Source organism: Peromyscus eremicus, chromosome 2 (assembly GCF_949786415.1).
Source record: "Peromyscus eremicus chromosome 2, PerEre_H2_v1, whole genome shotgun sequence".
In the NCBI taxonomy this organism is placed as follows: domain Eukaryota; kingdom Metazoa; phylum Chordata; class Mammalia; order Rodentia; family Cricetidae; genus Peromyscus; species Peromyscus eremicus.
The window spans coordinates 87,097,577-87,241,755 of NC_081417.1; the positions used below are offsets into that span (position 1 = coordinate 87,097,577).

A 144,179-nucleotide genomic window follows, 5' to 3' on the forward strand; every position below is an offset into this window, starting at 1 on the left:
ACATTTTTTGTACTAATCATTCCATTGTTGTGAAATACATATATTTCCAAACAACATATCTTATTTCCCAATTCTTGGCTCTTTTACAAGATAAATTATACTATAAATACACTCCCTGCAACATTCTTGCTTTCTCTTCTCAATGTTGTTTTTAGGGGACTCCATACTGATCAAGCTGATGAATAGCTACAATTCATGCATCTTCCACTACTGCAAAGAATTCTATGAGAATATAAATAGACTGTAATCTAGCCATTCTTATACTGACAGACATATGGCCATTTCTAATTATTTTACTTTAATAATGTTGCAATGAGGAATCTGATGTGTGGCTTTGGGTGAATTCACATAAGCTGTTCTTTAATCTAGTCCCAGGAGTGGAATTTCATGCTTGTCTTTAAATATCACATTTTTCTTAAGCTTCATTTCATTTTAAATAATTATTAATTTTTCTGGATATATATTATCTCAACAAGTGTATGCATTAAGCTATCTCCCTATTGTTGAACATCTAGAATTTTCTTCCATTTTGGGGAACTTTGCACACAAGTCTGGAAAGTAAAGAAATACTTTTTTAGGTCCTATATATATATATATATATATATATATATATATATATATATATTAATGTCAAGACCAATTTACCAATTGAACCAATTTAAATTCCTTGGGAGGATTTCTATTGTTAAAAAAATAGAACAATCTGCTGTCAATCCTTTTAAGAGTACAATTAAACATAATTTGCACTAGGAAAAAACCCAAAAAGCAAAAAGCAAACAAACAAAAGACTAGATCTATAACAATTTGAAGAGTTTTTTCAAACTCTCTGAAGCCTGTATGTTGATATCTCTATTGCATAAGAAATATTGTCCTTCTCCAGAAAAACATGGTATATACTCACTCATAGGTGGATATTAGATGTAAAGAAAAGGATAACTAGACTACAATCCACAGCCCCAGAGAAGCTAGCTAACAAGGATGACCCTAAGAGGGACGCATGAATTTCCCTGGGAAGGGGAAATAGATGAGATCTCCTGGGTAAATTGGGGGCTGGGGGAGGGGGAGAAGATGAGGGGATAGGGGATGGGAACATGAGGGATCAGGTTGGTTGAGTTGGGGGTGGCATGGAGGGGGAGAGTCTTGATAGAGGGGGCCATTTTTGGGTTAGGGAGAAACCTGGTACCAGGGAAACTCCCAGGAATCCATAAGGATGATCCTAGCTAGAACTCCTAGCAATAGTACAGAAGGTGCCTGAACTGGCCTTCTCCTGTAATCAGATTGGTGAGTACTTTAATTGTCATCAGAGAGCCTTCATCCAGTAACTGATGGAAGCAGTGAAGAGATCCAAAGCCCAGCACTGGGCTGAGCTCTGGGAGTCAATTTGAAGAGAGGGAGGAGGAATTGTAGAAGCAAGGTGGGTCAAGATCATGATGGGGGAACCCACAGCTGACCTGAGCTCGTTCAAGCTCATTGACTCTGGATCGACAGCTAGGGAGCTGGCATGGGACCAACCTAGGCCCTCTGCAAGTTGGTGACAGTTGTGTAGCATGATCTGTTTGTGAAGCCCCTAACAGTGGGATCAGGACCTGTCCTTGGTGCATGAACTGGCTTTTTGGAACCTATTCCCGGGGCTGGGATGCTTCACTCAACCTTGATGCAGAGGGAGGAGCTTGGTCCTGCCTCAACTTGATATGCCATGCTTTGTTGACTCCCATGGGAGGCCCGCCCCTTTCTGAACTGAGGTGGAGTGGATGGGTGTGGGGGGGTAGACAGGAGGTGAGGTGAGGGAACAGGAAGGGATGAGGGAGGGGAAACTGGTTGGTATGTAGAATAAATGAAAAAAATTCAATAAAAAAGAAAAAATCTTTAAAAAAAGAGAAATACCGTCCTTCTCTTGGTCCATCTGTGTTGCTGTAATAAAATACCCAAGGCAGAGTCCTTTATAAAGAAATGTTTTATTTAGCTCATATTTCAGGAAACTCAAGAGCATGATTGGCATTTGCTTGCTTTTAGGGAGAGTCTCACAGTAGATGGCATTAAAATGGATGGGAGAACATTCAAGAGTAGCCAGCAGCACATACAGAGAAAGGATAGGACTCATCTAGCAAGGTGCTCTCTTGGGAGCTCCCTGTGAGAGGAAGCACACACCTCCATGACAAAAGCATCAGTACTTCTTAAAACATGGTCACTTCCCACTGAGCACCATCTCTTAAAAGATTGCACCACCTCCATACTGCTATTCTGAGGGTCAAGACAGAACAGGAATTCCTAGGTAGACAAACCCTATCTGAACTCTAGCATTCTACCCACGGCATGTAACATTACCATACTTTGCCTGGTAAGTTCATAAACCAATTCTGCTTGGCATCATCAAGTGCCATTTGTTTTAAACCACCACATAGTAAGAGTTCATGAAGTATCAGCAATATGCCAGACACCAGAGATAGAAGAAAAGTTCCTGGTTGTTAGGAAAACAAGTCTACAGAGGAAGGCAGGAACAGAAAGGCCTTTTCAGTAACATGTGCAGCAAGAAGTGTTCATATCGTTTCAAATATTAAGTAATGATAAAGCCAGGTGGTGATGGTGCCCACCTTTAATCCCACTACTCAGGGAGGCAGAGGCAGGCAGATTTCTGTGAGTTCGAGGCTAGCCTAGTATACAGAGTGACTTCCAGTGCTACACAGAGAAACTCTGTCTCAAAAACAACAACAACAAAACCAAAAAGAAAGAAAGAAAGAAAGGAAGGAAGGAAGGAAGGAAGGAAGGAAGGAAGGAAGGAAGGAAGAAGGAAGGAAAGAAGAAAAAAAGAAAATAAAAGAAAGAAAGAAAGAAAGAAAGAAAGAAAGAAAGAAAGAAAGAAAGAAAGAAAGAAAGAAAAGAAACGATAAGCTTTTTTTACCAAAGAGCTTCGAAGAATGAACATTCTCAGGGTGGTGAAGGAAAAAGTCTATTAGCTGTATATAGGAAATTATACATGCGTGGAAAGTGGTAGAATCTGAATGGTAATGAGTATGGGAAAGAGCTGAGAGTACTTCATATTTGGTAAATTAAAATATCAAGACACATGATTTTAGCAGTTGATCTGACAGCACAAAGAAAACTACAAAAATTCTCCTCCCAAACATTTTATTACAAAAACTTGATATTGCATACACAGCAAACATTCTGCCTTTTTTTTTCTGTAACTGTGTGAACTGCAGTGCTCGATTTAGCAGCACACAGGTGTTTTAGGTGTGTGTGCATGTGCATGTGTGTGTGTGTGTGTGTGTGTGTGTGTGTGTGCATTTGAGGATGCATGCAGACACATGTGCATATATGTATTTGGGAGTGTGTGTGTGGAGGCCCAGAGGTTAGTATCAGATGTCCCCCACCAGTTTTTTTATTCTTTGAAATGGGGTCTCTCACTGATCCTCTAGCTCACTGATTTGGCTGTATCTGCCTGTCTCTGATTCCACAACACTGGTATCACAGACATACACTGCCATACGTGGCCCTTTATGTGAATTCTGGGATCTGAACGCAAGTCCTCATGCATGTACAGCAAACACTTATGGAACCATTTCCCCAGCCCTAGCTTAGGCACATGAGCTTGAAAATAATTATTAATACAATCAAGTGCTTTCTCAAATAACAAACTTGAACATTGTCCAGTGGCTTTCATTATAAATAGAAATTTTAGAAAATCTGAAAAATATTTAATTTTTTTCATAAAATGGCTTTTAAAACTAAAAAAATTGACTTACAGGTAAAACTGATTGTAACATTGACATAGGCTTGCTTTCCAGCCTGTTGTTCACGTTTCTAACACTGTCAACTTGTGTAAAAAATTTTGGTTTTAATTAAACATTTTTTTTTTATTATGAGTGAGTGCTTATATATGCTACAACATGCAGTTGGAGCCAGAAGACAACTCTGTGGAATCAGTTCTCTCTTCCACCTTTACTGGGGTCCTGTGACTGAACTCACATCTCCAGGCTTGTGCAATAAGCACCTTTACCAGCTGAGCCATCTCACCAGTCCTAGCTTAATTTTGAAGATCTAACTAAGCAAGTCTAGCATGTATGAGGCCCAGGGCCTGATGTCCAGCACCATAAGAAAAATCAGTAAGACAAAGCTAACTATAATTGTTTTATTTACAATTGCCTTCAAAGTTTAGTTACAATAGAGCATTTGATTTTTTGGAACATGTCTTACATTCCTGCAGAAAATTAACACAATCAGTTGTGATAATACAGTGGAGATGAGATGTCTTTATAGACTTTCACCAGAAGCATAAAAATACTTTATGGTTTTAGTGATATTATTCCTAGTGTGCTGAGTTTGTATACATTTTTTTTCTCTTGAAGCTTAATTTGTTTAGTTTCCTGGCATAATTATTCTATTATCTTAAAATACTCAATTTATATACATACACAGACATACGCCATTAACTACTTAAGGTTTGATTGTAAAGTTAAGGACAGAAAACTATAATTTCATATTCCAGCATAATCAACTGAAATATAATTCCTTTTTAAGGTGGTCTCATGTAGCCTAAGCTGGACTAGAATTCACTATAGAGGCAGGATGACCCTGAACTCCTGATCCTCCTGCCTTCACCTCCCAAGTGCTGGGATCACAGATGTGAGCTATCATGAGCAGCTGAGGTAGAATAAATTGATTCAAGGTTATAAAGTTCTCAGTACAAAGAAATGACAGACTTCTTGCAGCCTCTTTTTCAAAACACTCCTTGGATGTTTAATGGGATAAGCAGACAGTATTTCATTAAACATGGTTTAACTGTCAAAACAGAGCCTCTTTAAGGGAACCTTGAAATGATAGAAAGATGCACTCTTGTTAGGGGTTACCTAATAAACATAGAATGTGTTCACTTCCAGAGTTCAGAAAGTCTTCACATGTGTAAGTCGGAAATTCAAAGGGTGTCAGTCTCAACATAATTTTGATAGAAATCCCAGTGAAAGGCAGACAGAAACAGTATGAACAAAAATACATGCTATTCTTTGTTTATTTGAAGTGCTGAGGATGGAACCTGGAGCCTTGTGCATGATATGCAAGAGCCCTAAAACTAAGCCATATCCCTACCCTAATATATATATATATATAATTTATTTATTCATTATGTATACAGTGTTCTGCCTACATATATCCCTGCAGGCCAGAAGAGGGCACCAGATCTCATTACAGTTGGTTGTGAGCCACCATGTGGTTGCTGGGAGTTGAACGCAGGGCCTCTAAAAGAGCAGCCATTGCTTTTAACCTCTGAGCCAACTCTCCAACCCCCAATAATATATTATAATACATATTTTCACCTCCAGTATGAATTTATTTTATGAGAAGGAATTGTCCTATGTGATATCTTCTCCCCAAGGGGTAGACACTCCTTTAATGAACCTAAACAAGATGTTGGTCAGTACATGAAGGATTCAAAGTACATGAAGTGAGCTGACAAGTGATCTTTAGCACTTACCTGAAGACTTCTAAAATCTCTCACTACATAAAAAAGTGAAACAAATCTACAATAGGTACAAATTATATACATTTATTAATAATTTTAAATAACACTCTTGTATAAATTCTTTCATATATTCAAATCATACACAAATTTAGAAATGCATCATGAAACCTAGTACAGTACACATATGAGACATGTTTTTAAATTTTGTGTTAGGATTTTAGTGACATAAATACAAATTTAATGTTTTAGAAACATTCCCTAATTGATTGGGCTGAAATTTAAGAGTACAGAGTGCTTATGCCTAGCATTAAAAGTTGACTAGAAGTCACTTAGCTTTGGGCTAGCTTGAATCTGAAGCTCTGGGCTCACTCCAGGGCTGCTGCAGTTTCTACAGGTGCATAAGTAACAAAGAAGATCCCCAATGCCTTTCAAAAATTATCATTCAAACCACTGACATTTTAGTGATCCATAACCTTTAGCCATTTGATAGTATTTGACTTCTACAAATTAATAACCATTTTTCTTGCTTCTTCCCATGGCTCAGCCAATGGCTCAGAGTGAAAGAGAAAGATGAATTAACCTTCCATCACCTCCCACAGCCCTGAACATAGACACCAAACCCATTTCAACTCCAAAATTACTTGATGTCAAAAGAGCAACAGACTAAAGGGTTTTCTCTCTCTCTCTCTCTCTCTCTCTCTCTCTCTCTCTCTCTCTCTCTCTCTCTCTCTCTCTGTGTGTGTGTGTGTGTGTGTGTGTGTGTGTATGGATGAGGTCACAAAGACTTCTGTTGCCCTAATGATTGCATGGGTTCTTTGAACTTATTCTGAATATTTTGTCAGAGAGTTTTCCTTGAGAAATACAGAAATTCAACTCCTGCCCACATACTACTTCAAAATATAAGAAGCCAGGGACAGTCAGTAGAACCAACCTTATGTTTACAAGCATAAAAAAAAATTAAAAAGTACAGGACCACAGTGAATGATCAATAATCAAGCTCCAATTGTTTCTCATCTTCCAAAACACATCCTGACGATCAGATAACCCAGATTAACTGGGAGGTCAGTGAGTATTGCTTTGATGATTAATGGTTCTGGGAATATTGGAACTAGAGTATAGCAATATCACTTGAGACTTAGATAATCTTGTTAAGAAAAACAAAACAAAACAAAAAAAAAAAAAAAAAAAAAAAAACAAGACAAAACCCCTATCCTCCCAGCCCATGTCTGCCCTGTTGCCCTCTCTTAAAATCCAAGTATTCCTGGAAAAAATGCACTCAAGATGTTGAAACAAATAAGAGATTATACTATCCTTTTGCCTTTTCTATAATGGGAAAGACTGTAGATAAGAGAGCCCGGAGAAGCAGTGTGGAGGTTGGTAGTGATCAAAGACCTGCTGGACACTGACTATAACATCCACCATCAGAAATGCATAGGGCTTACTAAGGTGAGCTAATGAAGATGTGAGCAAGCATCAGTTTATTCATAGCAAGTGATGACTACTTCTCAGTAAGATTCACATAGGTATTGAATTTTAAAAAGAACATGTTATCAATAATTAGACAAAAATTGTTCAAACATTAGACTTTTCAGAGGATGCCTGGTGCTGGATGGTGATGCCTCCAGAGACTGAAAACCCTGCATTGTGTTTTACAATGGTTTTCTACTCTAATTTCAAGAGGAGATTGCCTCATGGTTGATCTTTAGAGCAAAATTATTTCTATAAGCAGAGTTCTGTGGTCACTAAATAATGTTATTTAAAACACATTTTAAGGCTATACTTTTTCATCATTGTGAAAAATTAGTATGACCTAGGAGCCATACTTGATAAACATAATTTATGGTTTAATTTCTGTGTTATCTTTGAAGATCTGTTTCAGGGAATCTCTATTCAGCCAGAATTTTGACTATTTGACTGGCTCTGAGACTCCTACAAACACGCTTCATTTATTTATTGGGTAAACATTTGTCTAACAAATGTTTGCTTTTTATCTCCTTACCTTTTATTTTTGGCAGGAGATGGGGTATCAGGGAGGCAATCACTGTGCACAATGCTTGGAATTGTGTGGTGCACAGTCACCACACACCTGTGCTGCAACTGCTAGGGAAAGCACCCCCCACTACAGGAATTTATTCATTTTAATGAACTCTAATTGGCAGTTTTGCCTTTTCATCATTAATTCTGACTTTATATAGAAATCCTCATGTGTTCTTTCTACAAAGTCATTTGTAGCTATGTGGCCCTGAATTGTGCCTGCAAATCACACACATCTCTCTCTCTCTCTCTCTCTCTCTCTCACACACACACACACACACACACACAGACACAGACACACACACACGGGATGGGGAAGCACACTTGGGAGCACACAAGGGCTCTATTAGAAGCATCCACAAATGGAATCTTCATTCCAGCCTTCTAGGGCCCATGGCTAGTAGTTTTATATGTTATCATATAGCCAAATGACTATGCTGTAGACGTGAGAATTGATTCCAAGCATAAAAATGATGTGCATTGTATAGCCCTGAATGATTTAGCTTCTTTATGCGTCAGTTTCTTCATGTATAAAATGGGTACAAGACTGCTTCCTTAGGAGGCTATGGTGAGGATCAAAGAACACAAACAGAAAAGTGTTTTGTAAATGACAAAGGACAATAAAAACACTGGTCTATTCTGTAATTCTGAGGATTAAACCCATAGATTCCTATGCTAGGCAAGCAATCAGCCACTTGTAAATTGTTTCAGTACAATGAGATGCAATGTTTACTTTAATAAAGACAGCCACATATGCAGAGCACCCTCAGGTTACCTACGGATCCTCTAGTCTACAGTCATTTCCAAACCCTGAGAAAAAGGTGGGGGTCTCCTACAGAGGATGAACAAACTGTATGTTTTTCTCTCTGAGGAAGTTAAGTCTGAGTTTCCTAGGTCTAGTCTTTGTTTTGTTTTTCCCTAACCACTTCATAGTCTGGGCCACCTTTCTTGGCTTGTTTCATCCACAAACTGTCGATGCATAACAGATGAAAGAAGCAGTACTTGGCCTCAGGGGAAAATGGCATCAGAAAGCAAGGACTAAATGCACACTCAATCAGAGTAATCCCTGCCCAGACAAGAAGATGGATGAATTCTAGCACTGAAGGAGCCAAACATACCTCATGATTCATGGGTGATAGGTTACGTTCAAATGTCAGAGGCCTTTATTTTGGAGGTTATGGGAAGTACATAAATATTTCATGGGCATAAAAATGAGGGGCCCCAAGTAATGTGATGGCTTTTCTTTTTTAATTTAAAATTTCTATCCTTTGGAAGACTGTCTTTTACATTCAGGAAAGAAGTCTTTTTCTGAGGATGTTTACACCAAGCAATGTAAAACACACAGAGTGGCTAATTAGATGAGTGTCTAGAGAATGCAGCCTGTGTCCCAGCTTAACAATTACAGATTTAACATCTATTGCTTGAATCTATGGTAGGTCAAAAAGCATATGACTCTAAGGTGAGGGAGGAAAGATTAGAAACATTTGACCTCTTATAAATTTCAAGTGTCCAAATAGGGACTAAAAATGAATGATGCTCACCAGAGTCCCAGCTCTAGCAATATTGCCACCTAATTTACAGTATTTTCACCAATTTCCATATCTTCTTTTTACAACACGATTAACTGCTATACAAATAAAGTCTAAATGATAAAATAGGACATGATTTTTTTTTTTTTTACAAATAGATACAAGTACAATGTTGAGCAGGTATGCTACATTAACTATGTACACCTTGTTTCTTTAGAGGCAGGAACCTCCCCTGAGGAGGACCATCAACTTTCTGCTCTCTGGGTGCTGTGCCTGCCCTCACCACAGAGGCTTATCCTGTGCTTCAATCCCATCCTTGAAGGAGACTCACGGGAGGAAAGCCAAGCCCTTCTACAGATCCTCTTGGGACTTTTCTGCCCATAGTTTACACTGAGCCAAGATTGTTTAGTGTGGTATAGCCTAGACACCAGCTCTTCCTCAGTTATATCTTTTAGTACAGAAAAAAGAACATAATCCCTGCCTCTCCTTCAAAAAACGTGTTCCCAAAATGGAGATGAAGTCTTCTATCAGTCTTCCCCCTCCACATCAACATTCTGTCATGGCTGGTGAGATGAACACTTTCCCAGCAGTCCTTTGAGAGGCTGGGTAGACTTGGACTACTGTGTGGGATTAAGCCTTTCCATACACTCATGTGGTTTGCTACAAAAATATACTTTACTTCATGTCCTCAATGATGATGAGTGCTTCAGATCTTCATGGGGAATTAAGAGCAACAGATAGGCTAAGCGCATTGCAGTTTGTACCTGAACAGTTCATTTGCACGAGGCCTTTCTCAGCAAACTCTACCCAGGCTATGTGTGGCTGGAGGGCAGATGCATTTTAGTGAGCACTGTGTTCTGACAATCCAGGAGGACAGCTCAGCTCCTCAAGCTTTGTAGTTATGAATAGGTGTCGTCAGGGTCAGCTGCCCATTGGGAGCCACTTCATTGCCATCGTCCTCCAACAATCCTGACACATCTGCATTGGGGATGCTGTCATGGTAGCTGCTGAAACTGATATTGTCTTCTTTCAGCTCGATGGTCCAAAAGGGAGCATTGAGTTTCCGGTTTTGGTACTCTCTGTACATATACACAGCTCCTACGAATCCCATTAGCAGCACTACCACAATGATGATAACTGTCAAAATGATGATGTTAAACTGGGTCCATGATACATCAGCGAGAGCTGAGGTGCTGTTTTCAGAAGAGCTTACTGAAAAGATAGTCTGCAGGGTTGTGGGGGCAAATGTACTATTTATAACAAGGGTGGGCACTGATGTGGTCAAAGAGGCATTGGAAACCAAAATGGTAGAACCTTCAGGAGTTGGAACAATAACTTCTGAAAATAAAAACAGAGAATGAAATGTAAAAGACAAAATTATCTAGTTTTGAGAAACAATAAAAGAAATACACATGATAGTGGAAGTTGATGTGGGATGTTGACATGGGATTCTGCTTAGGGTAATGTAAGTTAAAAATAATTTTTAAATAAATATAATGATAAAATATGGGGTCTGGAAAGCTCACTTATTACAGCTAGGTTTGTTCTCCAATGTGTATAACACCCATACTGAAACTTTAGGAAATTCTAACACAGGAGTTTTCATTCCCTCCTTATTCACTGATAATCACAGACATTTCTATAAAGGCAGTAAATGTGTCAACACCAAGTTCTAAATTACATGGTTAAAAATGACAATTATTTGACCTAAAATATATCCGATATAATCTGATGGCATTTCATGAAGATAAAATTCTCCTCAAAGGAAGTATAAAAATCTATTCCCCCTGCCAAAAAAAAAAAAACCAGAATTATTTTTGACATCAGAGTTGATATCAGCCAAAAGAGAAAAAGTTTTTCTTGAATTCCACATGTCAAGTTCTCACTTTGTGTGTATTTGGACTGCTTTATAATCAAGGAACTACATTTTAGACTTCTACTCAACAGCTTAACTCAATGGAAGAATGGCAGCTTTGGACCAGGTCAGGAATGTATTGCAACAGGTAAGTCAATCTCTTAGAATTGTACATTTTTCATCTGTTAAACATGGGTAAAAACGTCTGTTTCACAGAGTTCTTGGGAAGACTTCAATGAACATTATAGGTACTCAATAAAATTATTATAAAAATAATTATTATTACTTATCACCACAGTCTACTACATCAATTAACCTAAAAACAGGCAAAGTTTGGATTTCTTCATGGCTAACAAAAACCATCAGTCTTCTTGGTACTCATTGGTCTGGACAAGGTATGCCTCCCACATGGTGGAGTACAGAGTTACAGCATTTCTAGCTAGTGATGTGGCTCAATCGGACCACTGTAGTACGAATATCAAGAACATGAGAGAAAAATGCCAGAGGCCACAGACCAACTCTACCTCAGTTCAGTAATCAGTGTGTATTAGAATATCACAAGGAGTAGTTTGTACAAGAACAGGGTCTAATAATCCGTAAATATCCCTAGCTCCTCCTGAATTCCTGACTTAACCCCTCTAAATCCTCACTGAATTCCTTTACAAAAAACATTCTATTGTATGAATGGCTTTTTCTTGTAAAAATCAAAGGGAATATTAATAAGATTTCATCTACTTCAATGTCAGCCCAAAGTGTGAAGAAGCTAGAATGAACTCCAGTTTCCCAGATGCAACTTCTAAGCAGACTATAGGTCCCTCCCTGGAAAGGCCTTTGATGATCATGGAAATGATACATCAAGAAGCAAAGGAAAAGAACTGACAGGACCTTTCATGTATAACAGACAGACAGAAGGGATGAGCACACTCTGTCTCACTGTCGCACCAATCTTGTCTTAGTCTTCATATTTCTAGAGTTGATGCTCAGGAGACAACCAGAAAGGGAAAGAAACCTTTTTAGCCAAATACCTATCAAAATTTAATTCTAGAAACTCCTCTGGTGGGACTAGAAGGTTTACAAAGCTAATGGCAGCTGTCTATAAACATTCAATGCTGGCATAAGACACTAAATGTGTAATCTTAGGAAGAGTTTTACCTTGCTTGATGCAGTTTTTCTGGAGGTCTCGAACATAGCCTTCTAGACAGTTCTCACACCGGAACCCAGTGGTGTTATGGACACAATTGATGCACTCACCACTCTCGGGTTTGCAAATCTTTGGAGTTGTAGTTGGGTCCACATGGCCATGACATTCGCACCGTGTGCAGATGCTGTCAGAATTGTAATAGCCATTTTCACATTTATTGCAGTTCTGTCCTGTGTAACCATCTTTACACTGGACACAAGTAGGCTCCAATTCACCAGATTCTAAAATAGAAAGAACATCAATTAATTTAGTAAAGTCTCAAGCTACATTAAAAAATAGTAAATTATTTGTCCTCCAAACATTTTTACAAATCCCCCCTGGTATCTTCTCTCACTCAACGTTAAGAGATATATAGAAGTAATATTCTAGATAGTTTATTACCTTTTCAGCCTATTGAAGGAATGGTGGGCCTGTTCAAAAAGCCTATTGAAGTAGAGGGTAAAAGAAATATGCTTTCACCAGATGTGAAACTGTGATACATTGTCACTGAAGTAGTGTGTGTGTGTGTGTGTGTGTGTGTGTGTGTGTGTGTGTATTAATGCACATGGGCAACAATATGCATATGTATGTCAGAAGACAACTTGCTGGAGTCCTTTCCATTAAGGGTGTGGGTCTGGGAATCAATGTCAGGTTGTCAGTTTTGCTGGTCTGTATCTTTACCTATTGAACCATCTCATAGATACTTACATGGTTTTTATTTTATTTTATTTTTCCTTCTTCTGTGGCATGAAAGACTACAAAATATGGTTGAAGCAAAAAACTTTCTCTATCTCTTTCCTCCATAAATGTTGACACTCCTAGGTCTTTTGTTTTGTGTAGTACTAGGTATTAATACAAGGCCTCTCCCACAATGTGAGCTATACCCAGGACCATTACTCCTAGATTTCTATGCTTGATTTCTTTCACCTTTCACTCTATCCATTTGTCCATGGGTGAGTTCATTCACTTGTACAGTTAACAATGGAAAATGTGTATCTCCACTCCATTTTCCTGCCTTAAATTGCAAACTGTATATGATATACAAACTGCCTGTATACCTGTGTCTACAAACATTTCAAATTTAACATAGATGACTGTTCTCAACATCTTAGTGAATGGTCCCAACATCCATCCACCTGCCTAGGTCCCAAACTTGAGAACCAACTCTCAGTACTCCATCTCATTCCCACTTTTGAGCAGTTAGCAATTAATTTCAGTGACACTTTAGCAGATTCTATACTAGTGTGACTCTACTCCAGTGCCACGCTCTGGGTTAAGGCTGTCATCATTTCTTACCTCCAGCACTCTCAATACTTCCTAAGGCTCTTTACTGAAGTACACTCCTACAGTCTCTATAATTTTCACAGTGAATCTGAGTACACATATTAACACCCTAGAGAAGTTGCTTCAATTCTAATGAGCTGCCAGACTAAGTGAAAACTTAATAGAATTTTCTGCTGAAAACATCTAAGCCTTGCCTACATTTCCTAGCTCTTATCATTTCTCTTCCCACTCCATCATCTACTTTGTTTCAAGCTTAACAGATGGCTTAGGAGTACTCCCAAAGATTGCCTGTTTTCCTCTCTCTGAAATGTTATATATACCGTTTCATCAACACACAACATACTCTGTAGCCGGAGGTTTTTCTGCGCCCCACTTGGTCCCACTGTCACTTATAAATAATCACTCAGAGGCTTAATATTAACTACAAACCATTTGGCCTATTGCTCAGGATTATTACTAACTAGCTATTACATCTTAAATTAACCCATTTCTATTAATCTACATATTGCCATATGTCTCGTGGCTTTATCTATGTTCTATTATATCTTGCTCCCCTGGCTTGCAGTGTCTCTCCCAACTCCACCATTCTTCTCCCTGTATCTTTGCTTGGATTTCCCACCTGGCTATTAACTGTCTTTCCATAGGCCAAGGCAGCTTCTTTATTAACCAATGGTAGCAACACATATTCACAGCACACAGAAAGACCATCCCACAGCAATACTCTTGTCTCCTTACCCCTAATCACTTTGCAAATTTAAACTGCCGAAATTAATTCACGTATCACTTCTCAGAAGCACAAAAGGTTGCACTTGATTCTCTGGGTTAGAGATACTGTATGTTCGGTTGAGGGGCTGGCCTGAAAATAAGAAGGGGCTGAAGCATGTCTAAAACCCCAGATTTTTCTCATCCTGAGAGCAGCAGGAGTATTGAGTGTCCCCCAACTTTGCTCAGAGATGGACTGTTACCTGGAATTTTAAGATGAAATAAACCCTTCCTCTCCAAGTTGCTTTTGGTAGTGGTGTTTTATCACAGTAATAGAAACCCTAACTAAGACACCCTATTAGTGCATCCACTGTATATAGACTGAATCACTATACTGAACTTATTTGTATGTTGTTTGTAGATTAGACACAGCAATTTCTTATGTAATCCTAGTTGAAGTTGTGTTACATTTATTTATGCTGTGGAATATTCATGTAATGATGCAAAGATGTGTTGCATTTGTTTAACTCTGTGAAGCTGTGTTACTTTGCCTGCCTAAAACACCTGATTGGTCTAATAAAGAGCTGAATGGCCAATAGCTAGGCAGGAGCAAGAAATAGGTGGGGCTGGAAGGCAGGGAGAATAAGTAGAAGTAGAGAAAGAGAAGATCGAGGCGCAAGGAGAAAGGAGAAGAAGAGGAGGACTCCAGGGACCAGCCACCCTGCTACACAGCTATACAGCAAGCCACAGAGTAAGAAGTAAAGAAAGGTATATAGAATAGAAAAAGATAAAAGCCCAGAAGTAAAAGGTAGATGGGATAATCTAAGTTAAGAAAAGTTGGCTAGAAACAAGGCAAGCTAAGGCTGGGCATTCATAAGAAAGAATAAGCTTCTGTGTGATTATTTGGGAGTTGGTTAGCGCCCCCCCCCCCGAAAGACTAAAGAGTAAGAAAAACCAACTACACTCTCTGAAAGTATCAAATTTAATTGACTTAGAACTTGCTACCCCTATAGGCACATGCATGTTTAGTTGGATTGCTCCCAACCCAATTCAGTCTCTGGCTGTGATCTACCACCTTTATGTAAATAAATTTCTAAGTGTCCCATTCCTTACTTTTCAAGGCCCTGTTTAAACATTAACTTGTTCCATAATGACTTTTCTGTACTTCCCAGTAGGAAATATAAAGTCTCTCCAAAGCTCTGCTAACTCCAGTTTTACATACCTAACCATTCTCTACCCTGAGTTATGGATATATCCCTTTCATATTCAACATGTATTATTGGCATTAACAATACACTGGGTATTAAATGATAAAAATATAGACATCATCTCTACCTTTGCGAAGTATAGTGTTTAGAAAAGATATATAAGAACAACAGATTTCAAGAACATTACTTTTCATAGAGATTTTTTTTCCACAGAGAAATTCTACATTTTAAATTCATCATATGGAAGTGAATTCAGTCAGTCACTCAATTAAACAATTAAAAAGCAATACCTTAAGTAAAGCCCTATGTTAAAAAAAGTTACTCAAGATGAGCCAATAACTTATACAACTGAAGTTCTTATTTACAAATCCTATAAAGGTCTTATATCTTAAATTGTAACTAACATCATGTCAATATCTATGATCTGGAATTCTGATATTGCTGATGCAAATTTCAATATTAATACACAATTTTCTGACTCAATGATAGTCCTAACATACCAAATGTTTAATATACAAACACATACAGTGATAAACAACAAAGGATGCTATGTAAAAGTATCATCTCTTTTAGGAAAAATTAGAGGAAAATAAATCCAGTCCCAGGGACAATGGACAATGACACCTTCTTCATGTCCTGCAAGTTCATACCCATAAATTTATTTGCTTTGTGTATTTTCCTCTCTATGACACTGAATACTCCTTTAGAACAAAGACCATATTTTAGTTTTTAGACTTTTATATTCCTTATCTATCACAATGATAAGCATGTACTAGGTGCTTAATTACTATTTGTAAAATACATGAAAGAATTTTTCAGACCTTTCTATGAAAAGAGGAAAGTACCTGTTCCTATTACTAGGTATAGCAACTGACTTTCCAGATTTAGTCAAATGCTATCTTTTCCTGGAAATCACATGTTCGTACATGACAGAATAGGTGTGAGTAAGTAATGGGGCCTTGGAAACATCTTCATGGCTTTAGAAACTAAATGATAGAATACACTGTAGCTTCTATTTTGTTCTCTTTTGGATCACTCGCTTCAAGGGGACCCAGCTGCCATGTTTCAAGGATATTAAGAAGCTTAATGAAGTTTGCATGGTGACAAACAATCTTTTTGCCCCTTGCAAGACACATGAGTAAGCCATATTGAAAGCAGATTCTACAGTCCCAATTAAGCCTTCAGACTACTGACTACAGCCCTGACTAACATCTTGACTGCAGTCTCATGAGAAATTCCAAGCCAACATAAACAACGAAAGAAAATTAAACTGAATGCCTCAGAAATCAATCAATCAAAGGACATCAAGAAAGTGAAAAACTGATCCGTGGGATAAGTGAAGATATTTACAAATTATTTTTAAAGCATTTTTTTATTCAAATATTTTATGATGCTAGAGAGCAAACCTAGGACCTACTACTTGCTAGGCAAGAGCTCTCCCATGAAGCTATACCCTCATTTCTTACAAATCATGCATCCGATAAGGGATTTGTATCTATATCTCTATCAATACAATGATAAAAAACTACAATTTTAAGATGAACAAAAAACCTAAATAGGTATTTGCTCAAAAGAAATACAAAAGTGGTCATTAAACATATAATTAGCCATCAGAGACAGGCAAATTAAAATCACAGTGCAATACCATTTAACATTTATTAGGATGGCTATAAGAATAAAAAATATAGACATTAAGTGTTGTTGAAGCTGTGGACAATTTAGAATCCTCATATATTCTTGTTAAAATTATAAGTAGGGGATAGAGAAACAGTGCAATCAGTAAAGTGCTTGCTGTGCAAGCATGAGGCCCTGAGTTCAGAGCCCCAGAACCCAAGTGGAAAACACTGGCCTGGTGATACACACATCTCTGTTGGGAAGGTCAAGACAGGTGGATCCCTGGAGCTGGCTAGTTAGTCAACCCAAATCAGTGAGTTTCAGGCTGAGAAATCTTGCCTCCCCCCAAAAAGGGGAGGAGGTTAGAGAAAAAGCTCAGTGGTTAAGAGCAAGCATTGATCTTACAGAGTTCAGTTCTCAGCACCCACGTAGGGCAGCTCACAAAGGCCTGTAACTCCACCTCTGGGGACCCAGGGAATTGGACACCCTCTTTGGGCCTCTACAGGCAATATACTCACATGCACGTAATACTACACACACACACACACACACACACACACACACACACATACACACACACACACACACACACAAATAAAAAATAAAAAATAAATCTTAAAAAAAAAGTGTGGAGTGAGACGGAAGACATGTGATGTACACTGTGCCTGTACCACCCCACACAAAATGATAACATAAAATGTTATCTGATACTTCCTCACAGAGTTAAACAGAGCTGGCTTATGACAAAGCAATTTCATTCCTAGTTATATACCCCCAGAGTAATTAAAACACTTGCACATGCAACTACTGAGGGAAGCAGCTCAGAGGCAGAGTGCTTGGCCAGCAAACACGAATGAATTCCTGGGTTTAATCTCCAGTAGTGAAGAAAACATCCAACAACCACTGACTTGAGGGTGTACTGGCAAAATTTATATGCACTATGCACACATGAACATAAATGTTCATAGCAGCTAAATGTAACTGCTCAATGTCCACCAATTCAGGGAAGAATAAATAAAGTGTGGCATCTATATAATTCAACAACAAAAAGTATGCATTACTGATATATATATATATATATATATATATATATATATATTAAAATATAGGTGAACTTCGAATATGTTACATGAAAGAAGCTATACACATACACAGGGTTGGCTATTAGGACATCTGAGGTATCATTTCATATATATATTAGGATTTTATTGTAAATTTGTAGAAAGGAAAACTTCTGTGATTTTTATACCTCACTTTCACTTACATCCTCCAGAACCTAATTCATAAATGTAGTGTACTTCACTGAAGGAAGTGAAGACCCAGAAAAAAAGCCCTTACCTATGGTGCAATTGCCTGTAGAGGTCACTGCTGAGCAAGGGCAGCGGCGGCATTCTTTAGTAGCATCAGGACTCTGGTAAAATCCTTCTTTGCATTCTTCACAGTGATCCCCTTTGCTATTTTCCTGGCAGTTTAAACAAGCACCTAAAAGAATAAAATTATTGTTTCAGAGTTAAGGAACTTTCAGAAATCCTGCCCACAACAAGAAGACCATAAAATTATACAGGAAAAAAAAATCAGGAGTAGTGTTTGGTTTCTATTTGGTTATTGAGAGAGAGAGAGAGAGAGAGAGAGAGAGAGAGAGAGAGAGAGAGAGAGAGAGAGAGAGAGAGAGAGAGAGATAGATTGAGATTTAAGGATGGAGACCCTCTTCTGACCTCCATGGGCATTAGGCATACATGTATACATGCAGGCAAAACACTCATACACATAAAACAATAAAATAAATACATCTAACTTAAAAAATAGTTGTGTATGTGTGTGTGTGCCTACCCATGTTTCTGTGCACCATGTATGTGCAAGTGCCCCCAGAGTACAGAGGAGGGAATTGGAGCTCTTTGAACTGGAGTTACAGGTGGTTGTGAGCTGCCCAGAGAAGGTGATGGGAGCTCAACCTGGGGCCTCTGCAAGAAACAAGTGCTTTTAACCGTTGAGCCATCTTTCCAACCCCTCCTGATTTGTTTTTTAACTAGCCTTGTCTTTGAATTCAATGTCTCATATGAGAAAAAAGCTGGGAATGTGATTATAGTCACAACATGCCGTTATTAGTTAACTGGCTACACACTAAAACACACTAACTTTGTACAAAGAAAAAAATAAGATAATATATGTTAATAGAGAGCAAACAATTTGTGGCACTTTCATAGTTTGGATTTTGTAGTCAAATGATGAACTATCTATGTACACAAACAAGCATCCTAAAGGCAGCACTATTGAAAAGCAAACTGAAGGATGGCGCCTAGATGTGTGAGCATGGAGATCAAGGGAGATGCAAATCTGACAACAGCACACACACTGAGGGTATTTAAGCTAAGTCCAGGGCCTCAGTGAGATCACTCAGAGGAAAAGTACAAGTGGAGCGGACAAATTTGCTAAGTTCCCAGCTCTAAGGCACTAATGTAGGGCTAACTAAGGGAGATGGGGCACAGCTGACAGAGAAGGAAAAGCATCCACAGGAAGAAAGCCAGGAGACGTGGCATCCTGGACCAAAGTGGCTCCTGAGCAGTCAAGGCAGTTAGAGAGTCAGGCTGCTGTAGTCTCTCTGGAATGGGACCCCACAAGGACACACAAGAACCTTGAGTTCTTCAAAGCAAGTCTACTATCTGAAAGAAAAGTTTGTAGTTAAAAAATAATTAACCCTCTTACATTTTCTTTCGAGAAAAATGTGATAAGGAAAGAAAATTATAGAAAACAAGTAAAAGAACAAGCAAAGTGTCCTGAACAGCTTTATTAACATTTGGGACACATTCCTTGAAATCTTTCCTTATTTATAGAGATCTAGGTTTTGTCATTGAAACAGTCTAATTATATGGTACTTGTCATTTTACAGCCCTACTATTTACATTGTTGTGTAGCTACATGTCATTCATGAAAGAACTGCAATGAAAACAGTCTAATAGGTACCATTTCTTGGCTGAATATGATGATCAAGGCACTGTAGATGTACAAATGTATTTAATTTTACAACAACCTACTAGGTGGTTTTGATTTTCTGGGTTCCTAACCATATATTCTCTAGGTAACAGTATTAATTACCTATTGTTATAAATTTGGGTATCTAGGTTTTTGGGGTTTTTTTAGGATCATAACTATCATCTGATGAGCATTTTTTTTTTTTTTCCGAGACAGGGTTTCTCTGTGTAGTTTTGGTGCCTGTCCTGGATCTCGCTCTGTAGACCAGGCTGGTCTAGAACTCACAGATATCTACCTGGCTCTGCCTCCTAACTGCTAGGATTAAAGGTGTGCACCACCACTACCCAGCTGCATTTTCTTTTTTTTAACATAAACCTTTTTATGAATTTAAAATTATTTTCTCAGAAGGTATAGGATTTCTGGGTCAAATATTTTTAAGATCATTTTTATACCTATTCTCAAAATTTTCCCTATGATATTTTCACCAATATATTTTTACTACAAAAATGGAACTTTGGAAAATCTAAATGAATCTAAAACAGAAATTCCAGAAATAGTGGGAAGAACTGTGCAAACATACAAAGTGGCCACCAGAGGGCAACCATATTACAGCACTGAAAACTCGTTTGTGACAAAAGTTGTACATGAACTAACTGGCTGCTCTAAGTCAGGTTCACTCCTTTATATTGGGTTCCACTTTATTTTATTTTTCATATGGTAAATCATTTGTTTCTTTCAAACACCAGAATTATTCAAAGGATTTATTTTACTCTATCTCTACAGCATGTGCAGGTCAGTGTGAGAGCTGCTTCATTGTTAGAAAGAAAAAGAATCTTGTACATGGCTTTCTGGTACTGTAAAAGACCCAGAGAGTAACTAATAATTCTGCACTATGAAGCATTCTTTTTGTTATCTAATGTTGAACCTTGATGTTCTTTTTCATGTTTTTCCATTAGTTTGTGTATTTATCCAATAAAGATTAAATATGTGCCAATATCTGTGCTAGAGATTGTATAAACAATGGGGACGAAGCTGATGCTGTTCTTGCCCTGATAGAACTTATCATGTAGAAAGTAAGGCCATGTAGTAATAGTCACAAGTAAACATGTAAACATCAGTTGTGACAAGTGCTCTCAAAAATTACAAATGCACATGCTAGTGTATAGCAGAGGACTTTGCATTTAGTGAGGAACATCAGAAAATGCTAATGAAGTCAGAGTCTAAAGAAGAATATGACTTAATAAGACAAAGGGGTCTGCAGTGTGGGTGGAGGTGGGTTAGAAAGGCCATTCTTGGCAGGAGAAAGATAACGAATGATAACTTTGGGACAGGAAGAGAGGCTGGGATCCCACATATAACAATAAAGAAAAAGAACAGTAGGCAATATAGTGCACAAGTAGGTACAGCCAGATAATATAGAAAATATAACACAATGTCTTCTAAACAGATTTCTCTGCAAACACTTCACTGGAGAGCAGAGGATTAGCATAAAGTATAAGCTTCTAGCACAGGTTCTTCTGGGAATTCATTCAGTTTCAAATATTCTGATACTCTGTTCTCATTAAAAACTCTTGACCTATCAACCTCATATGTCCTGATTTTTTTTTCTGTTGGTGTTAAAAATTTTCCCAAGAAGTTCCTCTAATCTTACATTTAGGGAATTTGTGACCATTTGACTGAGTTTGCTTAGGTGTGGTTTTCTCTGTTATAGGGAGGGCATTTGCTGAGCTTTCTGACCTGTAGGTTGACTATATTTTTTTTATTAATCATTTAGAAAATTCCTGGCCATAACTCCCTGAGCCTCCCTTACATTTAAATTAGACTCTGGCTGTGACCTACTTGTCTCTCCTGCCTTTTCTTCTACTACATTTTATCAAAATGTTTATGTTTAGTTTTTATTGGATTCTATTTAGTTCTAACTTTGCCTTCACTGGGTAAAGCCTGCTCTTAAGCTTATGCCATAAGTTATTAATTTAAAATATCATTAATTTTCAGTTCTAGATTGCTTCTTTTTAATGCATGTGTATGTGTGAGCAGGCTCAATATGCATGCAAGTACACATATTTGTGTGCACAAGTGTAAGCCAGAGAACAATCTCAAGTGTCATCCTTAGGAATGCTGTCCACTTTCTTTGACATAAGAGTCTCTCAGTGACCTGCAGTTCTCTAATTAGGGTAGACAGGATAACCAGCAAGTACCAGGAATCCTCTTGTCTCTGTCTCCATGCAGTATTACAACTGCATGCCACTGGGGCTGGAGACATGGATGACTCAGTGTTTAAGAGTACTGGCTGCTTTTCCAGAGGACCCACATTTAATTCTGAGTACTCACATGGCAATAGCTCACAACTGTTTGTAACTCCAGTTATAGGGGATCAGATGACCTCCTCTGACTTCCACAGACACTGCACACATGTGATGCACAGACATGCATGCAGACAAAGCACCCATACATATAAAACCATTCACAGCATTTCCACATGGGTTCTGGTAGAACTCAGGTCCGCATGCTGGCACAGCAAATACTTTACTAACTGAGCTGTCTCCCTAGTCCTCATGATTTTCACCCCACTCATGTGTGTGCATGTCTGTAGCAAAGTGCAGTGCTATTCTCTAGTAATATTTTATCTCTTTTTACCCATTTTGTCTGATTTTTCCTCAAATTCCACAATATACTAATTTTAGTTATTTTAAAGTTTCAATGTTAACTCTAATAGCAATATTACTTGCAATGCAGACTCCATTGCTTATAGTTTTATTACTGGTCACATTTCTCCATTTTTGTAGTCTCTGTTATTTAGTGTATGTTACACCTGATATATAAAAGAACCAGAGTGTCCTCTTTTCCTGTATTAGGCAAATATGAGAAAATTATGATCTCAATTCAATCAGGCATGGAAGTAGGTTGCATATGGATTGCAATTTTCGTAACCACTCTAGTTCTTCACTATTTCTTGGCATGACCTTTTGGATTAAGAATCTGGGAGACCTTTGTCTCCTCAGCTCTGAAAGACTTTGAGAGAGTCAGCACTGGCCATTGGGGGTTCAAATATTCAGACCCATTAGAATTTGGCAATAGATTTAGAAAGAGCTGGCTGTATGTTTTAACAAGCCCTCTTCTCTCTAAAAGGATTTTGTCTCCTCAGCATAAAAAATTTTCTGGCCTGGCCATCTATTTCCTTCATAGTTAGCTTTGGGAAAACTGGTCTTCTGTTTAGGGCTCTTCTAGTTTCCAACTACCCTGCAGGCTCCAAATGGCTGTCAAAAGCTCGTTCTCAAGTACAAATCCTTTCCTTGGGCCAACCCTTACTCCTAGCCTGTGCTCAGAACAGGCAAATCTTCCCTGGAAAGATAGCATGTGGTGTACAGATGCAGCCTGACTTAACTGTAGACATCATGAGCCATAACTTTCATGACTATGCCTAAGTAACTATACGCCCTTTCCTTATATAGTTTCCCTGCACCCTGCAGATTAAAAAAAAAAAAAGAGTGGTATGGTAAATGAAACTTTACTACTAGAACTTGTTCAATATCACCTGGCATCTTTGATATTAGCTTGAGATAAACTAACTATATTCTAGGTTTAATGAAAGTCACCTTTGTCCCTAACACCACATAATTCTCTACTTGCTGATCCAAGTTGTGAGGACTGGCCAATCTTGCTACCACCCTTGACCATGCTTGTGTAAGTAAGACCCCAGTCAATTGCACTCTGCAGTTCTGGATCTACTTGACCCTTCTTCAAATCTCATGGAGCATTAGCTCTTTCACACAGGATTTCCCAAGTGATCATAGCTTGCCTGGAAGAATTTTAACACATTTTCCCAGTCTTTACTTTGTGTTGTACTCCATACTTCTACAGATCTTCAATCAATATGATTTTCAAAGTCATGAAATATTTTTAAGTTGTTATAAAAGTTTGGTTTGCCATATGCCTTATTGTATCTATCTAAAAGAAGAAGGACTTATAAAACGTTTGAAAAGAATCAATACATAAAGACTTCAAGATCAAACAAATAAAGAATAATGTCATATTCAATTAAGGAAACTACATACCTGTGATAACATCACAACTATTGGATCGGTTGTTGCACTGGCAGGGCAGGCAGCCTGTCTTATTAAAGCCATAATGTCCATCTTGGCATCGGTCACACATGGAGCCAGTGACACCCACTCTGCACTGGCAATTCCCAGAACTGCAAATAAAAGACAATGAACAAAAGTTCAATGATTTAGAAAACTATATTATCTAATGCTCCATAGATTATCTGGACACAGCCAAGAGTTTCTACTAGATTCTACTTCCCAGAGGCACAAAAGGGATTTTTTTTTTCAGGATTTTTGTTTGTTTGGTTGGTTTTATTTTCTGGAACTCTGGTCTCACTTTGTAGCTCAGTGTGGCCTGTACCTCACTATGTAGCTCAGGCCTGCCTCAAGTTATAATCCCTTTACCCCAGCTTCCAAAACTAGGAAATTGATGGATATGTTCCAACTAATAGTATTGATAACAATACTTTATGACAATTCCATCCTCTATGCTTTAGATTAAAATACATGAAATAAAAAAAAAAAAAGAATGGAGAATAGAAGTTCCCAGTGTAAAATCTTTCTCTAATGAACATTGGGACTTAGAACTCGTACCACTGCTTTATCTCATTTCAAGATTATCCCAAAGCTCTACAGGCATCTGTTCCAATTGGAGAAAATAAGCCAGCCTTTACCTATCTTCTGGGCCACAAATGTGAAGATTAAGATCTTGATAAATGAGACAGACATAGTGGCATGGCACATGCCTTTATTCCCAGCACTTGTGAGGTAGAAGCTGGCAGATCTCTATGACCAGCCTGGTCTACAAAGCTAGTTCCAGGACAGCCAGGCTGTTACACAGGAAAATCCTGTCTCGAAAACCAATACAACCCCCCCCCACTACAAACAAACAAACAAAGATTTTGATAAATGAATCAGTTCACACTTATTTCTAGATTAGGAACTTGATATAATTGTCTATTTTGAGCCTACAATGTATTTAAATCATAGTTCTGATAAGTAAGATAGAATTCACAATTAAGTAATTATGACTAGAATGGGGATGTCTGATGCATTTCACACTAAATTGTTAAGATTTTATTTTTATTTATGCACATGTTTGTGGGTACCCATAGAAGCCAGAAGAAGGCACTGGATGCCCTGCAGCTAAAGTTACAGACAATTGTGAGTTGCCAGACACAGGTACTAGCAACTGAACTCTAGTCCTCTGTAAGAGCAGCAAGCACTCTTAAGCACAGAGCCATCTCTCCAGCTCCTGCAATTAAATACTATAAAAATTTTAGGTTGCTAATCAACCACCCCCACAAAGTAAAAATAAAAGACTTAAAATTTTTACTTAGTATCCCATCAATTTCTATTTATTTTCTTTTCTTAGATTATAACAATAATAACAACTCTCCCCAATCATTAAAACACAAAACTTTTGGCTATTTTCTTTTAAAAGTTTTTAATTTTTGTTTTTGTTTTGAGACAGTGTCTCTCTGTGTAGTTCTAGCTGTCCTGGAATTCACTATGTAGACCAGGCAGGCCTCAAACACACAGAGATCCTCCTACCTCTACCTCCTAAGTGCTGGGATTAAAGGCATGTGCTACCACACCCAGCTTATTTTTTTTTGTTTTAGTTAGGGACTCTTGTTGAATGAATCAAAACAGAAACCAAAGGGCAAGAACATTCATTGTTGTGTCCCATGCAAACAGCCTTCCACCATACACAGAAGGACAGTCATTGCTGTGATCTATATAAGACAGCCTCCCACCACACACAGGAAGACATTCATTGCTGTGATCCATATAAGACAGCCTTCCACCACACACAGGAGGACAGTCATTGCTGTGATCCATATAAGACAGCCTCCCACCACACAGGAGGACATTCACTGCTGTGATCCATATAAGACAGCCTCCCACCACACAGGAGGAGCAGGGCTAGCAGTGAACTGAAAGGACAAAAGGAAGATAGATGTGCTTGTGGTTGTCATCTACATAAATATCTAGTAAAGAAGGTCCATATCAGTATACAGGTTTGTTTTTCAGTTCTGAGGATTTAAACCCAAAGCATGATATATGCCAGGCAAAACACTCGACCACTGAACTACATCTCTAGCCCTCAAATAATTGTTTCATAGCAACATACCATGGCATTATTCAAATGTACCATCTCTTATTTAATTCTCTTGACGGAATTTAGGTTGCTTCTTATATCTGACTATTACAAGCATTGGGAAACCAAGTTGGGCCTGGGGTATGTCCATGGCAAGAAGCAGGAAGGGGGGTTAAACAAAGGCTTCCATGGCTCCTGGAGAAATTATGACATGGAATTTAAGAAAATTGCAGCTAGTTGGGATAGAAATGCACAAAGTAATATGCTGGAGAGTTGGCTCAGTGGTTAAGAGCACTTATGGCTCTTGCAGAGGACCCAAGTTCAATTCCCAGCACCCATGCTGTGGCTCACAACCATCCATAATTCTAGCCCCAGGGGATCTGAAGCCCACTTCCAGGCATGTCTGGGGAAATCACTGCCTGGTGATTTCTATCCACTGTCACAGAAGTAATCAAAGTGACTGCAACACATGGCACAGAGCACAACATTTCAGAATAGCTGAATCAGATATAACTTTGACAGCATTTATTTTTTCTGCTCCATGTTCTTACAATCATTCATTTATGTCTGACTTGTCACTAATTTCTGTAAAATTTTCCTCAAGTAACTTTTGGCACAGTATTTCTTCTGTAAACTTTCCTTTGTTCATTTTTACCTCTAAAATGTTCCCTGCTTTCCAGGCTCTTTTTCCAATGAAACTTTTCCTAGCTGGTCCACAGAGATCTTGTTGTTCCCCATATTTACATTTTAATCCCGTGTAATTTGTTCTATATTCTTTCAATGTGTTAAGCGTTTTCTCATTAGATTATAAAATTCCTGAAACAAAAGCTTATCATGTAATTTCCTATTTTCAAGACCTATCACAAGTACAGGGACCATGCTCTGTAACAGGCTGTTTTAATGTTGTACACCTTGTTAAATGGGTATTTCAGTTCAAGGATTGTATGTAACCAACTTGGTAACCTCAGAAATGTAAAACAAGTAAATGCCTGGTTTGTTGTACATATTTAATAAATACCTGATGAATGCTCAATAAATATACAAACTAAAATTTGGAATTAGGCACTGGGAGGAGGAAAAGATTAAAAACACTAATTACCCGGGTTCATGGGAACAAAAAACAACTAAAGTATTTTCTCTTTGCCCCCTCTTTTCTTCAATAGGGATACTGTTTTGTTTGATTTTTTATTTTTTATTTTTTTGAAGACAGGCATTCGGTAGGTCATCCAGTCCAGGCTGGCCTCTAACTCTCTTTCAGCCTTCTGAATGCTGTGACTACAGGTGTGCACCACTACACTTGGGAGGAAATACCTTTCTTTACATGTTCATTCTAGACCTCAAAAGTTTAGATTCTGTATGAGCAGATCTTGGCAGCAGTCACATTTGATAGGAGACAAATTAACTGAAAGCTACATTTTAAAATAGTTTTCTTAGAGATTTAGCTGCTAATAGTGATTCCCTAAGGAATTGTTGATTCAGTTCAGCAGGCCAAGCTAAAACTATTAATACTTACCTAGCTCTTATGCATGTCAGTTAATGCACTTCCCTACCACCTCTCCACTTCTATTACTGTAATAAAAACAGAAGTCTAAATTTGAAGATTATTGGGATTCTGGACTGAATTTTGCAGAATAGAAGTAATATAATTTTCAACCATGTATACTCTACTGTAGTTTACAAATCTAAGGGTTTTATTTAATTAAGATTTTCTCATTTTACTATGCCCCTAGTCCAACCAGTAAGTTTTACCTTCTACCCCTAAGAAAATATTTTAAACAGAGTTGAACTTTGCTTCTGTGATGGCTATTGTTGATTGCCAGCTTTACAGGATCTGGAATCATCTAGGAGGCAAGACTTGAAGCACACCTATGAGGGATTATCTTGACTAGGTTATTTAAGGTACAAAGATTCATTCTAAAAGTGGATTGGGTCCCGGAATGCAGAAAAAAGAGAAAGGCTCCTAAGGATGAGCATTCATTATCCTCTGTTTCCGAACTAGGAATGCAGTATGACCAGCGGCCATAAGCCTCTGCTATCAGAACTTTTCGACCATTATGGATTGTAGCCTGGAGCTGAGGGCTGAAATAAGTCCTTTCTGCCAGAAGTTGCTTTTGCCTGAGTATTTTACAACAACAACAGGAAGAGCAACTAAGACAGCTTTCCTCTTCTGCTTGTCAAAAAGGAGTAGAAAAGTAGAAAAAAAAAACCCCTCATTTTTACACCGAAAGTTAGTATGCCTTTAGTCAAATAAATCTAATCTAGAAAAGAAAGAAAGAAGGCCAGTCTTGTGATAATATTTGTACTTACCACCTCTCAAATATTGTATCTTAAAAAAAATCATGTATTGAACTACATTTCTATTCAAAGCTACCTAATCTATTCAGCCATGCAGTTTTCTGGCAAATAAGTGAATTTGCAGAAAAAAATTTGCAGAAAAAAAAAAACTTAAAATAGAGGCATTCTAAAAGCAGGAACAATATAACAATAACAATAACAATAATATAAAAACAATGAGCCCCTGTGTTGAAGACCTATGCTAATAAATAATCTCCTCATTCTCCAGGTAACTCTTCTAGGTGGAAGTCATAATCTTTAGTTTGCTATTGAGAAGTCAGAGCTATTTTTTATAGTCAGTGAGTTGGGGTTTATTCGTCACTATCATTCTGTGTACCCCACGCATCATATCTCACTGCCCCTAAAGTTCTGACCTTCCTCTCTACCTGGTCTAGAATAAACATTGTCTCTCACTTCCAGTAAAAGACAAATGTTCCCTAACAGAAGATGAACATCCTGACATTTGAAAAGCTGTGGTAGGGTAACAAAGCCCAAGGTTCTCAGAAGTTACAATAGCAAGTATTTAGATACTCAAGTTAGATGACAGTTTTAAACTTTGTACTGTTCATATAGATGGTGAGCACTGCTCTTTTAAAAAATCCAATAGGCATTTACTAAATATGCCTCTTAAATAACTTTGCAATGCCCACTTTTCTAAGGCAGAACAAAATGGGTCAGGAGACCAGCAGCCAGTGACCTAGTCATGCAATTTTGTGTGTAACACAGTATATTTTAGGATAAACAATAATTGGAGTGTTGTTTGTTTTGCAAGGATTGATTAGTACATTTTCATTTGTCTGAATTGATTATCAAATCATATTACCTATAATAACTTCCTGCATAGAGAAAACATGCATTGATGCTATTTAAGGTCCCATGAACTCTTGTGTTCTTGTTCTAGAGCATCACATGCTGTCCTAGAAATATGGATATGGACAGTCTGGGGTATCAGTTAAAAAATAAAGAAATGAGAAAAATAAATACATAATAGGGAGGTGTTGGGAGAGCAAAGATCATGAAACAGCAAAGCATATTTCTAATTCACCTCTCTCTCTCTCCCTCCCTACCCCTCTCTCTTCCCATGCCTTCCTTTCTCTCTCCATTAAAGAGAAAACATTTAAAATATGAAAGTTTATCATATGGATAAATCATTTCAATCGTGCAGACCATAGAAAGCCCTGTTCATTTCTGAATTCATTTTACTCATTTTCACATGCAGAGAAAAAAAACCAGAAAATATGCCCCTAATACATATCTAGTCTTACCCAAAATATATCCCAAAGCTACTAAATGATTTTGCAAAGAGAATGTACATTCATCATGTCTGAAACACAGGAAAATCTTATGATTCAGTAAGAAGGGATCACTTAAGTCCTTCTACATGTGAGAAAACTACAAAGAAATATCACTCCCACTGAAGATGGCATTCTGAAGATGCCATTCAAGCATTCTGAAGCATCTATGAAAACAAGCTTGCTCTTCATTCATCTAAGACATTACTTAGTATATAAATGGATGAGTTATTTCTGAGGATCTACCATGAGACAATGAATTACAAACATCCCAATGCTATGATACAGCCATATTTCTTGAGTTGTTGTCTCTATAACAGCAGTTCTCAACCTGTCAGTCATGACCCCCTTGGAGGTCGCATATCAGATATCCTGTATATCAGACATTTACATTATGATTCATAAGAGTAGCAAAATTACAGTTATGAAATAGCAATGAGCCAGGCGGTGGTGGCTCACACCTTTAATCCCAACACTTGGGAGGCAGAGCCAGGTGGATCTCTGTGAGTTCAAGGCCAGCCTGGTCTACAGAGGGAGATCCAAGATAGGCACCAAAGCTATACAGAGAAACCCTGCCTCAAAAAAAAAAAAAAAAAAAAAAAAAAGAAAAAGAAATAGCAATGAAATAATTTTATATTTAGGGATCACCACAACATGAAAATTGTATTAAAGAGTTGCAGCATTAGGAAGGTTGAGAACCAATGGTCTCTAAGGTGTTTTCTCTTTAGAATTCTGTTCTGGGCACTCAAAACACTGATGTCAGCTGAAATCTTTCTCCCTGGAGAATATATCCCTTAGTTACGTATTTTAAAACCAACCAGAGTTAATTTCAGGAATCCTGATGAAGCAAATGATTGAATCTAGATATCATGCCTCATGTTTCCTGGGTAGATTTTTTAAATAACAGGAAAAGAGGTGCTTTCTTTTCACTTAAAAAAATCGAGGCAGTAGAGTGGGAAGTTTGCTTGTGAGAGCTGTACTAAAAGTGCCTTTCCATCATGTTACTCATGGCCCACAGCCAATTTTGGCATGCATAAGAATTCAATCACTCAGCAAACATAAAGCTTTGCCTGTGTGACTTCTTTTACAGAGTAAAGCCATACAACACCCCCTTTCATGGGCTCCCTGTTACAGACTGCCGAATGCTTTCGGAAGCAAAGGTCAATGATATAATCACGGGGGAGGGGATGTAAAAATATGGTTTGTGCTTATTCATAGATCAGAAATGAAAGAATTGAAGATTAACAGCTTCATCACTCTAGAGGAAGGGCATACCACTCCATTTTGAATAGAAATCAGAAATCTGTAAGATATGCTAGCAAGACATTTAAGGTAGAATTTGTTCGTCTGTTGTCATTTCCTAGGGACTTTAATATCTAGCAAATTGTGAACACTGTACAGAGAATAAGCTTACTCTAGTTAGGAAAACTGTGCTCATATCCCACATATCTTAAACTATCCAAATAGGGTTTTAGATTTTTCTTGTGGTGCCAAGGCTTAGTTACAGAATTTGCACAATCATTGGTATCAATAAATATTGTAAGTCTTTAATTCTTAAAAAGTTATTTCTTCAGGGAGGCCTAATAATAATAAAGAACATTATACATAAAGAAAATTGTCAAAAAACTCAGTAAAAGTTTTAAAAAGTTGTTTCTTAGGGCTACTGGCATAGCTCAATTTGGAGAGCACAAGAACATGTGTAAGGTCCTGGGTTTAATCTTTACCCCCAAAATGTGTATTTCTTAAAAGTCTATTAACACCTCCTCCAGGGAATGGGGGGTGGGCTGGGAGGAAGGTGAGGGGGGCGGGTGGGGGAGAACAAGGGAATCCGTGGCTGATATGTAGAACTAAATTGTATTGCAAAATGAAAATAAATTTTAAAAAAGTCTATTAACAAATCAGTTGTCTTCCAACATGAATAGTTACTCATTTTTCAAAAGGAAGTTAAAAAAATCTGTCATTTCAAGATATGACACACATCAATAAGTACTCACTAATTTGTTTTTTTTTTTAAAGATTCTGTTTTGCTTAAGATGTGTGGATAGAGAATATTCAGAATTTCCATTATTTTGTAATTATAGTGATTAAGTGGGAGGGGTGGAAGACAGGAAAAAAGGTATCAGAGTTTCTGGAAAAACAGCTTGAGGAGATATAGCTTGGTTCTCATCCAGCTTTCCTGGTGAGTAGCTGACACAAAGCACATACTCTCCCTTAGCCTAGATATTCTCCTTTGTGAAGTGAAGATGACCACAACAACCTTTATGGAGCAGAGTACTGTGAGAATTAAAAACCATATACACAGTGTCCATACAAACTTCAACTCAAACATGAAAGCAACCGTGAAGATGGTGACAATATTCTTAGATTATGTTTTTCCCCCAACACATATTAGAATAGGTTGGAATTCACAGTATCTAAATACAGGAAAGACTCCAAGTTATTTGCTTTTTAGATTCTATTTTTAAAACCCCTTTTAAAAAGTGGCAAGAAATTAAAGGTAAGCACTTATTTTTTAATTAAGAAATTTTTAAAATTTATTTTACATTCCAAAGATCCCCCTCTTCCCTCCTCCTGCTCCTCTAGCCTCCCCTTCCCAATCCACCCCCATTCCCTTCTACAAGAAGGTAAGGCCTCCCATGGGGAGTCAGCAGAGCCTGGTACATTCAGTAGAGGCAAGTCCAAGGCCCTCCCCCTGCCTCAAGGCTATGCAAGGTGTCCCATCATAGAAGTTGGCTCCAAAAGGCCTGCTCATGGCACCAGGGATGAGTTCTGACCCTACTGCCAGGGGGGCCTTAAGCAGATCAAGCTACACAACTGTCTCACTATGCAGAGGGCCTAGTCTAGTTCCATGCAGGCTCCACAGCTGTTGATCTAAATTTCATGAGTTCCCAATAGTTTGGCTTGGTTTGGTTGTCTCTGTAGGTTTCCCCATCATGATCTTGATGCCCTTGCTCATAGAATCCCTCTTCTGGAGCTCGGCCTGGTGTTTGGCTGTGGATCTCTGCATCTGCTTCCATCAGTTACTGGATGAAGGCTCTGTGATGACAGTTAGGGTATTCACTGATCTGATTACTGGGATAGGCCTGTTCAGGCACCCTCTCCACTATTGCTAGTAGTCTAAGTTGGGGTCATCCTTGTGGATTCCTGGGAACTTCTCTAGCACCGGGTTTCTCCCTATCCCCATGATGTCTCCCTCTATCATGGTATCTCTTTCATGTAAGCACTTAATTTTTTCACTAGTTTGGAGCAACAGGTAGCTAGGGAAAGAATATATTCTGATACATGTTGCAAACAGTTTCCAGAAAAAAAAAATCTTACAGTTGTGAAGGTAAAACTCTGGAAAGTCCTACATCATATAGAATCAAAGCCAGCTACACCATTTGTATCAATGAGCTAATGATTTCATTTATTTGTTTTTAAATATCAAATATCTTGGCACATTTTTGTCATTAAAACATCTAGTGATTCTTAAGATTTGCAGGATATAAACTACATATTTATGTACATATTTAGATACAATATCATTAACTTTAACTAAAATATATTAATTGATATATTTATGGTCACTAGGAGCTGGAGGGATTGTTCAGTGATTAATAGCACTTGATGTTCTTGATTCCCAGTACCTATATCATGAAGATTACAACTGCCTACAACTCCAGTTTGAAGGGGATTCAATGCACTCTTCTGGACTTCATGGGCACCTTATACACACATCTGTACTCACACACACATACACACACATTTTTTTTTTCACTAAAGAGCCTTACTCTTTTCTCTTCCTCAGATAGTTTACATGTTGGTACCCTGACAGGGAGAACAAGAAACAGAAAAATTATATTAACTAAGTCTATCAATTTTCTTTTTGTTTTAAGAAGGAAGAACAATTTAGTTTGGCAAGAGACTGAGACTGCTAATTAAAATAGAGTCTGAAAAAAAAAGCCCTGTTGATTATAACTTCCCCCAAACTGTTAAAATAAGGTTTAAGAGGTAGTAAGAAAATTTAGCTACTAGAAAAGTTTTTATATAGGAAAATAAAATGAAAAGTTACTGACAATACTTCATTGCATTTTGAGCTATAGTTTTGTAAAGGAGATGAAAAAATAGTTTCCTGTCTTATTAGCAAAAATACTTAACAGTTGGACATTTTGGCTGGAGACTGTCCCTATCTTTCTGGTCATGGAAAAGATCATTATACAATGAGCAAAGCTCCTTTTCTTGAGGAAAAAAAGATAGCTTTATTGTTGAAAACACTGGGCTATTATGCCAAACATTCCTTGTATTTTTTGAGGACAAATAGTACATAATGTTAGAGCAAAGTCAAATTCAGACAGAAATTCCCAATAATTAAAGTGTATTACCTAAGTACAAAAATATTTTCTGAAAACTAATTTTACCATCACCAAATTTAAAAGTTTATTTGAAAAATCAGTATCAATAGAGAGGCAAAAAACATCAAAAATATCATATTCCCAGAGCTATAACTCAGAAGCTTGGCTTAATTAGATAGGAGGGTTATTTCTCATTCCCTTCACTTTTTTTTTTAACAGAAGAAACAGAGCTCTAAGAATTCTTGGCCCACTCAGTTGTTCCATTACTTGGACAGTGATTCATTCATTCATTCTCTCTCTCTCTCTCTCTCTCTCTCTCTCTCTCTCTCTCTCTCTCTCTCTCTCTCTCTGTCTGTCTGTCTTTCTGTCTCTCTATTGAGACAGGGTCTCATTTTGTAGCCCTGGATGACACTGAATTTTCTATGCAAACCAGGCTGGCCCTGAATTCACAGACATTCCCCTGCCTCTGCCTGCCAAGTGACAGAATCAAAGGTGTGTGCCACCATGCCTGGTTTGTTTTCAATTTTTAACTGTTGTGAACCACACTCTGTGAACCTCTTACATATCCCTTATGCTCCTGAGTATAATTTTCCCTAAGGAATGTATCAAGGAGTGAATTACTAGGCAACTGATTTCACTAGGCAGTGCATGTTTTGCAATAAAGGAAAGTGCTCTGTGCTTCAGCAACACTTGGCATTCTTGTGATTACTAAAGCAATGAGGTGTCTTCATAATTGCAGGTCATGTGAGTTTGCTCTTCAGTAAAGGCTCTCTCAAGTACTTTCCACATTTATTTCTAGAAACTCTAGAAATGTTTCTGGGAAAGCAGTCCTGTCACTTTCAATTGTAATTGTCCTTTCTCAATACGTGGTTTGTCTTTTTACCTTCTTTATAAGATCTTTTCATAAAAAGAAATCTCCACTTTTAATATAGTTAAATTGATCAGGATTTTCCTTTTTATATTTTGAAGGATAGTTTAGCAAAATTAAGAGCATACATACTAAGATAATTATGTTTCATGCATTTTAAAAATAACTAAAGGGGCTGGTGAGAGGATCAGCAGTTACAAGTACTGGCTGATCTTCTAGGGGACCCAAATTCTATTCCCAGCACCCACATGGTGGCTCACAATTTTAATGCTACTCCCAGGAGACTCTATGTCCCCACTTCTGGCCTCCTAGAGTACTACTGCATGCAAAAGATGTTAGAATTCCTAGCCATTCCCCCAGCTACATAACTGTGTGTGCAATGTCCAGTAGCCAGGCAAGATGCTTAGGGCCTTGTGTCACCCTATGGCCTTACGTCCTACATAATCTGTGTGCCATGTGGTCACATAATTTGCACGTAGCATGATCATGTAATCTATGTGCATGCATGGCATAGCTACATAGGCCCATATGTGCATGTTGGGGGGTACCTATAAAATCGGGTTCCACCTATTCCTTCCCTCTCTTCTTGCATAGGCCTATGCATACCCCTTCTATCCCCTTCCCTTAATAAACTCTTATAGTGGGCTTCATTGTGCCTCATGGCTTGTCTTGCATGGTAAACAGCACTGCTTAATAAATAACATTGTGCCACTTAATAAAATAACAAGAGATGCACAGATATACTTGCAAGCAAAACACCTATTCAAATAAAAAATTAATTAATTTAAAAAAACTGAAATGATTTTGAAAGCTTCCAGCATAAAGAAATGGAAAAATAGTTGAGGAGACAGATATATTTAACCAGATTTAAACAAAATACAAAGTGTACATGCACTAAGTATTCTATGTATGACACTGATGTACAACTTTTTATATTTTATGTATCAGTGAAAAATAAACATAAAAACACAAACTCAGGAAAATTAGAATGCCTGAATTCAAATCCTCATTCTCTCACTAGTCATATGACTCCATGTAAATCATACTTTTAAGATTTTTTTTTTCTAAGACTGGAGAGATGGCTTATCAGTTAGGAGCACTTGTTGCTTTTGCAGAGGACCTGGGTTCAATTTCAAGAACTCACATGGTGGCTCACGACCATTCGTAACTCCAGTTCCATGAGATATAACACCCTCTTTTGAATCCCAAGGATACCAGGCATACATGCAGTGCACATACATATATGTAAGATATATATATATATTAGACCTAAAAATATTGTTGAAGATTTTTATGTTTAATTTGTGTGTCCACATGCACAGGTACATGGATGCTCACAGAGGTCAGAAGATGGTGAAGGATCCCCTTGACCTGTGATTACATGCCTCTCCATCATGGATATTGGGACCTAAACTGAGGTACTCTAGAAGAATGGTGTGGTGGTTTGAATGAGAATGGCCCCCATAGGCTCATAGATTTGAATGCTTGGTTGGCAGGGAGTGGTACTATTTGAAAGGATTAGGAGGAGCAAGTGTGTCACTGGGGGCTGGGCTTTGAAGTCGCAAAAGTCCAAACCAGACCCAGCAGCTCTCTCTCTTCTTGTTGCCTGTGGATCCTGATGTAGAACTCTCAGTTACTTCTCAGCACCATGCCTGCCAGTGTATGCCCACACTTCCAGCCATGATGACAATGGACTAAACCTCTGAAACTGGAAGCAAGCCTCCATTAAATGCTTTTCTTTGTAAGAGTTACTGTGGTCAGGTTATCTTTTTACAGCAATAGAAGACTAAGGCAGGCTCAACCATACTGTTTGTTGGCAGAATGTGGACTTTGGGACTTTGGATTAGAAAAGTAGTTGAACATGTTAACTAGATCTTAATGGGCCATACTAGTAGGAGCATGGAAGACAGTGCTGAGGGCAATTTAAACTATGGGAGTCTAGCTCAAGGAGTTTCACAGGGGAAAAATATTATTAAGTGACCTAGAAACCATTTTTGTGATACTTTGGCAAAGAATATGGCTGCTTTTGCCCTTGTTCAAAAACAAATCTGCCTGAGGATAAATTGAAGAGTTTTAGATTAATGGCATTAGCAGAAAAGATTTCAAGACATCCTAGTATTTATTGTGTCATGTGGTTATTAGTGGCCACTCTTATAGATATCTACAATGAAAAGGAGCAAGCTGAGTAAGAAAAAATACAAAATATACAGTTTGCGGAGGAAAGGAGAACCAGTTACTTTAATGGAGTTAAGTCCAGCACTCAAGGAGATAAAAAGTTTAAAGAAAAACCTGATGCTAAATGGGATAAAGGGAGTGGACCTCAGGGCAAGATCCCACCCAGCTAAGCTTCCAACTTGTAAAAGAGAATTAAAGAAAAACTTAAGCAGTGAAGGAAACCAGTGGAAATTAAAAGCTGATGGAAATGTATTTGAACAAGGGGGCCAAGTTCCAGGATATAAGGAAGGGGTTGTGGAATCTCTTTCCATGGCTAAGGAAAGCCTCTGAAGCCAGGCATGTCTGTCACAGGTGTCCCTGCATGGAGGCCAAGAGAAGCCAGTTTGTGAAGCTGCAAAGGTGAAGCCCGGATTTCACTGGAAACCCCAAGATGTTGGAGAAGCCAGAGTTGTGGGACATCTGAGGAAAACTGCAGACTGGGTATCGAACCAGGCTAAGAGGGAAAAGTGTGTTACAGTCAAAAAAGCTGAAAGGAGTTGGAGGTCTAAAAACAATTTGGACATTACACACGGAGATACAGAATTTGGAGTTTGCCCTGATGGGTTTTGGACTTGCTTTGGTCTAATATTTCCTCACTATGCTCTTCCCTTTTGGAATGTAATGTACATTTTGTGCCATTGTATGTTAGAAGTATATGATTTGCTTTTTGATTTTGGTTTCACAGGGGATTACAATTAAGAGACTTCCTTGAGTCTCATGACTGTGGACTTTTAAACAGTATTGAGACTGTGATAGACTACTGGGACCTTTGAAGTTGGACTAAATGCATTTTATGTTATGATGTGGCTACAACGAGTTGAATGTGGTGGTTTGAATGAGAATGGCCCCCATAGGCTCATAGATTTGAATGCTTGGTTACCAGGGAGTGGTACTATTTGAAAGGATTAGGAGGAGCAAATGTGTCACTGGGGGGTGAGCTTTGAAGTTGCAAAAATCCAAGCAAGGCCCAGCAGCTCTCTCTCTTTCTGCTCTCTGAGGATCTTGATGTAAAACTCTCAAGTTACTTCTCAGCACCATTTCTGCCTGTATGCCACCATGCTTCCCACCATGATGACAATGAATTAAACCTCTCAAACTATAAGTAAGCCCCAATTAAATGGGTTGCTGTGGTCATGGTATCTCTTCACAGCAATAGAACAATGACTAAGACAAACAGCAAGTTCTCTTAACTGCTGAGCCATTTCTCTAGCCCTGTGTAAATAATTTAATCCCTTTTCTTATCTCTGTGTAAATTACTTAACCCCTTTTCCTGCCTGTAAGATGGAGAAAGTATCTCATACAAATATCATAAAGGTTAATTTAGAAAACATGTGAGGCATGTATGTAGAACATGTCTGAAACATTAAAAACTATATGTGCTATCACTAGTTTTATACTACTGTTGAAGCATCTCACTATACCTAAAGGTCATTACAATGTTCCCCTACAGCTTTATGTTTGCTTTCACATTTAAGTCTTTAATCCACCTCAAACTCTCTTCATCATAGTATCAGTTAACCTCTACTCCTGAGTACTTCTGCCACATGCTCATGTCTTTATGCATATAAGCAGTCTTAGGGTTCACATTGTTTTATCTGTGTGCCTGTCCCTGAGCTAGGGCAACAATGTCTGAATTGCTGTCATCTTATTTTCCACCAATGCTCTTATGGGAACTTTTGAAAGTATACCTGTCAAAAGAGCAGCACTCTGCATATCTCTGAAATATACTTTTTGAGCATCCCACTTCTCTAATGCCTGCTTCCAACCCTTCACCACTGTAGCCACAATGACTTTGCATTGCTCAGTACCTAAGCGCACTCCTTTATCAGAGACACTGGCAATACCCTTCCACCAGGGGTCCCCATGACATGCCCCTAATTTATTGTGTTCCTTATTTAAATGCTATATTTTCCATAAGGACTTACCTAACCACACTAAAAATTCTAAGTTTTCTTACTACTTAATATAAGCACATATTTTTATTTGATTCCTTGTTATCTTGTTCACTCTCTCTCTTCCTCTAGGAAGACAGTTCTATGAAGTCAAGGAATGCTATGTGCTTTGTCCATTGTATTTCCAATGCATAGGTTGTTATGTAGCAGCAGACAGCCATGCAAACTTCATTTGGCTCCAAAATTCATGCAATTTCTTCATTAAGTCATGACAATCTCTAAACGTATTACATCTGTTTGCACCTTAGTCCATTTAGCATCTCCCACACACTTAGTCCTGGTACTTTATGTCACATTTTGTGTATCCCTTTAAATGCTGGGAATAAATAATCATTCTAGGTGATTAGAACAAAACTTTTAATGACATGTCCTTGATGGGCCAATAAAGACATCAGAGATCTTAGATTTGTTCTTTAAAACAAGACTAAGAAAAGCTTACAGGGAAAAAAAGTACATCAAAGAAAAATCTATTTTGCTTAAACATTCCCATATGTGTTATATATACACATAAATATTTGTGTGTATGTATGTGTCTGTACAGGTGCAGGCCAAAAGAAATGATGGGTGTCTTCCTCTATTCTTTCCATTGTGTTTTTTTTTTTTTTTTTTTTTTTTTTGAGTAAGGGTTTCTTACTGAATCTGAAGCTCACTTACTCAACAAAACTAGCTGGTCAGGAAGCTCCAGTGATCCTCTTGTATCTGCCCTCCCAGACCTTGTATTACAAGTGTGTGCCACCATGCCCAGCATTTTAAACGGATACTGCAAATCCAAAGTCAGGTCCTCATGTAGCAAGCACTTTACCAAACAACAGCTCCCCACACTCCCACTTAACCTTTCCTAATAAATTTGCTTAATCAATTAAGACTCTGCCAAACAGTTTTCATTAGCTTATATAAGCAAAGACTAGAGGATTCCTATCAAGCATTTTCTGTCACTTGCACATCTTGCCCATGCATATATATTGAGTGGATTTTTTGGCAACAATTTTTTTTGCTTACTTTCCACTCATTATCAATGGTTCTGAAATTGTAATACGCATCAAAATCATCAGAGGGCTTATTGTAACCTTCATTGTTGAGCCCTATCTCAGAGATTTTGGTTTAATATGTCTGGCTTGAGCCTGGGATTTACATTTTTAACTACTACCCAGATTATGCTCATACTGTTGATCATAACTAGAAAAATCACTGTATGGAATTAACTTGAAAAACATCACTAGATATTTCACAAGGTTTATAGTCCTAGCCCTTCCTGGTAGATTTTTCATCTCTAGCCTTAGCATTATACTATTAACTTGATAGGAATTCCAACCTAAGAGGAAGATACTTCAGGCAAATGACCCCAGGGGTATGTCATTAAGCCCTGCTCCCTTTTACCTTACTCTCTAGCCTTCTCAATAAATGAATTAGAATTACTGTCCCTAGCTTCACAATGTTTGGTTATTAGTCCTAGTTGCCCTGCCCGCCTTCTTCCCACTTCAATGAATAAATCCATGACACTTGTATTCAGATCTTCAAAAGTAAAATACCTGTCATTAAAACTCCAAGACATGTTCTGACTCTTAAATCAGTTTGTTATGTCTTACTTCTTGTCTTTTTCTTTCAAATGATTCTCAATATATACTCTCACTACTTCATGTTTCCTTCTATAAAATACTTATTGTTACTGTGGTCCAAAGTGATTTCTAAATTTATCTCTTCAATGACCAACCCCTACACCAATGAATCATACAGACACCCAACCTAGCACTTACATGAGATACCCACACTGCCACATATAATCTTGCCATGTTCTATTTCAATGCACAGTGGAAAGAGCCTTTGCGCCAAACAGATCTGAATTCACTATTTAACTCTCAGATTCCATTTACAAAGTTCAAAAGCAGTTGTCTAACATGTGCAAGTCCTTGGGTTTATTTTTCCCTCATCTCAAATAGAAACAGTGCCAATGATTAGTTATTACATGTTGCTAAGTAATTTAGCTTCTGAGAGAATGATGATTGAGTTGTTAGAAGTTAGAGAGTATGTACATGTAAAGCATCAAACACAGAGGTTAACATTAATCTCCTCATTCCTCCTGATACCTTTTCTGGATTATGCTGCTCCTTTGAACAAATAGGTCGTCAAGAAAAGTAATATATTTCTCTGTAATTTTTCCCTCAAATAGCTATAGCATCTGTTGTCTTGTACATCCTATTCATTTTCTGAACTCTTTAAAAGATTATTTCAAGATTAAAAAAGTAAAAATTAACGAAATGGTCATAGTATGTGTTGAAAATTAGACACAGAAGAGGAAGAAGTTTTTCATTGATACCAGAAGCTGTCTTTTCATTATAGTCTTTTGACAACATGGAAATTATGCTTTTGCCCCTTCAGTATAGTAATTACAATAAAATTTAACCCTTGGCATGTCTTTGAAAACCTATCCAATATTATGAAACTTATCTACTGAAAAATGTATTTATTCGTTAATATATTTCTTGTGTCTCTCTCTCTTAGTCGAGAACTCTTGATCTAGAGCACAGAGACACATGTGACTCCAGAACTGAATGCCATGGAAGTCTTCAGGATTTTGTTCTCGTCATTTGTTTGTTCTTCCTTGAGACTAGGGCTTGCTATTTAGCCCAGGCTGCCCTAGAACTTGTGATCTCTTTCTGCATCACCTCCTGTGTGCTACCACAGCTAGCTGTTCATGGGAATTTAAAGTAGTGAAAGAACATGCAATGTTAAAAGCCATCAAATTGACTCTTCTCATTCTGGTAGTTAATAGACACTCAAACTTGGGCTTATATAACCTTTTGATTATTTCTTATCCGTAATTTGCTGGATAATCACACTTATCTATTTCTTAGAGTTGCTACTGAATTAAGTTATAAGATTACTATGAATTGTAAATTGCTTTACAGATATTATCAAATAAACATTCTCCACAAAACATATTGAATTTACTAACACAAGTAGAAGCTTGAAAACTCAGCAGAAAAAAGGGAAGCATGGCATCATTGGTGGCATTGTATCCTAGTATAGCTATTATGGAAAAACAGTACAGAAGTTCCTTAAAACAATATGAAAAAAACAACTATATGATTCAGCAATCCCACTACTGGGTATATAGCCAAAGGAAATTTAATCAGTATGTTGAAGAGGAATTTCATGTTTATTGGAACACTGTTCACAAGAATCTAGAAATATAAACAACTCTACTGTCCAGCAGCTAAACAATGTATAAAGAAGTATGCACAACAGAACTCTATTCAGATATAGAAAATAATGAAACTCTGTCATTTGAGGCAATATAGGAGATCTTATGTTAAATGAAATAAGCCAAGCACAGAAAGATAATACTACATGACCTCATTCATATATAGACTAGAAAGCTGATCTCACTGAAGTTGAAGATAGAGTGGTAGTTACCAGAGTCCTGGAAGAGTAGAAGGACTAGGAGATGAGAAAGAAAGATGTATGGGTGGGTGAGGGGGGACTAAGAGTAAGGAGTTCTGGTGTATCACTGCACTCTAAGGTGACTACAGATGTCAAGTATATGCTGTGCTTTTCAAAAGGACATAAGAAAGACTTTGTTTTTTTCACTGTCACAAATGGATGGGATGATTTAAGCAAACAATTTTTTTGGCATAAAGAGATAATAAATGTTTGAAGAAATACATATATGTTCAATGTAAATAGAAAAATATATATGTACTTTATAACTTTTGGGGTTATATATGAGTAAAAATGTAATTAAGTAAATAATTGTCAAAGTGCATTGTATCATATCAGAGAACTAATGAGTAACATAATTTTTGAACCAACTCTACATGTTGAAAAGGCCACAATGTGTTATGGAAAAAAATTAGAGAGGAAAAAATCATGCTGATTTAAGACACAGGGGAAACCAAAGCATTCTCTGTAGGAACAAAAGTCCTTCTATTTCAAACTAAGTCTACTAGCATAGTTCTAGAAAGTCTTCTTTTAAAATCTTAAGAAAGGACATTAAATTAGGCTGTGAGTTTAACTGTATATTCTTACCACAACATCATATATCTAAATATGCACATGCTCATGTAACAAAATGAATTCCTTTAGCCTATGAAGAAGTATCACTTGGACCAACTTTGCTCTCACGGCAAGACAACAATGCTATATCCACGTTACCTTTCTCAACTGATCTCAATAATGATTCTACTGACTTTTAATCATAAAATACGAAATTTAAAGAGGAGTTTTTAAAGTATAGAGTTCTCACATGGCTTTTCCCAATGTGGTAGTTTGAATGTAACTGGCTCCCATAAACTCATAGGGAGTGGCACTATTAGAAAGTGTGGCTTTGTTGGGATAGGTATGGCCTTTTTGAGAAGCGTATCACTGTGGAGGTGGGCTTTGAGGTCTCCTATGCTCAGGCTATGCCCAGTGTCTCAGTTCAATTCCTGTTACCTACAGGTCATGTACAACTCTCAGTTCCTTCTCTAACACCATATTTGCTTGCACACTGTCATGTCTCACCATAATGATAACAGACTAAACCTCTGAAACTGTAAGCCATCTCATTAAATGTTTTCCTTTATAAGAGTTGCTGTGGTCATGTTGTCTCTTCATAGCAATAGAAACCCTAAGATACCCAACTTCCCCTAATGTTTAGTTAAATATTATATATAACCACAGAACATTGATAAAGACTGAGAAGTTGACATATACTGCTGTGATGGTTATCAACTTGAGTACATCTGGAATTAACTAAAACCCAATCAACTGGGTACATGTATGAGGGTTTTTTTTTTTCTTAATTGCATCATTTGAAGTAGGAAGAACCACTTTTAATTTAGATCTTTTGAGGTGGGAAGATCTACCTTTAATCCAGGCCACACCTTCTGTTGGCAGCCTATATAAAGGACATAAAAGAAGGAAATACTCTCTTTGCCTGCTTCCCCTCACTCTCATTAGCAAGTCTATTCCTTCACTAGCATTGGAGCCTATTTTTCTCTTAGTAAAGGTTATTATTGCTTTGATAAAACACCATGACCTAAGCAACTTGGGGAAAAAAGGGTTTACTTGGTTTATACTTCCATATCACTGTCCATCATTGAAGAAAGTCAGGACAGGGACTCAAATAGGGCAGAAGCCTGGAGGCAAGAGCTGATGCAGAGACCATGAAGGGTACTGCTTATTGGCTTGCTCCACCTGGTGGGCTCAGGCTGTTTTCTTATAGAACCCAGGACTACCTGCCCAGGGGTGGCCCCAACCCACAAGGGCCCTCCTACATCAAACACTAGTTAAGAAAATGTCCTACAAGTTTACCTACAGCCTGATCTTATGGAGGCGTTTTCTCAGTTGAGGTTCTCTCTTCTCAGTGACTCTGGCTTGTGTCAAATCGACATAAAACTAGCCAGCAAATTACTTCTCCAGGATTCTGGTGTATACTGAAGACCAGGTAAGACATTCAGCCTCATGGACTGAAAAACTACTGGATTCTTGCACCTTCCATTAGTAGACAGCCATTGTTGGACTGTTTAGACCACAGACTATAAGCCATCTAATAAATCCCCTTTAAATATATATATATTATATCAATATTATATCTATCTTTTCTTATAGAATATTATATTAATATAATATCTCTCTATATAATATCTAATAATATAATATGTATTTTATGAGTTCTGTTCCTCTAGAGAATCCTAATATAACTGCTGATAACTACAGACTTACTTGGATTTTCCTAAACTTTCCAATCATGTCTTTCTGTTGCAGGTTCTCAGGCTATCATCTAGAATTTACTAGTCACATCTCAGAGGAGTCTCTCCAAATTTGTAACTTCAATGTCCTTTCTTGTCAGTTATGACCCTAAAGCTTTTGAATAGCTTTGGTTAGAAATTCTGCACCAGATTTTTTATTTTTGGATTATGGTTGCTCAAATGGTAAAGTTAATACAAACGTCCAAAATGTAAAACACTTCTGGTTTTAAGCATTTTAGAGAAGGGTTATAGAGTATGTAGTAACATGTCAGCAGCACTTTCCAAGTTACATGGTATTTTCATCTCGGAAGGAAGCCAGGCTATAGACCAAAACTCACTATATGTTTATAAAGCTTTAAAACTTCTATTTTTTCCCTTTTTTATTAGTTAAAATTTTCATTTATTTTACATCCTAACCACAGTTTCCCCTCTTCCTCTCTTCCTGTTTCCTCTCCCACTGCCTCCCCTGTGCCCTCCCCATCCCCTCCCCTGTGCCCTCCCCATCCCCTCCTTCACTGTTTCTGTTCAGAAAGGGCAGGCCTCCCATGGGTGTCAACAAAGCATGGAATATCAAGTTGAAGTAGAACTAAGCTCCTTCCTTTGTATTAAGGCTGAGTGAGGCAACCCAGTATGGGGAATAGGTTTGCAAAAGCCAGTTCAAGCGTTAGGGACAGGCCCTGATCCCACTGCTAGGAGTCCCACAAATAGATCCACTCTATGCAACTCTCACACATATGTAGAAGGACTAGGTCGGTCCCATGCAGGCTCCCTAGCTGTTGGTCCAGAGTCTGTGAGCTCCTATGAGCCCAGATTTAGTTTCTGTATGTTCCCTTGAGATGACCTTGACCACCCTGGCTCATACAATCCCTCCTCCTTCTCTTCAACAGGATTCCCAGAGCTTGGCCCAGTGCTTGGCTGTGGATCTCTGCATCTGCTTCCATCTGTTACTGGATGAAGGTTCTAGAATGATAATTAGGGTAGTTACCAATCTGATTACAGGAGGCCAGTTCAGGCACCCTCTCCACTATTGCTAGGAGTCCTAGCTTGGATCATCTTGTAGATTCCTGGGAGTTTCCCCTGCACCAGGTTTCTCCCTAACTCTGAAATGGCCCCCCGTTATTCACAATAGCCAGAACTTGGAAACAACCTAGAAGCCCCTCAACCAAAGAACGGATAGAGAAAATGTGGTGAATTTACATAATGGAGAATTACTCAGCTATAAAAAAACAACATCATGAAATTTACATGCAACTAGATGGAACTAGAAAAAAAATCATCCTGAGTGAGGTAACCCAGACCCAGAAAGACAAACATGGTATGTACTCACTCATAAGTGGATATTAGCTGTGAAGTAAAGGATAACCAGGCTACAATCCACATCTCCAGAAAGGCTAGGTAACAAGGAGGGCCCAAAGAGGGACACATAGATTTCCTTGGGAAGGGGAAATAGAAGAGATCTCCTAGGTAAACTGGTGTGTGTAGGGGGTGAGTTCAGTGGATGGGACCATGAGGGATTGGGTTGGGCAGGTTGGATGGGGGAGGAGAAGTGGGGGGGACAATCTTTTAAAGTGTAATGAAATTGCCTATGAGGAAGATATTTACCTAGAGATTATTTTTATGGTTTCTTTCTTCTTAAGCAAGAGAAATTTATAGTTTCTTTGTCATTTGGACAGAGGTTGAAAATAACATTGAGGCTGATCCTCCTAAACTGAATCATTTAACTTAAGTTTCCCTCATTTATGTGAAGTTCCATTATCTGGAGAGAAGGATTTAACAAAACCCTTTGCATTTCAAGTGTCTATGAAGGGTTCCTCACCCTTAGGGAAGAAGGAGGATCTCAAGTTTGCTAGTAAAGAGTCTAAAAAATGTTTTTAACCTTCGCGAGAACACAGAGGATATGGCAGTCTGTGTAAACTGAGAAGCTAATTGTTAAGATCTGTAACTTAGGAAGCCCAGTTTAGAGCATCCTTGTAAGAACTAGGCATTAAGGGATTAAATTTATCCTCCCTCAAAATAAAAAGATCACTGCTACGTGTAGGGATCCAGACTGGTAAAATACCATAAAAATAGTGAGCATGCATCAGGTGTCCAGTTGTTCAGGGACCAAGCTGCAACAAGTAATTCTACATATTAGCAAAAAATATCAATGAACTGATAAGAAACATTCCCTTTATACTTAATGTCATAGGAGGACTGACCTCAGAGTTGTTAAACAACGAGTAGTTAACTGTTGGAGAATGGGTGACCTTAAAAGGAAGGCACTGCACTTTCTGCTACTGCATATGAGGGTCAGAGTAATTAAGTAGAAAAATTAATTACAAGTATGATTTTATTCAAACTTTGTGAAAAACTGTCAACCATATAAGTTTTTGACTTTCCCACATCTATTGTGTTTGTAAACCAAAGGCCTCCCTACAAAGAATAACAGCTCTTAAAACTCTTTAAAGGTAAAGGGCCATTGGATTTATATTCGGCAGCACATAAAGAACATGGGTATAGAGGAGCTGTTTGATATTCAACAGCAAGGCTTGAGGAGATTAAAATCCCATGGGGTGTAGTGGGTGTAGCAATTCAGCCCCTGCAGTCTGCAACCAAAGAACAGAAAGCACACAGAGAGGGTAAAGAACTGAGAAAGAGGCTGGGACTGCAGCACACTTTTATAAATTCAGTTTATGAACACAAACTACCCTTACATTTGTTTGCATTAATCCAAAGCATTAATTCCTAGAGATTATGCACAGAAACGTGGCTATTACAACACTCATCCTTCAAATTTCTCTTCATTTTCTTACTATTCTCTTATTCTTGTTGTGTTACCCTTATTTTGACCCTTGTTAATTTTCACTCTGCATTTAACCACTCACTATTACACATACCCACATTGGATATTGCTACAATACAGTGCTGATCTTACTCCTACTGTTGAGGATACCTTGCTAAGGAGTTGGTGAGAAGGCTCAGCAGTTAAGAGTGTGTACTGTTCTTTCAGAAGACTCATGTTTAGTTCCCAGCATCTATGTTAGCCAGCTCATAATAACCTCTAACTTCAACTCCAAAGAATTCAATTCCCACTTCTGGCTTCTATGGAACTGCACTCATGTGCCCAAAAACCCATGCAGATACATACATATAATTAAAAAATATATCTTTAAAAATTACCTGATGAGTAAATTTCAATTTATATGGCCTTCTGTGACCTGACCCCAGAAGGACTTATCAGATTCATCTCTTATCCCTGCTTCTTTTTTACTTGACATCTATATTGAGTGCATCTCTGTGTCATTAATTATCTTGTTTCCTATTCTAAAAAGGCCTTTTCCACCTTTTTTACTCTGTATGTCTAAATCATTTCCTTTTTTCAAAAACAGGTTAAATGCTACTGCCTCAATCAATTGAGCTCTGGTTTTCACAGCTGTAACTGATGTCTCCAAGATTCTCGGTTATTTTAAATAGTTTATCTTCATATTTTCTTGTATGAATCAGTTTTTACTTTAAGCAAATGGTACCTAGGTACTAACTACAACATTTATATGAGCTTGATTTTACCATTAGCATACAGATGAAGCAGACTATTAGAAGCAAAATAAATGATTGTTTAATATTACAATAACAACATTAAAATACTACTGTATTTTATTACATAAAATAAACTGTCTTAAAACTGACTTAAAGTTAAACAAGAGGAGTCTGTGATAAGATTTAGAAACAGTAACATGTTTGTTCAACAACAGTGTCAACTCACTGTGACACGTTGTCACAAAGGTCACTAGCAGCTGGGAAAATGTTTTTCTTCCATCCATTTGCCTACAGCTGCTATCTAGTTAATAATTAGATGACTAAGAAGGCAAATTGTGCCTGCCATGAAATGGAGTCTTTAGATACAAAACAGATAACACTTTCCAGACTACATTAGATATGCATTGTCTCCATAACAACATCAGTGTGCTCAGTGCCCATTTCTGAACAAGACCCTGTCTGACCACTTAAGAGTTACAGTTTAGTCTAACTTGTTTTTCTACAAACCTAATGTGCCACTTAGTATAACAAACTTAATATATCTCCTAAAACATAAACTATCTCACAATGTATAAATGCTTATTGAGACAAATAATCAGAGATACAGGCTGAGTTTACATACCTTCTTTTTACTACTATGATTATCTTTAAAAATTCTACTTACAAGAAAAAGTATATTGAAGGATAAAAAAATACTTTAAACTTGAGGTTGGTGACTTGTAGGAATAATAATTGGCATACTGAATAATGTTATGAGGTGCTGTTTGATTTTTTTCTACAAAACAGCATAAAATATAGTATCTTATGTGCATACTGTATTTGCAAACCTGAATTCAGTTCTCAGAACCCACATTACATGGTTCACAGCCACTTGTTAGTTCAACTCTATAGGTACAAATACTGTTTTCTGAATTCCACAGGCACCTGTACTCACATGAACACACATGTGCATACACATATACTTTAAAATATACCTTCTCTAAAAATAATAACTTAGAATATTTCTTGAGTCTGTCAGAGAACATATAGGAAAGTGTCAACCAGACATCTCTACCTGAATTTCCAGTCATTTTAATATCTACATGATTAAAACAAAACAACATCACTACCTTCTTTCAATTACCTTAAGTCTGTATTTTTTCATCTGGCAATGGAGCATTAGTCTTCTTCTATGCCCAAGCCAGAAAGACACATGGTAGTCATTTCCCATTCACTTCATACATTCAAAGCAACCATTTAACCCTTAAATTAGTTCCCTTCTCTGTGCTTTAGATATGGCCTTATCTTCTCTTGCTTAAATTGTTAAACAGCTTTCTGTTTAACAGAAAGAACATGTACTGTTCTTCCAGAGAAGATTTTCCTAATGGTCTTTTTGCTTGTACTGCATACTCTTTCTGTTCATCAGATGGCTGGCAGAGGATTTTTTTAAAAAGCAAATCTCATATTACCTCCCATTCAACCATATTTAGTGAATGTGATGGCACACTAGCTCCTTCATAGTCTGGCTCTGTTTATTCTTCATTCATCTATTCAGTTTATTCACCAAATGCTTATTGGGTGTCCACTATAGCCACGCTTTATAGATACAAGAGAAAATAAACAGACAAGAGTCCTATTTTCTATTCAACCCTTCCTCATTACCATTACCAATTTTTGCCTTCAAGAAATAGTGAAGCTTTCTTTTCATATAAATTTCTATTTATCAAATTTCAACTCAGGACTTCCTCTCCTAAGACCTTCCTGAATTAACTTGCACACTCTGCAAGCTCTCACATTTGATTTTCATAGCTACCCTTCTACTAATTTGTGAGTTTCTTGAGAACAGGGATAATATCTTTTGACATGGCCAGCAAATGTAATGTCTATATTACATGAAACAATGGGTGGATGAAATGACAAAGCTTTCCACATTGTTGTTTTTAGTGATCAAATAGCTTTCTTTTTAAATGTTCTAGAACTGCATAATAAAGTAGCGATTTTGTACCAGCTGTGACTTCCAAATACTACACACAAAAATGATTTTCTGTGCCCTATATGGACATAAGCCTTGAAGGGGTTCTAGCATTTTTCTATTTGAAATTAATTTTGGCCTTTGTTTATGACATAATTAACATTTTCTTTCTGACCTGGAGCATCTTCCTATAATTGAAAAAGCAAAGTAATAAGTATTTCAAGATATACTATATAGCAGCAAACATAGTTTTAAGGAGAGGAATATATTATATCATCATAGAACTTACCTTATTACAGTCACCTAAAATAACAAATCATTTATCATAATCTATTACAGATATTTAAAAATGGTGGGTACATTTAATTATTTACATATAAAGTCATAGATTTAGGACATTAATAGCAGACTGCTTTTTCGTATAAAACAGTGTCTCTTATTTATCAAAGACCAAAATGTGAATTAGGGAAACACTAGAAATGGGATCCAAAATATAAAAAATAAAAAAGTTCAGATGTTGCATACCAACCTTTTTCAATTAAATAGACTGGAACACCAATGCTGACCCGAGGGTGTGACCTCCTGTCAGTACATAGAGGACTTTGTGTTTGCATACAAAGACATTGCTCAACCCACATCTGGCTCCTAGAGCCAAAATCTACCCTCACTAGAGCAACTCCTACTGAAACATATGGACAGAAAGAATGGGAAAATGAATTTTTAAAAAGTCAGTTGTTTGTTCCATAGACCTTCAGGTCAGAACTCTTCTATTCATTGTTAATGAGAACACAGAGGTCAAGACAAAAGAAGATTTTAGCAGGCATTAAGGGGATGAGATTTCTCACCTTGTATTATTTTAGGAAATTCTCTAGAATTCTGGGTCATCTCCCCACAATAAGGTCTTATCTCTCTACTTCCCTAAATCAGAACCCAAAAAGGCACAGCTCAGTTACTTTGGTAGCTAAAATGCCCTGCTTATAAATCAGGCTTACAATCAGACATTCTTTCGTGTTACTTTGTATTTAGCAGTCTATGTCCTTAGTCTTATGCAGATTATATGTTTCCTGATAAGAACAAAAGTATATTTTTACTCTAAAGTGATAATGCAATTAGAAAGCAACATAAGCATTATAGAAGACTTATTCACAGGGCTTATCTTTACCTTCTAAATCTACTAAACCCACACTGGAATTAGCTATGATTTAGCATGAGTTACCTCACCAGGGTCATAATCTGATTACCAGAAGACAACTGGAAGGAATTCTTCACAATAAAAATACTCTAGCATTAGTAGTCAAGCATCAGAGCTCAAAAAGACAATGCTCACTCTCCTGGTTCTGAGAAAGGATGTATCAACACAGTAGACAGGAGGATGTACTCTAGCTCTAGAAATTAGGTATTCTAGCAACAACTTAATCTTACTAGCTACTACCCAGGAAAATGTTCAAAGCTGCAATTTAACAAGAATGGCAATGCTAGTGTCTACTTCATATATTTAAAATGTGGATTAAATGAATTAACTGTGAAGGGCACAGATATTTGTTTAGCATATATTCAATTAATTTTAGATAGTTTTTTTCTATAATATAGGATGTTAGTTTTCAATGCTATAATTGGGTTTATGACAATAGAAAAAAAGAAGTTTTTTTTTTCTTTTCTAATGAATAAGTTCTCTTGTAATTTGCTAACAAGCCCCCCCCCCCCCCGCTTTTTTTTCGAAACAGGGTTTCTCTGTAGTTTTGGTGCCTGTCCTGGATATCTCTCTGTAGACCAGGCTGGCCTCAAACTCACAGAGATCTGCCTGGCTTTACTTCCCAAGTGCTGGGAGTATATCACCCCCATCGGGCTAGGACTCCATTTTCTACTCATATTCATTGAGTAGAAAATCATTCTCCTTTGTGAGACACTAATTCTATTCCTCATTTTTAAAACAAAACCAAAACAAATCAGATTTAATTCCTAGAGTTATTGAATTATTGAGCTGAACCCATATACTGCTCACAATGTAAATATATACATACCACACAAAAATTTAATTCTCATGGATATCCTTCATCTTAAATATATTGATCATATTTTATAAATTAAAACACTGAGGTTCAGAAAGTACATATATCTTAATCAAGTTACTAAGCTAGTCAGCAAATTATCAGCTTGTTAGCATTCTGTTTTTTAGAATGGTAGGTGTGTTGGCTTGAGGATATAACTTTGTGGTAAAGTGCCTAACACACACAGGATCCTGGGTTCAGTCACGAGTACCACAATAAAAAAAAAAGTGAGGAGTTTCTAAATATGACTTGTATGGGCATGTGTTTGGGGATATTGTAAGAAAGTTATATATGAGGCCAGGCATAGCGGTGCATATTTTTAATTCCAACACTTGAGAGGCAGAGGCAGAAGTGACAGAAACAGATGCAGCAGAGGCAGATATATCTCCATGAGTTTGAGGAGAGCCTGGTTTAAGAGTTCCAAGCCAGCCAGGGCTACATAGTGAAACTTTGTTAAAAAAAAAAAAAAAAAGAATATAGTCTCAATCTCAAAAACAGAGTATCAATCTTCTCATTATAGGTGGCATGTGGGCATGGTGGTAAAGCCAGGACTTGCACTGGGAAGGCCTAATGTGGAATTCCTTTTCTGCCATTTAATATCTTTGTGACCTACTAACCTACATATGAAGAGTTGTTAAGAGGATTAAGACAATATAAACTTTGAAGATACCAAACATCATAAACATTCATTTGCTGGGGATGCTGTGAATGTGTTGCTCTGATTGACTGATAAATAAAAATGATGATTGGCCAGTAGCCAGGCAGGAAGTATAGTATAGGCAGGATAAGCAGAGAAGAGAATTCTGGGAAGAGGAAGGCTGAGTCAGGAGTTGCCAGCCAGAGACAGAGGAAGCATGATGTGAAAGTACCGGTAAGCCACAAGCCACATGGAAACTTACAGATTGATAGAAATGGGTTAATATAAGATATAAGAACTGGATAGCAAGAAGTCTGAGCCATTAGACCAAACAGTTTAAATAATATAAGCGTCTGTGTGTTTATTTGGGTCTAAGTGGCTGCGGCCCTGGGTGGGACTGGAAATAACTCCAGCAACATTAATTATTGTTGCATTTCAAATTATAAACTTCTCAGTCAAATTCATTTCAATATTTTAATACAAGCACATTATATAATATTGCATAATAACACAATGGTTTATAAAGCATTTAAAATATGTATTGGTAAACTCTAAGGCATATTTTAAACCAAGGAGCTATAAAAGTTCCTTTAAAATAATCCATCATAAGGAACATGGTATAAATATAATAAAAACACATTTATGCATGTATAAAATTCTTGAAGAATTAAAGTATTATTTCAAAAAATTCCCTCAATTAATTCAACAATATTCCTATGAAATTAAGACAAATATGAATTTCTTGATTTGTGTGTGCTAAACAATTTATATATACCAACTCACTTAGCTTTTATAGCAGCCTTAAGAAGAAACTGAGTCATTGAAATGAGAGGAATTGCTTGCTCACAGCACAAAGCAGCTCAGAAATGGCTCCAGACTCTGGGCCCATACCCAGGTTACATTAACTTTAAAGTTTATGCTCTTGTCATTGAGTAAGGCTGGTTCTTCAGCTTTTGGGCTTGAGATCCACAAAAAGCCAGGTATTCACTCATACAAGGTCAAAGAATAACTACTTTCATGTAGTACAAAGCAAATGTCAGATAACATGGTATGGTACCATAAGATTAAATCATCTCCAAATAGAAGATAGTTTAATTTGGTATCTTCCCCGCTTCCTCCCCACCCAAGAATAAAGTCTATTATCCACTCATTAAAAAAATAGAAGTTGGACTGCTTTGGTGACTTAATGGGTAGGGATGCTTTCTACTAAGCCTAATGACTTAATCTTAATTTTCAGGACCCATACAAATAGAGATCCAACTTCCATAAGTTGTTCTCTGACCTCTACATGAATGCAATGGCACCCCCACATACAATAAGAAAGCAAAACAAAAACAAACAACGACAATAAAAAATAATTGCAAATTTGAGACTTTCGGTAATAGAAAAAAGTAAATCAAGAATATGTTTCATTAATCTCCAGCCACATATTAATAAATACAATAAGGATATTACACTAGAAATGTCTGAAAGGGAACCCCTTCCAGTAAACAGAATCCTTCATTATTAGTTTTTTTTTCAGGAAACTTAGAGAAACTATTACAAAGCCCAGGTTCACTTAAAGAACTCAACCAGAAAACGAAAGCTTTATAATTCTGCCATTAAATACTATATACAAAGTGACAGAGTTAAAGTATATAAAATATTTTATAAATCTGTGACACAGTGGCTTTCCTCTTTAATTAAATGACTGATTCTCTATAGCAGAAACTTTTGTTTTTTATTCTTTATATATATATGTATGTATGTACGTACACACACATATATATACACACACATATATATATATATATATATATATATATATATATATACATAATCACACACACACACACACACACACATAATTTTAGCCGTCCCTATCCCCTACTTTCTTCCTCCGACTCCTACATTTTTCCTTACTAAAATACAAAGGACTTCACCTCCACCCTCTGCTGCTTACCTGTTGCAGAGGATGCTAAGAGATCCATGTGGACTGCAGTGACATGGCAGGCAGAGACCAACAGTGTGATTCAGGTAAAAGCCCTCTTTGCAGGTTTCACAGTGAAGACCCTGATAACCTGGATGACACTCACACTGCCCTGATGTCTGGTTGCAACGCTTCACATCCAAGCTTCCAACCTCAGAACAGTTACATGTATACTCTGAAAAGAGAAGGAAGGAGTCATTATCAAACCTTCATTTTTGTTAATAAACATTTGTGACAAATTTGTAAGGCCCCAGATAAAATTAACTCTAGTTTTGACCTCCTATATTGTTCACATTATTTAAATTGGGAAATGTATACACCAAAGTACAAAACACGTATATAGTTCATAATTACAAAGCTGACATTCTCAATTTGCTTCCAGTACTCTTCATTGTCTACTTCCTTACCCTAGCCCTATATGTGAGCGAGTGTGTGTGTGTGTGTGTGTGTGTGTGTGTGTGTGTGTGTGCGTGTGTGTGTGTGTGTACACATGCTTCTGAACTAAAGCCTCCATAAGGAGGCTTGGAGAACAACAAGCTGGAAATGACAACTTGTTAAATAATAAATACCTCTACTGTGAGCAGCAAAGGCCTAAGGCTCAGGTGACTAACTCCAGTAAGCTATGTGAGGTCATAGAAAACTGTGTCACAGCTGCAATCAGAAGTTCAATGTTCCAACAGGAAGAAATGGAGAATTAAAACTGAAAAGAAAGGGAAGTGAACAATAAACTCAGAGAAGGAAGTACTAGTTCACCCTGATAAGAAATCAATCACAAGTCAAATATCTTTTCTAAATTAAAATATTAGAACCTAAACATTTTCTTAGGGAGATTTCAAACAGTGTTTTGGATGAAAATGATTTAGAAGCCCCTAGTTTTAGCCTTCTAATGCAAACACTTGTTTAGGAGGTTTTGCTAGTATTTCTACTCATTTTAGCAAAGAGAAAGCATTTTAAACAGAGTTTAATACAGTATTAACACAGGACTTTGCAAGCTTGTACAAAAGATGCCCTTTAAATTAACTGCAGGAAAAATAAATTGTTGTATATGTTCTACAGACCAGCTTCCTTCATTCCCAAATAGGAATAAACTGGGTAAAAAAAAAATGATATTTGTGAATAGTTAAGGCACTATATAAAATGGCGTTGTAATGATGCAAATTAACTTAGCATTAGTTAACTAATCTTAACACTATTCTTTTTTTTTTTTTTTTTTTTGGTTTTTCAAGACAGTGTTTCTCTGTGTAGCTTTGCGCCTTTCCTGGAACTCGCTTTGGAGACCAGGCTGGCCTCGAACTCACAGAGATCCGCCTGTCTCTGCCTCCCGAGTGCTGGGATTAAAGGCGTGCGCCACCACCGCCCGGCTAACACTATTCTTTATTATTTAAAAAATTATCAGATAGCAGCAAATCCAGAGTCTTACATAGAAAGTTATAAAGGTGTCTAGTTCTGTATTTTCTAGAAAGAGAAATAAGATTTAAAAATAGCATATCCACATAAGTAAACACAAAGGAGTCCACACAGAATCCCGATTTGGCCAAACCCCCCCCCCACCCCCATGCTTTCTCAGTTCCTAAGCCTAGATATCAGTTTATTTCTACCCATTTCCTTTGAATCTGTAGATGTAATGAGTATACTAGTGGATAATTTGTTTTCTTTTGTATATTTCAAGCATGGATGGTGAACTATAAAATCTAACATCTTTAGTCCCAAGATTAGGGAAAGGAATCAGCTTTACCTCAAAATCAGGACTCTTATTTTTGGCCTGGGAGTTGTAAACTAGTGATACATTTTCCTAGCATGTGTGAGGCCCTGAATGCAAACCATAGTAAACACACACACATACTTTGGGTATGTGGATAGTCTTTTTGAATATAATGAAACCACATTCAGTAGTTTGCAAATCTGTCATGGCAAGACCTCTCTGCTGGAGCAAAATTGACCAAAACTAAATAACATTTTTCTTCTGGAATTTGCGGAAACTTCAACATATATCCAACACTTCTTGCTGGACCAAGTTTCATTACATGCTCATCTAGACAGAAATGTCTAAAGAAAAATAAAGGTGAAGAAACTCTACAATAAATACTGCAAGTTTTATTATTTCTTTACTAATAAAGTATTTCCTATTAAAAATGAATCCGTGTTCTCAACAAATTACATATAATTAGCAGTATTTTATTTATTTTTTAGGACATAACTTTTTGTTAAATTATTTTATTATTTTATGTGTATGTGTATTTTGTTTGCATGTATGTCTGTATACCACATGTTTCCCTGGTGCCTGCTGAGGCTAAAAGAGGCCAGATCCCCTGAGACTGGAATTACAGACAGGTGAGAGCCTCTATTTAAGTGCTAGGAACCAAACCCAGTCTTCAGGAAAAGCAGCCAGTGCTCTTAACTATTGAGTTATATCTCAACCCCCGCCCCCATTAACAGTATTTTTAAAAAATCTAATTAATTTAAAAACCTATATATTTTTAAAACTCAGTATTTTTTTTAGTAGACTTCTAATGGGTAAACCTTCAAAGTCATGATAAATGGTTATTTATTATTTCTATGGAGTAAGTCCAATATTTTCATTATTCCCTAAAAATACTCATTAAGCCTATCTCTGAATATTTTTTCATTTTGTGCTACATTCTGGAAGGTTCTCTCACATAATCAAATTCTATCTCCTATTTCAAGAAAAAGCTGAAATTTACTTTAATACTGTGAAACAAAATTCTACATACTTACTGTAACTCTTATATGAGAGCAATTTAAAGAGACAGTAATGCAAAAAGACTGTAGAGACAATGAACTAAGGTTTTAAATCCTGCCTTCTTAGTTACTAACTGTATAGTCTTAGGCAAGTTACTCTGCTTTCCTTTTTTCATCTGTAAATAGTTCAGAATAATAGCATTTGTATTACAGCTCCAAAATGGGGCCAGAAATAGTTATAACTAATTTAAGAGTAAGAAAACAGTGGAAAAAAAAAAAAAAGAAAACAGTGGAAAGTGATACCATATAAAATAGCACTAATGTAATTCAGATGTTAGATTCATAGGCCACAGATTTGTTATGCCCTATGGGTAAGACTATTTTTGGACAATGTCTGGAAAACAGAATTAGTACTGTTACAATTGTCTATATATAATGGGTTATATGCAGAAATATATATATATATGCCTATGATATAGTGATGAGAATAGAAGAATTTAAGACAGAGTTTTTAAGGAGAAGGAAAAATAAATATATATATTGATTAGAGACCTTTGGTATTATGATGTTAGGTCATGCTAACAGTAACAGAGTGAGTGGCAAATATTTAAGCCAAAAAGACCAGTCCAACTACAGAAAAGACAATGATATAATATCATGATAATCTCCCCCAAACAGCCAAGGAACAGAAGCTAGAGCAAATATGAGAGGGTATATGCATCTTTTAAATTGTAGCTTGGAATTTTGGCCTTTATCTCAGAGATGGTCCTCAAATAAAAATGGCACATGCCAAAAAAAGATGAGCAATTGCAATAAATATGAAACACTGTGAGCATCTATTACGTTATGGCAAGGTAATTTGGTAACTTGTAAGAAAAATTTCAAACCTTTTACAATTCTAGACATTCATGTGGAACCATAGGAGTTAACGAAGAAATAGTGTAATCCCCTTAATGGAAAACTCTATGGAAATGAAAAAAGAAATTTCAGTTGATAAAGTAATAGGAAGAACCTGTTGTAGCCCAAGGCAACAGAGGAAGTACTGACTTTTAATGAGGTGGAATCATAGACATCACAGTAACACAAAGGGGCTATGGCATGATTAATGGTAAGTTACCAGTGCAGACACTAATGGAAAGGAAATAACAGAGGCTATAACACTGACAGTATGAAAAATTCATTCAGTTTCCTAGGAGTGGATATGGAATACTGTTTGTCAAGTGAGTAGCAGATTATCTTCCAAAACCTTGAAATTCTAGGGAAAAACTCTACAGAGACATAATTAGAAGGAGTGATGCAAATACTCGCAGACAAACTACAATATTAGGTAACCTTCTATGGGCTGGTTTCTGAAGAAAAACGTAATATAGTGATTTGAACCCTGAAAAAAAAAACCCTAAAATCTGGTACCAAACTGCTTTAAGCATTTGAGAACAGAAACATAAAGGCCCAGAGAAAGACAGTAATTCCCCACCGAACTTGAATTTATGGGATGATTTTGATGCAAAAGTCTTATGGAGTCACTGAATCTACACCCAACAGCACAATTCTTCAAGTTTTAAAAGTCCCTCTACCCAAAGATCAGGAGATGAAACCTCCCTGGTTTCAAGGGAGATTTTTTTTCTTGCAGGTCCCTTAAGTCTCTTCTTCATATGCAAACACCTATTCCAGAAGGACATTATTCTCATTAATATAAAATTGACTTCTTTCAAGCTTTTGCTATTTGCAGATGGCATGATAGTATACATGTGTGACCCCAAAAATTTGACCAAGGAACTCATACAGCTTATAAAACCCTTCAGCAACGTAGCAGGATACAAGATTAACTCAAAAAAATCAGTAGCCCTACTGTATACAATTGACAAATAGGCTGGGAAGGAAATCAGAGATACATCACCCTTTACAATAGCCACAAATGACATAAAATACCTTGGGGTAACTCTAACTAAGCAAGTGAAGGACCTGTATGACAAGAACTTTAAGTCCCTGAAAAAAGAAATTGAAGAAGATGTCAGAAAATGGAAAGATCTCCCATGCTCATGGATAGGCAGGACTAACATAGTAAAAATGGCAATTTTACCAAAAGCAATCTACAGATTCAATACAATCCCCATCAAAATACCAACACAATTCTTCACAGACCTGGAAAGAATAATACTCAACTTCATATGGAAAAACAAAAAACCCAGGATAGCCAAAAGAATCTTGTACAATAAAACAACCTCTGGAGGCATCACGATCCCTGACTTCAAGCTCTACTATAGAGCTACAGTAATAAAAACAGCTTGGTACTGGCATAAAAACCAACATGTGGACCAATGGAAATGAACTGAAGACCCTGACATTAATCTGCACACCTATGAACATATAATTTTTGACAAAGAAGTAAAAACAGTACAATGGAAAAAAAGAAAGCATCTTCAACAAATGGTGCTGGCATAACTGGATGTCAACATGTAGAAGACTACAAATAGATCCATATCTGTCACCATGCACAAAACTTAAGTCGAAGTGGATCAAAGACCTCAACATAGATCCAGTTACTCTGAACCTGATAGAAGAGAATGTAAGAAGTAGTCTTGAACACATTGGCACTGGAGATCAATTCCTAAATATAACACCAGTAGCACAGACACTGAGAGAAACAATAATGGGACCTCCTGAAACTGAGAAGCTTTTGTAGAGCAAAGGACATGGTCAACAAGACAAAACAACAGCCTACAGAATGGGAAAAGATCTTCACCAACCCCACATCTGACAGAGGGCTGATATCCAGAATATATAAAGAACTCAAGAAATTAGACATCAAAATGCTCAACAGTCCAATTAAGAAATGGGCTATAGAGCTAAACAGAGAATTCTCAACAGAGGAAGTTCAAATGGTTGAAAGACATTTAAGGAATTGTTCAACATCCCTAATCATCACGGAAATGCAAATCAAAATGACTCTGAGATACCACCTTACACCCCATCAGAATGGCTAAGATCAAAAACACTGAAGACAGCTTATGCTGGAAAGGATGTGGAGCAAGGGGAACTCTCCTCCACTGTTGGTGGGAATGCAAGCTTGTACAGCCACTCTAGAAATCAATATGGCACTTTCTTAGAAAATTGGGAATCAATCTCTCCCAAGACCCAGCTATACCACTCTTGGGCATATACCCAAGGAATGCTCAATCATACCACAAGGGCACATGCTCAGCTATGTTCCTAGTAGCATTATTTGTAATAGCTAGAACCTGGAAACAACCTAGATGCCCTTCAACTGAAGAATGGATAAATAAAATGTGGTACATATACACAATGGAATACTACTCAGCAGAGAAAAACAATGACATCGTGAGGTTTGCAGGCAAATGGATGGATCTAGAAAAAAATCATCCTGAGTGAGGTAACCCAGACTCAGAAAGACAAATATGGTATGTACTCACTCATAGGTAGATACTAGATGTAAAGCAAAGGATGACTAGACTGCTACTCACAACTCCAGGGAGGCTACCTAGTAAAGAGGAACCTAAGAAAGACACAGGGATCACACAACAGAGAAATGGATGAGATCTACATGAGCAAACTGGTCATGGGGGGGGGGAGAGTAATAAAGGGCAAGTGTCGGTGGAAAGAGAGCTTAGGGGAGCAGGAGATCCCAGCTGGATCAAGAACAGAGATGGAGAACAAGGAAAGAGATACCATGATAAATGAAGACCCCATGGGAATAGGAAGAAGCAAAGTGCTAGAGAGGTCCCCCAGAAATCCACAAAGATACCTCCACAATAAACTACTGGCAATGTTCGAGAGAAAGACCAAACTGACCTACTCTGGTGATCGGATGACCAAACACCCTAACTGTCGTGCTAGAACTCTCATCAATGACTGATGGAACCAGATGCAGAGATCCACGGCCAGGCCCCAGGTGGAGCTTCAGGAGTCCAATCGGCGAGAGAGAGGAGGGATTGTATGAGCGAGAGATGTTGAGACCATGATTGGAAAAAGCACAGGGACAAATAGCCAAATAGTGGAAACACATGAACTATGAACCAATAGCTGAAGAGCCCCCATGGAACTGGATCAGGCCCTCTGGATAAGTGAGACAGTTGATTAGCTTGAACTGTTTGGGAGGCCTCCAGGCAGTGGGACTGGGACCTATCCTTAGTGCATGAGCTGGCTTTTTGGAGCCTGGGGCCTATGCTGGGACACTTTGCTCAGCATGGGTGAAGGGAAGAGGGGACTGGACCTGCCTTAACTGAATCTACCAGGCTGATCTGAATCCACAGGGGAGTCCTTGCCCTGGAGGAGATGGGAATGGGGGGTGGGTTGGGGGGGGGGGACGGGAGGAGGGAGGACAGGGGAATACGTGGCTGATATGTAAAATTAAATTAATTATAAAATTTATTAAAAACCTGACTTCTTGGGGGCCTTCTATATAATGGGCATGCTTTTCTCTCTATCTAACTTTAATCACTTATGTCTTTGTTCAGCTGGTAATGGTGCCATATACCTACAGCCCAAGCTGTTCTACAGGCTAAGGCAGGATGATTGTGAGTCTAAGGCCAACCTGGACAACTTAGTGTGACCTTATCTCAAAATAGTGAAAAGGCTAGGGATGATATAGTTCATGAAAGGGGATTTTGCCTAGAGTACATGAGGTCCTGGATTCAGTTCCCAGTAACACACATACAGAGGTAAATTATACCCTTTAGAGAACTTTTGGTGTTTTTTTGATATCTGCAGCTGGGAAGTAGAAGCAGGAGTATCAGGAGTTCAAGGCCAGCCCTGGCTGCATAGCAAGTTTAGTGCTAGCCTGAACTACCTGAGTCTTTATCTCAAAGATTAAATAAACAAGCAAACAAAAACAAAAACAAAACAAAAAAAGATAGGGGTGTGTGTGTGTGTGTGTGTGTGTGTGTGTGTGTGTGTGTGTTCTAACACTGCTAGCACATCCTAGCAAATGTGTGCCCTTTTCCTATGCTTCCTTTTAAAGTTCTTTCTGAATGTTATAAATCTTAGAATTAATGGTGATGTCCAAAAGCTCAAGCAACTTTGTACAACAGTGTGTTAGCCCTTCCTTACAGAGGAAAAAGAACTATAAAAGCAGTAAACCAAAGATTTGAATAAGAAAATGAAAAATGGCCCTTGGTCTATTTACTATGCAAATTTCTGAGAAAAGGAAATTTTAAATTTATAATCATAAAATAAGCATTGCACTCAAACATAGGTACCAAGAAATATACTTGTAACTAACAAAAACTTAAATGTTGGATCATAATGGCTACTGTGTAGAGAGAAGACAGGGTGAAAGATGAAGATCCACAGGAATCTAGTCCCCATTTCATATATTTATTTCCTTTTGAGATTTTTTTTTAAAAGTCCAACTTGGTTCATACAAAGACCAAGAAGATATATTTAAGTATAGTAACTTTAGGTGTAGTCAGTCCATCCACCATACAATGTCACCACGGTTTTCAAGAAGCCTACAAAAACCATCTCTCGTTTCTCAAATTGAAGAAGGAAGGGGAGAGGACTGTCAAAATCCAGGACTATTCCACTGAACAACACCTATACATCAAGTGAAACTTTTTTTTTCTAACTTAATAGTTCTTTTATTTTTATACTTCAAAAGTGTTGTCATTGTCTCCTGGCCTCTCTGCTTTTGGTGAGAAATATATAGGTTTTTTTTTTTTTCTGTTGTTGTTTTTCTTTTCTTTTTTTTTTTTAACTTTTATTGATTCTTGTGGATTTCACATCATGCATTCCAATCCTACTTATTCCCCTGGCCCCTCGCATCCATCCTCTGCCATTGCAACCCCTCCCCGCCCCCACACTAAACAAAACCAAGTTTAAAAGAAAAACCTCAAACCAAACAAAACAAAGAAGCAAATAAACAACAACAAAAAGAAGAATCTTTATGTGGAAGCTGTAGTATAGCCGCCCGTTGAAACACACAGTTTACTCTTTAGTCTCTTCATCTCTACTTGCCAAGTGTTCATTACACGAGTCATTGGTCTGCCTCAAGGCCTCTGGTTTCTGCTACACCACCGATAATGGGCTCTCACTGGGGCTTCTCTTGGCTATCCTGTTGTTGTCCTGTGACATGGAGATCCTGCTGTTTTGGAGCTGTAGGTTCATCCCCTTCATATGTTCCAACAGTTCACAGATTGGGTGGATGTTAGGGTGGGCCAACTCATAGTCCTGGTTCTGGGCTGGAGTGGTAGCTCGGTTGGTCAGTTTCTAGCTTTCTCTCATTGTCACTACCCACATGAGCTCTCCAGCTAGCTAGTAGCCTCAGCTAGCTCACTCAATGCATCCTACAGCAAGGAGCTGGCCCAGTTCTCCTCCTTTTTGGTCCTCAGATCCGAATTCCCCTCACTTATGTCGCCGGGGCCAGCTCTACTGTTTTTTTCCAAGCAAGGTGCAGGGCCCTCTCTCACACTTGCTGTAGGGGGCATAAAGGGGCGTGGAGGAGTAGGGGGGTGGTCAGCTCTCCTGCTCTCATGTCCTCAGGACTGGCTCACCTGAGACTGACAATAAGGTCAGCTCTAGTGTGCTGCCCAGGTAAGGTACAGGGCCCGCTCTCCTGTGTGCTGTTGCTGGTGTAGGGCAGGGCTAGTTCTCTCACTCTTGTGACCCTGGGGCCAGCTCTTTCCCTTCCTACAGGAAGCAAGGGGCAGAGGGGGAAGGGCACCTTTCCCTCACCCATGCTACCACATAGCAGACAATGGGTGGGGTGAAGGTGAGAGTGGGGTCAGCTCTGTTGTGTGTGTGTGTGTGTGTGTGTGTGTACGTGGGAGGGGGGAGGGTGAGCTCTCCCCTGAGGGGTTGGGCCAGCTCACCTACTGCAATATCTAGCTAGGGGCAGGACCAGCCATCCTAGGATCAGAGAAGAGCAGGGCTGGCTCAGCACAGCATGGTTCCAAAGTCTCCCATGCTAACACTGGCCATAGACATCACCACAGACTCCAGCTGCAGCAGGACAAGGGGCCCAGACATGGCCCTTAGCAACAGCTCAGGCCCAGATGCCAAGATGGCCAGTGGCAGCACAGGCCTCTTAGATCAGCACAGTCCTGGCAGTAGCATAGTCCCCGGGCATCAACCTGGTCCCAGGTGGCTGGCCAGACCCTGGGCATCTACAGAGTCCTTGGTGGCAATTGGAGCCATGGATATCACCCTAGACTCTAGCCTTTGCAGGGCCACAGAACCAGACATGGCCCTAGGCAGCAGCCCATGCCTGGATGTCTCCATGGCTCCAGGTGGCAACATTAGCCACCCAGTTCAGCATGGCCCTGGGCACAGCATAATTCTTGGATACTGACATGGTCCGCCGAGGTGGCTGACCAGACCTTAGTCTTCCACATGGCCTTCGGTGACAACAGGAGCCTGGGACATCAACTCAGACCCTGGCTACTGCAGGGCCACAGACCCAGGCATGCAGCAACCCTGGCCTGGAAAACACCATGGCCCCAGGTGACATTGTAGACCACTCTGATCAGGATGTCCCTAGTGGCAGCATGGCCCTTGGACACCCTCATGGCCATAGATGGCATAGAGGTGTTGCCTTTCCTCTCTCCCAAGCCTGGGCATAGAGACCTCCGGCAGTACTTGGTATGATGGTACCCGATCTCCTGGCACCTCTCCTGGTTGCTTGTGGCCCCCGCAGACACAAAAGTCTGGGGCAGGGGGTGCCATCTGTGTCAATTGCTGATTTAGGCCACATCAAGTGATTCTTAAAAACTACAAAACATACTTTGACCACAGGCCTAATTTCCTAAAGGTATGGTGTTTTCAAAATGTACTTTTTTTTAAAAAAAAAATTAGGACTATGTTTCATTTTTGTATATTTGGAGAAAAGGAATCTCAGAAAGGCTTCATTGTAAGGAAAAGGAACAATCCACTGTTTTTTACTTTTATAAGGGGTTACTCTAGCATAGCATTGATACTCAAATTACATTTCATATTTATGTTATGCTAGGTTAGGTCATAAATATTTTAAAATCTTGGAAACAATGTTAAAACTGATGAGTTTCTTGAGTTAAAGCAGGCTTCACAGAAATGTGGAAAGTTTAAAAGCCATTGCCTGTAAAGAAAAGCTCTAAGATTAACCTTTTATTATAAAGATGTATCCACAAGACTTCCCAGCCACAATTTTCTACAGCAAAACATTTAATTTATTTTATGGTAGACATTTGAGAATAACGGAGCAAACTTTTTGTAGAAAATTTTCTGTCTCACAGTGAAAACTATGTTGTTAGTGTGGCTTACTCCTGTCTCACTGCCAGATTCCACAGTTCAAGGACACTAATTAATGGGACAAGATGACAGAGTCTAAGAAGGTAACAGCTAGCTTTTACTACTGATAATGAAATGCTACTACCAGTCATTGAGCATGTGCTACAGATATTGGACATAACATTAGAAACAACACGAATGGGCTCCTTCGTTATCCACTACCATCTTGAGACATAGGGATCTTGAGTGAGAAATCTGATATTCAGAAAAAAAATAAATCTTATAACTAACCAGGACCAGAGAAATTAAGAAATATCATCAGACAAAGCCATAATCACTTAAAATAATACTTTAGGGCTAGCTCTGTGTCCTTTGATGAGTCTTAAGTGCTCTGGGGTGGCTCTGATTCTCATCATCTACCATAAAAAAATAAGTAAATAAAAGGTCAAATTATCTATGGTTACATGTATTGCCTCTGGCTTATAAAAACTTGCTTTATAATCTAGAAATTGCCTTAAATAGTAATCCCGGTAAGTCTGAAAATACTTTCTTTATGAAATGCTAATGATTTTATTTCCAGTTTCATGGACACAGACTATTTCTCTTCCTCCATTTTATAACCACTTAACTTTCTCTCCAGTTTCAGACTGTCTAGCTCCTTCAAGATGAACTGTCTTCTCCAACTCTGCTCTTTACCATATCATCTCTCAGCTCTTTCCAGGATTCTTCCCTCTCTTCACTTGCCTCCATTTACACCTTTTCAATCTTTCACTTTTTATAGATTCTGTCTTCAAATATGGACTCTAAGCCTAAAATACATTCTTTTCATATCCTGTCCCATTTAACAATCATTCACCTTCCAAATAAAATTTCTCAAGACAAAATAGATTGTTTCCTTTTTTTATACCATGTGTTCTTTCTTTAACGTTCTGTAATCTTTTCTGAACTACTGAAAATGCTCTCTTAAAAATTAATGACGCAAAACATCAGCCTTCCTAAGCCATATACCACTTTAACCTTTGATTATTTCTTCTTTTTGGAAGGTAGAGATATTGAACCTAGAGCCTCACACATGCTAAGGATGTGCTCTCCATTACTAAGCTATACTCTCACACCCGCTCTTTCCTTTCTGGGTCCTTTCTTCACTTAAGTCTCTAACAATTCTTTGAGTATTCACTGAGAACTTGCTATGTTAATTTCTATCCTTTTGCTTGTCACTTATAATAATGATTCCCCACATTTGCCTGTGTCTATATCTCCTTTGCACTGTGATGTTACTGTAATTTCTAATCAAAAGATAGTGTCTATTGGAAACTCCTGATCTGACCTTATAAATGTGGCACAAGTGAGGTAACAGTTCCAAACCTGGTCTCAGAGCACCTCACATCTTCTGCCTTTATAAGTTTAAGACCCAGTTGCCACTGAGAAACCTGAGCTAAACAACTATACAATAAGAAATTCTGCTGGGCTGTGGTGGTGCACACCTTTAATGTCAGCACTTGGGAGGCAGCACTTGGGAGGAGATCTCTGTGAGTTGAGGCCAGTTTGATCTGCAGAGCAACTTCCAGGACAACAAAGGGTACACAGAGAAATTGTGTTTTGAAAAACAAGAAGAAGGAGGAGGAGGAGGAGAGGAGGAAGAGGTGGAAGAGGAGGAGGAAGAAGAAGAAGAGGAAGAAATTCTACAGACAGGGGCTGGAGAGATGGATCAACAGTTAAGAGCACCTGTTGCTCTGGCAGAGGAGCTAGGTTCGAGTCATAGCACCCATGGGGTAGTTCACAACCATTTCTATCTCCAGTTTCTGGGGATCTGATGTTCTCTTCTGACCTCTGTAGGCACCAATCACACACATTGTGAATACACATAAATGCAGAAAAAACACTCACACATAAAGTAAAATAAATAAATCTAATTTAAAAGACTTTTTAAAGAAATTCTATGGACAGAAAAGTTGGCTATCCACCCATTCCCACGGGGACACCAAATATTAATGAGGCCATCTTAGATCCTCTAGCTCTAGTTAGTGCACCAATGCAACAACATGAGTATGCTGGTTTGTACTTAGACATAAATTAGTCATTTGGGAAAAGAGAACCTCAATTGAGAAAATGTGTCCATCAGACTGCTCGGTGGGTCATTTCTAAATTCCTAATTGATCTAGGAGGGCCTAGACCATTATGAGCAACATCATCCCTAGGTAGGAGGGCCTGGGCTATATAAAAAAAAAAAACAGCTGAGCAAGTCACTGAAGCAAATATAAGCAAACCAGTAATTCATACTCCTCCATGGTCCCTGATTCAGTTCCTGCCTCCAGGTTCCTGCTGGAACTCCTGTCCTGACTTCCGTCAGTGACCTGGGAGTCATTGTGACCTGGTAGGTGTAAAATCAAATAAACTACTTCCTCCCTCAAGTTCCTTTTGGACAGTGTTTTATCACAACAGAAAAGCAAACTAAAATAATGAGTAAGCCCAGAAAAAAAAAACCAACAAAATCATCCAGAAACAGAAATAAATCATTAATATTGGTTTCCAACTCTGAAGTTTGTGATTTGTTGTCACACAGCAATAGACACCTGACACCCAGTGGCCTAAATAAGATGCTTTCATCACAGTCAGTCACATAAAATGGCTTCAGGGCTGAGAACGTAATTCAGCAGTAGAGCACTTGTCTACCACACATAGGTTCTATTCCCAGCATCACAAATAACAACAATTCTATTTATAAAATTCCATTGCTTTTTCTGGTTACAGATACTCAATCAGATTCCATCTCTTCATTAAGTCACTGCTGGCTTAGCAAGGCCAGTATTCCTGAATTATCAGCATTAAGGAGATTAAGGCAGAAACATCACAAGTTTCAGTTCATTCTGGGCTATATGGCAAGAATCTGTACCTGATCCCCCACAAAAAAAAGAAAGAAAAAAGAGAGGGGGGGAAGAAGGGAAAGGAGGGAGGGAGGAAGGGAGAGAGGCGGGGGAGGAAGGAAGGAAAGAAGGAAGGAAGGAAGGAAGGAAGGAAGGAAGGAAGGAAGGAAGGAAGACTGGTTGAGGTGGCGCACACCTTCAATCCCAGTACTGCTGTGGATGGTTGATTGATAAATAAAACACTGATTGGCCAGTAGCCAGGCAGGAAGTATAGGCAGGACTAGCAGAGAGGAGAATTGAGAGAACAGGAAGGTGGAGAGGAGGAGATGCCAGCCTGTCGTCCAGGAAACATCATGTGAAGGCAGCAGGTAAAGCCATGTAACACGTGGCGACATATAGATTAACAGAAATGGGCTGAGTATAAGAGTAAGAGCTAGACAATGGTAGGCCTGAGCTAATGGCCGAGCAGTTTAAATAATATAAGTGTCTGTATGTTTATTTTATAAGTGGGCTATGGGACTGCTAGGGCTTGGTGGGACCCGGAGTGAAGAACTCCAGCTACACAGTACTACTCAAGAGGCAGAGGCAGGAGAATCTATGTGAGTCTGAGGCCAGACTGGTCTATAAAGTGAGTTTCAGGATAGCTATATAGTGGGATCCTGTCTCAAAAACAAAAGGAGTGTTTGTGTGTGTGTGTGTGTGTGTGTGTGTGTATGTGTGGTGCGACGGAGAACAGAGAGCAAGAAGTGTTGTAATTATACTTTCTTGGTTTGTTTTTATATTTGTTTTCTCAAATGGCATCTTATACCCTGACTGGCTAGCAAGATGGAGACCCAAGTTCAATACCCAGAACCCATATGAAGTTGGAAGGAGAGAATCGACACCACAACATTGTCCTCTGACCTACACACATACACCATGACACACGTACCCACACACATATCACACATATGCACAAATACACAAACACACACACACATACACACACAAGATACCTTATATGACTTTGTAAAATAAACTTTTTAGTATAGTACACTGTAGAAAATGAGCCACCACGATATTTAATATTTATAATAACAATATATTATACAATTAAAGTTCAATTAAAATATATTTGAATAATTTTTAGAAATACCCAAGGCTAACTATTTATACAAAGCTGGTTTGTGTGTAAAGAGGTATATGTCACTAGATGGATACTAGGAGCCTTTTTCTTATTTATTGGTTTCTTAGTTCCTTGATATTTTTATTTTTACGAGTTTTTTTCTTTAATTGTTGCAAAATATAACAAAATTTACTATTTTAACAATTTTAAGTCTAGAATTAGGTATCATTAAGTACAGTTGCACTATTTGCATCATCTTCTCTATCTTTACTATATTTTATTTATTTACTGGTTTGTGTCTTTACTCTAAAACCCAAACAAATAAAAAGAGATTTAAAAGAGCAAACAGTTTAAAAACAACTAAATGTCACGAGTCCACAATGACCTAAATAAATAACTGAATAACTTGATAAATAGGCTGAAAGGAAAGCTCTTCCTTATAGTAACATTCTAAATTAATAAGTATAGGAGGATAGAAAATAGCAAGATGTGGATCTTGTTATCTGAAGGGGGCTCAGCAAGTGTGTGTGTGGGGCACATGGCAGCTGAGTTAGTGGCACTAAGTTTGGGGAGTCTTTCCCTGTTTACCAGAAGCTCTTCTGGCAGAAGCAGAAGCAAGGCTGGTACAATTTGTTCTTACAATACTAGAAAATGTAGAAGAGGAACCCAGGTTGGGGGCTTCATGTGTAAACTCAATAGTCACACTGAGTGCCTCTCAAGGAACCAAAGAAGAGCCAAGGACCTGGGAGAAATATATGTAGATTTCTGCCTCAGTTCAGGAAAATAGATACTAAAGGTGTGCATGCTTAGAACAGCTAGCCACAACACAGAAGATATCCATTCCTAAAGCATAATACCAATAGTCTTTTGTCCATGACTTTAAATTCTCTATAAATCCAACTTAGAAATAAACTTTTCCAACCTGAAAAAAAAATCAGAGGGACTGGGGATGTAGCTCAAGGACAGAGCAGTTATCTAGCTAGCACGATAGACTCTAGGTTCAATCTCCAAAACAAAAATAAAAGGGAAAAAAGTAGAAAATTTCCATTAGGCACACACTGTTGGGGTAATGAATGGTTGGAAACAAGACTGTAAATAAAATTAGTGAGTGACAGTTACTTTTGGCAACCAGGCATAGGCTCAAAGTCTCTCTTAATCAGATACTTAGAAGTAACTAATGGGAAACAGTCATGGTTCTAATATAGTAGAGAAACCAGACAGACAATACATTAGTCAAATGATCAAAATTAAGTCACAAGAAATGAGCCTTCTTTAACATGTGTCCAGGCTACAGTATCACTTCTGTCGTATTCTTACCCAAACCAAATAACCTTATTCATCATGAAATAAGAACAGACTGGGTTGGGGAGACAGCTCAGTCATTAAAATGCTTACACAAGCATGGAGAACTGAGCTCACTTCCCAGCATCATTTTTAAAAAAGTAGGAAGAAGAAATGGCTAGGCACAGGTGCCAGGGAGGCAGAGATGGGGGTGGATCCTTCCCTAGGGTTCACTAAAAATTCACCTTAGCCAATTGGTGAGCTCCAATTTTAATGAGAGACCCTGTCTCAAAAATACAGTCCACACAGACACCTGAGACCGTGTTGGTGTCTGAGGGCCTTGCTGCTGCCAGGGCCATACTGATCTGGGTGGCCTGTGCTGCCACTGGGGCCATAGGGACATCTGGCAAGAGCTGCTGCTGAGGATATGTTTGGGTCTATGTTCCTGCTGCACGTGGGGTCTGTGATGATGTCATGGTGCATGTTACCACAAGTGGGTAATAGGAACCATTTGTTAAAATCCAAGGGCTTGCTGAGCTGGCCCCCACACCTCACTGGCTCTGGGATAACTGGCCCTGCCCCTCACTGGACACTGCAGCAGGAGAGCTTCCCCACATGCACATACTTAGGAATGATGACTCCACCCCTCACCATGAGTGTGGGAGAGCTGGCCCTGATGGCATGGGCCTAAGAGACCTGGATTTGCCCCTCAGTGGCCCAGATTGACCAGCTCAGCTACCACCCAGACTCACACCCTGGGCCTTAGGTTTGATCACCCTAAAATCTGCACCATCTATTACCTGCTAGAGTACGTGAAGGGACTGGTCCTGCAGAAAGATAGCTGCAGGACCTCCATGACTTTGGGCAACAGCAGGATACCCTCCAAGAGGAATTTTGGTAAGGGTCTAGTGATGATGGTGTGCCAAAGGCCTTGATCCAGACCAACGACTCATTGCTATGAACATTTTGCAGACAGGGCTGATTGGACAAACAGGGTATACTATGTGACACACTGCAGCTCCAAATGCCACTAGGATGAATGAAGAGGCATTGGAGACATGGGAAAGACAGAAGATGAGATGGGACTTTTGTTGTTGTTTTGTTTTTAATTAATTTGGGGGGGGGCATGCTGCAGGAGTAAGGGGCAGATATGGAGAGACTGGGAGGTAGAAGTAGGATTGTGTGCATGATACAAAATTCCCAAAGAATCAATAAAGAATTATGTTTAAAAAAAAGAAAGAAAACTATAGTCTATAAAGACTGAGTGTTAACTCAGTCAATAAAGGCACTCAGTATCAACTTTTGGAGTCTCTACACACACACACACACACACACACACACACACACACACACACACACAAATGCATACACACTCATACAGACACACAAAACCAAACTCAAATATTGTATACAATTATTGACCAGTGTTGTTCAAAAGTACCAAGGTCATAAAAAATAAAGACTGTCCCAGATAAAACTATCCCTGATCAGAGGTGTCTAAAGAGAGATATATAAATGCAATGTGAGATCCTGTTTTGGGTCTATGACCAGATAAGAACCCTGGTGGGAAAAACAGTAAAATTAAAATAAGATCCATAATTGGTAAACAGTATTATCAGTGTTAATTCCTGGTCTCAACAATTTTGACAGTATTATTATAAAATATATTAACAAAAGGAGGGAATTTTTTATATTAACTTTTTATTTGTTTTAAATAAAAAGAATTGCTTCAAAATAATATTTTAAGGTACAGGAAATAACAACTTATAACTTTAATAATTCTAAATCAAAGAAAACACATTACAAAGTACACATGCTCCTAAGTTGACAATGAGTTTATTTATACTTAATGTTAAAAGTATTGTGTCAACCAGGCCAAGCTCCAGGAGTCCAGTCAAAGAGAGGGAAGAGGGATTCTATGGAGCAGTGTGTGTGTGTGTGTGTGTGTGTGTGTGTGTGTGTGTGTGTGTGTGTCAAGAACATGATGGGGAAATCTACAGAGACAACTGAACCAAGCTCATAGGAACTCACGAACTTTAGACCGACAGCTGTAGAATCTGCATGGGATTGGACTAGGCCCTCTGCATACAGGAGACAGTTGTGTAGCTTGGTCTGTTTGAAGGGGCCCATGGCAGTGGGATCAGGATCTATCTCTGGTGCATGAGGTGGCTTTCTGGAGCCCATTCCCTATGGTGGGATGTCTTGCTAAGCCTTGACGTAGTGGGGAGGGGCTTGGTCCTGTCTCAACTGAATGTACCAGGCTTTGCTGACTCCCCATAGGAGCCCCTACCCTTTTGGAGAAGAGGACAGAGGTGGGCTGAGAGGGGGAGCGGGAGGAGGGATGAGAGGGGGATCTGTGGTTGGTATGTAAAATGGATAAAAAAAATTCTTAAATAAAAAAAGTATTGTGTCAAATGCATTCAACTTCTCAAACACCTAGCTTAGCAACCGTGGAGGCCACTGGAGAGTGCACATTATCATTGCCTTCACATCACAAAAATGTTATATCACATATTGCTAACTCAGGAAAAGGTCAACATTCAAAATCTAAAATACAGTTTCTGTGGATGCATACTGCTTTCATACTAAGATAAATTTTAAAAAAAGCATCAAATTGAGGACTATCTGTAATATCAAGAGATAATTCAATACCAGAAACCAAACTCTTTTTATATCAATACCCTATGCTGGACATAGTATCATGTGCCTATTGTCTAAGCTACTTAGGAGAATCACCTGAGTCCACAAATTTAGGGCCAGCATGGGCAGGCAACACTGTGAGTTAAAAAACAATAACAACAACAACAAAAACACCACCACTACTATGAACCAATGACATCAGTAAAGAGTGCTCAATACAAAGTAAACACGATTTAAAATCCAATTGTAGGGGACTGGAGAGATGACTCAGCAGTTAAGAGCACTTGCTGTTCTTCTAGTGCATCCAAGTTTGGTTCCCAGTACCCACATTGTATGTCTCACAATTGCCTATAACTCCAGCTCTGGGGGATCCAGAGCCCTTTCATGGTCTCCCCAGGTACCCACACAGACATTCATTCTCTCTTTCTTTCTCTCTCTCTCTCTCTCTCTCTCTCTCTCTCTCTCTCTCTCTCTCTCTCTGTCTCTCTCTCTGTCTCTCTCTCTGTCTCTCTCTCTCTGTTTCTCTCTCTCACACACACACAAATAAAAATAAATGGTAAAAATAATGTCATGTTAACAAAACAATTGTATTACCACGTATTATGAATGAACAATTGTAATTCATTTTTAAAATACTCAAGAATAACACCTAATATGCAACATTAGGTTACATTTAACACTATGTTTATAACCTTTATGCTTAAAGCTACAAAGCACTTGTGAAAAAAAGAGAAAAAAGACAAATAATTGGAGAAAACATATCATAATAATTACACTACAGTGTCAATGAAACATAATCTGAGTCCCAGAATAACTTTGGACAAAATAGTCACATTAGGATTTTAAAATGAGTATGAAAAAGTAAAGAAGCAAAGAGCCAAGAAGAAATATGTAGAACTCTAACAGGTAGTTTTAAGACTTCTGCAAGGCAGCAGCAATCAGGGTACTGTTTCTTCAGTGTAGAACAGCCATTAAGAGCTGGATAGAATGCACTGGGCAAAGGTGCTTGCCACCAAACCTGACAACTTGGGTTCTATCCTCAGGACTCATATGGTGGAGGAGAAAACTGACCTCCACAAATTGTCCTCTGACCTTCACACCTATAATGTGGCACACCTCCACCCAAACCCCACCTTAACCCATTCCAAAGCCCCAAACTAATTCTTCACAGACATCAATCAACTTTTGACGAAGAAGAAAAGCCAAGTTAATGTACAAAGGATATTTTTTCCATCAAAATAAATGATTATTTGTTTCCTTTCTAGTTACTATGGTAAAAATAATCTGATAAAAGCAACCTAAGAGAGATAAGGTTTTATTTTATCTCCCAGTTCTAGTTTACAGTCCATCACTGTTGGGAAGGCACAGCAGCAGGACCGTAAGGCACATATCCACACTATGTCCACAGTCAGAAGAAAGCAGTGAATGCATGCTTACTGCTCTGCTCTCTCTGCCTACATACAGAGTGGGTCTTCCTATTTTAAATAGCTCAGTGAGAAAAATCTCTCAGAGGCATGCTCAGAGACTCATCTCTCAGATGATTCTAAATTTTGTTGACAATTAACACCACACAAGTTTCCATAGAAAAAAGACCAAAATTTGATCTAACCTCATACCTTACACAAAAATTTTATCAAAAGGACCATCATCCTAAATACACACCTTTAATCCCAGCATTTAGGAAGAGGATGCAGGAAGATGAGGAGTTCAAGACCACCCTGAACCAGTCTAAAAATGAAACAGAGCCAAGTGGTGGTGATTCATGCCTTTAATCCCAGCATTAGGGAGATGGAGACAAGAATATAAGACAGGAGGAGACAGGATCTCGGGCCTATTCAGTCTGAGGATTCATAGAGACAAGATCTCCTCCATTCAGTCTGAGATTTTGTAGAGGTAAGAAGTCTTTGGTGGCTGGCTGCTCTGCTTCTGTGATCTTTCAGCTTTCACCCTCAACATCTGACTTTGGGTTTTTATTTAATAAAACTAATTAGGATTGTATCTCATTAACTTATTAAATTGATCTATTTGTATGCCAGTAAAATAAAAATGGTTTTACTAACTACAGCTTTATAACATGCTCCTTATTTGCTCCTCTCCACAACTGCCTTTAGTTCTCCAAAATTATTTATATTTTTAAACTTTTTTTGCCACATTCCTTCCCAAAAAATCCTAGAGTAATCTTCCTAACAATTTTATATACCCTAAAAACTAACCTAACAAGAATGAGTAGCTTTTGTAACATTTGGATTTCCCAACTAGAAGTACTGGTATACCTTACAATTTATTTATTCAGGATTTTTATATCACCCAGTAAAAGTTTATAATTAAAATTTATGTATGTAGGTTTTTTTATAAATCATGTGGAGATTACTTCTGAGGTGTTTATTTATTGTCAGCAGTGGTTAAAACTGATCTTTTCCCATTTTATCTTCTAATGAGCATTAGTTAATAGTATTTATTAACTTCTATGTTTTGAGATATACAGAAACATTCTGATAAACTTATTCCAGATGGTTTCCCTCCTTGGTTCTTTATAAGGCTCCTATATCTAAGTTACATATTATAAGGTCATCCATTGAAGGCTATACTTATCTGAGTTAACAACATATTTTAGCTTTCTGTGACCATAATGCCTTGTCAATAAGCTGCTTCATACAACTAAGTCAGTATTATGGTTTGGATATGGACATAAAACGTCCCTCGGAAGGCTCAGGTGTTGAAGATTTGATCCTCAGTTGATAGATCCACGCACGATAATTAGGCCATTATGGTTCTGACCTTATCAATGGATTTCCCATTGATGATGAATCATCTTATGGTATTATTGAGAGTTGTGGTGGTTTGAAAGAAAATGGCTCCCAAAGGGAGTGGAACTATTAAAAGGTACAGCCTTGTTGGAGGAAGTGTGTTACTGTGGGAGTGGGCTTTAAGGTCTCTTTTGCTCAAGATCCTCTCAGTATGGCTGTCAGTCAACTTTCTATTTCCTGCCGGATGTAGGACTCTCAGCTATTCCTTCAGCACCACATCTGCCTGCATGCTACCACGCTCCCCATCATGATGATAATTGACTGAACCTCTGAAACTGTAAGTGAGCCACTCCAACTAAAGATTTTCTTTATAAGAGTTGCCATGGTCATGGTGTGTCTTCAAAGCAATAAAAACCTCAAACTAAGACAGGGGTCATAGACTATTTCAGAGGTAGGGCCTAGTTGGAGGAAGTAGATCACTAGGGGTGTGATCTTGGGGACTGTGTCTTGTCCCAGGCCTGTCTGCCTCCTCTGCCATATACTTCCACTACCATATTCTGTCTTACCACAGGCCCAAAAACCAGTAGCCAATTGACCATGGACTGAAATCTCTGAAAATGGAGTTCAAAGTAAATCCTTCTTCCTTTTAAGTCACTTCTCCCTGGGATTTTTCATAACAATAAAAAGCTTACTAGCATAGTCAGTCTTATTATTATTATTAATTACAGTAAGAAAAATTACCATTCACTATTACCAGTAATGCTCCAATCTTTGTTGAACGCTTTACTTCAATTAACATTTAGCTCTCATAAGCTTTTAAGCCCAAGCCTATTAATAGGAAAATGGAAACTTAGAGAAGCACAGTAATTGCCTGAGTCCACAGTTGTAGTAAGTGGCTGAGGCAGCAGGTACACTTATGCTTGTTTTACTCTGATGCCCTTGTTCATTTCACTTCACCACACAACCTTCTTCCTTCAAATACGAGATGGGCCATTTGCCGATCTGCCCAATATATCTCTTTCATTTGCTTTCTCTGTAAGCATGTAACATCAAGTCAAATGATTACCAAATGGCAGGTAGGAGGAAACAGTTGCTCAAGAAACAAAATTAATTCTTAACTGGTGACACAGAGCATCTTGAATTTGCAATTGCTTTGCGAATCTTAATTAAAATATTGTATAGAGCCAAAGACATACATTTATGGTTTAATATTTGTCATCAGTTAAATTTATTTAAGTGCACCCTTATTACTAAAGTAATACCACAAATTGGTTTTCAAGTATCTCTATAAAAGAAATTGTGCTAAATTAAAACCAAGACTTCCGGAGCTGGAGTATGCTAAACTAACAACGTGCTACCTGGACCTAGACAAACACTCAACTTCGTGCTGTTAGTTCTCTATGTGTACACATTTTAAAAGGCTACATGAAAATTTTCTCATTTAATAAAAACTGATTTTATTCTCCCAGGTCACTGTCAAGTTTAAATTAAAATGCACTAAAAGAATTGATCTATTACTTACTACCTCAGGCCTGAAAGACAATTCTAGCTTACTATCTGCAGATTACTATTCTATCTAAGTCACCATTTTTGAATATATATGGGCCTTTTCTCTGACAACATGATCACAGTAGCCCCAAGTTTAATGGGATGGAAGAGGTTGGAGGAATAAGTACAGGAATTTGAACAGTCTAAAATCTGGCTCCGGACAACAGTAGAAAGAAATCAGTTTGTGGGGTCAAGGGACTTGGGGTTAAACATCAAACCACTGTTCATTGCTCTGTAATTTTGAATTTCATGCCTACTTGTAAACTAGGATACCTGATACCTAACTGAAGAGTGTCTTGAGAATTAGAAGATATAAGGCAAAAGAATATCTACAGAAGTAGTTTCTTTCTCCACCCTACATTTTTGTTATAAGCAATCTTTCTGGAAAGCAGTATTCTTAGGTGTAACTATAGACAGCAAGAATTGTAAACTAGAAAGATCATCAGAGATATCTGAATATATTCAAAATAGTCTAAATAATTTCAATAATGTCTTTTCCAACATAATTTTATTCCCAACATAAAACATAAGATGAAAAAAATTCAATTTCAAATACTACTAATTGTTTTTGTCATTGGACTGAATCTTCTGTTTACAGAAGCCAGCTGAGCAACTTAAAGCCTGGAACTATTTACTCACTGTAATGCCTGGAAAAGTCATTCAGAGGAGTACAAAGAAAACAAAGGAAAGGTCAATTAGAAGCTACTATCCTGAGGCAGCTGGTGATGTAACCTAAAGAAGATTATATATTACATTTTAACACTCATATGTAACCAATTGTTAAACATATTATTAAACGGATAGTTTACTGAGGATATATGTATTTGATCCCAGAGTTGGACCATATTATCCTAAGAAACTCTAGGAATTATAGTAGTAGACAGTTGAGTAAAGAGAAATTTTACTTACCATGGCTGCAGCAAAAATTAATGGGGAAGAACAGAAGGAGAAAAAGTTATCTGGGTCCCTGAATCTAGGATAAGTTTGCACTTGACCCAACTGGAATGATTCACCACCAAAGATCCTAGAACCACTAGCTAGAGAGCACAGTAATACACTAATTTGTGGGGTTCATCCAGGTCTGGTGGGCTACTCAGGATTATGCATTGTTACAAGTTTGAAAAATCACTCTAATATACTTGAAAGGTTTGCCATAAGTAAAGGAAAATGCAAAATTCTTGATCAGTGTAATAAGGTAGTGTCTTAGTTGGGAAAGAAAGGGTTTATTTGGCTTACAGTTTACACATCATAGTCCATCATTGAAGGGAATCAGAACAGGAACTCAAACAGGGCAGGAACCTGGAGGCAGGAGCTGATGCAGAGGCCATGGAATTTTGTTACTTACTGGATCACTCCTCATGGCTTTCTCAGCCTGCTTTCTTATAGAACCCAAGACTACCAGCCCAGGAATGGAACCACCCACAATGGGCTAGGCCGTCCTTCATCAATCACTAATTAAGAAAATGTTCAACAGGCTTGCCTACAGTCACATCTTATGGAGACATTTTCTCAGTTGAGGCTCCCTTCTCTCAGAAGACTTTAATTTGCCTCAAGTTGACATAAAACTAATTGAAATAGGTAACCAGAATTCTACTTCAGAAGCAAAAATCAGTAATAATAATAACAATAAAAATAACAGTAACTACCTCTACTACTATTTACTATTTTATTAATTTGTTTCCTTATTATACATCAGACATTGTCTTATGTATTCTATAAGCCCTAAGTTATTGTAAAATTTACTAGGAAATTAAAAGATAAGTACAATCTTTATCTTAGGATAAAACAATGAAATAGAGGCATAGAGAAATTAAGTTATTTTCCTAAGGTCAGATGGCCATGGATTCCAGCTAGGATTAGAATATCTACAAGAGTAGGGAAAAGGAAAGATTGAAGAAATGAGACTAGTGGTAATATATTTATTAGTAAATTATTGTAGTTGTCTAAAGGACAATCCAAGTTTTGGCAGAGCCATCAGTAAAAACCATTTCTTGAAATACACAGGTTTGGCACATTAGTAGAGTTTTTCTTTGTGTTATACAATAAAATTAAGTCTATTTGCTTGTTTTCTGAATGAATAAATACTGCAAAGAGTTTCCTCTATAATTGATGAGAAGGTTACAAGTTTAATCTATTTGGAGTTAAGGTAAGAAAACACCTGAGCGTTGAGTCATTTCAAAGAACATTTAAATGGACCTACTTTTTCCCTTTGGAACTTGAAGAGGGCTATCTTTACTTTGTGTTCTCTATCTTATCTTCTTAATCCCCCAAACTGGTTGACAAATGCTTCCCACTCTCCTGCCACCCTTCAGTATTATCAAACACTTAGTATGATCATTGTAACACTGTTCTACTCTGCAAACCACAAAGCTCATTGCTTTATAATCATGACTAAGCATCTGAGTTGCACTTCACATTAAAAAAAGAATCCCTCTTCTTAGTACATTGCTTGCTCCTCGTCTTGCACACATTGATGTAACTCAACCACTTCCTCAGCACCACTTACACACTTACAGAATCCTCAAGAGGAAGCTAAGACATCAGAAGTCATAGTGCTAAATTTTAGCAGCTAAAACATAGATTAAGATACTTCACTTCAAAAATAAATGAGAATTTGGAAGCACAAAGACATCAAAACTCTTAACAATGTTTCATGTCACCATCATTCCAAAATGAACTCCTTCAGAGAAAAAGGCAAAACACAATCTTCAAGCTCCCCCTAATAATTACTAAGGTACTATCAAAGTTAGCAATCTTAGAAATTCTCAGTGATCAATGATGATTAACTGTAAGTTAAAATAATTTGGTTTTCTTCCTGAAGTAATTGCCCTGAAAAAAATGCAACATTAGCTGAAAAATCTAAAAGAAGTAAATTGGCTAAGTGATGTTTTCCTCCATATTAACAAAACTGCCTATTCTTGTTACTTTATTTCTGCTTTCATTCCTCCCATTTGCTTTTGTACACAAACAAGACTGTGTCAACAGTCTCAGTAGGACCATAAAACAGTGCAACACTATAGTAAATAGTATAGCAGGCTGGGTGTGGTGGCACTGTCCTGTAATTCTAGAACTTAGGAGCCAGAAGCATAAAGTATGAAGCCACATAGAAGGGGTGGGGGAAGACGAAGCTCAGTAATAAAAGGCTTGTCCAACATGTTCAAGGCCCTGGATTTGGTTCCCAACACCACGGAAAGGAAGGGGGAGGAAGAAGAAAATAGTATGTGTATTAGTTATGATTCTCATTTCTATGGTCAAACACCTGACAACAGCAAAGTAAAGGAGGAAGTATTTATTTCAGTGTATAGTTTGAGAGGATGCAATACATTATGGCAAGGAAGGTGAAGCAATTGGCCAACACTGAACTTGCAACAGGAAGCAATGACTTGTGAATGATTTCTGCTTAACATGCCTTCAGTCTGGCACCCCAGCCACCAACATTTAGGATGGGTCTTTCTGGCTCAGTTAAACCTTTATAGAAACACCCTCATAGACACACACAGATGTATGTTTCCATGGTGATTCTAAATCCCAACAAGTTGACAATCGAAATTAGCCATCACAGTATGGCAGTTCCTCAAGAAATTAAAAATAGACCTTCCATATGACCCAACATTTCTGAGTATATGTATCTGAACCATTAAATAGGGCTCCAGAGAGAACTTTAAACAGCTGTGTTACTAACAGCCACAAGGAAGTGGCAATTTGTATTATTTCCCTTGTCACTAACAGAATGTTTGACAGAAGGAACCTGAGGAAGAGAGGATTTATTTTGGATCATGGCTCAGTAAATACAGTCTATCATGACAGGGAAGGCATGACAGTAGGTAGCATGGCAGTAGGAATCGATGGGCACATGGGGCCAGGCTTACTCCCAATATCTCAGTGGATCAGGAAGCAAAGTGCTTGGGCCAGAAGTGGCATTAGATATATTCCTCAAGGCTCACACTCCAGTGACCCACAAGGTTCCATCTCCTAAAGGTTCCACAACTTCCCCAAATAGCACCACCAGCTGGGGACCAAGTGCTCAGACACATGCAACTGTGGGGGATGTTTCATTTCCAACTTTCATTACCTGATAAGTAAATGGATTTTTCAAATGTGACACACACACACACACACACACACACACACACACACACACACCACAGAATACTTTAAAAACAAAAGGTTGTGACATGCTATAACGTAACTGAAACGTTCAGTCACCAAGTGAAATAAGCCAACTACAAAACACAAAAAGACAACAATTGTATAACTGCCTATAGGGAGATCATCTGCAGCAACTAAATACATAAAAACAAACCATGGAATTGGGGTTACTAGGGATTAGGGAAGGAGGAATAGGGAGCTACTGAATGGGCATAGAGTCTCAGGTCTGCAAGATGAAAAAGTTCTGGAGATAACATAATACTACTGAATTGTACTATAAAGTGGCAAATTCTATGGGTTTTAGCCTAGTTTTAGGTGGAAAAACTAACATTATATAGTATGCTTGCATGCATTTCTTTGCCAACCAAAGTTCTGAGGGAGTCTTAAATGCTGCCACTTAAACATCTGCTTACCTACTCTACCACTCCCTTCTTTTTCTACTCTTGACTGAAGCTTTAATGAAGCCAAAAGAAGTGTGCATATTTTCCAAACCAATTCCGAGGCTAGGTAGTCTAGAATCCCAACAATGGTTCTAATATTTAACCCTGAGCCTGAGTTTTCTCATCTGTACAAAATGCAGGAAGTAAATGAAACAATGCAATAAAAGTGCAGTGCTCCAGGAAGGATCGCTCATCTAGTAGTTAGAAAATTGTTGCGTGCTCAGGTAGAAAAGCAGTGCAGGAAAAGGGGCCCAAGAGGGGCCCCTCCTGTTGTAATAGTGCAATTTTACATAACCGAAGTTTTCCTTTTAGAAGATCTCTGCATGTGCTTCTGGGAAGGGCATGGAGGTTCAAAAAGTTCAAAGCAACATTTTGTTGAATAACTGGGTGTCTCATTTTCTTTTCCTGTTGCTATGATAAAGTACCCTGACAAAAGCAACTTAGGGAAGGAAGGATTTATTTTGGCTCACAGTTCAAGTGTACAGTCCATTGTGGTGGGAAAGAACTAGCAACAGGAGCTCGAGATAGCTGGTCATGCTGTGTTTGCAATTAGGAAGTAGAGAGTGAGACACTCAGCTCACTTTGCCCTTTTTGTTTTGTACAGGACCCCAACCTATGGAATGGTGGCACCTAAAGTGGGTGGGCTTTTCCATCCCAATTAACCTAATCAAGATAATCCCTCACATGGTTCTTGTTTCCTAGGTGATTGCAGATCCTTCCAAACTGACAATCAATAAGTGAATAAATGAAAATTAACACAACATAAGGAGAAAAAGTTCAAGAACACAAGAACAGAGAGCTAAAATATCTGCATTCACCAAAGAAAAGATTCTCAGCAAAATACACGCGTATTATTAATTCAATCACTCAGTACACTGTGCCAGACAGAGATACAACAAAGAAGGCAGACATGGTCTCTGATCTCAAACAACTTACTGTCTTATGAAAGAAAGAAAAACAAAGAAACAGTATATTCTGTTAGGCTCTAAATGGACAATATGCACGTGATGTTAAAGGAAAGCACAATACATGTGTTTGCACATACAAACACCCAGTCCAGGCTGTCTGAAGGACAAACATCTAATCTAGGAACAAGGAATGAGGAGGTATGACTAGGCAAGGAGACAGTGTGTAGGTGATGTGGGAATAAGAAAAAGTACCCTAGAGTTTGGAAAACAGTTCACTGTAACTAGGGCAAGAAGATAAGGCAGAAGTGGTGACCTGTGAGGTTGAGCAGCCATGGGAGAATTTTACATAAGAATCATAGGTCTGCTCTATAGAACTATAACTGGGAGGCAATGTGGAAAAAGTTTAGCAAAGAATGAGGGCAAAGAAATTTTTAGAAGCTGAATAAAATAATTCACTTGAGATACAAAGACAGCCAGAGAAAACCACCAAGAATATGTGCCTGCTAATCTGGACACAGAAATTTCTTTATCACCTGTACCTGATGGCAGCTTGTGTCTTAAAAACCTAGTGTGCTTTTCGCTGTAGTACAAACAAATAAAATGTATTAGTAAGTTAGCAGAGCCTCTTATCCAGAAGGTAAGCAGATAAATGAAAGCAAAGACCCTAATAAAACAGCCCACAAAAATGTTTCCAGAGTTAGACTACATAATCGCCAAAAATCATTACCCTCTTCACATAAGAAAGTACCTTCCCCTGGCACAGTGTGTCAGTTTCTGATAACAATTTTCATCCTTTCTCTTCCCCAAACCATTTTCCTACCCACTTGAATAGCTCCTGAAACCTGGAGATTCGTGCCTGGCTGTGTAAGAGGCGAGTACTGCTTTTCAGCTGAATAAACAAAGACAGACAATGAGGGTAATGTGGCAAACAGGCCTGCCCACTCAGATATTTTCCAAAGTAGGAGTTCATGCTGGGCTCCCTCAGTTGGAAAGCTCTGGGGAATAAACATTCCAGATATATAACTGAGCTAATATCAAAGTCATACTCCATCAGCACTGTATTCTAATTGTTAAGTGGACAGTATGCAAATGTTAGGGGTAATCATGAGGCCCCAGGGCTTGAAAATTCAACAGAAATAAAGAAGGTGGGCAAAGTGCATATTTTCTGACAACACCAGACCTAACACACATTAAACAATTTTACTTACCCATGGAGACTAGGAAAAATAAGCCCACTTACAATGAAACCTATTTGTCTCTGAGGATATACTCTAAGATCAATAGCTTGTATCAAACAAATAGAATGTTTGGCTTGGATGATGCAATGTTTGAGGCAAATTCACTATCCTTTTCTCTCAGTCAAAATGAACAGTACATTCCTATCCAGGTCTGCTCAGACACCCAGGGTGCTAGTGAATGGCAGTACAGACTCCTCAGTGACTGAGCAACCAATATCCTGGAGTTTAAAAAGAACGTTTTGTAACGAAAAGTTCCTCTATCAATAGACTATTTGCTTGAGTTGTTTTCATAGTTGCAACTGACACTCTGTTGGAGACCAAAATTTCTTCTGTTATTAGCTCTAAAGTCAGTCAAGTTAGGGTAAGACAGAGAAAGAAGAATATAACAAAGGACAGAAGAAATTGGATATTCAAAGACAAAAGTAGCACAATTGTAAAAATTATGTAGGTAATAGGCATTTAAAAAGAAATATAAGGGGCTGGGGAGATGACTCAGTAGTTAAGAGCACTAGGTGCTCTTGTAGAGGACCTGGGTTTGATTCTCAGCATCTACATGGCAACTCACAACCTTCAGTAACTCCAGTTTGTGGGGATACAATACCGTCTTCTGACCTCCACAGGAACAAGGCACATATGTGGTGTGTTTACATACATGCAGGCAAAAACATTTATGCACATAAAATTATATCTCAAAAAGAAGTATAAATAGTTTCTTGCATTTAATATATATTTATGGATGAGCATGGTCCAAATAACAAATTTCAACAAGTACTTAATGCCTTAATATTGGTAAACCATCTATTTGAATCAGTTTCCTTACATTCAAAAAGTGGATAATAATCTGTATTGTACACTACCAAAACATCCCCAGGGTTCCTTGCTATCTCTGTCCTTAATTAGACTATACCAGATATTTAGCAGGTGAGAGACAATGACAGAAAGCCACCAATTTTCAACAACAACAAAACAAAACAAAACAAAAAAAACCCCAAAGTAGAAGTTCAGCCTTTAGATTTAGCTTTAGCAAAGTAAATGGGTGGGAGTATTGATAAAGCAGTGCACAATATGGGGTGATGGCAGTCCAAATGGGTAGCAAGTACAAGAAAGGTCACTAGATTGTACATTTTTTGTGTATTCAAAATCAAGCCTCTAACTGTACCTAAAAGCAAGCAAACAAAAAGATTCCTTTAGTCAAAAAAGAAAACAGTTTTCTGAATCTCCATTTTAATTATATTAAGAAAAATTTTAATTTTTGTTTAAATATGATTTAGAATGGAGAACCCATTTCTTTCAAAATTATATTGTGAAATACGCATAGATGATATAATGATTGGCATTTATTTCAAAAATAATTTCAGAATAAGGTAAACAGATGAAGGTATTCATGAGACAATGCTTTGTTCAGGTAGTCCAGAAAATGGTTGCCCAGGTGGACAACAGGTGCAAAAGAAGTAATGATCCTATTATGTTAATTCTGGCAAATGCCCCAATTTTCCCACAATAAAGTTGTGTTTAAGCTACTCTCGTGACATACTTCCTTGTATCTGTATTTGTGATGACAACGTTTCTGAACTCCTAAGTAAGAAACCAGAGTTCAAATATGTGCCAGACAATGGCTCTTTACCAAGATTAATTTGAATATGGTAAAACAGTTTAAATGTACTTTATCAAGTTTCCTGAGTATTTGAAATGTAGATAAGTTGCTATTCCAACAGTGATTCTAACAACTAAGGTCTGTTAGGGTCTCTGAGGCCTTACTGTTTGAGTGCTTTGCCAACATTTTCTCATAATATTAGTTTTGGTTTGGTTGGCACTGGAAATAATTAAGGGAGGAACACTTCAGGCTGAAAGTGCATAAATATTGCCTTGTCAGAGAAAGTAATGAGCTATGGTAGGGGTAAATGAAAAAAAAAAGATCAAATATTGAATTGTGCTTATTAACTATGCATTACTAAATATCATACGATTCTGAGAAACTTCATTATTTCTCCTCAGTTCCCTTACCAGATCCTATAGGCTTACAGTAAGGTTAGAAAGTGAAATGTATATAAAAGAATGTAAGTACCTAGATCATTCAAATTAGTGCTCAAGCCTATTCCTCTATCAAGCTGCAAATGCTCAAGTCATCTACCATCTCCCCTCAGGCCCTAACACAAAGCCTGGCACACAGGAGATACTTGTATTTGGCCAGTTCAACACCAGGTCTATTGCAAAGTCCAGCATCAATTGCTAACTTTATTGGTTTTATTTGATTTAGTTTAATCATCTAAGGCTAAACATTATATCAACAAGCCAAATAGGTTTCAAATGTTTTCTTAAAAAGAGAGGATAGAGAATTCATGCCCCCTTCTCTTATTATGTTAGCATATAAGCCCTTTAATCCAAAATTGGTGACAGAAAAGAAATAGCCAGTGGCCTCTAATTACGTTTGCTAGAAGTCAGCACATTTTTGGAAGAACAATGCAGCTTCCGCAACAATCTTTTCAAAGCACAAACCTTACCATGTCATTTCCTGGCTTACACTGCAACTCATCATGGCCTTCAGAATAAGTTTCTGAAAATGACACGGGAAGCAGTTCATGATTTGACACTGCTAACTCATTCCAATTTCAGACTTTACCATTCCCTGTACCACCCTGACAATGTTTTAGCCACTCAAGACTTTCCAAATGCCCCATCCATGTACTCCCTTACTTTTGTACTTTTTCCCAAGTAATTTCCCTAGATTCACCTTCTCTACCAACTGGACATTTCCTATTTATTTTTAAGACTCAGCTCATAAAAACTTCCTCCAGAAAGCTTTTCTCATCCTCCTCCTACACCTTCTAAAACTCTGAGTGGGGAGGTCCTTCTTTGCTGCTCTAATTCTCTACCAATACCATTCTATAATCTAATTTTCATTACCCTCCAACTGTGTTCTAAAGGACACAAATCCGTCTTATTTGCCCCACCTCCACCCCAGCAGCTATGTTAATGGGCACTCAGTGCCCAGTGGAAAACTAACAAGGACCTGATGAATGAATAAAAGAACTGCAAATAATAACCATGAGTAAGGCAAATGTAGTTATTAACAAAAGTGCACCTTTTCCCCTATGACATAAATACAAAAAAACATAGGGCTGGATGATTAACTGAGTGGGAGCACCCTCACTGAGCATGCTGAAGATCTTGGGTTTAATCCTCAGAATGACAATAAATAAGAAGGTAATGTGGAGTTTAATCATGTTAATGAAGTGTAGTTGAAAAAAATTGAGTGTGGATATAGATACAAAGAGAGAAAAGAAGATCTGAAAATTTATATGATTAACTTAAAAGAAGGAAAATAGCACCAAAATTGGTTAAATAATAAGAAAACAAATTAATTACCTCCTGACAATTGTGATTTTCATCCCTGAAAACTAGATCACTGACTTTAATTGTATATATTTGTAAATCTATATTGTTACACAGATTATCAATTAAAGGAAGTACAGCAAACAGAAATGTTGACTTTCTGATAATCTATTAAAAGATTTGTTGTTAAAAATGGGAGCAGTTAAAAATGGGAGCAGTTAAAAATGCTATCAAAAATAAGTCTCCAGAACAGGAATAGCAGCTTTAACAAGCCCTTTTCCTTTCTACAAATGTCTAGAATCTACTTGAAAATTTTCAAGTGTCTTGTGCACAAGTTTTACATAGATTAATGCATACAAAAGTCCATGCCCAGGTTGTAAAACTTCTGTAGTAAATCTGTATCATCATTGCTAATGCGTCCAGCTCTGAGCAACTTATTTCTCATCTTTTATACCAGCTAAAATGGCTCTCGATGTTTGAATGTACGATAGTTTCCCTTGATTGCCAACCTGGACAATGTATGTTTACTCATCTGACTAATAACAGATCATCTGGAAACCAACCCACTATACAGACCAGTCAGGCTAACAACAACAAAAAAAAATAGAATAAAAACGGACAGAGTAGTGTGGGACAGTATGCTTTGTTCCCTTTGATCATGTGCAAACTTTCTACTATAAATACACAGGATCATGAATAAAGCTAAAGAGAGTACTAAGCAGATTTATGGTATAGACAGGAAAAAAAACTATGACTACAAAAATGAGAAAAGAGATGCAAAGGTGTTGAAGGGGTGAATGATGCATTTAAAACTAACAGGAGTGGAAGGAAGGTATAATAGACAGCATTAAGTTAAATCTTTTTCTAGCATGTAAATTTGCTATGATAGAAAGACTTCAAAAATATCTAGGTTTGAATCCCATAACTAGCACTTCTCAGCCATATGATTATTGGGCATGCAACTCAACCTCATGTTAGATTCTGGTTCTCCATTGTAAAAGATAGTGCATTACTAATTACCAGAATTGGAAGGATTAGATGTACAAAAGAATTAAGAATTGGATGTAGTAAAGGGAAGCAGGTATTCAAAATATAGCAGTAAAAAGAACAGCTAATATTTACAAGGCCAATTTATGTAAGAAATTTTAAGTGCTGTATATGCTACTGTTTAATCTATATAATAACCCCCCATTATGCCAATTTTATAGATGAGGACATTAGGTAGATAGCACAACCCAAAGTCTTAACTAGATAGCCTTGCTTCAGAGATACTAGCTGTCTAATGATTCTCAAGTTAACTTGAAAGCTTTCTTTCAATCTAACTAAACCATATTCTTGTTCATGCCAAAACACTTAACATCAAAAAGGTACAAAATTCCAGCCTGTACTTTCACTGCTCTTACACAATTAATTTAAGAATTATTCAACTCCACTTGTTCAAATAGAGTTTTTAATTTTATTTTTGTGTGTCTGTGTGTGCACATGTTCTTATAGGGTGGTATGTGTGTGTACACATGCATGTATCTGTGTGTTGAGGCCAGACGTTGATGTCAGGTGTCTTCCTTGATCACCCTCAACCTTGTATTTTGAGATAGAGAGTCTCTCTCTCAACATGGGACTGGATGATTCAGCTGGAGTGGCTTCAGTGAACCCTAGGAACTCCCCTGAATTGGCCTCCCATGACACCACTCCTGGCTGTTTACACTGGTACTGGGTATCAAATTCAGGTCTGCATGTTTGTACAGCAATCACTTTACTGAGACATCTCTCAGGTTCTAATTTTAAATTTTAAAGGGTTATTTTTTAAAAGCATAAATTCAAGACAGTTTGCATAACTGCCTTTCTTCCCAGAATAAACAATAATCATGTTGGTGGATTTTTCCTTAAGACCCAGCTATACCACTCTTGGGCATATACCCATGGAATGCTCAATCATACCACAAGGGCACATGCTCAACTATGTTCATAGCAGCATTATTCATAATAGCTAGAACCTGGAAAAAACCTAGATGCCCCTCAACTGAAGAATGGGTAAAGAAAATGTGGCACATATACACAATGGATTACTATTCAGCATTAAAAAACAATGACATCATGAAATTAACAGGCAAATGGATAGAACTAGAATATATCATCCTGAGTGAGGTAACCCAGACTCAGAATGACAAATACAATATGTACTCACTCATAAGTGGATACTAGATGTAAATCAAAGGATAATCAGACTATAACCCACAGCTCCAGAGAAGCCAGCTAACAAAGAGAACTCTACTCTTAGAGTAGGATCGCCCTGGAAATGGGAAATAGATGAGATCTCTATGAGCAAACTGGAGGTGACGGGGGCCGGGGGCGGTGGTGGTAATGGAGGGTAGGGGATGGGGGATGAGAACCTAAGCAAAGGATGATTGAGCTGGAACAGGGACAGAGTAGGAGAGCAAGGAAAGAGATACCATGATAGAGGGAGACATCAAGGGAACAGGGAGATATGGTGCTAGGGAAGTTCCCAGGAATCCCCAAGGATGACCTCACCTTAGACAGTAGTGGAGAGGGTGCCTGAACCGGCCTACTCCAGTAATCAGATTGATTGGTGAATATCCTAATTGTCATCATAGAACCTTCATCCATTAACTGATGGAGGCAGATGTAGACATCCACAGCCAAGAACCAGGCTGAAGTCCAGGAGTCCAGTTGAAGAGAAGGAAGAGAAATTCTATGAGCAAGGGGCATCAATACCACGATGGGGAAATCTACAGAGACAACTGAATCAAGCTAGTGAGAACTCATGCACTTTAGACCAACAGCTGTGGAGCCTGCATGGGACTGGACTAGGTTCTCTGCATAAGTGAGACAGTTGTGTAATGTGATCTGTTTAAGGGGCCCCTGGCAGTGGAATCAGGATCTATCCCTGGTACATGAGCTGGCTTTCTGGAGCCCAATGCCTATGGTGGACACCTTACACAGCCTTGGTTCAGGGGGAGAGGCTTGGACCTGCCTCAACTGAATATACCAGGCTCTGCTGACTCCCCATGGGAGGCCTCACCTTGGAGGAGGAAGGAATGAAGGTTGGGTTGAGGGGAAAGGCTGGGGGAGGAAGAGGAGGGAGCAGATGGGAATCTGTGGTTGGTATGTAAAATGAACAGAAAATTTCTTAATAGTAAAAAAAAATCTTGAATAAGGCTGGTTATAATGAAGAAGGGACAAAAGGGTTTGTACAGAGAAAGTATAATACCCTCAGGCCATTTTGCTACTGACCATAGTAGCAGATGTGGGGGAAAATTCCCAATTACTCTTTTCTGGTTATGCTTCTGGATAGAAGGAAGAGGTAACCAAAGATAAAGAGGCTGTTTCTACCCACTTATTGATTGTAGTCTAATTGGAAACTATGACACAATGCTCTGAACTGGCTATACTCATTCAAAGGTCTCTGTGACTATGGCTTCATCCACAAAGGCAAATAATGTATTTCTGGAGTTTTCTCCTATCCAATAGTTACTGAGGAACTACCACACACTAGGAATTAACCCAGGAGCTGTGTTTGGGTGGTGGTGAGCTGTCTTTACAGAAATTACATTCTAGAGGTGGTAGGTGGGAAAGAAATGCACTTCAGTGCAATGTAAACCCTCCATGCTAAAAGTGAGATGATGTCAAAGTGCAAACATCAACAAAGCACAGACTTTTAGGTAAGAGGACAGAGAGCCAGTACACAGACTACTGGTATTTAAAACCAGAGTCCTTTAAAAGCAAGTAATCATACCATACATCCAGTAATGCTAGAACATATAAGACACAATAGCAGCAAAAGGCAGCATGAATGGTGTTTTCAGGGACAATTAACTTTGTCAGGTGGCCGAAAGAGGTATTTGACATCTGAAATTCTTTTCAGCAGACTGCTATTATAGTTTCCCACCACTTCAGAATCCCTTTCTCCATAAAGGAATTACACACATTTTTAGCCCTGATTCTTCACTAAGTAATTCAAGTTCGAATCTTGTTTTCCTGGCCTTCCCTATAGGCAGCAAATACATAGTGACAGAAGATGAAACAATCAAATGTACCTTCCTAGTCTTGAAATCAGGAACTAATGGTTCAAGGAATGATCATGAGGCCCTTTCTAGTGACTGAGGAGGGGATGGTGCAGTAAGACAATGGGCAGTTGTGCCTACTATCATGTTCAGTACCCAAGCAGCAGTGTTCTCATCAAGTTATAGCTAACACTCAGTGGCACTGTCAGTAGCCCATTTGGTGGTGTGATCAGGCATCACTGCCAGCTTCATGGCCTACATTTGGTCCTCCTGGCGATTTTGTGAATTCCTCAAAATCCTTGTAATAAACTCCATTTCTGATTAAATCAAAATGTAATTTCTGATACTTACAATTAAGACTCCTATTTAAACTGAAGAGAAAGATATTCCAGGCAGAAGAATGGCATAAAGAAAGCAAAAGAGTCTAGTTAGCTTAATAATTAAGAAAGCAGGCTGTGAGGCTAGAAAGATCTGAATAGAAATCAAGGTTCAACATTCTACTACCCATGAAAACCTGCTCATTCTATTTAAAGTCTCAAAACTTCAATTCCAGCTTAACAGGGTAGGGATAATAATGCATATTTCTTATTACACTTTCTGGGAATTAACTGAGGCCATGCAACTTCATTTATAGCTTAGTGTCTGACACAGAGAAAGACCTTCACAGATGACTGCTTCAGTACTACTAATGATGACAGTGAGTGTGTATATGGTGAGAAATATGGCACTTGGATTCTACTAGTCTAAAGTACAAGTAGGAAGTGAGGATCAAGACAGATATGAAGAACTTTAAAGTCATATTACACAACTTGAGCTTTATGGGCTGGAGTTACTGCTTAACAGATTATATTACAATATAAATATTAAATTATCAATTAGGAGAGTGACATGATTTGGTTTTGCATTGTATATGTGTTCCCTACATCTAAAGTTGGACCTGACCACTGCTCTTATCCACTTGAAGGTGTGATAGTATTATTGTTGAATATTAATTCCCTACACACTGAAGCTATTCAATACTTAACTAACAAACCTTGCAAAAATTTACACATCATGTGTCAATGTGTTTTGTGAATGGATCAGATGGAGCTGGGTCTATAGCTGAAATAATAACTATTCCTTTGCCTGAGAGAAACTAACTTTTCACTGAGAAGTTCATTAATTAGGGAGAGGATTGTAACCTTGCAGTGAATGGCAGAAGTCTGACTCACATTTACAAATGAGTCTTCTATGACTTTTGTATAGTGTTATTATACTTCAGCATCTTGATCTGGAGTCCATTTTGCGTTAATTATGGAAGGTCTTATTGTCAGTCAAGAACAATCAATACTTCCATTTCACAGTGTGTGGTATCACTTGCCAAACTGTAATAAGCACGACATGGTCAGTCTCAAGCGTCTGGTGCTGAAGGAAAATCTCACAGTCACTTCTCGTTCTATTTTCCATGCTCATCCACCTGTTTGTCCTCATCTTATTCTCACCACCAACTCCTCTCTTTACTCCTACTCTGCACCCATATCTGCCTTTGAGAAAGACTCTTTGATCTAATTTTGATTTTGTAGGAGCTACCAAATGTAAACATGGATTGGATCACTGTGTACAACTGGAACCAAGTGCTGAGAAAGAAAAAAAATGAGCTTGCTGGAGGAGGCTAGAAAAGGTGAGAAAATCAGAAGCCAAAATGAGTTTTGTACCCACTTGGTGCTTTATTCCATTTTCTGCTACTCCCATCTGCTTTGGCAATGTAACACAATTTAATCAGAGGAAAAAGTGCATAGACTTTGGAGTCAGGCAGAGCTGGGTTTAAATGATAGGGCTAACACTCAAGAACTTTATTAAGTAAGCATTATTATACTCATGTTACAGGGTAGTATTGAAGCCCAGGGAGCTTGAATAACTTGCATTTGTTACATGAAGAGTGTATTCCGTATCCTTTAAGAATAATAACATGCTATCAATACAAAATTGAACACACAGACTCTTACTTTCACTTTGTTAGGTCATTTGTGACTATGGCCTTATACTAACAGAAGACCCCAGAGGCATATACATCTACCAGACTGGAAAATGGCTATTCCAGAGACTCCTTAGAGTCCTATGTTTACATTTGTTGCTGTTAGTTTTTCTTCTCTGTTTTTTTTTTTAGGTGGGTCTTATGTAGCTCAGGCTGGTATTGACATCCTGATCCTCCTGCCTCTTACTCCTGAGTGCTTACACTTGTCTTTTGAAAAAAGCTTCTAGGTAGCCCAGTGCTGAGCAGTACCAGTACTGTCATGTCTGGCAACATGGCATGGGATGATTCTCACTTGAACTGGGCCCCTCTAAAGGATAGGGCACAACCTTTGCAAGAACACTGGTCCTACCCTGCGTATTAGAAACACTTATTAGAGAAGTTTGATCTGTGATAATGTGTATGTCTTCCTGATTCTAACAGTCTTACCAGACTATCAAGGAAGAAGATAACTTTTTTAATCTAGAATTAAAAGACAATGTTCTCGATGATGTTACCCAAATGTTATTGATAGGTAATAATGCAATATTAATAATAATGATAGCTGACTTGGAGTACTAGTATGTGGTATCTATTAATCTAAGTGCTGATTATTTAACACTGTCAAATTGATTTACATTCATTAAGCTAATCCTTTCTCAATAGCATTACAATTTACTATTGATTTCCAAGTTCAAAATTGAGAAAGTACAGTTCATTGTCTAGGACAGATAACAGTTTCTGGAAGGACAGAGCTACATTTAAGCCATGGCCTCAGCATAGCACCTAAGTGTTTTGGCAATATATGAGCTGGGCAGATGGGCACCTTGGCGTCTAACCACAGGACTGAAAATACCACATGCCAGGATTGGTTCCAGACTGCTTCAGGCTACATGGGCCCCCTTGCTCCCAAGAAAAAGCATGTTTGTACTGGAAAAACACAAAAAAAGCATGTCACCAATCTGGCTCTGCCAGAGAACGCCAAGCAAAGTATCATAGGGAGTCTTGGTCACTATCTAAAGTAGATTTGTACTCTTTATGGAAAGCAGATAAATTGTTTAAATATGGAGAATTTTTCCATGTAGATCTGTCATATATTTGACTTCAGAGTGCTAAATCCAACTTGCATTTTTGTTTTCTTAACAAATAAGTGATCTCATTTATTGCTGTGAGAAATGGAGCAGTAAAATATTAAACTTGGTGATAAAAAGATTTACAGGATAGATTTTTTCTCCTATAAATTTAGGAGGCACCTAATATGTTAATTTGAACACACCAAGCTCTCAAACTTTTTTTTTTTTAAATAAATGAGCACAATAACAACAAAGGTTCTACTTTCAACTTCAATTGGAAGCCATCTCATTTTAAAACACTGAAATGTGTAAAGTTAAGTGAAAGAATGGTTGGTATCTATGCATTATATCCATACAGAATTATCTCAGTGGCAGGGAAGGGGAGAAAAAACAATGTTAATAGAAAAATATCTGTGGTTACCACTAAAATGTCACTTTCATTATCTGTGGGTTCACTTTTAAACTTTATAATTGCTTACATTTTCTAAAATGAACATATGTTTATGTATTTAAGCATAAAAATAGTTAACTAGAATCCATTTAAAAAAGCACAACCACGAGACAGGTCTAGTGGCACCTGCTTATAATCCCAGAACTTAGGAGGCTGTAGTAGGAGAATCCTAAGCTCAATGCCACTCTATTTTCACTCAGTGAAATTTCAGGCTAGACAGTGAGACCCTTCCCAAAATTAAAAAAAAAAAATCAATTGAAATAATACTAAACATTTATAAAGCTTAATTTATTATTATTATATCATCAAGGTAATCAACAAAGAATAGCACTAAAGTATCCCAAACTTTTAAAAAACACAGCACAATTTATTATACAAAAGGCTAATCCAAAAATACTATAAAACATAACATATAAAATTATATATAAATTTGTATGTGTGTGTTTTTTTACAAAGCTAGCTTATTCACATTATATCATAAACAAATATAAACCATATAATTTGGGAAAAATACTAGAGAAGAGTTTGAACTCTATAAAGCCGTTTTGTTTGATAAAAACCCAAATTGACTGATATGTTACTTCTCAAAAACCTTGGGAGACTGAAATAATATATTTCATTCTATAGATAGAAAAACTAAGACACGAGACCATCAGAAAGTATGTTCTACAGCATACAAAAATCAATGAAAGAAAGACTAATTTAGTTCTGACTGCCATTCCACTGAATAGCTGGACTATTAAGTCCTGCATTTGTGGACAAGTTGAAACAACAAACTAACATAAAAATTAAAACCAGTTAAACGGGATAGGTTTGCAGGCAATACACCAACAATTCAGTATAATAATACCCAACAGCCAAATTGCTCTGTGTGTTTGGTGTACTGTCTAGCTATTCACTATCCCACACATTGTTAGTGGGTGGGGGTTTGTACTATTAATGCTGTACACACAGAACTAGGGGATGTAAGGAACATAAAGCCAGATGAGAAATGTGTAGCAGCAAAGTCCTGATATCCTCTTTTGACCAAGCCTCAACAGGAAAATAAGACAGAAGCAGCACATTGGAATGCAGAGCACCCCTACTTCACTCCATTATTCCCAATAACCCTCCCACACCTGGATTACAGTTCTATAAATGACTGACAAGACTGAAGAAAACCTAAAAAGCTATTCAGTTCACCCAATTTTTTCCAAAAAATATTTTCTAGAATATACTAAAAAAAATCATATCTAATGAACATAAAAATTAAAAGGAACTTGGAACTATCATATCCTGCTTACTGCTCTCCTCTCTACCCACATACAAGAAGTAAAATAATGAGGTTTAAAATAAATCATGAAAATATAAGAAAATCCCTGGAAATATGATAGCTGCTAAGAACCATACAAGACTGAGACATGCTTTCAAAATCAGTTATCTCAAGGGCCTAATGTTGACTAACTAAATTTTATTTAACATTCCTCTTGCAAGTTGAAAACATTCCTGCTCCTTATCACTTTCTCTTTGACTAGGCAGAATACATTCCTTCTTCCGAATGAATAAATTTCTCCTTTCCTTGGAGCTTAGCTGTCTCCCTGGCAAGGCATCATATAGAACAGCTGTCCTATTAACAGTATAAAAGCAACCCCATCTGATCTAATTGCAAAACATATGGGCAGACTGAAACCAAACTTCTAGGGGGTCTCTGTGTCTTTAAGGGGAAAAAATTATAGATTTCTATTGTTAAAGACAGTGAACAATGGCACAAATTAAAATATTCTTCACTTTAAACAGTGTCTATTTTAACAAATCACTTATTTTTTATTTTAAATTTTATTGTATATTTTGAAAATCACAAATTAAAAAAAATCACACACCCCAATTAACCAGACCCCAAAACTGTACAACTCAATGAACTTTTATACAGCTAGAATAGCACTGGGAACAGAAGCTATGGAGCTTCAGAATGAATTTTACAGTCATTACCAAATATATTTTTATGCATTTATCTGTCTTCAAAACTGAAAAATGCATAACAGAATTAGAACCAGAAAAATAACTAGCTTTATATTGTCTTTCATAACTTGTGTCCATTACCTTGCACACACTCCTTCCTCATCCTCTAATATTTAGCCTTTTTTGTCTTCTTTTCTACATGCTACATTGTACCCACATGCATATCGCTTACATATCTACATATATTATTGGCTAGCTTCTACATATGAGGGAGAACATATTTTTTCTTTCTGAGAATGTTTAGACACACTTAATAATATTATACATTCCAATAGTATTCCATTTATATGTATAGCAAATTTTCATTATCCATTCATCTTTTGATTGACAACTAGGTTAATTTCAGTTCTTTACTATAGTGAATAAAGTAGCAATAAACATGGGGTTGCAATCTCTGTGGTAGGATGTGGAATTCTCTGGGTATATGCGCAGGAATGAAATAGCTGGGTCATATGCTAGTTCTATTTTTAAGTTTTTGAGAAATCTCCAAACCAATTTTCACAATGGTTGTATTAATTTTCACCCCCACCAACAGTGAATAAGGCTTCTTTCTCTCCACATTCTGTCTAATATATGTTGTCATATTTATTTATGATAGCCATTCTGACTAGGATGAGGTGGTATCTCAAAATAGTTTAATTTACATTCTCCCAATGCCTGGGGATACTGAACTTTAAAAAAAAAATAGTCATTGGCCATTTGTGTTTCTTTTTTTTTTTTTGAAAAGTATATGTATTCATTTGTCCATTTGCTAATTGGCTGTTCTATTTCCTTGTTATTTAATTTTGGCAATTCTTTGTAAATTCTGGATTTAAGTCCCTTGTCTGATGTGCAGCTGGTAAAGATTTTCTCCCATTATGTGGGCTATTTGCTCTGCTCATTATTTCCTACACTGTACAGAAACTTAATTTTCATGAAGTCCTATCTATTGATACTTGAGGTTAGTTCCTGTGATATTAGTGTTCTACTAAAAATGTTCTTGCCTACCCTAATTCTCGAAGGGTATCACCTATGTTTTCTTTTAAAAGCTGCGATGTTTCTGGTTTTAAATTAAGGTCTTTCAACCATTTTGAATTGATTTTTGTACAAGGTGAAAGATAAATTGATTTTAAAGTGCATGTTTCAAATTCTTTAGACTGAATAAAATGGAGAAAAAGAAGACCTAGTCAATCTTTCCTAAAGAACACATACATACGTGTGTGTGTGTGTGTGTGTGTGTGTGTATGTGTATATATATATATATGGATGAATGTATATATGATCCATCATCTCTACATGCCTAAGGTTTGTCAGGCCTCAGAAGGTTTCCTATCTCAAGACAGCTTCTTCTTCTGCAGATTCTCTCTTCAGAATTATCAGTCACTGACACTAAGCAAATATCTCAGATGTAGATCAAACTTGCTAAGCCAATTACAGAATTGTAGGTAAATGACTCTGTCATATCATCTAACTTAATCTCATGTACATAGAGATTTACCATGCTTATCACAATTATTGTCCATTGTTCTCATTTTATATTTATCTTATGACTATAGGATTAAAATTGGATACAGTAAACAAAAAACAACTTGGAAATTTCATCAAAACACAAAGAAGAGACTTAAAATTTACTCATAATCCCATTACTTAGCTTTCATCAATAACTATTTTGGTAGGTCTCTTTCCTATGTATTTTGCTACCCACTGAAAGGCTTTTGATGACTATATAATAATTCATAAACTACTATAATGTATTTACCATAAACTTTATAGAGTAGGAGAATTATTATTTAAGCCTCTACTGAAAGAATGTACCCATTATGCAAACCAGATAAGAACATAGCTAAATGGAGGGTAGGTAGTGTATGGGAGTGAAAAGTGAGGACTGGAGCTTGATGATTGCATGAGTAGACCCACCTGACCACTCTCATTCCAATACTGGCCCCCAAATACATCTGAGGAAGCACAAGTACCCATATAGCCCAATTTACAGGCCAAAAGTCTCATTTCATTTTATAAATGAAATTACTTGCCCAAATTATGCTTTCTTTTTTTTTTTTTTTTTGGTTTTTCGAGATAGGGTTTCTCTGTATAGCTTTGCGCCTTTTCTGGAACTCACTTGGTAGCCCAGGATGGCCTCGAACTCACAGAGATCCAACTGCCTCTGCCTCCCGAGTACTGGGATTAAAGGCGTGCGCCACCACCGCCCAGCAGGACTCAGCTTTCTAACTTAGCTATTCTTTCCACAAAAGTCATCAGATTCTCATGTCTATTTTAGTTTTTCATTTAACTAAGAAAAATAGAATGGAAAAAATCATGTAATAAAATGAATAATTAATTTAATATAAGAGTTCTCAGAGTTCCACATGCCCTATTATTACTAACAAAAGGGAAAAGCTAGAGGGAAGTTTATTTTAAAAGAGAAAATCAGGATTACATTATTTTCCTCAAGAACATACTGCATGCCTACTCTTAACTACCAATCACTCCTCCTTCATTCATTTCATCACTAAATATTGAAAATCTAGTTGGGGCTAATCAGTGGTGAAATAAATATACATAACCTCTTTTAAAATTACATCTATTTATTTTGTTTGTATGTACCACGCTGAGTGTGTGGGAGATCACTTGTGGGACAACTGTGGGAGTTAATTCTCTCCTTCCCTCTTACTATATTTATTTATTTAGTGTAGAGGTGGATGGGGTGTGTACATGTGCTTATACATCAGAGTGTGCTTCCATATACATGTGGAAATCAGAGGACAACTTGAAAGAGCCAGTTCTCTCCTTCTACCACATGGGTCCAGGGGAATGAACCCAGGTTATCGACTGGTGACAGTCACCTTTATAAGCTGAATCATCTCACTGGTCTCCTTTCTTTTTAAGCTTCCTGAGTCCCAGTATTTGCCATCTATAAGATGAAGATGATGATATTAACTCTTTATTGCTTAAGAAGTGATATATATTTTAAATCCTGACAAGCAATCGGCCATAAAAATACTCTATATTCCTTGCCACAGTGTTAAATATCAGACAAGAAAGAACAGGTAAAATGGAAGTATCTTTTACACTAGCAATTTCATTTGAGACAACACAACTGAAGAGGTAGATTAAGATACTCACAAATGATTCCTATTATCCCTTTTCCTAAACAATACTTTAAGATGAAAAAGAGAAATTTACTTGAGTTTCCCAATCAAGTTCCATAGCTTAACTTGTTATCTCCAGACCATTTATTTTCAATTATGACTGTGTTCTTTTTATTATATTGAACCCCATTTACTTCTAGGAAAGAAATGTAACAACCCTAGTCTCTAACCACCATTTCCTTGCTATTTAAATATGAGTAGCTAAATCAACAAAAGAATTAAACTCAACAAATAATTTCCAAGGACAACAGCTAGAAATAAAAATGATCAAATGTGAAACTTATCAAGTTACCTATAAAAGAATAAATAGATGGCAGAAACTAAGCCTTTTTACATGCATATAACACACAGAAATTAACCCATGGTTGATGGAAAACTCTAGAGGATTCTAAGAGTAGTTTGAGAACCATACTTGTTAATTATTAGACACATTCTGTTCACTATTAACTTTAAGTGTATTTATACAGGGAAAATTCTGTCATTTGAAATAACAAAACATTTGTTTCTCAACCAAATTAAGCCTCATATACCAAATCAATGTATCAAGAAGTAGATCATATTATTCATAAACAGAAAAAGGAAACTGCTCCTTAAAATAACTTTGTATTTTATTGTTAGGAAAGTTTCTTTTTTCTTTATTGTTACTTAGAAGGAATGGAAAGGTGAAAAATGATGAAGATCCCAGGATTGGGCATATGGCTCAGTGGTAAAGTGCTTTCCCAGTATTCAAACTGATGGTCCTGAATTTGATTCCTAGCACTAAAAAGCAAAACACAACAACAAAAACTAGGAAGAAATATTTTCTCCATTTTTCCAGTACCATGTACTGAAAAAAGTACATATGTTTATTATATAAATGGTATTTTCTTATCAAGTAGACTTAATAATCTAAATTAAGTAGACTAAAACCAAATCATCAGGAAAAAAGTCCAAGTCACAGAAAAAAAAAAAACAAAACAGATAGGTTTTGTTCTGCATGAAAAGGGTTCAATCCCATGCACCCTGATACCAAGACATCTTCAAGGACTTTTTGTTCATCTAGAAAGATCTCTTAGAAGAATCAGGCTTTGAGGAGGCACTGAAGGAGGACAAAGTGGTAAATTGTTCACTAGAGAGGGTAATTTGGCTCCTTAAATAACACGGAAAGAAGGGTAGGGCCCAAGAATGAGACAGAGTAAAAGGAACACACAGAGGAGTTTGCACTGAAAACATCAGCAAGTAGAGAAGGAAGGTTGAGGAAGAGTTCTCTGACAGTAACCCATGGAAGAGAAGCATTACTAAAGAGATTATTTTGACATAATTTATTGGACATACTTAGGCAGAAAGATTGAAAAGATTACTACTTTTGAGCAAATATTTACTGTGATTCAAACACATACGGAATCTTTATCTACTTCATCACAATTAAAAAAAAATCTCCTTTTAAAGTTAGAAGTGCAGATGGTGTAGCTGTTTCTACTAAAAAAAAAAAAAAGTAGCCACAGATGTACCTGTAATATAATACCAAAATTAACAATAAAGATTTTTTATATCTAAAGAAAACAAACAGAAAATCAAGACCAAGGCAAAAAGCATAGATTAAAACTATTTGTAACTAAAAATTTCATCTAACTTTCTTTCAGCTAAGCAAGATCATCTACCTCTCTTTGTTCTGCTCTATGAAGTGCCCCAGAGCAGTAATCTCTCTACCCACAATTTGCCCATCAGTTAAAAACAGCACTGTAATACTTCAGTCCATTCTTTTTATAGGAGTGCCAGGACGTCTGGAAGATAATGCACACATGTTTAGAATGCTGAGATGAAAAGTAATGCAATTTAATTTTATGAGTCTTTAGTTAAATCAAGATAAAGAGACCTAGTCAGATTATTTCAATATGTAAAATTTCGACTAGCCAGAAGGCTTCCTGGAGACATTATTCAAAAGATTCTAAACTAATGTTATGGAGTTTATGCTATTCCACAAACTAATCAGACTAAGGAATTTCTACATAAAACTAAGCACTAAGGCCAGGAGTAAGATATAGTAAATATAAGAAGTTCTATGTCTGGACCTAAAGATAACTCAAACAAACACATCCATCAATGCAAGATAAACCCCAATCAAAAAGATGAGCTACAGTTTACTATCACAGGCATAAATCATTATAAAACAAAAAGTTAGAGATGGATGAACAGCAGACAAGAAAGCAAATACCAAAGAGCACTGCTTCAGGGCCTCAGTTTCCTTATTTATAAAACAGAGGTTGAGGTTACAGCTCAAAGGCAGAGTATGTGCTTCTCATGTGCAAAGGCCTAGATTGAATCCCTAGCATCAGAAAAAAATGAGGATCATACTATATAACTCAGTACCTCACTGTTCTAAGGATTAAATACTTAACACATGCAAAATATTCTGTGCCAGGAGCACAGCGTGTTTGCAACTACTATTATAGTGATTCAGAACCCTCAAACCTAATGCTAAATAGTAGAAGATCCAAAATCAAATATTTTTTTCTGTAACTCTTAGTAGCAAAAGATACCAAGATTTAGAACAGATACCAGAAGGGGCTTAAGCTTCATTAGCCTCAAGTGGACCCCCTTCTAACAAAACCATGGTGAGGTCCCAGCCACCAGTAATCTCTTCATGGTGCTAAGGTTTATACACCCTTCCACTTCAGTCTGGCCCTAAAGCAGGAGAGACACAGAACACACTAGACTCCCATCTTGTCTTCAAATGAAAAGGCTGTGCAGGGCATTCTCAGTCTCCAGGGCCCACCTGTCTTTAAACAAATGCCTGTTTTCCCTCTAGTCTACTCTGGTTCTTGGGGTGTAGAGGATAGGGCAGGCAGCCCAATTCTAGGACCAAGCCACAACTAGCCCAAGGAAGGGACAAGGTTTAAGATGGGCACCCAAACTACAGCTCTGATGAGGAGTGACCCATAAAGCTTTAATCAGTGCTGACAGAGAAGTCCCCAGCTCTGAACTACTCTTAAAATCAGTGTCCTGGAGCCCCTCTCCCAAGACAGAAGAGTCTGCCTCAGGTCAACCTAGTCCCCTTCCCAGGCAGGCGCAGAAAAATATTGACCACAGGATTCTTCTGTTCTCCTTTGGCAGGGATGAGCCAAGACTTTGCTTTACCCCTCTTTTGTCAAATGGCCACAAGCAGAGATAGGGCTCAAGAGTGGTTTTTAAGTATTGGCCAGCTGCTACAAGTCCTGCCCAACAAATGTTGAAGAAAACTATCATGAATTCAGGCATAATAGTGAGCTCCTGTAATTCTAGTTACTTAGGCTGAGGCAGAAGGATGGATTGAGTCCATGAATACAAGGCCAACCTAGGCAATATAGTGAGACCTTATCTAAATGTGGAGGGAAGTGCTTGTATGTATGTATTCCAAGACAGGTAAAGAACCAGACTGTCTGTCCTGCAAGCCCTTCCCTGAATGGGCATGCCAACAAAGCCTGACCTGATCGAATGCAAGGCTACTTAAGGTCCTTATCCCACTGAATGCATATGCTGATATGGATGTCTTCATTAGTCTGGTTACTAGATATTCTTCTAGCTTCACCATAATGGATTTGTCCACTTTCTAAAATCTGAAATATTCTCCAATATATGAAAACACACAGGTTTTAGATAAAAGACTCTGAATCTTTATTATCTTTGGAGCCTATACAGTTTGTATTTCCACAAAAGAAATGTAACAGTCGCAAATAACCACACACAATAAGACTCTGGGCTTTAGTATTAGAGACTACTAGGATAAAGAAAGCATTTTCTGGTCCAGCTAGGAGATCCTGGGTTTCTAGAATGTTCCTTTCAAATCGACTGTAAAGAGCCAGGCATGGTGGCACATCTAACCACCCAGGAGATAGCAGTAAGAGGATGACAAGTTAGAGGTTAGCCTGAGCTATACAGCTAGACCCTATCCTAAACAAAACCAAGCAAATAAAACAAATCAAATAGACTCCATTTATAATATTGTACTCATACCTCATAGTAGTTAGAGATTTCAACTGGATTCTGGGGCTTGCTTAAACAAAGTCTATTCTTGTAGTCTGGATCATAAGTAAATAATTAAAGACTCTTTATGGGGTATACATGTACCTTGAATCATGTACACTTAATCATCACAGACCTTAAGAGCTGGAAGAGAACCTTGAGAACTAGTCTAAACTATTATCCCTTCCCTTCCAAACTGTTTTACCATCCATGCATTTCTTTTTCCAGTGAGGTAAGGATAACCTGCCCTGACTTGTCCTTAGACTTGGTCTAAAGGAACACCCTGTAAGTCATGTGAACAACCTGGGTGGAGTACACTGACAAATTTGGAGTGAAAAAGATCATCTGAATTTACCATAATCAATCTTAAGAGCTTCTCAAATGCTTTAGATTATATTTTAGAATATCACAAAAATTTCTTAAGTCCAGATAAAAGATTTATCTAACATATTTTTTAAAAAATATATAAAGAAGTTAAAATAGTCTGATATCTTGATATACTCAATGAATCAACAACATAATTTGGCTGCCAAAAAAAAAAAGTTACTGTGCTTAGGGAACTAAATACATAATCAGTATTGTACCCAGAAGGAACAAGGTAACCACTCTCTCTGCTATGAGATATGCTGGAGTACATCTAGACTAATAGGTTCAGTTCTGTTCTGTTTTAGGAGAGTCACACAAAGACTAAAAAGATTCAGAATAGAGGTGACCAGGAAAGTGAAGAAATATGAAACCATGTCAAAGACCAATTGAAGAAGCTGAGGTTATTTAGCTAAGACTCAGAGTACGATCACATCTGCAAAATCTAAAGAAGTGCACTGAGAAAGCAGACTTGTTGTACATGGTCCCAAAGGCCAATCCATCTAGTCAGATGTTAGGTACAGGCAGAGGTGTTTCACCTAAGGCTATAGAAGCATTTCTTAAAATGTAGAGCCATGCTGGGCCTTAATGGCTTCTAAGCTCCTACCAGCCTTAGAAGTCCATTTAAAACAAACAAGCAAGCAAGCATTTGTCATTACCTCAGGGCCTTACTGCTGATTATTACTCTCTAGTAAGAACCCAGAATTTCTCTCCACCCTTCTTCCAACCAATCCCTACAGTGTTGTACTAGAGTTGTGAGAGAAGAGTGCCTGTTTGCTGGGTAATTAGTTTCAGTTTGCAGATCAGTGTCCCTGTAAACAACTGGGCCCTAACTGATGGGTAGGTAAGAGCTTTCAGCTAAATCTCCCGGAAGAGAAATTCTTACTGATTCATATAAGACCTGTCCACTCAAATGATATAGTAAATGGTACCCAGTTCTCACAGAAATGTTGAAATAAATTCTACAACCATCTTCTCCAATGGCAGGAAATCCAGCTTTGCAAGCCAAATTAGCTCTCTCAAATTCATAGAGACGTTTTCCTCTCTTGAACAGCTATGCTTACTATCTAAAGTAGATGGAACCCATGCTACAATTAAAAAGCCCCACTTGATTATATCACTGTAAAGCTAAGATTGCCTACCAGAAAGCCACAAAGTCAGTCAAGCCTTTGAACTAAACATAGACAACAGAATGAATTCACAGAAGAGAATAAATTACAGACTATTTAAACAAAGGTAAATGACCTCAGTTGGATATCCCCAAGTGTTTGCTACAGAAAGACAACCATACAGATATTAGCCTATGGAAACCACTAAAAATAGTTCAAATTGGCAAATATTCATCACCTCAGATTTGCTTCACTTAAATTGATTTGAATTGTAAGTACTGATTTGGTATCAAAATATTAGAGGATATAATAAATACATGATAGACTTAAGAATACATTCTTCTCTGTAATTTTCAAAGTAATCTATGTATATATAAATTAGAAACTGGTTAAATAAATTAATAAAGAACTGGTTAAACAAGTTTATTATTGGAAATAATAACATAGGTCCTAGGTATTAATATGAAAAAAATTAAGTTTTATGTTACATAGTTAAGTGAATATATCAAGATGAAACAATATGTATGGAATGATTGCGTTTTAATTTTACAAACTATTTGATTAAGTTTTGATGGTGTCAGAGATTCTGCACACTAAGCAAATCTCTATCCCTGAGCCTTAAAAATTATCTTAAAGTATTTGTGTGTTGAAATATGCCCAGAAAATTTTTTTTAAAGATCCAACAAACTGCTAAGAGGAGTAACCTCTAGGGACTGGAACTAGAGAGCCGTGATAAAGTGGCTTTTACCTTTTTCTTTGTAGGCTTCTGATGATCTCTTTTGACAGTAAGAATTCAAAATGGTAAAAGTGAAGTAACATCAACTGTGTGTTTATCAGATACAAACAAAAGCAAGCATCTTCTACTTAAATATTATGTGCTTAAAACTCCAGAAAGTCTAACATCTTTTTTCTATTTACCAAAGCAAAGTATAAAAATCACAAGTTGCCATTCAGCTTTTCTAATAGTTTTCCAGTTAGAAAAAAAGAGCTGGTCATAAGGGGGAAATGACATACATGTGGTCCTTATCACACACCAGGAACCATTCTAAGCACTAGTTAGGTATGCATTAACTTAGTGAATTTTTTCTTTCCTCTCTTAACCTCTCTCCACTATTTTTGACTTTCTTCATAGTCTTGCTATGTTGTCCAGGTTGCCTTAAATCAAGGACTAAGTGACCTGTTCATACTTAACACAGGCAAAAGGGGGAAATAAGCTGGAATTCAAACCTAAAAATGGACTTCAGAGTCTACACTTAACTACTAGTCTAGCTTTAGTAATATGTCAATCTCTTTATATAAAGCCAAAAAGTATCAAATAGGTTAAAAAAAATAGATGGTTAATACATTCCTTGAAACTGAAAGAGATCCAAATGTGGCTTCTTGGGGGTGAATAATCTGCATTCCTATTTATGCCTTTGCCAAGCTCCAACATACAATTCAAGACTTAACCATCTGGGAAAATCCTCTACCAACTCAATTATAGTCCAAAGTCCATACCTGACTCCACAGTAAACCACTGAGCCAAAGAATTAGGTCAATGATCAGATCAAGCTAGACAAGTGCTTTGGGCAAATCTCCACCCCAATGCAAAGCAAAAGATCTCAGAAACTTGCTGAATGTCTTAAAGAGGTAGGCTTTATTGGTTGAGTTCCTGGCCCACTTAAGATGCAAAGAGGTGAAAGAACAGCAGTCGTCTCTTAACTTTGCTTGAAGACTTTTACTAGCGGAAGAGCTGTATTTCCTATTGTGAGCTCAAACAGAAATGGGCATGTCAGCATCAACAGTAAGGAACACTCCAGTTTTTAAAGGGCAAAAATGGACATCCTTGCTTAAATGGCATTTGCCCAAACACTGACCTTGGAATTGAGACAAAATGAAATAGTACAAGGAAGGGATTTAACCTAATTTATAAACGTGCAACCTAGATACACACCTGTCCCAAATGGCCTACCAAGTCTACTTATTTGCAGAGAGGATATGGATTACAATGCTGTTTTTATTTTTTTAATTTCAGGCCTGAAGTGGCCTGTTTGTAAGCAAAATCCACCCTGTATGTCCCCCCCCCCGTCCCCTCCCCCCACACAAAAGCATCTGTTAACTACACTAGCAAAAAGAAACAAACAAGGAAATTGGAGCTTTGGAAGAATCCCTTCAGGTTTCTACCTGTGTGTTGACAGAGCACCATGCCAGCTTTCAAACTTCCCCCCCAAATAACCCAGGCAGGGTGGCCTTCTGGGCAGATCCCAAAAGTTTGCGTCCATTCTGGGACTCTGACAAAGGCTAGAAAACCCTGTTTTAGGAAAAGCCGCTAAGCAGCCGCTCCCTCTGGATGGAGCATAGCACCGGGTGGGGGGGACAAAAGACTTTCTAGATTTGGAGGGATGGGGATTGAGTGTAGCTGGAGTCTGGATCGTCCCTTGGGAGTCGCTAGGACGAGAAGCGGCCAGAACGGGGGTGACAGAGGCTGGGGTGAAGAGGGGCAGTGGCTAGGGAAGGTACAGGGGGCGTGGAAGCGCCGGGACTCACCTGGGGGAGGAGGAGCAGGGGCTTCGGTGGCAGGTGCGGTGGGCGGGACGCCGCTGCTGCTGCTGCTGCTGCTACTGTCCGGGGACTGGGCGGTCGGGGTCCCGGGAGTGCTGGGCGTCTGAGCGGTGGTGACTAGGGGGGTGGTCGGCCCCTGGCCAGCTGTGCTCTCAAGGGTGCTGGGCGCGAGTCTGGAGGCTGGCGGCTGGGTGGCGGCGGGAGTGCCTCCCTCCTCCGAAGGGGTGGCGGGCGAGGGGCCTAGAACCGGGAAGGTGGCGGCGGCGGGTCGCGCGGTGGTGCGGAGAGGGGTGGTCTCCGGGGAGCCGGCTGACGGGGTCGCAGCCCCGGCTCTGCGGACTGGGATACGCGGGGGGCCGCTCCGCGGGGCCTGCGCCGTGGGAGCCGCGGCCTTCGAGAAGGGGTGGCCGGCTTGGTCCCGCAGCCCCGGGGTGGGCGACACGACCACCTGCCCCTCGGCCCCGCCGCCCCCGGTGACATTCCCCGCCGGGGCTGCTGAAGCGGCGGCGGCGGCGGCGGCGGCCGCCGCGCAACACAACAGGGCGAGGCCGCCCAGGCTCGGCAGGCTCCTCATGGCGCGCTCGGCTCCGCCATTCATTCATTCATCCAGTCGGCCGGTCAGTCATCTTCTCCTCCCTGCCGTCCGATCGAGGAAGCCGTCGCCGCCGCTGCCGCCGCCGCCACCGGGCGCACCATCGCCACCTCCCTCTGACAGGCGGCCGGCCCCGCGGGCGGGCCTCGGAGCGGAGGGAGAGACCGGGGCGGAGCGCGCACGGCCCGCCCTCCTGGATAGACAGCCAAGCTCGGCCAATAGAAAGCCGCGTCCACCCACGTGACCCGCCCGCTTCCCGGCCTCTTTGTAACGGCGCGGGCCAATCAGAGGACGCGGAGGGGAGGGGGCGGGACGTCGGGGAGGCGCGAGCGGCGTTGGAGCCGGCCGGGTTCGCGGCTGCCCCGGCTTTGTCTACCCAGAAAGCGGGGCGCGGGCCTCGGGCACCCGGCGCCGCCGAGCAGACAAAGGACGCGCCCTGCGCGGCGGACACCCGGCCAAGTCTTCTGTTCCACTGGGCTGCGAGCTGGACCCGGGGCGGGGAATCTCCTGTGGGCGGCATCTCCGCCCTCCTGAACAATGGGGACACCAAGCCGCATCCAGGCTCGGGCGGAGACTGGGCTGAATCCCTGCTAGGGGCGCGGGAGGTGGCAGCGGTGATAGAGATGGGAATTTCGCACTCAGTGGCTCAAAAGAGCCTGTCCCCCACCCCCACTGCGGGGTCAGCACTGCCACCCCCATTTCAGAGATGGGGGAACTGAAGCTCTTGCTGACAGCTTCAGCAAGCCAACCCCAGTTACCCCCAGCAGGCACCTGCTAGGGGTCTGGCGCTGCACTAAGCTGGATGGGACAGTCAGTCTGGAGTCTCACCATGAGCACCAGGTGCAAGCTTCCGGCGTGGGGGAGACACACTCGCGTGCACACTTTATGCCCCGAACCTCGAAAAGAATAGGATAGGACCAGGTTGAATTTCAGCTCCTTGCCTCTCTGGCTGAGTGGTGTTGTGGCTCAAGCAGTGTTCTCAGCCACTTAAATGGTGAGATGAGAGGACGCACCCCATCCCCCTCAGAGAGCTGTTGTGAGAATGAAATCATGTACATGAAGGGCTTAACCCAGTGCTTGGCCCCACCGTTGTAAACTATCATTAATGCTAACCACTTGGGGTTGCACTGTGTCAGGACAAGCCTAAGGTTGGAAAGCAGCCCGCACTGCCTCTGCATCCCCAGAGATTCCAGCCTGTTGCCGGCATTGGGGTGGAGCTGATAGCAGAGCTTGACCCTGGATGACATTAAACTCCGGAGGAAGTTGGAAATCAGGCAGGCACACTTGCACCATCACCCAGGATCCAGTGCGGTGTCCGACTCTGAAGCCTAAGCTGAGCAACTTCTAGGTGTCATCTGGCAGATCAAGTTTGTCATCTGATGGCTTAATCCCATCCGACCTGCCTCCCTGCTAAAGGCAGCCATCCTGGCCTCTCCTAGGATGCTTGCCTCTGTGCATGGTTTCCCATTAGTCATTCGCCTCTAACCAGACAGGCAGGATGAGATTTGTGTGTGAACTCGTGTGTGTTAACGAAAGCATGCATTTATTTGCCTGAATGAGTAGTGGGTGGGGAGAGGATATGTTCGAGCTTGTGTATGAAAGCATAAACACATTTGTTTCTCTGTGAAGATTGTGTGTATCTGTGAGTCTGTGAATATAAGAACTTGTATAAATTTTCATATGATATCTTTAATGTATTAATAATGTGTGCATGTGGACCAGTGTGTGTTTTGTGTTTCTGTTTTTGAATGTGAGGTTGTCTCTGGGTGTGTCTTTATAGGCCTGTTTATGTAAGAAAGAGGGTGCAAAATGAGAGGGCCATGTACTGTTCTGAGCACCAATATTTAGTAAGCACTGACCAAGGTTCTGGTTTTACTTGTCTTTAGTAAGGGAGTGGACATGGCATCCCCACCCCCAGCCTGTATTCTTTTGGTTCCTTAACCCCAACCAAAATGCCACATCCTCTAGGAGACTTGAATTTCTGAGTGGGAGTTCATTCCCTCCCCCTCCCCCATTTCCCTACTGCCCTTTGTTTATAACCCTGATCTATCAACCCCTGCCTCCTCCTAAAAGGATTAATGATGGCTTTTAGACATATGTACCACAAATAAAATGAACCACCCACATGACTTAATTACTTCTGGGCACTCATCATCCTTAGTACTAGAACTTGTGATTAATGCTCCTGCCTCTTTCTATTTCTTCAGGCTCTGTCTATGCCAGTGCCTAGCAGTGAGCACCAATCCATGCTGTTTAAACTGAAAGAACCCCTGTAGTGCTCACAGGGAAAGCTTGTGTCTTTCCAGCCACAGACTCTGATGATCAAGTTTCCTTGGAGGAAAACTTTACCTTCTCTGAACCTCAGTTTCCTGGTCTATAAAATGAGGCCATTAATTCCTTGAACAGATCAAACAGAACTTCTTTTTTTTAAACAGCCTGATACACAGATTGCACTCTGTGTATGTCAGTTCACATTTCAATTGCTGTTGCTAACTCTGAGTTTTGTTAGCTGAAAGACTAACAGACAGAAACCTCTGTCTGCAGAAACCTCTGTCCCATAAACTGCAGATCAGGTGACATGGCTTGACAGTTTCCCTACTGGACATTTCCAAATGGTATCTAAAAACTGCTGGGTTGGCCTGAGCTGTGCTGTATCAGAGATTCTCCACCACTAGAGGAGAAAAGCTGATTTTAGCCAGGAGGATCCCAGAGCAAAGGCCTAGAAGACCTTGCAGAGTGATTCAGGCCTGCTGTGCCTCAGATAAGGATGTTTCGTGCTGGGCTTCTCAGGTGGGACAATTAGCCAGAAATACCAGGAATATGTCAAGGAAATGTTGAGCTTCGCTTCTTTAAGATAATACTTTGAGATAGTCTCCCTTTGTAGTTTAGATTGGCCTCAGCCTCCCAGGTGCTGGCATCCAGATATAACCACCACTCCAGCTCTGTAAGATAACTTAGACCTACTAATATTATTCCATTCAACATTAATTCTCTTTTATTACTTTTTTAAAACTTATTTTGTTGGTGTTTGTGTGTATGCACATGATCACATGCATGCTTAGAAGTCAGAAGACATTTGGGGGGGGAGCTGTTTTTTTCCTTCCACTACATGGGTTTCACACAGCAAACTCAGGTTGCCAGGCATGGTAATGAGTACCTTTATCCTCTGAGCCATCTCACCAGCCCACATTTTTTAATTCACTGCTTTGATTTTTATCTCTAAACCACAACCTACAAGATGGCTTGTTTTATTAAGTTTTCTGAAACAGAGTTTTACTCTGCAGTCCTGGATGGCCTGGAACTCCCTGTGTAGCCCAGTTTAGGCCAGGATTCATGATAGTCTCCTACCTTAGTGTCCTGAGTACTGGGATTACATCATGCCCAACATGACTTATTTTATAAGTAACATTTTGGATGAGGGATGTGGAGATCATGATGGGAGGACGTGCAGAGATGACTGGCCACACTAGTGGAAACCCATGAACTGTGGACTGGTGGCTGTGGAGCCCCCATGGGACTGGACTAGGCCCTCTGGATATGGAAGACAGTTGTTTGGCTTGAACTGTTTGGGGGTCACCCAGGCAGGGAGATCGGGATCTGTCCCTGGTCTGTGGGCAGGCTTCTGGAACCTGGTGCCTGTGGTGTGACACCTTGCATAGCCTTGGTGCAGTGGGAAGGGGCTTGGACCTGCCTAGGCTCAGTGTGCTGGCCTCTGCTGACTCACCATGGGAGACCTCGATTTGGGGGATGTGGGGATGCGGGGTGGCTTGGGAAAGAGGGCTGGGGGGTGAGAGGAGGGAGGAGGGGGAATCTGTGGATAGTATGTGGAGTGAGTAGAAAATTTCTTAATAGAGAAAAATGAAAGAAAAAAATAAAAATGAGAAATACCATAAATATCCAACATTAGAAAAAAAAGAATACATCTGTTTCAATTTAATTATATAACATAATTATCAGGGTGGCTATCAAGATAGTGTAGCCGATATTAATAGCAGATAATAGAGTTTGTATGTGCCAGGCACTGAACTAAGAGATCTGTGTGACTTTATTTAACCCTCAGAATCTCACCAAGTAAGTACTTATGTCCTGGACTGTTTGGACTACTATAGCAAAGACTAGGATACTTAGAAACAATGCCAACTTACTTCTCACTTTTTTGGTGGCTAAGAAATCCAAGATCAAGATGTCATCTTGCAAAGTGTCTGGGAAGAGCCTTCTTCCTAGTTCACAGATTCCATCCTTTCACTGTCTTCTTGTGGTAGAAAGGACAAAGGAACTGTCTAGGGTCTTTTTTCATAGGGACACTGAACCCATTCACAAGGGCTTTGCCCTGCTGACCTGGTGCTTTCCAAAGGCCTCTAAATACTATATAGGGACAGTGTTAGGATTTCAACACACAAGTATTAGGGAGGCACAGAGTGATTCTATGTCATTTTATTATCTGTATTTTACAGATAAGGAAGCCAAGGCACAGAGAAATTAAGCAGCTTGCCTCAGGTCCCTTAGCAAGTGACAGTGGCTGAACTCAGGCTGGCATCATTAACTGTAATGGGAAAATGCTCACGATATCATGTTAGGAAGAGAAGAGAAGACAAAAGAGACGGCTCTGACACTGTGTATCAGATGGGGTCCGGAACTTTTCCTGTTGCCCCAGAAGAGAGGTATGGTCCCACTCTGGCAGGTAAGGTCACAACGATCCAGAAAAGGTCTGCTTGCAGTTCTTTTGAGCAGCACCATAATCTCCTGTAGCAACTGTAGGTGCTGTAGAAGGTCCAGTCTGATTCTACTTTGTGCTAGGCACTAGCTAAGCATGAAATCCCCAGAATCGGCTCAGGAATCCTTGAGGTAAGAGGAGTCTTGTGATGGAGCAGGCAGGCACTGTTCAGGAGTTCTGCACTCACAGAAGCTGGGTAGAATGATCGCCTTGCATGCATGGGACTTTGGATTTGATCCTCGGCACCATAAAAACAGAAACACATTCATTCCCTATAGTTGGGACTGTCACCTCTGTTTGAAAGAAAGAGGAAACTAAACTTCTAAAAGGCTGAGACTTGCCCAAGATCTGCCTGATTTCAAAGCTAATTCTTGTCTCTATAATAGCTTCTGTGAATGTAGCCACTGGGTGTTTCACACAGCAGGAGGCCAAAGGCAAACACTGAAGAAAGGTCAGGCATATGCACCAAATTTAGCCCTTCTGCTAGAGCAGCGTTCAAGAGGAAAAAGGCACTGGAAGTCAGAAAGCATAAAAATATGGTAGCAGAGGCTTTATGATACACAACCACTTTGCTGCTTCTGGTTACACTGAAACAGTGCTGCCACAGACTCTTACTAATTCTTCAGGAACCTGGTCTCCTATCAGATGTGGTTGAATACAAGGTCTGGCATCTTCTGCAGACAACTGTAGGATTAGCAGGACCACTATTAATGAAGTCTGCCCACCAAAGAACACTGGTGGACAACTCCCAGAAAAGGAAACACAAGTGACTAAGAAGCATGAGATGCTACATGTGTAGCTAGAGTAGTTGGCTTTGCAATTCAAGATGGTGGATTGCTATCCTTTTAAACCTACTAGTTTGCATGGAATTAAAAAATGTTAAGAACTGTTATACTTGCTACTGACCAAAGAATATCACTCGCAGTTATTAGGACTGTAAAAAATAACAGAATGAAGCCTTTCTTCTTTTCTTTGACTCTTAATTCCCACTTTTAAAATTCTACCCAAAGAAAGTAAATAATTTTGTGTGTGTGTGTGTGTGTGTGTGTGTGTGTGTGTGTGTGTGTACAAAAATGGAATGCTTGGCATGATGGTAGATGATTATGATCCCAAGACTTGGGAGGTAAAGCCAGAGGTTAAGACCAGCCTAGAAATCCTGCCTCAGGGAGGGAAAAAGGTTAATAAGAATTAGAAAAAAAACTAAACAATCAAAACGGAATGGATTAAGTATGTTGTGGTCTATGTTTCTTTGTTAGAACATGAAGCATCTACAAAATGAAAATGAATTCATGGGGCTGGAGAGATGGCTCAATAGTTAAGAGCATTTGCTGCTCTTCTAGATAACCCAAGTTCAGTTCCTAGCACCATCTGTAACTTCAGCTCTAAGATATTCAACACCTTCTTCTGAGATCCTTGTACACACACACACACACACACACACAAACACACACAGAGACAGAGACAGAGAAAGAGACATAGACAGAGAGAGCACACAAAGACATAAGTAAAGATAAATTTTAAATAAAAAATAAAGTGAATTCATATTCTAGTAGTATGAAATTATGGAAAACATATATTACATGACTGGTATGATCACAATTATGCAATACATGTAAAATGATAATACAGAATAAAGAACCAATTCAAAACACACTGAGCCATAGCATTCTTTGCTTCTGGGTGACTGCACTATGGATGTATTAAATTTCTCTCCACATATTTCTGCATTTTTTACAGTATACATACATTGTCCTCAAAATCAGTAAGAATCAAAAGCAGAAGCAGCTTGAATCTAAGATGTCTTTCCACCATGCCCTTGGCCTACCCCCTGGTATCTCTAAGTCACAAACCTATATTCATTGAAAAGCACTATCTCTAAATAATGACACTAAATGTCGAAACCCAGCTTCAAAGTCCCTCTGATGTTAAAATAAGCCAGGAAAAGCATTTGCTGCACAGTTCTTGGACACGTTGAAGGACGTCATTCACAGTGGGCACTGAGTCAAACCCTTGCTCGTCATCACTGTTGGCAGCAGAGCAAAGAATTTGAACCATTCTGGGGGGCGGGGAATGGGGTCTGAGCTTCTGGAATAACTCTTTCCCTTAGAATGCTATAATTGTAACAAAAGAGATTGCTGACAGGCACACAGCAAACAGAACTTTCCCAGGTGCTTCCTCCTGTCAGCCTTGTAACAATCCTGGAAGGAAGATGGAAGTAATAACAGTAGCAATAAGACTAATGGTGACTGACATTTACTGAGCATTTATTACATGTCAGACACAACAGGAAATACTTGATCTATGCAGTCCTTTAACAGTATGCTGTGAAGTAAAGACTGATTATTCCCATGTGATAAGGAAGTATCTTGTCACTCAAAGTCGTCAAACAATTTGCCCAAGGTTACCAAGGTAATAAACTGAAGGACTTTAGACCTCAGGTCCAAAGTGGTTTCCATCACTGCTGACTGCATTCGCTCCACTTTGGTTATTTTTTTATGGCAGCTGTTATTAGGACAGACATCTACTTGACAGTAAAGAGTCCTGGATTCAATCCTGGTCATTCTAACAGTGTAGGTTCAGGTAAGCTATTTCAGCTAACTGTCCTGGTTTCCCTCTTGGTAGGATAAGCATCACCAAGCAAAACTAAATATATAAAGCATTGAGCCAAAGCCTTACTAATCAAGGCCATTCAAAAAATGTTATTAGAGGGCTACTTTTTCCTCAACTGTCTTTCTTCATAATAGGTGAAGGCCAGGAGAGTTCAATGTCCTTGAATCTCCCTGCCAGAATTTCTAGACTGGCAGAGAAGTCACGCTCCTTTCATCCTGTGCCCTCAGCCTTCTGTCCTCTGATGAATCTCCTTCACCACAGCCCATGCCTGCCAGAGGGCAGCACCAGCACTGCAGAATGACTTGGCACGGGACACCTAACTCCTCTTTCTGTTGGAGGTGCTGCTGAGATGGCTCAGGCCTTTGGGATGATGATGTTCTCTGATTGACTATTTCATGATAACTGTAGTGGGTAGCTAGCTGTTCCAGCTTTGACCTGGAAGTACCACCTCCAGTAAGGCTTCCAGTAACTGTCACGCCTACCTATGACCTGCCCCTGAGGTGGGGCCCAGATGGGAGTCCTTAAGACCCAAGATGCCGGCTCTCTTGGTTCCTGGTGATCCTGGATGCTGGATGGTAGACCTAGCAGAGTTCTCCAGAGAACCCAGCTGGACTGCACCTCACTTCTCCTGGATCCTATAACCAACCCCCAAAATAAACCTCCTTTTTAACTACTTGGAGTTGCCTTAATAAATCCCCCAATAGGTAACTGTATTGATTTCATGCTAGTTCTAAGGGCTAGTTTCTGAATGATAGACAAGCCTTGCCTTAAAGAAAGAGCTCACCTCAGAAAGACTACAAAAGGAACAAATGTCAAAACAGGACAGGTCACTATAGGGAATTCTTTGGCTCAGTGGTTTATATAGTCAGTTTGGCTTGGTGAAGAAATAGCTTGACTGAATCTACACAGCTAAAATGACCTTGAGCCTCAGACCCTCTAAACACATTGTGTATGAATGATAAACCAAGACTTACAGGATTTCACCCTGAAAAATGGCTGCCGAATCAGGGTCAGATTCTAACACCCCAACCCCCAAGTCACCATCAAACTCAAATCACCCCTTACATGGGAGGCAGCTGAGAGCCAATGAGAGCCCTGGTCGGGCTGGATGTCCATGGGTCTTCCCACTCTGACTTCTGATCCAGAACTCTCTTCACACCACCAAGTACTCTGTACAGAAACTGCTGTTCTAGAATCACAGAGATGGCTTCTGACTGCCAGCTTATATCAAGGCGGGGGGGGGGGGGGGCGTATTTTTAGTGACAATAATGGCGCCTGCTTGCAGGCATCAGTAGTGGCCTGAGAAATGACAGAATATTCCAAATTCAGCCACATTGTGCAAGGGAAGTAAAAACAGCTTTGTCATTCCATCAGTCCAAAATTAGAACAACCTCTGAAGAGGGTCCTAGAAGATCGGGCCTTCTCTCAAGCCTGTGGGTCTCATTTCCTTTCCCACACAATGCCTGCACTGTTCTGATGATCAGCGGCACTTGCCAGGTGTGTGCGATGCCCCAAGTGCAGTCTGGAATTTGGAACTGGATGTAATTCTTGGCCACATGTTGGCAGCGCTACCTCTTTAAAAGGTAGAACACTGGAATCTCTGCCATCCGGTTTCCCTTTGGGGACTTAGCTATTATCCAGCCAAGCTGTGCTTGCTGCCCAGAATCATTTCCCTTCAAGAAAAAATGTTCTGGGAGGAAAATCCACAATTCTGGGCCCAGACTAGGGTGCATAAGGCCGAACTCAGTCTCTCTTAAGGGTCTGTAAGGAACTCACAAAATGGGTATCAAATGTCTTGTTCAGGAGAATTCATTCATTCATTCATTCATTCTTTCATTCACTCATTCTCCGAAAATGTGCAAGCACTGACCTAGAGACCCCTTAGAAAACAACCAATTGTGACTTTCCACTCGTGGTCCTCAGGGCAAAGCAAGTGGGGTCAGTGATGAACACACAGATGGGCAAATAACCCAGATATTTAGACAAGATAGTAAATGTTACCAGGGAAATTAGAAAACAGAATACTGAAGGAATATCCTTTTACAGTGTCAGGGAAAGCCTCTGTGAGGATTGAATGTTCTTTCAGAAATCATAGGGAGGAATAATGTACACATTTGTACACATAAATAAATATAAACATGTACATACACATAAACAAAAATGTGTACACTCACAAGCACACACATCAATATACACATGTTTGCACACATAAATACACATGTACACACATAAATATGCACATGTATAAACCCATAAATATACACATATACCCACACGTAGATACACACATGTACAAGTATAATTATACACGTGTATATACACATAAACATATACACACATAAATGAAACGTGTATACACATGAATATATGCACGTACACACATAAATACATATAAGCATATGTAGATGAATTTCTAAACAGTCTTATATAAGAAACACAGAGCCAAATACAGAGGTAACAGCCAAGGAGATCAGAGCAATAGCCACAACTAGCTTTAGCTTACCACCAGCAGTAGCTTCCACAGAGAGGGCTTCTTCCTCTCTAACTCATGTTTTTATTGCCTTCCTGTTCTGCCTTCTCATTGGCTCTAAGCCCAGCCACATGACTTCCTCGTCACTGCCTGTCTATACAGACCTCCAGGTTATGGTTGGTACTGGGATTAAAGGCTCATGTCACCGTGCTTGGCTGTGTCCTTGACCACACAGAGACTCTGCCTGTCATGTGATCAGATTAAGGGCATGTGCTACCACCGCCTGACTTCTGTTTTATGGCTATTTGACCTCTGATCTCCAGACAATTTTATTTATTAACATACAAATAAAATATCACATTTCAGCACAAATAAAATATCACCATATTTCCCCTTTTTATCTAACAAAAAGAAAAAAGAAAAAATGTTATAACTAGTATTCACTTGTAGAAACATAAACATATACAAACATGAATATAAAATGTATGCACAAACAAAATACATGTGTACAAATATATCATAAAAATACACATGTGTGCACACATAGACACATGTAGACATATGCATAAGTGAAAACATGTGCACACAAACATAAACATACACACCTTTACACTCATAAATATACAAATATACACATGCACATAAACACACATGTACACACAAATACACTCAAGTAAACACATATAAACATACACATGAACACACACATAAATATACACATGTACACACATAAGTGTCCACATGTACATACACATAAATGTCCACATATACACAAATAAATATGCACCACATAAACACATACATAAATATTCACATGTAAACACACAAACATTGATATAACCATGTACACACTCCACCATAAACACATACATTTGTAAATACACATGTCCATACAAAACATACACATGGACACAAAATAAATGTATTCATATACACATGTACACACATAATCAGTGTATACATATCTATGATTATGTGTGTATATGGTTATATTAATGTATGTATACATGTGTGTATCTATGTATGTGTGTATATTTAAGTGTGTTTATATGTGTATATCTGTGTGCTTGTGCATATATTTATGCATTTTACATGTGTATGTTTGTGTGTGTGTGTACATGTGTGTATTTCTGTGTGTATACTTGTTGTGTAACAGTTTCCTCCGTGATTGAAACATTATCATCCTAAATCAGGAAGGCAAATGACTCAAAATGGCTTCAGGAAGTCCCTGAAACTGACCAGACTCACTTGGTCCCTCCCTACAAAAACTGAGCATCCCTGTAAGATGAAAGGAAGCTGAGCTGTAAAGGAGACCCTGAGTCCAACCGAGCTGCCTGGAACAGGTTGAGATGGACTGAGGCACCTGGAGGACACTCTTCATGCCTGCAGGCTGTGCAGTGTGCTCCCCGTTCCCACGCTGGGGTGGGCTTGGTTGATGCTGCTGTCTGTGAGTCATTTCTGCTCTTGTAAGTGACCCCTCACCCACACTTCTTTCTGGAACACCAGTATAATATGTGGTTCTCCAAGTTGGACTGTGGTAGTATCTGTACTTTGCTCTGTCATGGGATGCCTATCAGGCTGAGTGGACATGTGTGTTGTGTCTTCCCAGGAAAAGTTTTGTCAGATAACATAGTCGGTGCCCAACAGAACCAAAGATGAATTGGGGAGGAGTGAGCGCACCTTATGGATGACAAGGCACGTTACTGAGACCGAGAAGCCGGACGGGGGAGCATCCATGAAGGAAATTCTGACACAGTTGTCCTTCTCTATATTGTGCACATTAGTGTGCCTTTGTGCCATAGCAGCAGTTGCGTAGTTCTTCCTACGGGTATTGAGACATGTAACTAACAGTGAGCCCTGAGTGTTAGGAGTATCTGTGGAAGGAATACCAGGAAGGCAGTCTTCATCTGTATGGTATGGGGTGGCATGCCTGCTTTATGAATGGGGTCCACGGAGATGCCCTGAAAAGAGTTAAAGGTTTAGAATAAATTTTGTAGTCTTTGAGATTAGTGCACAAGTAGCTAGCCTGCTGGCAGTCAGTGGTAGAGCTTGCCTGGCCATTGTGTGTGGAGTTAGAAATGTCTCTGAGGCCGAGAGGGAGGCCAAGAAGGAACTTGATTGTGTAAAGCAGGAACTTGTTCAAGTACAGGAGCAATTGCAACAGTAAAGGAAGATGTGGCTATCATCCTCTGTGCTAACCTCTAATTTGGCAACTAAATCATATAAACAAGAGGATGAAAGAGGTAAAAGCAACAAGCAATACCTCTCAAGTCCAACCTTCAGTAGAAAAAGAGAGGAAATCTGTAACCATGAGCCAGTGCAAGAAACTAGTGTGATTAGGAAACACTCAGCCCTTCAACTACTGAAATTAGCGAAGATTTAACAAGCAATGGAAGAGCATGCCTCAGCCTGGCTCGTGGGGCTGGAGCCAGGAATGGAGGTGGATAGGATCAGTCTGACTGCTGTGGAGACAGAAAACTGAGTAACGTAACTAACCATCCTTCCTTAAGGCAAAGGCTGCATAACTTGAGACAGTATGAGGGAAATCAGTCACTGATGGATTGGCTTATCAAAGCCATTAGGAACACTTAGTTATTACCATCGGAAGTTCCCATAAATATCAGGAACTGGAGGACCATGCAGGAGGGGCAGAGGCTAGTGAATGAATTAGGAGTAAGAGACTCTGTGTTTGAACCCCAGTTCACTGGACCAGATAAAACTGTGCTCACAGAGGAGTTGAGAAGATTGATCCAGCAGGGCCTTGAGATTGGTGTGGAACTTTAGCGGCTTTGCTGAGCCCTGTGGTGGGGTAAGATCTTGATCAAGTAGGAAAAGCTTTAACAGATATCAGTGACTTAGACCAGCATGTAAAGAATGTCTGTAAAGTAAAAGAACAAGCTACAGGAGATAAGCAAAAGGTAAAACAGAGGAAGAGGTGTGTCTGGGTTACTTGATGATCAATGTGGCAGGATTTATGTCAATCTGGAGTTTAAAGGAAAGAGTAGAGAGAAAGCCAAATTGTGTGCTAAGGAGCTGGAAAGCTCTATAGCAGTGGTTCTCAACCTTCCTAATGATGTGACCCTTTAGTACAGTTCCTCATGTCGTGGTGACCCCTAACCATAAATTTATTTCATTGCTACTTTCATAACTGTAGTTTTTCTGCTGTTATGAATCATAATGTAAATATTTGATATGCATGATATCTAATATGCAACCCCCATGAGGTTGAAACCCACAGGTTGAGAAGCACTGCTTTAAAGCCTGAGGTGCAGTTCACAGAACACATCCATGATAGAACATTACAGATGAAGAAAATCAAGCCTGTTCTGTAGGTGGGTAATTATACCTTCAGATTAAGGAGGGTACAATTCCTTCCAGCGAAAGGTTATGCTAGGGGTGGAGATGGTTTGCCCAACCAGGAACTCCCCCAACATCCAGGTGTGGTGGATGGAGAGGCAACATCAGCTGCAGGATCAGTGCCAACTCAGAGTCTCTCTGTCCTAGGGAGCCAGCAGGTGCAGCAGGGGAGAATGAGACCACATTCACCTTTGGCTCTGAGTAGGGCTGAACAGATTAAGTCAGGCCCACAGAGTTTATCAGGTGTGGAGAAATGTGGAGGTTCTGTGGAAGAGCTCCAGGATGTGAAAACACAATGGCTCAGAGAGAATGACTGAGATTTACAGGAAGCTAATTAAGTTAGTGCCTCCTATCCATGCTTCATACCCAACTTTGATCTGTAGAGGAAGCAATTAGTATGAATGGATGGAATCCTACCATGCTGTATTAACTCAGGACTTTGTTTGACTTTAGTATCTTCTTAGTTGTAAACCCCGGAGATCACCTGACACTTACTTAGAACAGTTGACAACAAACTTTCAGAGTGCTTCACCAAGGGTATCTTGTAACCCCACTATTTGTTATGGGATGGTGGTTCTGGATGTTGCCTTGTTCTGCCCATCCTCTGGAAAAGGTTTTGTTATATAGCTGACATAATGTGAATGAATTCATCCCTTTTTTGTTTACCATTGATAACTAATCAGGGATCGGAAAAGAGAGCAACAGCAACGTTATTATTGGACTACTTCCTGTTGTTTGGGAGCATTGAAGGCCTTGGGGTAAGCTTGATCATCACCATGAGGGTACAGTCAGGTGTCGTGGGCCTCTGGTTCTATAGCCAGGGACTGATATCCCTGTAATAACAACCCATGAAAGGTCTGGTTAGAATTATTTTGAATTTGCTGTTGAAGAAATCTAGACAAGAAATTGATAAGTCAGAGAGCAATTAGTAGGATTAGGAAAAGGAGGAGAAAGGGAGTTAAGAAAGGCAGTGTCCTGTTCTATATTGGGCCATCAATGACTCAATGGCCAGAGGCATCGAGCTGTTCATTACATGTTTGGAGATCTGTCTGGAGTTGTTGGATCTTGTCTGTAGCTAGAGTTTTCCAATGGTATTTGCAGGACCAATATAGGCAACCTCTGTAAGCTTCTGGCCACTCTTTACAGTAATCTTCCTTTTGATCATAGAGAAAACAGGTATAGGGGTAAGCCCAGGTGAAGGAAAGATGGATAAAGGAGTTAGTTATAGGGAACTGGATTGGCCTTTGACAGCCTGCTACAGAGCAATTTCTTAACCCAGTAGTTTTTCTGGTCCTGCCTGGCCCACAGTCAGGACAAATCTCTCTAACCTGCCAGTCCCACAGCAGCTCAGACCCAACCAAGTAAACACACAGAAACTTATATTGCTTACAAACTGTATGGCCGTGTCAGGCTTCTTGTTATCTACTTCTTCAATCTTAAATTAACCCGTTTCTATTAATCTATACTTTGCCACGTGGCTCGTGGCTTACCAGTACCTTACATCTTCCTTGTCCTGGTGGCGGCTGGCTGTGTGTCCCTCTGCCTTCCTGTTCTCTCAATTCTCCTCTCTGTTAGTCCTGCCTATACTTCCTGCCTGGCTACTGGCCAATCAGTGTTTTATTTATCAATCAATCAATCATCCACAACACTTGTCCTTTACTATACTCAACTGGCTGATACTGAAGCAACATTCCTCCCTAAGGAAGAGGCAAAGGTCACCCTTCTCCACTGTTAGTGGATCAAATTTTCAGTGATTTTTGTAGCACTACAGTAGCCAATGAGTCTGTTTGGTCCTGGAGGGTGAGGATGGTCTGAGACACCTGTTGGAGGTCTTAGATGAAGAGAAAAACCAATGAAGGTTCTTCACTGGGTACCATCTCTAATTTAAGAAAGAGGAACACCAGGGCACAAGACCTAGCCTGCCCAGTGGGTAGGCAATGGATTAGTGCCACAAAGGATGGAGGCATTGTGAATGTTTGGGCATAAAGGCTGGGTGGTAATGCTGAGGGTTAAGGTATTATTACAGTCTAAAGAATCCAGTGTGCCCATAAATGTGTCCCTGAAGAGTCAAAACAGTCTGTGATACCAAAAGAGTGGGAGAGATAAGGGGTGGTAATAATATTTGGTTCAGAGCAGTTAATAAGTGGTGAGGTGAGAGAGTCTAACAGACCAATGGGTGAGGCCATGATTGCTGGTCATAGGTTTGGTCTGGGAGGAACACAAAACCAGCAATCTCCAAAGCAGCCAGGCAGAGTGTCATTCCGTAGCTGATATGTGGAGGTTAAGATCTGAAACAAGCGATGGAGTGAGTATGAGGACAGAGAGGTAGGCTCAGTGTCATCCAGGAGGGGAGGTATTAGGGAGGAGACTTTGATGAATGTTAGATCACATCTTTTATTTTTTTCTATACCTATATGTTGGGAGAGTGGGGTTATACTCTTTGTATTTTGATGACCCGCACCTGCTGAACAGGTCATAATACAGTTTGCCAGTGATAACCCTCTTCCCATGTGGTGGCCCATGGGTCTTGAAAATGTAGAGGTGGGAGGATCCCTCCTGCATGTAAAGAAGAAAGGGAGGATTAGGATGGCCTAGAGTTTTCCAATGGTATTTGCAGGTCTAATACAGGCAACCTCTGTAAGTTTCTGGCCACTGTTTACAGTAATCTTCCTTTTGATCATAGAGAAAACAGGTATAGGGGTAAGCCCAGGTGAAGGAAAGATGGATAAAGGAGTTAGTTATAGGGAACTGGATTGGCCTTTGACAGCCTGCTACAGAGCAATTTCTTAACACTATTAGGATGGGTTGTTGATTAGAGGGAGAAGGCTCTTGAATGTTAAACATTTATATGTAAGACCTACCCTGGACATGTGTAGATTAGGAAAAAATAGAGGAGGAGAGAGCACATTTAGATATAAAATTTTTTTTCAGATCATTTGTTTGTGTCGTGTCAGAAGGTGTTACCATATGAGAGAATTTTAAAATTGAGCATGCCAGTTTTGATCATTGGGCTGTAATGAGGTCAAGCTGCTTGTAGTAACAAAGCAAAGCTTTCATAAAATCTGAGTCTGTGAAGGGAGAAAGAAAGGGTCACAAAATGAACTTTGCCAAAAGCAGTTTTATAAGCTCCAAGTGGGCACTGAAAGACAAGAGAGAAGCCCAGGAGGGCATAGAGAAGCTGTGAGACTTCCAGGAGGAATCTGAGGGACAGGAGGGACAAAGTCCTAGAGGCCCAGAAGAGCTTAAAGAGGCTACAGGACTCAGCAGGCATCTCCTATGGGGAGGAGGCCAGGAAACAGGGAGGGTTCCAATAGAGGGAGAGGAGTAAGTGTCTTAGTAACTGGAGAGTTGCCCACGTGGTTGGGCCTCATAGGGCATAGCGGGGAGATGCCCATGTGTTGTACTCCCTGGAGGGTATAGCAAGCTCCAGTAGCCAGAGAGGACACTTACTGAGTAGACGAGGAGAGATGGATGGTTAGAGCAGGTGGAGGGAAGAAGTGGCTGAAGAGGCAGACTCTAGATTTTGGAATCAAATGTGGTGGGTGGCAGAAGCCAGCAGAAACAAATGGTCCATACACACCTTAGGAAGTCAGATCAGCAGCTTGATTGGATTAGAAGCTTGGTGCAGAGTTCCCTTTGCTAGTTGAAAGGCATGGGTAAGAGCAATTAGTTCAGCTTATTGATTAGTGGTTTGGGTTGGGAGGGCTCATTGAAGTTTAACAGAAGTCTTGGTAATGGGTGCAAGGATGGGCTCACGTAAGGGGCCAAGGGCCACCTCGTAGAGGGGGCAAGCAAGAAGAAAGAAGAGGGAATCCAAGAGCATAAGAAGCCAGCCATCCCTAGGAAGGATAGAATTTTATCATTGCTTGTGGGGACTGTGAATGATTGGATTAGGTGATTTCTATCTAGGGTAATTGCCTGAGGGGTGGACAGCTGGACCTTAGAGATAGAGACCCTATATTTCCTGTTAGACAGAAAGTTTAGTAGAGGTGTCAGCCTGGCTAATTTGTAGGGCTAGACTACAGAGGAGAAGATCATCTACATATTGTAGATGAGCTTACATTCAAGAAGAGACAAAGAGAGTGGATCAGAGGACATAGCCTGGTCAAATAGATGTGGACTGTCTCGGAAGCCCTGGGGTAGGACAGTCCAGGTGAGTTAGGTATAAAGGTGGGTGCCTGGGGCAGTCCAAGTAAAGGCAAACATATTTTGGGACTGGGGGTCAAGAGGAATGGAACAGAAGGCATCCTTAAGTTCTAGGACAGAGGAATGAGAGGTCCCTCAGGGGATGATAGAAAGGAGAGTAAAGGGGTTGGGTACTATGGGGTGAAGAGAAACCACTACAGAGTCAATAGTTGGAGATCCTGAACCAAGCAGTAGGTTCTGTTAGGTTTTTAAACTGGGAGCATGAGGGTATTAAAGGGGCAGGAGGTAGGGCACAAAAGGCCTTTTCTTAAGAGGTCAGAAATAAGAGGCTTAAGTCCCTTGAGGCTTTGGAGAGGGAGTGGGTATTGATCCTGGGTGATGTAATTGGTAGGGTTTTGTAATTGGGTGACAAGAGGGGAATGATGTTTGGCTATAGAGGGGTTTAGGGTTTTTCATACTTGGTGATCCAACTGGGAGGCCAGCAAAGGGAAAGGTGTGTTAGAGTGTGTGGTTTGGAGGAGATGAGGAGGAGAATGGTTCATGAGCCTGGGGTCAAGTGGATTGGGGGAGTGAAGGAAATAGAGGTTCCCACTTTGGCTAGGAGGTCCCTTCCCAGCAAAGGGATGGGGCAGGTTAGTACCATTAAGAAGGAATAGGTAAAGCAGGATACCCTTAAAGATACAGATAAGTAGTAGGGTTTGATAAGGTTCAAAAGGCTGTCTCCCTACCCTGACAACAGGGGAATGAGAAGGAGAGGTGGATCCCCCAAACTCTGTCAGGATTGAGTAAGTGGCCCTAGTGTCCAGAAGGAAGAAGATAGGTCACCTTGATACCATGATGACTACCTGTGGCTCCATGTTGGAGATGACAGTGGTTGGGTCCAGGGAGTCCCAGGTCCCCCTCAGTTGTCCATAACCAGACCTAGGTCAGCCGAAGGGTGAACTGGGTCTAATGTTCCCACTCTATGAGGGACATGGAAGCAGTAACAGCCCAATGTCCCTTTTGATGGCAGCTTGGGTATGGTTGAAGTGTTTTTTGAGTGCTTGGGTAGGCCTGGGTCCAGTGACCAACCTCACACCATTTGGAGCAGGGACCCAGAGGCTTTGGGAAAAGAGAGAGCTTGGGCATTCACTATGGTCAGCTGAAAGGCCTCAGCCAAGATCAGGTGTTTTTGTTTGGGATTTTGTTTTCATCTCTCCCATGGTACACTTTAAAGGCCAGTACTAAGACTTCTACATCTCTTGTCTAGGCATTTAAGTTTGGCCCTAATGTCAGGGAAGCTCTGGAAGAAGAAACAGCCATATGGAATTGTTTCCCAATTGAGGTCTTGGGATCCAGATTGGTATATATTGTAAGAGGGCCTTTGTAAGGCAGCCTAGGAATTGAGATGGGTTTTCATGTTTGTCCTGGATGACCTCTTGGATTTTTTCACAATTTACTGCTTTAAGAGCAGCCTTATGGAGACCAGCAAGGAGGTAAGTTATACACTGAACCCTAGCTAGAATGCTCCCCCCATCCCTTTGCCAGGTATTGTAGTTCCATTCAGGTCCCAGTCGGGGACTGCCTCATCACCACCTTGGTGGGCAGCGTTAGTTCGGTGAATCTCATCTGCCTTTGTCCTAGCCTGGTTCCAGACTTGTCTGTGCTCTTTGGGGAGAAGGTTGTTGATGAGACTTAGATAAATTTCATGGAAGGTGAGATTGTTGGAACTCTTTAATAAAGGTGGAGGGATTAATGGTATGAAATCCCTACCTCTTTTCTAGTTGTGAAAGATCATTTAATGAAAAAGGGACATGCACCCTGACCAAGCCATCCACCCTGGCAACTTCCCACAAAGGGAACACCATGGCCAGGTTAAACCAGGTAGGGGGAGGTAGAGAGAGCCCTATGTTGGGAGCCAGTGGCAGGAGGACTAAGGGCTGCTGGTGGGCTGAAAGTGGGCACCAGGGAGAGTTGATTTCAGGTGGCCTGTTGCTAGAGAAGGAGAAAGGGAAAATAAAGGAGTTAGAGGAAGAGAAGGAGCTGAGGATTGAGGTCAATAAGGGGGAGGCTTGTTAGCTGAATCAGAAGTGGTGGAGGAATCATCTGATTTTGGGTGCAAGAGCCAGGCACAGTTGTAAAAATTCTTGTAGTATTATGGTTTGGGTAACATTTATATGATACCTGACGTTATTAACAAAACCCACAACAGTTCTTGCTTGTAAATGTAAAGCTACAAGCATTTGGAAGACCCTTAGGATATTGGCAGATTTTCATACCATATCTTTCATTCTCTGTATAACTTGATAAAGAGTATTATATGGGATCGGGACAGAAAATCTCGAAAGGCTTTTGAGCTGGCTAAGATCCTTGTAGGACAGGCTAAACAGCTGTGTACCCCATTCAACCAGGGTCCCTTGCTGTTAGCAGTCACCAGGAGTTCAGAAAGGCTCCAGCTGTGGCTTAAGCAACCTGAGCAAATGGTTCCAGTAGGATTTGGGTCTCAGTCATGGAAAGGAGCAGAATCTATGTACACAGCATTAGTACAGCAAGTATAAGAGGTATATAAAGCATTGCAACAGGTGACTGTATACATTGAAGGCCTCCTGACCAATCTGTTTGCTGATATGGCACAGAGTCAAACTCTACAAAGGTGGCACGCACACTTACAGCAGTGAGATGTGATGTGTACATGCTCCAAACACAAATATTATGCAGGCTGTCCTATGACCAGTGTCCTTTACTACAACTGAGCATTCTCCCTAACACTCATGATTGAACCAATAGCTAAATGGGTTTAAATCCAAAAGTACCTTGTAGTGGTTTAAATAAGAATGCCCCCCCCCCCCCCCCCCCCCCCCCCCCCCGCATAGGCTCATATATTTGAATGCTTAGTCACCAGGGAGTAGGACTCTGATAGGATTAGGATTAGGAAGTGTGGCATTGTTGGAGTAAGTGTGTCACTGGGGGTGAGCTCTGAGGTCTCAAAGGCCCATGCCAGGCCCACCCTCTCTCTTTCTCTGCCTGCAGATCAGGACATAGCTTTCAAGTACTCCTCCAGCACCATGCCTGCCATGCCTATCCCATGTTCCCTGCCTTCATGATAATGGATGAGGCCTCTGAAACTGTAAGCAAGCCCCCAATTAAATGTTTTCTCTTACAAGAGTTGTCATGGTCATGATGTCTCTTCACAGCAATATAACAGTGATTAAGACAGAAATTGGTACCAGGAAGTGTCTATTGCTGTGATAGGCTTGACCATGCTGCTTGTTGGAGGAATTTAAAAGACTTTGGACTAGAAAAGTAGTTGGATGCTTTAAGTGGGGCTTAAATGGGCCATCCTAGTAGGAGCATGGAAGATAGTGCTACAGTGCTGAGGGTGATTTGAACTGTAGGGACCCAGCTCAAGAAGTTTTAGAGGGAATATTAGTAAGTGGTCTAGAGACCATTCTTGTAATATTTGGGCAAGAATGTGGCTGCTTGTTGCCTTTGTCTTAAAAATCTGCCTGAGGCTAAATTGAAGAGTTTTTGGCTTAATGACATTAGCAGAGCAGATTTCAAGACAGCCTAGTATTGATTGTTTTGTGCGGTTGTGGTCTCCCTCTCCCTCTCTCCCTCTCTCTCCCTCTCTCCCTCTCCCTCCCCCCCCCATCTCTCTCTCTCTCTCTCTTTTCCCCGAGATAACAGCCCTGGCTGTTCCAAAACTCTCTTTGTAGACCAGGCTGGCCTCGAACTCACAGAGATCTGCCTGCCTCTGTCTCCTAAATGCTGTGATTAAAGGCATTCACCACCACTACCTGGCTAGTTGGCCACTCTTATGGAGATCTAAAATGAAAAGGAGCAAGCTGAGCAAGAGAAAAATCCAAAATGTAGAGTTTGAGGAGAAAAGGAGCACCAGAAAGTGTAATAGAGATAGGTTCAGTGCTCAAGGAGATAAAAAGATTAAAGAAAAGCCTAATTCTAAATTGAATAAAGTGAATTTTGGCCTCAGGGCAAGATCCCACCCAGGTGAGCTTCCTTCCAGCTTGTGAAAAGGAATTAAAGAAAAGCTTAAGCAGTAAAGGAAACCAGCATCATCAGAAATCTGGTGCAAAGGTAACTGAATTAGGGTGCCAAGTTCCATCCCCTTCAAGCACCAGAACTTGGCAACTTTGACCATATGGTTCTGGCTTTAGAGTCAAGGATACAAGAAAGGGATTATGGAATCTTCCTATGTGGCTAAGAAAAGCCACTGAGGCCAGGCACATATCAGGGATGTTCCTGCTTGGGGGCCCAAAGAGGCCATTTCATGAAGTTGTGAAGAAGCTGGCATTTCACTGGAAACCACAAGATGTTGGAGATGCCAGAGTTGTGGAGTACAGATTACAAAGAGAGCTGCAGATTAGGTATGAAACCAGCCCAAGAGAGGGAAGTGTGTTGCAGACCACAAAGCTTAAAGGAGTTGGAGATCTAAAGAGTGCTTTGACATCAGATGTGGAGATGCGGAGTTTTTAGTTTGCCCAGTTGGTTTTCAGTCTTGCTTTGTTCCAGTATTTCCTCACTATGTTCCCTTTTCTCCCTTTTAGAATGGTAATGTACCTTCTGTGCCATTGTGTGTTGGTAGTATATGATCTGCTTTTTTATTTTTCTGGGGCGGTTAAGAGATTGCCATGAGTCTTAGAAGAGACTTGGAACTTTGTACTTTCAAACAGTGTTGAGGCTGTGATAGACTCTGGAAAAGGTTCTAATACATAGATGACATAATGCTGACCTCTGAGTGTTTTGCAGATTTGGAGAGCCAACCAAGTGCAATGGTGTTTCCACCTACCTTACAACCCTGTGGAGGATGGCTTAACAGAAAGAAAGAAAAATCCAAAATGTATCCTACATGGTTGGAAAAGGACAATCCCAGAGGCCATACGGTTACTGAATGAAAACTCCAGTGCCAGGGGTGGACTACCTCCTTGTGAGGTCCCACGAACTCATAAAGGCTTTTACTACTGCTTGGTTGTGTGCCAGAACTAGACTGTAAGACTCTACTGCTGGAGACACATGTGCACACTTCGACTTCAGGACACAGAGAAATTAAGCTGGGACTTCACTGGAAACTCCCACCACACCAGCTGGCTTTCATAGTGTTGGAAGAGGCCACACAGGCTGCTGGTAGAGAACTGTCACCAACATTTCTGATTGACTATGGACACTGTGTGCTAAAGTACTGACATGCTGGCAGGTTGTACCTACTTGTGCAGTAGTGACTTGACTATTGTGGGTAACACAAACAGCCTTCCAGTTGGATTTAAGGCTTGCTCCACAAGAGGGAGTTCAAGCCTGGCAGTATAAGGCAGGAAAAGAACCTGTGGCTGGGTGGGTCAGAGGTCACAATGGGTGTGGGGCATTTACCCACCACCCCAACAGTTTCCCAGAGTTTTCTTGAGTGCGAGCAGCAGGAAATATTAGGTAGAAGGATTTATTGCGGAGAATCTTGTGGAGATAAACAGATAGAAAATAAAGGAGAGCCTCAAGAGGGCCTGGAACCTTTTCCAACGGGCCCGAACTGTCTCTGCCCCAGGGTTTTTATAGAGACGCCAAGGGGTGGAGCAAAAGACCTCCTCCCCCAGCACAGCCAAGTGCAGACCATCTCAGACGACTGCTCTCAGGCCCGTGGTCCTAATCATCCTCTATGAGGACCTGCTGGGTAAAGCCACGAGGAACCCGAGAACGGGCTCCCACAAATGGGGAAGCAACTTCTGTGTTTTTTTCCAGATGGATGTGGATGTGCCTATCACACTGACTTCTGAACAATGTGTTTATAATCATAGCTCACTGCTGTTATCAACTTCAGCTCATAACCACTGGGGAAGCTCCTGAGAGCATGTGACTGTTACTGTGTGTGGCATGATGATCTATTCGTTAGTCATAGAAATACGATGTATGAAATATGTCATAAGAAATATGATAATATAAATGTGGTCACCCACTCCAAGGCTCAGTGATCACTGTGGAAGGTGGGGCAGAAGATTGCAAGAGCTGGAGGAAGGGCAGGGGTGTTGATAACAGAGCCCTCAGAGAAGGAAGGTAAATGACTCAAAAGGTCTTCAGGAAGTCCCTGAAATGACCAGATTCACTAGGTCCCTCTCTGCCAGAGAAGACAATGAAAGCTGCGAGTTCTTAGATAAAAGGGAACCAAAGAGCAGAGAAGACTCGGAGGAGACAAGCCACAAAGACTGGGACCAGACAGGAAGAAACCAGCCAAGCTGCCTGGAAGAGGTTTAGCCCACTGAAGCACCTGGGAGGACACTCATGGGCATGTTCAGATGCCTGCAGACTGCAGTGTGCTCCATGTTCCTGGCTTTGTGAGCTGTCACCCAGGCTGGGGCGGGCTTTGGTTATGACTGCTGTCTTTGAGTCAGTTCTGCTCCTTTAAGTAATGGATTCATTACCCACATTCTTGTATGTAACCCTAATAAAACGTGGTTCACCAAGTTGGACTTTGGGAGTTTCCAGACTTTGGTCTGTTGTGGGATTCCTATGTGGGGTGAGTAGACGTACAACAGTACTCACATATATTTTTGTCGTACATGCATATATTTATGTGTGTACATGTCGTCTATGGGTTTGTAGTTACGTATGTGTTGGTGTACATATGTATATTTCCATGTGTGTACATATGTATATTTCTGAGTGTGTACGTGTGTATATTTCATGTTCAAATTTATGAGTGTGCATTTGTTTGTATGTATGTGTATGTTCCTGGGTATATTATGTTTGTGTACATAGTTTATATATGTGTATGTTTAGGTATGTGTATGTTAATGTGTGTGTACATGAGTATATTTATGTGTATATATATGTGAAAATTCCTGTTTTTACAGGTGTATATTTATGTGTGTAGAACTGTGTTTATTCATGTTGTAAATATATATTTATGTGAATATTCATGTTGTACATGTGTATATCAATATTTGTATTTGTACTTTATGTTTATGTATCATTGTATATATGCATATTTATCTGTGTACATGTGTATATTTATGTTTGTGTGTGTACTTGTGTATAATTTATGTTTGTATGTACTTGCACGTTTTTACTTCTGTGTTTATATGTCAATGTTTATGTGTGTGTTCATGTTATATATTTATGTGTATGTGCATGTGTATATTTATGTGAGTATATACATGTTCTTTGTTTGTTTGTTTGTTTTGGTTTTGCAAGGCAGGGTTTCTTTGTGGAGCTTTGGAGCCTGTCCTGGAACTCACTCTGTAGACCAGGCTAGCCTTGAACTCACAGAGATCTGCCTGCCTCTGCCTCCCAAGTGCTGGGATTAAAGGCATGAGCTACCACCACCACCACCACCACCACCACCACCCAGATGTTCTTTTATGTTTGTGTCTATGTATGTATTTATGTGTGTGTACATGTGTATGTCTATTTGTGTCTATTTGTTATGGAGTATTACCCTGGGTTGACACACCTCAGGTAGCACCATGAGTGGTACTACAGAGCCAAAAATCTATGGCTGCTACATTTGGGAACTTTCTGAGAACTGTGGACTTTGATGGATTAGGTTTTTTTTTTTTTTTTTTTTTCAGGTGTTGCTGCCTATGGACTGGATTCCAAGGTCTGAATGGTATTTCCATCATGACACCAGCTGTGCTAGTATCTGGGGGATTATGATGTTTCCCAGTGGTTCTATTGGCATGAGTCAAATCATGGACTCATCTGGAGCCAGGGATTTTATTGTCTTCATATCACTAGTTTTTTAACAGAATTTATTGTCTGTTTTACATAGTTAAGTTGGCAGTTGAGTAAGCTGAGAGCTAGGAGAAAAATAACTAATTAATGGCCCAGTATGTAACAGCTGCAGTAGTTACCCAGGGGGACCAGGAAACAAAGGTTGGCACCAATCGTTATATTCTTGATGTCTCTTTTCACTTCCATGAAGGTATTTCTGACCATGGTAAACTTTCTCTAATTCCCGCCAAATGATTGGCACAGAAGCAACAAGTTTCTCCCAGTGCCATGCAGACCTCCTTGTCTCATGAAGAGAATGTCCAGTCCTCTTCCATTCTGAAGAACAACCTCGGCTAAAGAATCTAACTGGGCTTCCAGATGGAAAGTAGAATTTTCTAGATGTCCCAGGTCTATGTCTACTTGAGTACTGCGTTCCTTAAGTTTTTATCCTCCATAACTGGGGCTGAAGTTCCAACTGCAGTGGAGGCATTCACACCTGCAACTGGGGAATGAGGGTGGGGACGGCTAACTGCTCACGGGGAAGCGCAAATCTAGAGTTAGGTGGGCCCTGCCCTGTCCTCCATTGTAGATGAACACCTGTGGTATAGCATTCACAAGAACATAAAGGAATGGGTTCTCTTCCCATGCAAACAATTCAGAAGAGGCACACTTTAATAAGCCGTTAGTACAAGCCAGCAAGGCAGTGTCCGGGGCCTAGAGTTAACTAAATTAATTAAACTCAACCACCGTTCATGGAGTTAACATGTTATAGACAGCTACAGGAATCTGCTTGGAGGAAAAGATCTAGGGCAGTGGTTCCCAACCTGTGGGTCACGACCCCTTTTGGGGTTGAATGACTCACAGGGGTTGCATATCAGATATGTGCATTATGTTTCATAACATACAAAGTACAGTTATGAAGTAGCAACAAAATAATTTTATGATGGGGCGGTCACCACAGCATGAGGAACTGTACTAAAGGATTGCAGCATTAGGGAAGTTGAGCACCACTGCTCTAGGGGGTGTCTTGGTGACATTAAACAGGCATCCTTCCTTTGGAGGTCCCCCAGGGTGAGCTTAGGTTGGTCTGACTCACAACAGTTAGGGTTAGGAATTGTTTAATTAGTTTCAATCCAAACATAATAAAGGGATTGGGGGTCCAGGCATAGTTATCAGTTCTGATCTCTGTCCACTTGAAAGTAGCTAAGGAACTGATATACTTTTTCCAGTATCCTCAACACTGAGGGATTGGCTTCCACTGCCTCCTAGAGCTTTGCCTTTGAGATTACCAAAGGAATTCCTGGAGAAGTTGGAGTTTTGGGACTTGCTGCCTAAGGGGGCTCACTCAGTACCAAGAAGGGTCAGTTTGGGCCAGTGGGCCAGATGAGTCTAGGTGCAGGTTTCTTTTGTATAGTAAATTTGCTGCCTGGACCTGGATTATTTAGGTATAACCTGACTCCCCAGGTTCTCCTGGTTTCCCAGTAATGACCTGCAGCTTCCTGCCATGCCCTAACTCCTATGGATATGGGATTTCATTGTCTATGACCACAGGTAGGTAATGATGGCTTCCTTTCTAGGACTGTCAAGGGATCAGTGTGCCCTCAGAAGGACTCAGTTTTATAACCCCACTGAGCACAATGTATTTGTCTGGTTTCTGGCAACTCAGGCATCAGCTATGTAGGCATAGTACTGGATAGATCAGAGCCCCTTCTCTTCACAATGGACTCACAGCCCCAGTGGCATGCTTCTCCACAGGAGTGAGTGAACCACCCCCCAGTGGCCCCTGAATGCAAAATTTTACAGAAATTGACTTGGAAGGTGGGTTGTGTCTCAGTGGATAGATTGGCCATGTGCTCTCTAGTTTCAGTCTTTTTAAATTCCCACACCCAAAGTTCTGGCTTATGGGGGTTTTAGACCTTTCCTATGGGGAGACAAAAAAGACAAAATAGCACAACCATGGTTATAAAGTCCATTTCAACCTCATCTTTAGGGGTCAGAGGACTTGGTCACTACCCATCTGTCATTATCTTCTGTAGCTTTCTTCAGCTGGGAGTAGTGAGTCCATGGAATGACACTGGTGAGCTTCACTGCTGTAGGGGTGGTGAGGACCACAGGGTATAGGCCTTTTTATGTTGGCTCCTGGTTCTGGGTTGGGATCCTCTTTCCCAATACAAGGTTGCCAGGCTGGAACTCATGGACATGCTCAGACATAGAGAAGGGTACAGCCTCTCAAACTGTCTGATGAACAGTCCTCTGGGTCTGTCACAGGGCCTGTAAGGACTTGAGGAAGGAATGGTTAGTAATTCCTGCCTTATGAACTTCTCACTATGGGATGCATCTGTTCCTTAGGAAGGAAAAAGGTAAAAGATTGGCTCCATTTTCTTCAATCTCAAGGACATACTTTATTTACATATCCTGAGCCTTGTGGCCTCTGGCATAATGTAATTTCCAATCAACATTTGCCAGATTTAGGGAAACTTTCGCCCTCAAAGCCAGACCATTGTCAGACTCCAGGAATTTTTATCTGGAATATCTGGGTCTGAGTAACGCATTAGTTTTAGTTGTTCCCAAATGTGTGGCCTGGCAGAGTTTGGCCATCATCTGTCTTCTGATAATGGCAGGGAATACAGATCTCTTATCTGGCAAAAGCCACCACCCATAGCCTCCTCTTTGGCATTTTCCCTTTTGCCTGCTTGGTTTCTTGTGTATAAGTGGGCTCTTGAGCAATTCAGGTTCAGGCAGGGTAACCAAGATGTGGAGAGGCCTCACTAGTTCTAGGGCTGCCTTCCAGGTGGCCAAGTCAGCTGACCTGATCCTTTGGGCCTCTGATGATTCCCCTTTCGATGCTTTTTGCACTGGACAATGGCTCCCCTCTTGGCAGCCATATGGCCTCTAGTTGGACCAGAGGTTGGGTTTTTTTTTTTTTTTTTTTGCTGTTGTTTTTTTTTTTTTTTTTTCTGTTTTTGATTTTCTCTGGCTAAGGTAAGGAGCTCCCTCTCTCTATATAGAGGGCACTATAGCTGTGGTAAATGCATACTGACTGTCCATGTATATACAGTGATGGCTTTACCCTTCCCCGAGAAGTGCCTGGGTTAATGCCGGAAGCTCGACCCTTTGTGCTGAAGTCTCTCAGCTGAGGGACTGGGCCCATACCAGCCAGTCCAAGGTGACAACTTTGACCTTAGCATACCTGAATTCATCTTGAACAAAACTCCTCCCATACAGTATTTCTTCTGGTCTGATGGATTGAACTGCATTAGCCACTTACAGAAAGTATGGATTGCGACATTGGGGTCCAGAGCAGAGGCTTGAGGCTTTCGACTTGCCAGTCCCAGAGCAGAGGCAGGGGCAGCAACAGCCTCGGCTGGAGTCCGGCCTGAAGTGGCAGCTGAAGATGCTTGCGTCTATCTTTCACTATGGCCACAAGCACTTCTGCATCGCCAGCAAGTGTAGGGAGCAAGCCAGTAGGCAGCACCCCTCCATGGCCTCTGCATCAGCTCCTGCCTTCAGGATCCTGCCCTGTTTGAGTTCCTGACTTCCTTCAGTGGTGAACAACAATATGGAAGTGTAAGCCAAATGAAACCTTTCCTCACCAACTTGCTTTTTGGTCATGGTGTTTCATGGCAAAATAGTAACCCTAAGACGATGGCTATATTTATGTGTGTACATTAGTATGTGTCCACATTTATATAATTATGTGTATTTATGTGTGTTCATTTTGTATATACATATGTGTGCATATGTATATTTATGTGTGTGTATTTGTGCATCTATGTCAGTATATGTACATGTGAATATTAGAGTTTGGGTGTATATTGATATATATGTATGTTTACATGTACATATTTACATGTATATATTTATATGTGTGTATATGTGTATATTTGTATGTATTCACATGTGAATATTTATGTGTATATATGTGTACATTTGTGTATACATGTATATGTTTATGTGTGTACATGTATATATTTATGTGTGTTAACGTGTATTTTTATGTGCATGTACATGTGTATGTTTACGTGTGTATTTTTGTTCATGTGTACACATGTGTATATTTTCACTAGCCATATATGCCACTTAGTGGCTCTTAAGTTAACATCTTTAAGGTTTACCGAGAAATTTTCTCCCTTCTTTTTTTCATAAATGAGGTTAGAGGGAGGCTCTGGGAGTCCCTTGGCTGGGAGGACAATGACAGTAGGTGAACTCTGGACCCATTGCAGCTGCACAGGAGGTTGGTGCTGGAGAAATGCAGTTCTCACCAAAGAAGGCATATAGTGTATGCCAGAGTCTGTGAATGGCTGTGTCCACAAGACATGCCTCAGGTCACTTCAAATGCCACGTTCCAGTGTGAATACAGTTTCCTGATGTTTTTATAGTAATAGAATGAGGGAAGCTGAGACTTTATAAATGCATTAGTAGGTACAAAGGATAGGTAGAGAATAGCAAAATGGAGGAAATTCTGCTACAGGAAATTCTTACAGGCTGTCTGGCAACATTCTTAATGCTTTAATTTGTGAAAACTAAAGATTGTATATGGTAGTTTTCACACTGACGTGTGTGTGTGTGTGTGTGTGTGTGTGTGTGTGTGTGTGTGTGTGTACTGTCCTGTACTTTCCTCAATTACTCATCCACCTATGTGATCCAAAAGCAGCCTCATACCTTCCAGCACTCCACATGATTTGAAGCAGAATCCTAAAAGGTCTGAACTTTTGAGCTCAGCTTTTTGTTGATTAGGCAAACAGAGAAGAACGCTTTCCTCCTGTGGCACAAACTATGCCCCACAGTGGAGAGCCTGTCCGAGGTGCAAGGCAAATGATCTCCCTACCAACCAAGCCACTGATGCTGCTCTTTCTTGGCCACAGTTCTCCTTTTATTGCTGTTTTTTCATCTGTGCACGCATGTGCGCGTGCGAGTGTGCATGTGTGTATGTGCATGTGTGCGTGTGCAGATGCTTGAAGAGGCCAGAGGCTTCACTTCCCCCTAGAGCTTGAGTTACAGGCTGTTGTGAGCCACCTGACATGGGTGCTAGGAACCAAATCAGGGTTCCCTGCCAGAGAAATAAGTGCTCTTAACTTCTGAGCCCTCTCTCTGGCCACCACAGGTGTCCCGTTTTGTTTGTCTCTGTGATCAAGACACCTGACATGGTAAGACAGCAAGCATTTACTCGAGCTCCTAGTTTTGAAAGTTCTAGTCCATAGTGGTGTACAGGGCACAGAGCAGTTCCCGCCAAGGTAGAAAGGATCAGAGAAGGGATAAGAAACATCCAGAGAAGATAGACCCTTAAGGACACCCCAGCGACCTACTTCCTCACCTTCTAGGTTTCTTTTCCCCCAAGCAACATGAAATCCATCTTAAATTATAGACCAAATTCCCATCATTACAAGTTTTTTAAAAAAATTTCATCCACACAGGTAGGTTTGAATGAATATATAAATATTATTAAACTAAAAAACCAGCAATTAAGAAATAACCTAATATTTCTTGTGGCATCTGCCATACATACCCACACTTTGAAAAAAATCTAATGTTATAGTCTGCCACACTCCAATAAGATGCGGTAGCCTAGTGCACTTTGAGACTTTTGGAGGCAAATGAACGTTGAGCAGTGGGGATTAGCTCCAACTCCTGATGCTTGTGCCTCCACCTCCAAATACTTGTTATCAAACTTTTATTTATTACCATATGTGTATATATATGTGTGTGCGAATATGTGCCACAATTTTCAGGTCTTAGCTTCTACCGTGGATCCCAGGGACTGAAATCAGGTCATCGGACTTGTTCAGCAAGTCCTTTTGCCTGCTGAACCATTGCACTGCTACTCCACAAGTGTGTGCATGTGTGTAATTTTCATAGGAATGTGTACTGTATTCTGGGCCTACTCTCCCCTTTAACACTATTATGCTGTCTTTTCTTCCCTCTCCTATCATTCCTTTTTTATACACGAGGACAGTTTTACTTTTTTTATATCATATAGATATACATGCTTTTATGTAACTGTATAAAATCTAGAAACCATGTATGACATAAAACATGTGATATTGGTGTCAGAGAAATGATTCAGTGGTTAAGAGCACTGGCTGCTCTTACAGAGAACATGGGTTTGATTCCCAGAGCCTACATGGTGGCAACTCCAGTCTCAAAGGATCCCATTGGCTTCCTCAGGCACCAGACACACATGTGGTGCACAGACCTACAGGTAAGACACCTATACACGTAAAAAAAAAACCCCAAAAAACAAAACAAACCCCAGAAACAGAAACAAGAACATGTGATATTTGTATTTCTGAGACTGACTTATTTCCACTAATATTATTATCTCCAGTTGCACCATATTCTTGCAAATATATAAGTTCAGTCTTCTTTATGGTTGAAAAAATTTCATTATGTATATAACCCACCTTTTCTTTTTCCTTTCCTTGGCTGTGGAATACTTAGGCTGTTTCCACAACTTAGCTGTTATAAATAGTGCGACAATAACTACTCATGCATATCTCTCAATATGTTGTAGCCAGGAGTAGTATAGCTGTCACATTAAGGCAGGAACTAGCTGTTTGTAGGTATTAAGGTAAAAGGGCCCAGGATGGAAATGAACGCTGCTCATGGATGTTACCGTGAGAACCACGCCTGTAGTTAAATGGAAGACCAAGGGTTAAAACAGCAGGACCTGCAGCGCTGAGGAAGACAAACATGAGCGCTTATAGCCAGGCATGAGACGACCAAGCTAGGCAGAAGAGAGCAGGAGTAAGTCTCTGGGCCAGTCCCACCAGCCCGGCTGGCCACCTGAAGCCTTTTAGGGACATACATGAGGTGTTACTGTCCTTTCATATATCCTTCCTTTTAATACAGCTGATTTTAACTGGTTAAATGATAAGATAGCTTCTAATAAGCCTGCACTTGTTTCAGGAGAGCCCCCAAACACTGTAGACAAGGAGCTTAATATGAGGTAACCCCCCAATATTATTAGCCTATACCTGCATTTTGAATTGTTTTCCTTCTTTCTCCTCTAATAGTTTTAGAATTTATGATTTTATATTAAGGCCTTCAATTATTGTGACTTGCTTTTTACGCAAGTGGAGAGTTAAGGATCAGTTTTGTTCTACGTGTGGGTTTCAAGTCTTCCCAATAACGTTTGTTAAAAATGCTGTCTTTTTTCCAATGTTATTTTCATCTTTGTCAAAAATCAGGAGTTGGTATCTGTCTGGGTTTGTATGTGGGTGTTGTATTCTATTTCATATCATTCAATTCCATTGATCTTCATGTCTAGACAGTGGGTTAATCTGAGCATTTCTCATGAACAATTTCATGTACGTTTTACCCATTCAAAGTCACCATTCTAACTTCAATGTTGGTAGGGATTTGTGTAACTTTGATATAATTAATTATTTTCATCTTTGGCCACTTTAAGAAGACAATTCAGTGACTTTATCTTTCTGTAAATGCTCTCATTTCCTCATTTCCACACATAACCCTGCTTCAAGTTATAGGTGGCAGACATGGAACCAAGAGCTGTTACACACCCCAGGGCACAGGATGGGGTCCCGCTAGCTGCTAGTGTCAGAAGGAAAAATCCCCCATGTCCAGTATAATTAGGCTAATCCTCTGAAAGCGATTCTCTGCCCTCTTGTGGCCATGATCCACATTACACACACTGTCAGCAGAGGCGGGCCCAGAGGGCTGTCCTGAGAGTGTCAGCAACAAAGCAAGGAGCAGGGTGCTGTCTTTCATGGAGAAAGGCTGGGATGTATATGGTTGCAGCTCTGCTTGGGTCTGTGAAATAATGGCAGCAGATCCTAGCCGAAAACAAAAATGGTGCATGGAATAGGCAAGGGTGCCCAGGGAAAGGCATGGTGAGCAAAGAGATTTCTAGAGCAAATGATTTCTGTGATTTAGAATCTAGAATTAGGAAGCTGGAGAGGTGGGTCAGTGATTTAAGAGCACTTGTTGCTTGCATGGAGGACCTGAATTCAGTTCTTAGGAACCACATGCTAGCTTACAGCTATCTGTAATGCCAGTTCCATGGAAACCAACACGACAAAATAAAATAAATAATTTTAAAATTATAAGTTAGAATTAGGCAGACAGACAGACAGACACAGACACAGACACATACACACACACTAATAATAATAAAAAATAACATTAAAAAATAAAAATACATCTTTTGTTGGTTGTTTTTGCTCTTTTTGCTCTTTTAGGGGGTCCACCACCATGCAGCTCCCAAATGAATACACACACAGAGGAGGCTTATTTTTAATTATAAATGCCCGGCCTTAGCTTGACTTGTTTCTTGCCAGTTTTTCTTAACTTTAAATTCTCCTGTCTACCTTTTGCCTCAGGACTCTTTCCTTTTCTTACCTCTGTATAGCTTACTTTCACTCTTACTCTGTGCCTGGCCTCTATCGTCCTCCTCTCCTTGTTCTCTTGTTCCTTCTGCTTTTCCTCCCAGATTTCTCCTATTTGCTCTCTCTGCCTGCCCGTCCTGCCTATCCTTTCTCTTGCCTAGCTATTGGCTGTTTAGCTCTTCATTATACTATCAGGTATATTAGACAGGCACAGTAACACAGAGTTAAACAAATGCAACATAAAAGAATGCAACACATCTTTGCATCATTAAAACAAATGTTCCATAGCATAAACAAATGTAACATATCTTAAAATAATATTCTACAACATGTATCCAGTCTTTTTGTTCAATATTTGTATGGATATGATTTTGCTTTATTTTTCCTATAATTCATATATAATAATTAACGATCTATCAGTTTGAAACTCTTCCTTAATGTTGATAGTGACTTCTTCCTTCCTTCCTTTCTTTCTTTCTTTCTTTCTTTCTTTCTTTCTTTCTTTCTTTCTTTCTTTCTTTCTTTTTTTCTTTTTAGCTGCTCACTGAGACTTATTTTAGGTTACTGTACAACATGAACTTCACAGTTTTTTTCATATTTTTTTTAACACATAGGTATGTAGAGCTGAAGAGCTGACTAGGTATATTTATTTTCAAACAATATGCAGTCATAAGAGGACCGTTATATGAAGCTTTTTAAAAAAAGACAGGACTGATTAAGAAGTAAAGTGAAACAACTTCAAAGGGTGAGAGTGGACAATGGCTAAAGAGACCATTGCACTGACCCACAACTCCCCCTCCATTTAAAGTAGATTCTTTTCTCACATAATATGTCTTGATTATGGTTTCCCCACTCTTTACTCCTCCAAGTTCCTTCCTCTCATCCAGATCAACTCCCCTTCTGTCTCTCATTAGAAAAGAGCAGGCTTCTAAGAGATAATATTAGAATATAACAGAATAAAATATAATAAGATAAAAGAAAAACTATTACATCAAAGCTGGACAAGATAAACTAATAGAAGGAAATGAGCCCAAGAGAAGGTACAAGAATCAGAAACCCACTCATTTGCATCCTCAGGAATCCCATAAAAATACTAGACTGAGCTGGGTGTGGTGGTGTATATCTTTAATCCCAGCACTTGGGAGGCAAAGGTAGGCATATCTCTGTGAATTTGAGGCCAGGCCGGTCTACAAAGTGAGTTCCTGTTACACAAAAAAACCCTGTCTGGAACCCCCTCCAAAAGAGAGAGAGAGAGAGAGAGAGAGAGAGAGAGAGAGAGAGAGAGAGAGAGAGAGAACGAACAAACCCCACTAAACTGGAAGCCTATATATATATATATATATATATATATATATATATATATATATATATATATGCATGTATATGCAGAGAACCTGGTGCAGACTCATGCAGGCCCCGTGCAGGCTACTACAGTTTCTGTGAGTTCATATGATATATGCTCATGTTGATTTAGAGGGCCTTGTTTTCTTGGTGTCCTCCATCCCATTAGGCTCTTACACCCTTTCTTCCTCCTTTTTCACTGGGTTCCCTGAGCTCAAGGGGAGGGATTTTATGGAGATGTCCCATTTAGAGCTGAGTGCTCTA

At 39.4% G+C, this 144,179-nt stretch overlaps 1 protein-coding gene and 1 long non-coding RNA gene across 2 annotated transcripts; one reads left to right on the forward strand and one right to left on the reverse strand.

Moving 5' to 3' along the window:
• Window positions 1-6,195: 6,195 nt before the first annotated feature.
• Megf9 (multiple EGF like domains 9) lies at window positions 6,196-109,324 on the reverse strand. The gene is made up of 6 exons (XM_059254467.1): window positions 108,634-109,324; window positions 54,793-54,994; window positions 23,887-24,026; window positions 18,200-18,343; window positions 12,026-12,295; window positions 6,196-10,356 (listed from the first exon to the last, which is right to left on the reverse strand). Exons 1-6 carry the CDS (start codon window positions 109,244-109,246, stop codon window positions 9,905-9,907), a joined length of 1,821 nt encoding a protein of 606 aa, XP_059110450.1. The 5' UTR covers window positions 109,247-109,324; the 3' UTR covers window positions 6,196-9,904.
• On the forward strand, window positions 68,513-76,954 carry LOC131903723 (uncharacterized). The gene is made up of 3 exons (XR_009377574.1): window positions 68,513-68,971; window positions 75,304-75,522; window positions 76,627-76,954. It is a non-coding gene; the product is annotated as an uncharacterized LOC131903723 (long non-coding RNA).
• Window positions 109,325-144,179: the final 34,855 nt, after the last annotated feature.

Bases quoted from the DNA above. Each gene is read 5' to 3' on its own strand.
- Megf9 (XM_059254467.1), bottom strand. From the start codon at position 109,246: ATGAATGGCGGAGCCGAGCGCGCCATGAGGAGCCTGCCGAGCCTGGGC. The intron at 54,995-108,633 runs GTGAGTCCCGGC...TTCTCTTTTCAG, and splicing joins CCCTGCTCCTCCTCCCCCAG to AGTATACATGTAACTGTTCT. The intron at 24,027-54,792 runs GTAAGCAGCAGA...TTTTATTTGCAG, and splicing joins CTTAGCATCCTCTGCAACAG to TTCTGGGAATTGCCAGTGCA.